The sequence below is a fragment of the Pinus tabuliformis genome, chromosome 5_1 (assembly GCF_031772625.1).
Source record: "Pinus tabuliformis cultivar Carrire ecotype Pingquan chromosome 5_1, CPIR1, whole genome shotgun sequence".
NCBI classification, from domain to species: Eukaryota; Viridiplantae; Streptophyta; class Pinopsida; order Pinales; family Pinaceae; genus Pinus; species Pinus tabuliformis.
The window spans coordinates 185481883-185626061 of NC_142305.1; the positions used below are offsets into that span (position 1 = coordinate 185481883).

General features: G+C 39.4%; 1 protein-coding gene across 3 annotated transcripts; it reads right to left on the bottom strand.

Moving 5' to 3' along the window:
- Window positions 1–23040: 23040 nt before the first annotated feature.
- On the bottom strand, window positions 23041–103550 carry LOC149164027 (uncharacterized). Of its 3 annotated transcripts, none has more exons than XR_016260653.1 (8): window positions 102755–103549; window positions 24702–24822; window positions 24406–24572; window positions 24237–24317; window positions 24063–24138; window positions 23866–23964; window positions 23522–23664; window positions 23041–23384 (listed from the first exon to the last, which is right to left on the bottom strand). XR_016260653.1 is itself a non-coding variant. In XM_089431929.1 (8 exons), exons 1-8 carry the CDS (start codon window positions 103154–103156, stop codon window positions 23335–23337), a joined length of 1038 nt encoding a protein of 345 aa, XP_089288055.1. In that variant the 5' UTR covers window positions 103157–103550; the 3' UTR covers window positions 23041–23334. The 3 variants fall into 3 exon arrangements, 2 of the variants coding, with proteins under 2 accessions (XP_089288055.1, XP_089288056.1); XM_089431929.1 differs by having other exon boundaries at window positions 23623–23664; window positions 102755–103550; XM_089431930.1 differs by having other exon boundaries at window positions 23565–23664; window positions 102755–103550.
- Window positions 103551–144179: the final 40629 nt, after the last annotated feature.

Below are 144179 nucleotides of genomic sequence, written 5' to 3' on the forward strand. Positions count from 1 at the left end.
ACTCTATATTATCATACAAGTGGAAATATAGTCTGGATTACACAAAGCCTTAGCTCGGAAGCTATCCAGCTCTCAGTACAATCCCTATGTTGCTCATAGACAATCAAAGGCTTCTCACAAAACTTCTCCACTACCCTCCAAGCCTCCTATTTCCTTGTGCAATTTTCCTTGAGGTCCAGTGCTGCCACCTGTGTGAGTTGGCCTCTTCACACACTCACTAACCTGTGATCTAACTGCACAAACCTGAAGGAGATAAATCCTCATCATGGATGAGCTTCCTTTATAGGAAAAATATTCATTCAACTGATAGTACATTGTCCCTTGTTTGATCTCAACTGGGTCTCTATCTGAACTGACATGCATGAGTTATTCATGAGAGAACCTTCAGTTATCTGAAGTGCAGCAATTATATGCAAGCATGCATTAACTAACTGAACTCACATTAATTTAAACAAATTGTTTAAATCAATCTAACTGGACTTGACTCTATTAACTGAGCCAACTAATTACTACTCAAATTAGAACTCATCCTTATCTCTTTAACTGATGGATAAATTCCTCAATTAATAGATAAATTGTTGCATGTCCTCACATAGACTTCAAGTTTGTTTTTCCTTAACTAATTAAGTCATGGAGAATTAATTAATTAATTTTCAAACTGTTGTTAAGACCAAATTCGAATTTTACTTCCTATTTCTAGTCCAAGGACTAACTAAAATAGGAATCCATACTGAACTGCTAAAAATAGAATGCTATTTTTAGCACTTCTATTTTTCATTCCTTGTTGCTCAATCCAGCACTGGTACCCAAACTGTTATTTTTAGCAGTGTTATTTTGAGCACTTCTATTTTTAGCGATTTCTTGTTGCCTTTTTTCAACACGGACCCGATGGGAATTATAAGCACGAACGCATAATATTTGAAATCCGGTTTATTCGGATTTTCTTTGTATTTCTCGTATATTGAGGTTTTGACCTCCCGCCTAAGCGATTGCGATATGCCGATAGAAGGCAGACCCGATGGGAATTATGGATGCGATTGCATATTATTTGAAGTCCAGACTTTCGGATTTTCAACATATTCCTTTGTATTTGGGTTCTTTGACCTCCCCCCTGTGCGATCGCGATTTGCGATGACAGGACGGACCCAAGAGGGATATAGATGCGATTGAATGCATTTTGAGATCCGGGTAAAACGCTTAATCATGTGTTTTCGACAGTTTTCTTGTGTATAGCATTATGTGGCCATTTCCATAGTAGGAAGGCCGAATAGTTGGGTTTTTCCTATGCCCGCCGATTCATTGCAATAGGAAACTGATTCTTTTGTGGAAACAGTCAGGTTCTTCAATGATGGAGGACTATAATCGATGCATAATAAAAACACAGAGAGTGTGATTGACCAGGGGTCGCTGGAGGACTGAAAAAGGTCACCGGAAGGTTGTTGAGAGTTGCTTGGAGCTTAAGCAAACTACAGAGGCATGCAAAGGCCGAGAGAAGCTCATGAGAGCCAGAGCCGAGAGCAATAGAACCAAAGCCGCAGAGCCAGAGTGCTTGACAAAGGCATAGCCACCAGAGGTTGGAGGAAGAGCCTCAGAGCCACAGAGCTCAAAGTAGACTTCTAAGAGCCATGATGTGATAGTGAAGCTGCAAAACAGCAAAGATATCGAAATGATTAAGCTGTTGCTGGTGTCCAGAGTGTGTTGATGACAGAAGAATGCATTCTAGAGAAGTTGAACGAATTCTGAGGGAGTCAGATAAGCTAGAAGCTTAGAGCACTAACTAAAGGAGTCGAGTCCAGAGAATCCTAGATCTGTCTGCAGAGTGAGGACAGCCAGTGGGATGAAATGGTATTTCTAAACCCATAGATTTCGTGTAAACCAATGGAGTTGAGAGTGGAGCTTGTAAAATAATTTAAACCATAATCCCAAAGAGCCTAGTTGAGTTGACTATAGCTCAAGGAGACGTAGCCCAAGATATCAGGGTGAACTCCATATTTCATTGTTGTCTAATGTGTTTGCTTTATTTGTTGTTTTTATTTACTGTTACCTGAGTTTTATTTCAGCATAAGCAAATGAACTCAAAACACATAAACAATTAAGGACAAACACAAGCATACACCTATTTTCAAGCACTTTTTAATTCCGCAATTGGTTAATCATAAGGTCTTGGAAATATTTAAGATTTGGAAGTGGGATAGGTTCTTGTAATCTGACAAGAAGCCTTTAGTGCCCCATTTTCTCATACTTACACCAAAATGACCTGATATGAGAGAAGTATGTGCTTCTCGAATTATGTTAACTTTTCAGTTTGTGGAATGCATAACTTTCCCAAATGATATGAGTTGGTCCTTTACATAATAATCTAATTCTTCTACTTGCTTGCCATGACTTAAAGTTGCATATACATCTTTAAAATCTCCATCTTGAGCATATTGTTCAATGTAACTTTCATGAATTACTAAGTTATGCTTAAGTATAGTAGATGCATTTATGATTGGTCTTGACAACATATCTTCAACCTTATTGTGTATGCCCTTCTTATATCTGATGACAAGATGAAATTGTTGTAGAAAACCCATCCAACTATAATGTCTTGATTGCTGCAATTTAGTTTTTGAGTGCAAATATTGAAGTGGTTGATGATGTATGTATGATTGTTTCTTTACCCATTAGGTAATGTTTCCACTTTTTCACACTTTGTACTAATGGATACAATTCTTTATCATATTTAGGATAATTAACCACTGCAGAAGTAAATGTCTCAGAATGATAGCATATGGGTTTTCTGTGTTGCATCAACACTGCTCCCATGGCATAGTCATTGGCATCTGTCTCAATCTCAAATGGATGTTGAAGATCTGGTAGTGCTAGTACTGGTGTTGTACTGATTTTTTCTTTTAAGGTGTCGAAGGCTTTCTGTTGTTTGCCTCCCCACTCAAACACTTGTTTCAATCCTGTTAAAGCATGTAATGGAGTTGCAATCAAAGAAAAGTTGGCAATAAAATTTCTCCAGTGTTGTGTTGCCCCTAGGAAACTCCTAACCTTTGTAGCAGATTTGGGTTTAGGCCAGTTCACAATGACTTCAATCTTAGAGGGATATATCTTCAATTCACCACCCCCTACAATATAACCCAAATAATTTAAATATGTTCTGCCAAATTCACATTTTGACAGTTTTACATAGATATTTTCTCTTTTTTAAAACATTTAAAGTCTGCTTCACATGCTTTACATGGTCTTCCCATGTCTTACTAAAAACAAGAATATCATCTAAGTAAACAATTACAAAATCATCAATAAATGGTCTGAGTACATCATTCATGACTCTCATAGATGTAGCAGGATCATTAGTTAAGCCAAAAGGCATAACCAACCATTCATACAGTCCTTGCTTTGTCTTGAAAGCAGTCTTCCATGCATCTTGTTCTACAACTCTAACCTAATGATAGCCACTTCGTAAATCTAACTTAGAAAAGTAAACTGCTTCTTTTAATTGATCTAATAAATCATCAATACGATGAAGAGGATAACGATTCTTGATCATTATTTTATTTAGTGCTCTATAATCAATGCACATTCTCCATGAACCATCTTTCTTTCTCACCAGCATGATTGGAGATCCACATGGTGATGTGCTTGGTCATATAAACCCTTTATCAAGCAACTCATGTACCTGCTTCTTTATCTCTGCATTCTCTAAAGCTGATAACCTTTACATTCCAATGTTAGGCAATGGAGCATCTTGCTATAAACAAATATCATGTACTATTTCCCGCTTGGGTGGTAGACCTTTTGGTTCTTGAAATAGAACATCATACTCTGAAACAACTTTAACTAAATCAGATTTTTGTCTAAAATCGTAGCCTTCAAATGCATTGGATTTTTCAGGATCCTTTGCCTTTACAACCATTAGTAAAAATTGCTTACTTGAATTCACAATTCTTTTCATCTGTCCTAATTTTATGAGAGAATAATTACCTTTGAGTTTATGAGCTCTTACAATATATTCCATTCCATCTTTAGTGAGTTGATACTTATTCTTAGCTCTATAGAAAATAGCTTTTCTATCGTACAAGTATGGACTTCCCAAAACAATACCACATATATCCAATGGAACTATATCTAACTCAACCTCATCTACAAATTTTGATCCAATACCAAACCTAAGTTTACATTGTCTTGTTACTTGTAGCTTTGTTTTATCACACACCCAACCTAATGGATATGGCTTCTCATGAGGTTTTGTTTGTAATCCCAACTTCTTTACAATTGTTTCAGAAATCAAATTTACTTGTGATCCACTATCAAATAAAGTATCAACCTTATTATGCTTGGAAATTACTCTAATACAAAAAAGTTCATTTCTTTCCCTTTCATTATTTTCATTATAACAGATTGTGCAGAATTACTTGTGGATGCTTCAGAATCTTTACCTTTAATATCTGTGGTTGTAATTGTTGTTTCATCTACTGAATCTGATCCCAAGTCCTACTGAATAGCAGCAACGTCCTTTCTCTCCTTACCACCGAACTTCTTAGGTTTCCGTTCTGGATGCAAAGACCAGCAGTGTGCCTCATCGTGTCCTTCTTTCTTGCAGTGAGTGCATGAAGGTTTATCTTTCTTTACAATGTTTGCTTCCCTCTCCTTCCATTTCAGTTTCTTCTTTTCCTTATTCTTGTTTACAAAAGGTTAGATGACTTCCCAACCTCTGGGTTTACATTCTTACCTCAAGCCTCTAGATGTGTTGCTTGGACTGATACATCATCTAAGCTAGTGGGATTAAACATGAGTATAGTGTGCTTCAAATAGCTATGAAGACCACCTATATACTTCAATAAAGTCTCAGGTGAATCTAATGATATACCTAGAGTTAAAGCTCTCTTTCTGAATTCCTGAGTATAACTTTGTACACGTTGACCCTTCAAATGGCGAAGAGTTTGCCAACTCATCATTACCTGCTACATGTAAGCTAAAGGATAGAATTGATTTTTGATAGCAGAAACAAATTCATTCCAGGTAGAAATGATTTTACCATGTTTTTGCAGATCAGCTTGTGTCTTGCCTTCCCACCATACTAGTGCAGTTCCTCCAAGTTGAAGGCTAGCCCGCTGAATCTTCTTCCTTTCTGAATCAACGTTATATACCATCCAATATACATCAATTTGTCTTATCCAATTATCTAGCTTTTTTGTATCGAGTTCTCCATCATAAATTGGCAAATCAAACTTCACATTTAATTTGATTAAGGAAGTTTTCTTCTACTTCTTAGGAGAGAGTGTGATGCGAAGAAGATGATGAGGATGATGAAAGTGATGATGGAGGAGATGGTGGAGAAGGAATTTACCCTTTCCCTTTGCCTTCTTGGGCAGAAACTAGAAAAGGTTCCTCTGCTCCTTTGTCTGGTTTAGGTGTTGAAGTGCTTTCACCTCGACCCTTCTTAAATTTCAGATACATCTCTTCCACCATAGCTCGGATTTTCATAAAACTTTCTATAAACTGAGATTTTGATCCAAATGGAGCTCCTTCTACCATTCTCCTCTGAGAATAGACTCTTCCAATCTCTGGATTAGCCTCAACAAGTTCTCCTTCTCCTAGTTTGAGCTTTAATCTAGTTAGCATTCAAAATCCAGCACAAGCTTGTCTAACCTTAATAAAACCAAAACTGAATGCTCTCATACCACTTGTTCCGAAATGGATACTAAATCAAGAAGAAAAGGTATTACAGACTCATGTGCAAGAAAATGCCTATATTATTTAGTGCAACGGATCGAAAATATTGCGAATAATATAGACAATGAACAACTATAAAACATAATAAACACACATCAACACAGTCAAAATAATGAAGGGGTTCACCAAACCCCCTGGATACGTCTCATGGTGCAAGCTTTCAATGTCGACCTCTATATTATGTTTTTAAGAGAAAAATATTACAAGTGTGAGCTCAAACAGAGTCTCAACACAACAGTAACAAAAACAACAGGGATTTACTCGAAATCCTCAAGTCTACAAGAGTACACAACCGCTTCCTCTTGCTCTTTATCTTTTGCTTTCTCTTGCTCTCTCTCTGTCCCCCTTTGGTGTGCCATTAAGTGGTTTTTAAGCCTCTCGGCCCTGTCCATTCACCTTCCTTTTCGGGCTCTCTACCTCCCGGCCTTTGTTCCTTCATCTCCCTTTTTGGCGTTGGACATGTTATGTTAAAACAAAATGCTTAAGGCACAAAGAACTCCTTTTAGAAACGGAAGGATCGGCGGGCACGGTGAAACCAACCGTTCGGTCTTCCTCTGCACAAATCCCCGATATAATGCATATTTGGTCTATATACAATATTATCGGAATACAAAGAAATACATAGAAATCTCGACAACAAAACTGATTATCAGAACTCAAAATTTATGAAACTATGTATATAATCCTTTCAGGTCCGCTTTATCGCATGTCGCATGTCACATAGTGTCGCTCCTTTGTATTGTTGCGATGCGATATTGCGATGTGATATCATGATCGGTGATCGCATATCGCAAGTCCTTGAGCCCTCGGTAATTCCTCCCTTCGGTGATATTGTGATGCAATCTCTGTCGTTGATCTGCGATCTCCAATCCGATGGATGACAGTGATTTCAGATGGCCCACTTGCGCGGAGATTACCTGCCTGAAAAGAGTGGTTTTCTCTTTCCTACACCATGCTACGTGTCAGCCAGTGTATGGAATCAGGTGAAGCCCTTCCAATACCACTTACTGCCTATAGCCTACCCGAATTACCATTTACCACGAAACTCAAATCCTTCATTGTTTAATTCATAACTCCTTCGGGTCTACTGAAATCCTTCCCCCTGTGTTAAGTCCTTCCTTTAGTTTATTGTGATGTGATATTGATCATTTATCCCCACCGTTGATTTGCGCGCTCGATCCATGGTCCATGTTATATCGCTAACTGCAATCGCAATTCCCTTACGGCTAAGGTCTGAACACAATGCTTGCTTTCTCCCGATGCGATATCATTTGATGGACTTACTTTATTTTCATAGTTTTAAAACATATGTTGAAGACTTTTAGACTTAGAGGTTTTTATACAAGATCCATTTTGTATCATAGAGTTCTCATTTTTAGGTTATAGTTCTTGTTAAGTTGGTAACTTTGTTATACATGTTAAAGAGTAAATCAAAAGCTTTTTAAACTTTCAGAAACTTTCATGCATGGTTTGGAAATGATGCACAATCACATATTGGGTCTCTTCATGCTGATAATGGAAAACAATATACTTCTAATTAAATTTAAAACTATATTCGTTAACATGGGATTCAATATCAAACAATTGTATCATATAATCCTCAACAATATGGTGTGACTAAAAGAATGAACAAATATTATCTTATGGTTCCCTCAATGATGTTTTTCAAAAATCTAAAGTTGATGTTTTGGGTTGATGCAATTCCATGTGCAGTATATATCAAAAATAGGTGTCCATCTCATGCTCTCAAAAACAATATTGTTTATGAAATGTGGTATGGCCATAATGTTGATTTCTAGTAGCATCAAATGTGCTAAGCCTCAAAATTTGCAGGGAGGCTAGGAAACGTGTATTCCACAATACCCAAAAATCGTTTTGGGAAATTCCACCCAGAGACAATTCTATTAAAATAATTAATTATTTTTAATGGGTGACTAAGTCTAAACTTAGGAAATTAAAATAATTAAAGCGCATTAATCAAATTGAGGGTGAAACTTCTAGAAGAAGACGGAGATCGATTCCAAATGATCTGAGCTATTGATTAGAATATAATATGGGTTCTTGATTACTGAACTGGAGGATTATAAGGACTTCAATGGCCATTTGGAAAACACATTAGAGAGAGATCAAGAGATCAAATTTCTCAGAGAGGGCACCGCAACAATTTCTAGAGAATCGATTGAGGATATTTCTTGCTGTGAGGGGCAGGGATAGTTTCTGAGGGAAGTTTTCTTGGACCGAAGAGTACAAGGAAGAGTGGGAAGAAATACATCCAGAGAGGTTGACGCAAGGCCACACAGAGTTATGTTGTGGTAGCGCAAAGCTTCAGAGGGAGAAAAAAAATCTGGTGAGGAATAGTTAGGATCTAGTGTCGAAGTCGGGGTGTGAGAAAGGGAGACCTGACAGCTCAATTTTCTAGCCAGAAAAGGATCAGAAGGAGGCACAACGCAGTCCCAGCTGTGATGATGTAGTGACTGCGTAGGCTTGACGAAGTATGGCGCAGAGGATCACCTCCAATGCAGATCAGTGCAATTCTTCTAGTGACAGGGTGAGATCATCTCACTACTCTTTCCGTCCGGTTTCTCTCTGTATCGGATAGCCAGTTGGGCTTTCAATGAATTGTATTCATAAAAGTACTATTTAATAATACAAACCCTCAGTTGTTGCACCGATTTTCCCGCATTGGGTTTTTTCGATGACATTTGTCCAAAAATAATGTTGTCACTTGTGTTGTGTATTTATTTCAATCTCAGTTTCTTGTTTCCGCATATAATTTTAATTAGTGAACGTTGTATTTTATTAGTTTCGGTATTTGTTGTAGAATGCAGTAATAATTTGTTCAATAATTCAACAAATTGAAGAAACCTAATCAGTTGTTGCAGTAGAAACTTGGGCCTTCCACATTTTCACATGGTTTCAGAGCTACAGATGAAGCAAGAGAGCAGATCCAGAAAAGCCCAATGTTGAAGAGAAGGAGGATCGAAGTGTTGCGTAGGCAAAAAATCGAATCCCCAGAGAGATTGCGCAATCCAAGCTAGGAGGGAAAAAATTTTGAGTAAGGTCTCTCTCTGAGTGAGTCGACAAAGAGGTAAGACTTCCAGATCGAATTTTTCCAGCATCAGAGGGAGCAGCGCAGAAGCTTCAGTGCAAAGGAGGTTAATGGTGTGATGTAGTTTTCTACAGCAGTTGTTGGGGCGAAGAATATAGACATTGTTGAGGGAATTCTTCCTCAGAGGAATTCCAGCCAAGAAGTCTGAATTCTCATTTGTTGAGCAGCATCACGGAGCAATAGATCTACTAACTCCAGCAGGGACTGTGTAGGCCAGCACAGCAGCAGCGCAGAGGAGTGAGGAGGCAGTTCAACATTTCTTTGGCAGATATGGAAGCTCATGGGTTGCGAGATCAGGATCGGTTGGAGGGTGCGTCCAACTACGATATCTGGAAGGAAAGGATCTCATGCCTTATGGATGAGCACGATCTCAAACCCTATGTCGACAGTGTGGTAGTTGTACCCATGGATCCAAACCCGCTCAAGAAGTACAAGGATGAGATGGAAAAGGCCAAGAGATTGATCATCGACGGAGTGAGGCATCACGTAGTGTGTCACATTTTCCGCAAGGATACTACCTGGTAGATGTGGGAAGCATTGGCTACGCTATACGAAGGATCTTCCAAGAAACGAAAGATGTACTTGGAGCAGAAGATGAGATCCACGCAGATGTAGAAGGGGGAATGCATTAATATGTTCCTAAAAAAGATTCGGGAAATACAAAACTTGTTTGCAGTTGTGGGGTCAACACCTCAGCTTACCGAGATTGTGAGGCTGACCTTAAATTCTGTCTCAAAAGAATGGCAAGTGCTTTTCCAAAGCATCCTAGGTAGAGAGAAATTGTCAGATTGGGAAGGGATGTGGGCCGCTCTTCAGCTAGAAGAGCTGAGGAGATACTTATTCAAGTGAAAAATTGATAGCAACAATAGCAGTGGGATGAAGCCCAAGGAGGAGGAAGAGAATGAAGCCCTTGGATCCAAGGGGCAGTAGGAGTAGCGGAAGAGGAAGAAATATGTCTCGAAGATCAAGTGTTTCCGATGTGGTGAACTTGGTCACTACGCTACACAGTGTCCTCTCAAGAAGAATGACAAGGAAGAGAAGCATGATCTGAAGGTTGCATCCACAAAGATCAAGGAGTTTGCCATGGTTGTTCAGATACCTCCAAGCGAGAGGTGGGGTGATCTAGTATTGTAGTTTGAAATAACTATAGATGGGCAGGATCCTTGCGGAGTCCACCTCTTAGATCAATACCTTGCTACGGTAGCCCATATCATAAGTAGCATGATGGACCGAGTCAGTTGATGTAGAGGAGTGTTAGAGTGATAGTTGCAGTGGCAGGAGCGCCAGAGATTAAGCAGCATAGCGCAGAATTGGCAACAGTGCAGTTGGCACAGTGCAGAGTCAGTAGCAGCATAGCGGCTTCAGAGGATCAGCGCAGAGACTAACAGCAGTCAGAACTCCAGTAACAGATGCATCATGTTGAACGCTTGTTCAATAATTTTGTATGCTTTTCCGTTGCTAATGCAGCAGTTGGAGAAGGTTGCAGTGTAGATGCAGTGTTGGCAATGGTAGTGCCAGCGGCAACAAAGATGCAAAATTTATGAGAGTTGCAATACATATGCAGTGCTGGCAATGGCAGGGTCAGCAGCGGTATAGATACAGCATTTTCACAGTAGTTGGTGGGTAGTGATGTCAAACATTAGTAGCATAGAGGGAGACGTTACAGAGAAGGGTGATGCTTCAGCGGGTTGCATTACTAGAGCACATTCCTCTCTAAGAGGGAGTGTTGATTTCTGGTAGCATAGAATGTGCTCTAAGCCTCAAAATTTGTAGGGAGGATAGGACACATGTATTCCACAATACTCAGAAATCATTTTGGGAAATTCCACACAGAGACATTTTTATTAAAATAATTAATTATTTTTAATGGTGCCTAAGTCTAAACTTAGGAAATTTAAATAATTAAAGAGTATTAATCAAAATGAGAATTAAACTTCTAGACAAAGACGGAGATCGAGTCCAAATGATCTAGGTCATTGATTATAATCTAATCTGGGTTGTTGATTACTCAACTAGAGGATTATAAGGACTTTGATGGGCATTTGGAAAACACATTAGAGACAGATCAAGAGATCGAATTTCTCAGAGAGGGCAGTGCAGTAGTTGCTAGAGAATTGATTGAGGAGATTTCTTGCAGTGAGGGGCAGGAACAATTTCCGGGGGAAGTTTTCCTGGACCGAAGAGTACAAGGAAGAAAGGGAAGAAAGACGTCCAAAGAGGCCAACCTAGATCCATGCAAAGCTAAGTTGTGGCAACGTAGAGCTTCATAGGGAGATTGAAATTCCACTGAGGAATAGTCAGGATCTAGTGTTGGAGTCGGGGTGTGAGACCAAGAGGCTTGAGATCTGAAGTTTCCAACCAATGGAGGATCAGAAGGAAGTGCAACGCAGTCCCAGCTGCAGTGACACGTTGATTGCATAGGCTTGATGCAGTACTGCACAGAGGCTCACCTCCAGCACATATCAGTGTCAATTCTTCCAGTGATAGGGTGATATCATCTCAGTACTCTTTTTGTCTAGTTTCTCTCTGTCTCGAATAGCCAGTTGGGCTTCCAACAAATTGTATTCAGAAAACTATTGCTTAATAATACAAACCCTCGGTTGTTGCACCAGTTTTCCTGCATTAGGTTTTTTTCGGGGACATTTGTCTAAAATTAGTGGTGTCACTTGTGTTGTGTATTTCTTTCTTGCTCGGTTTCTTATTTCTGCACATAATTTTAATTAGTGAAGGTTGCATTGTATTAGTTTTTGTATTTTTTGTAGAATGTAGTAAATAATTTGTTGAGTAATTTAACAAATAGAAGAAACTTAATCAGTTGTTGTTGTAAAAATTTGGGCCTTCCAAATTTTCGCACATATTCCTTCGGTAAGGCATCTCAAAATCTTTGGTTCCACATGCTATGCCTTGACTCCTAAGGAACAAAGAAGCAAACTTGATGCAAGGAGTCAAAAGTATATCTTTTGGAGGTACTCAGATACCACCAAAGCATGTCGTCTCTACGATAAGATAAATAAGAACTTTTTATTGTCTAGAGATGTGATGCTTCTTGAATCTTCTAAGACTGGCAATACTATTGAGTGACAGCTTAATCGTTTAGATAGATTCAATCATGCAAAAACTTATCATGAATTTGATAATGAGAATCCACGTCTTGAAGGGGGGGTCCCTATCTTGGATCAATCTATGAAATCTCCTTCTAAAGCACTCTCTCCCCCTCATGAAGTCCCAACCACTTCTTTAAATCAAGAAGACCCATTGATTGATGTGATTAAGAAGAATGGAAGGCTAAATATTAATGCAACCCCATCTCAATCAACAAAACAATTTGAACCATCTCGAAAAAGTCATCTGAAATGTCTCATTAATGTTGATTTGGGGTACCATTGGATGTGCTCCAAGCCTCAAATTTTGCAAGGAGGCTTGGACACATGTATTTCAAAGAATCCAGAAATCGTTTTGGAGAATTCCACCGAGAGACAATTTTATTAAAATAATTAATATTTTTTAATGGGACCATAAATCTAAACTTAAGAAAATAAAAATATTAATGGGTATTAATCTAATTGTAGATGTAACTTCTAAAAGAATACGAAGATCAAGCTAAAATGATCTTATCCATTGATTACCTTTTAATCTGGGCCATTGAATGTCAATGAGAAGATTATTTAAGGGAAATTGAGCGTCATTTGGAAAACACGCCGAGAGATCAAGAAATCGAATTTCTGAAGTGAGAAGTTCTCAGGAAATTTTGATCAAGGAGATTTCTTGCAGTTGAGGGTAGGGATAACATCTGGAGAGAGAGATATTTTATCAGCAGGGGAATCATCAACGAAAGAGAGGCAGAGAGTGATCCAGCAGCGCTCATGCAGAGGCTGACACAGGGCCATGAAGGGCCACACAGAGGCAACGCAAAGCGTGAGAGAGAGTCTAAGATTTTGCTGGGCAGAGTCAGTGTCAGAAGCTAAGAGCTAGGGTGTGAGATAGGGAGGCTGAGAGTAGTGACTCCGGGCAGCAAATCAATTAGTTGGTTGGGTGATGCAGTGTCTAGAGGAGTTGATGCATGGACTGCGTGAGGACTATGCAGAGGTAGCATAGTTCCTGTCAAAGGCACCTCATCTAGTGTCTAAATCAATGGGGATTTTTCTCAGTGATTGTGTGAGGTAATCTCACAAATATTTCTGCCAGTATTTCCCTCTTTGTAACTGAGTAAACCTTGAGGTATTCATAGATGTATTCAAAATTTGTTATTTCTTAATAATAATAAACCCTCAGAGTTGTTGCATCGGTTTTCCGGCATTGGGTTTTTATGGTACATTCGTCCAAAAACAACGTTGTTTCTGCATATAAATTAATTAAGTGAAGGTTGCAGTGTATGTATTTTGATATTTGTCGTAGTAAACTGCAAGTAATTTGTTTAAAGGAAATTAACAATAGGAGAATTCTCATCAGTTGTTGTTGTAGGGATTCCAGTTGAGGAATTTTCACATGGAAGCAGAGCTACAGGTGGAACAAGAAGAGCAGTGTCAGAGAACCCAGCGCTGAGCAGAAGAGGGAAATCGAAAAGTTGTAGGAAGCAGTAGTTCGAAACCCCAGAGGGTTTGTGCAGTTCTTAACCAGAGGGCTGAAATTTTGAGGCAATCCCTCTCCGAGTGAGTCGACAAAGAGGACTCCCAGTTCGAATGTTTGTCAGGGTAGAAGGAGCAGCGTTGAAGCCTCAACGTAAGGAGAGCTGGTGGGACGCAGATTTTTCTATAGGCAGTTTTCTAAGCAGAAAATTGTCAGAAGAAAGAGGAGAAGCACGGTCGAGGGAATTTCTTCCTCAGATAATTCCTAGCCAAGGAACTTGAATTCTCTAGTGTTGAGCAGCAGCAAGGGGCCGAAGTTTTACTAGCTCTAGCAGGGAGTGCATAAGCTAGCATAGCAGCAGCACAGAGAAAAGAGGAGGCCATTCGACTTTCTGTTTTTCGCAGAAATGGAAACCAGTGGCTTGAGGGATCAAGATAGATTGGACAAAGCATCCAACTATGTCATCTGGAAGGCTAGAATGTCATTCCTTCTAGATGAGCATGCCCTCGAGACATGTCGACAGTGTGGTGGTTGTGCTTGCAGATCTAGATCCGCTGAAGAAATACCGATCAGAAATGGCGAAGGCCAAAAGGATGATCTTTGATGGAGTAAATGATCACGTGGTGTGTCATGTCACTAATAGAGGGATTGCTAAGGAGATGTGGGATGCCTTGGCAACGCTATATCAAGGATCTTCCAAGCAACGGAAGATGTACTTGGAGCAGAAGCTGAGATCTTCTTAGATGCAGATGGGGGAGAGTGTGGATCCATTCCTCACGAAGCTTAAGGAGACCCGTGATGAATTCTCTGTTGTGGGGCATACACCTCAAAGTTCAGAGTTGGTTACATTGGCCCTCAATCTATCTCAGATGAGTGGCAAGCCTTTGTCCAGAGTATCCTGGGCAAAGCAACATTACCGAATTGGGATGAGATGTGGGCATCTCTAAAACAAGAGGATCTGAGGAGAGACTTAGTCAAGGTCAAACTTGACGAAAGCAGCAGTGGTGGGTCAAAGCCCAAGGAGTAGGAGGATAATGCAGCCCTTGCATCGAAGGGACAGTAGGAGCAGCGGAGACGTAAGAAGAACGTCTCGAAGATCAAGTGTTTCAGGTGTGGTGAGATGGGTCACTACACTACTCAGTGTCCTCTCAAGAAGAAGGACAAGGATGAGAAACACGATCCAAAGGTTACGCCCGCGAAGATCGAAGAAGAAGAGTTCGCCATGACAGCTAAAATACCTCCAAGAGGGAGGTGGGCTAATTTGGAACTATAATTCGAAAGCGCTACAGATGGAAAGGATCCTTGAGGAGCCCACCTCTAGGATCATTTCCTTGCTACGGGAGCCCAAATCAAAAGTAGCAGGATGGACTAGTGTCAGATGGTGTCGAGGAGTGTTGGGGAGATAGTTACAGTGGCTAGGAGCGCCAGAGACTGAACAACGCAAAGCAGAGTTGGCAATGATGCAGATGACACAGAGTAGAGGTCAGCGACAGTGCAGTAGATTCAGAGGGTTAGTGCAGAGACTAGTAGCAGTCAGGCTTCAGCATTCACGTGATATCATACTGAACACATTTAGTTCAGTAATTTTGGATGTTTTTCGTTGTTGATAGAGTATCAGCGACATTTTGCAGTGTAGTAGCAGTTGGCAGTGGCAATGGTAGTGCTAGCATCAGCACAAATGCAGTACTTGAGAGGGAGTTGTAGTACGGATGCAGTGTTGATAGTGGTAGTGTCAGCAACAGTACAGTTGCAGCAGCAGCGCAGTAGTTGGTGGACAGCATGTCAGACATCAACAGCGCAGAGGACGATGCTTCAGAGTCATAGCAGTATGCAGTAGCATATATTGTTAGAGCACATTTCTCGGTAAGAGGGAGTGTTGATTTGGGGTAGCATCGGATGTGCTCTAGGCCTCAAATTTTGCAGGGAGGCTTGGGCACATGTATTCCAAATAACCCAGAAAGCGTTTTGAGAAATTCCACCCAGAGACAATTTTATTAAAATAATTAATATTTTTTAATGGGCCCTAAGTCTAAACTTAGGAAAATAAAAATATTAATGGGTATTAATCTAATTGTGGGTGTAACTTCTAGAAGAAGATGAAGATCAAGCTAAAATGATCTTAGTCATTGATTAGCTTTTAATATGGGTCATTGAATATCAACAATAAGATTATTTAAAAGAACTTGAGGGTCATTTGAAAAACACACCGAGAGATCAAGAGATCGAATTTCTGAAGTGAGAAGTTCTTAAGAGGAAATTCTAATTGAGGAGATTTCTTGTAGTTGAGGAGCAGGGATAGCATCTAGGGAGATTTTCTCAGCGGGAGAATCATCAACAGAGAGAGGCAGAGAGTGATCCAACAGCTCTCACGCAGAGGCTTACACAGGGCCATGAAGGGCCACGCAAAGGCAGTGCAGAGGGTGAGAGAGAGTTTGAGATTTTGTTGGGCAGAGTCAGTTTCTGAAGCCGGAATTCGAGGTGTGAGATCGGGAGACTGAGAGCGGTGACTCTGGGTAACAAATCAATCAGCTGGCTAGGTGACGCAATGTCTAGAGGGGTTGACGCAGGGACTGCGTGAGGACTGTGCAGATGCAGCACAAGGCCTGCTAGAGACACCTCATCTAGTGTCTGAATCAACCGGGATTTTTCTCAGTGATTGTGTGAGGTAATCTCACAAATCTTTATGCCATTAGTTATCTCTCTGTAGTTGAATAACCCTTGAGGTATTCAGAGATGTATTCAGAATTTACCACTGCTTCTTAATAATAAACCCTCAAAGCTGTTGCACGAGTTTTCCCGCATTGGGTTTTTCCAGGGACATTTGTCCAAAAACAACAGTGTCATTTATGTTGTATTTTCTTTCTTGCGTAGTCTCTTGTTTCCACATATAAATTAATTGAGTGAAGGTTGTAGTGTACGTATTTCGATATTTGTCGTAATAAACTACAAGTAATTTGTTTAAAAGAAATTAACAAACAGGGGAAATATTATCAGTTGTTGCAATAGTGATTTTGGTTGAGGAATTTTCACAATTGAAACTCTTGAAAGTGTTCGTCCTGATAAAGTTGGAAAGTTAGGAACTAGAAGTTCCACCAGACAAAATGGAGGTGACATACATGATTTTGATTCAGTTGATGATATGGATGTTTTTTATAATTGTGATTGAAATTTGTATGCTAATTTTGAACCAACTTCCGTTAAATAAGTTGCTTCTCATGATGAATGGAAAGAAGAAATGCAAAAACAGTATGATACTCTCATAAATAATAGAGCATGGAAGGCGGTGTACTCTCCATTTGGAAGCAAACCAATTGGTTGTAAGTGGGTTTTCAAGAACAAGTATAAACCAGAGGGCTCACTTAAAAAACACAAAGCAAAGCTCGTGGAAAAGGGATTTGCATAGAAAGGTGGTGTTGATTATGAAGAGAATTTCCCCCACAGCAAAATAGGCCACCCATCGAGACTCTCCTTGCCTTGGCAGCTCAAAATGGATGGAAAGTCCATCTAATGAATATAAATATTGCTTTCTTGAATGGACACTTGAAAGAAAATGTTTTTATATCTCAACTAGAGGATTTTGTTGTGAAAGGACAAGAACAAAAAATATGCAAACTCTTCAAATCATTGTATGGCATAAAACAAGCACCGCAATCCTACTATAAAAAATTCACTGAGCAACCTCTGAAATTAAATTTCAAACACTTTAATCTTGATGATGCAACTTTATTTGCCTAGAAAGTTGCTAAAATTATTGTATATTTTGATATGTACATGATATGTTGATAATAGGGGACAATGAAAACTATATTGCATCCATAAAGAAAGAACTAATGAAAAAATTTAATACGATAGATTTAGGACACCTTCATTACTAATTTGACATTGAAGTGACCCAACGTCCAATATATATATTTCTCTCTCAAAAGACGTATAATGGAGAATTGTTGAACAAGTTTGGCATGGTTGAATGCAATCTTTTGTTCACTCTAATGGAACAATATCCGAAGCTCACATCTAAGTATAGACAACTTGAGGATGCTAAGTATAGATAGCTTGTGGGAAGCCTTATCTATCTCACCACCACAAGACCAAATTATTTTTCATTTGTTGTCGGAATCATTTTTAGGTTTTATGCAAAAGCCTTGTGAAAGACATTGGTTTGCTACAAAAAGAATTCTAAATTACTTGAAAATAGCTCAAGACTTTGGACTTCAATATTCACAAGTGAATAACTTCAGTTTTGCTTCATAGTTTAATTCAGATAAGGAAAATGGAGTGTCTACTACATGCTATGTTATGAGTCTTAGATTAGGAGTCGTCTCTTGGAGGTCACACAAATAGTCAGTTCTAGTAAATTCCACAACATAGGCATAATGTGTGGCAATTGCAGAAGCAACTAAGGAGATTATGTGGCTCGAGAAAATGCTTGGTAAAATGTAGAAAAACAAGTGAACTCTACCCCTCTTATGCTCAACAATCCTTCCGCAATTAAATTGGCCAAGAATACCATATTCCATTATCAAACCAAACATATCAACACAAAGTATCATTTAATTCTACATCATGTAGAGGCCAAGACTATTCACCAACGACATCGTTCCACGAATGAGCAAATTGCAAACATCTTCACCAAAGCACTAGGAAGATAAAAGTTTGAAAGATTCAGAATGATACTTGGACTCACAAACACCTCTTCAGATTAAAGGGGGGAATGTTTGACATCTAATCGTCAAGGATTGGGTGAAAATATGTATATATGTAAACAAAGAACAATAAAAATGAGAAAAGACCTTACAATTGGATTCCCAAAGGTCACCACTACTCTTAATGGAAATCATCAGTTGGGAACTAGCTTCCTAACCTAACTTTATTTAAAGCCATTTATTTACTATTCATTCTTTTAATTCAACGTATGAGGCATTACACCTATAACTTCATGATGGGTACATCTTAAAACTTTGCATTAGGTCAAACAAACGAAAAAAGCATGGTATGATTTTAAACCAAATAAGCAAAAGTATTGCAAATTTATACTCAGTGTGGATTAATATCTTAAAACAAACATGGTATGATTTTAAACAAAATAAGCAAAAGTATTGCAAATTTATACTCAGCGTGGATTAACATCTTAAAACTTTTCATTAGACCAAATAAGCAAAAACACAACATTTTATTTTAAGCCACCAATATTCATAAACTTTGATAAAGACTATGATAAAGGCCTAATTCTTCTAACCATACTTTTTCTTCTATTGCTAATTTATACTCATAGTGAATTATTATCTTAAAAACTTTTCATTAGAACAAATAAGCAAAAAACACAACATTTTAAGCCAACAGTATTCACAGACTTTGATAAAGGCCTAATTCTTCTAACCATACTTATTCTTCTATTGCATGTTCTCCACATTCAATCTATACCAATCTATACGACAACTCCGTGCATAAGTTGCAATTGTCATCACATGGCTTCTAAAAAAAATTTGATTTAATTTTTCCTTTAATTCCATTCTTGTAATCGCTTTTCTTTTTTCGTTTTCTTTCATTTTGCGTTTCTTTCATAACATACTTTGATTGTTTTATTATCATGTCATTATCATTATTATTGGAACTGAGAGGTCATTTTTTGAATGCTCAAAGCACTTGTTAATAATGAAATTAAAAAGACAAATCTAATCATTGGTGTCCAATTCACCCTACAAGGGGAATAGATCTTAGTAAACGTCAAAAGAAAACCAGGAAAATGAAAAAATGTTATTATTTCTAACTAGAAGGTTTGTCATAATAAGGTTTTTGTTTTTTAGAGTTGTTCTGCATTTTGCTAAGTATATACAGAGTTGCAATCTCCTGAATCCTGAATTACACGCGAAGGAAATAATAACCAAAATGGTAAAAAGATTAAGAAAAAAAGCTTCTCTCTACGTGAAACTCATTCATTCCTCCAAAGCAAGCAGAAGGTTTAACGCTTAAGAATTTAAACAACAAGCCATTAACGTTGCTTATATGTGGATTATTGAAACAATACAAGCATGAACATCACAAACTTGTCTGTGAATTATTGAAGATTTAGAACCCTGAATAACACTGTTAGGAGTAACACACAATTGGAATGGCCTTAAATAACCGATACAAATTACATCGCATATCTGACTGACTTATGTTGTTAAAATTGGCAACTGGGGCAAAACTTCATGTGGGTCATCTTATTCATGGCTAATAATATTTTTATTAGATTCCTCTCGTCGAGAGGTGTAGGATTGATATAAAGATCATCCGATTCCGATAAGTATTCATGGAGATATGAATTTATTTTGATTATGGAATTATTATCAAGCCGACCTACAACTCATGTAGGCTCAGAAGCCCAACAGTCGCATCTATTCACCCACCAACATTGTGTATAAATATAAGAGGATTTTTCCTCATTTAGACGCACTCATCTCATCACATCTCTCTCTCTCTACTGCGCAGATATGAGTCTCTTCTCTACTGCGCTGAAATGGGTCTCTCTCTCACACATGTGAAGCCGGACGCTGTTGAATTTGAAACTACCACTGCAGAAGTAAAGATTGAATTGTGTGGCCTAGAAGATCTCCTCTTTGGAACTGCGTTGTAGGTTCATCTGAACCTCCTTTGAAAGCCGCAACTTTTGGTGGTGGAATGAAGTCAATCCGACGAACGGTTTGCAAGATATCCACTGCCCTAGTTTGAAGCCGGAAACTGCTGAAACTGAAGCTGCAACTACAGAAGTAAAGATTGACTTGCGTGGCCTAGAAGGAACTGCATTGTAGGTTCATCTGAACCTCTTTTGAAAGCCGCAACTTTTGGTGGTGGAATGAAATCAATCCGACGAACGGTTTGCAAGATATCGACTGCCCTAGTTTGAAGCCGGAAACTGCTGAAACTAAAGCTGCAACTGCAGAAGTAAAAATTGACTTGCGTGGCCTAGAAGATCTCCTCATCTGAACTGCGTTATAGGTTCATCTGAACCTCCTCTGGAAGCCGAAACTTTTGGTGTTGGAATGAAGTCAATTCGACTGTCGGTTTGTGAGATATGGTCAGCCCTAGTTTGATAATGAAGCCGTTAATGCTAATGCTACTGATCTAGGGTTTGCTACTGCTGATATGAATCAGATTTATTGTACTATTTCTCTCTGCTGAATTATTGAAGATAAAAGAATATTTGATCAAAGGGTTTCCCCACACATTGTGGGGTTTGTCCCTGGCTAGCCGCCACATCTTGTGTCTCTTGTCTTGGTTTGTATTCTATCGATCGTTTAATGTTCTATCTGCACTTTACTTTATGTACATGTGATTTCTAATTGGTGGAATATAATAAGAAAAAGAAGTAAACTGTTATAAGCATAGAACATACCATATGTTTATTTTTAAAAGCAAATAAAAGACTACGTATTTTTCAAGTGAATATAGAAGCCATAGGCAACACTTGGTAGCATATACCCCGCACCACTCTTTCAACACACTTTGACCCTTCAGATAGACTAAAGATTGCTTGATACGTTTATCTATGTTTTATAACTATGCTGTAGGTGTAGCAGTTATTGTTGGACAGTGAATCTTGCTGAAGGAATTTTCAACAATGATAGTTGTCCTTAACATGAATACCATGTTATATACTGACAATGCTTTATATTGCCAAAGTACATGTTTCTTTTTAATGTTGATACAGTTAGGATAGGTTCAGAGGCCTTACGAATGAACCTTTCTGACTCAATTGTATATACTGCAAAAGCTTTATATTGCCAAAGTACATGTTTCTTTTTAATGCTGATACAATTAGGATAGGTTCAGAGGCCTTACGAATGAACCTTTCCGACTCAATTGTATATAATATGTTGAAGAAACAAACCCAAACCCATCTATGAGCTGCTCCTTTGCATTCAGGATATGACACGAGCAAAAGCCAAGAACTGATATAATCCTAAGCTATTTTCTTATGAAAATATTCATCTACCTGGGCTGAAGGTAATGAATTTTGGGCAGCTTGTCCATGAATTTGATGTCATTGATGATTCAAATGTAAGGTATGCAAGAGGTAGATGGATGGTCATCGGGGCCGGTTGCAGTTTTATGTTGGAATCAGTCTGCAATTAATGTACAAAGAAATATGGTGTGATTGGAGAACTCTAAGCAAACCTGATTTTGATATTAAGAAGTGCAGGTTCAGGCAGAATCAGAAATCAAGAGCCCTTTGTAAAAGCAAAGAATGACAACAAAGAGGGTTAATTATAATTGACAATCACGCAATCTTAGCCACAAGATGTGGAGTCAGATTTAACACCAACACTAAATATTGGTTGGTATGGTTATTGGATCAGATTGTTTATATCACTGAAGTAAGGTTGGTAGGCCATATAATGGTTAGGATTAATTGGATTCAGCCTTGCAATTAGAGTTCATCTTCAAATCAGCCAATTGTGAGGTTGGTGTGTTTTATTTTTGGTTTCTTGTGTATACCAGCATAATCCTGATTTCATGGGGTAAGCCACTGGTGTTTCAGTAACTCTGCCAATTGTGAGGTTGGCAAGTTTATTCCAACATTTTTTTTTGTTTCTTCTGTATACCAGGATAATCCTGATTTCAAGGGATCAGTCATTGGTGTTTCAGTAACTCTCACATACAGCGAGCATTTTGATGTGATCATTTCACTATTTTCTATATACATTAGGACCAGGGCAAATGCAAATTCTTTTTCTAAAAAGTCGCCTAAGGTGAATAGAAAATAGAGACATTCTTTTTATTTTGCAATATATGGTATCTTCGATTTCTCCAAACAAGTCCAGCACATTGTGTATACCAGCATAATCGTGATTTCATGGGGTAAGCCACTGGTGTTTCAGGAACTCTGCCAATTGTGAGGTTGGCATGTTTAATCCAACATTTTTTTTGTTTCTTCTGTATACCAGGATAATCCTGATTTCAAGGGGTAAACCATTGGTGTTTCAGTAACTCCGACATACAGCGAGCATTTTGATGTGATCATTTCACTATTTTCAATATACATTAGGACCAGGCCAAATGCAAATTCTTTTTCTAAAAAGTCGTCTAAGGTGAATAAAATAGAGACATTCTTTTTATTTTGCAATATAGTGTCTATGATATCTTTGATTTCTCCAAACAAGCCCAACACATCACAACAAGCTAGGTATCAATTCCCCATCTATTAACGTTTTTTCCCAATGCAACACGTTCATTTGACAGACCAAACTACTACACCCATCCAAAATATAAATAAAGCCATACTGCACTCTGCAAAGGAGATTCATTTGTTTTCAAGAGTCAGTTATGGGGCCACACCTCGACGTTGCTTCAGTTTTCAAGGAGAAACATCCGTACATCTAATCAAGTTAGATTCATAGATTAGCTTACTCTCCAATCAGTACCTAGAGTATTAGTTCAGAATATCATCTTATTTGACAGGGTAATGAAATAGCTCTTATTACTTCATGTCATTGTTAAGTGTAAGGGCTAATTCCGTCAAAGAGCACAATCAAACAGATAAGATCCCAAACCCCCCTATAGTTTCAATAGACAAGAAATTAATAGTATTTACAAATATTCGCAGCCTCTTATTTATCAGTTGCTACGTGCCATAAAATTTGTATATCCTGATTAGATAGATAAAATGTCCAACGGTGAAATGATTGGCATCGATATATATTTATTCTTATATATATAATAACATTCTTGAAAATTGAAGTTACTCTAAATTTCCAACCTTTCTTACGACTATCGAGTAATTATCATTGTCCTACAGAGAGTTTAAAAATAGACAGTATAAACCTGATATTTTCATCAGAAAAGGGATATCATACATATCCCGTAACATAAACCAACATAGCATTTAATACGAAAATCATTTGTCCTAATCACCATCTACAGCAGCACCATGAACACGAACAAACGACATATCATATTCTTCTTAGGTGTTTCTTTGGTTGCTCTAACTCATCACCAACTCCTGCACAACCAAAACACTCAATTAGCACAAAGAAAGCGACCATGAATATTTCTGCAATATGCACACCTGTCTATCCCAGACAACCATAAATGAACACATGGAAGTCAACTTTCGAGAGACATCAGAGTGATAATTACAGTGTCCATTCTCTAAAGGACCTGACAGACACATTCATGTAACCTCTTAAACAGCAAAAGATCTTAATATCGCCTAACTCCAGGCCGTGCATATGAATGACCTTCAGTAGAGGGCAAGCGAAGTTGAGGTCTGCTAGATGATCCTGCAAAAGGTCGGAAGCAGTATTGAGGAAATATTTTCAACTCTGCTACTCGTGATAACCGAAGGACTGAAACATTAGCCAAAAATTTTAAGAATATTTTAACCCATGTCGGGGCAACTTCATATGATGTGAAAAGTGAATTAACATTTTAAATTTAAATTTCTCCCAAAGCAACAAGGGTAGAATGGCCATGGACTATACCACTACCGTTTCCTTCCAGCATCCTTGATCTACTTCTTGATCCAGGGAGAGAAGTTGCTGCATGCGTTTCCCAAGTTTCATTGAATTTGACAGATTCCTCTGAAAATACAAAAAATAGGAGATTCAAATGATTTGTTTATTAAGAGCAGTCTACAAAAAACTAGTCTCAGATTACATAGCTCAAAAAAACCACAAACCTTCAGTCAAGTTGTGAAGAGTCTCTAAAGTATTCTCCCTGCCATCTGCATTCCGTTTCTTACAGACAGCATGCATCTAATTCCATTGACAGTTTTGGGAAGTATGAGCAGATATCAGAAAACGCATAATGAAGTATTAACAAATAAATAACTACTAAAATGAATATGCAGCACCTTGTCACCAATTGCCCGAGCAACCCCACTATTCTCAATACCAGCAGAGCTATCTTTCTCATGATGTTCCGCTTCCATCACCTGCAGTCATGCAAACACCATATTTACAACTTCATTTTTAATGCCTGTACAGCTTGGGTTTTAGCAATACCTAACATCCATTGCTTACCCCATTTGGACCAACCCTCCTTTTAGATGAAGAAGTATAATAGACACCTCTGGGCCCAGAAATTGTAGATCTATGGTAGCTGAATGACTGTGAAGTATAATTAGGGTGGATCTGAGATGACTGGTACTGTTGTCTGATATTTCTTGATTCATGCTCTACATCATCGCCTGTATGTATAGTTATAACAATGAAAAAAAAAACTATGAAGGAAACAATGAAACCAAAAACTATGAAGGGATCCACTTTCTAATAAGATTACTTCTGGGAAAAAAACTAATGATTAATCAAATGCACACCTGAAACGGCCTCCTCATCTGGGTGTTCAACTATGGGCTCTGTGCTAGCAGGTTTAGATTCAGATGCTGGAGCTTCATTGTCATCAGGCAGCTCCTCAATCACAGGTCCCCGTCGGCCTTGCTGCAAACATCATTTTTACACACATTATTATATGGCATACACAATATAACTCATGGAAAGAGGGTCCACATTTTTCAGTTCAGGTTTCACACTTCAAACTGTATGGTACAGACTAAATAGCGCAAGGAAATCCAAATTGCTAAAGACAGCTCTGAAATATGAGATTACAAAACAAAAAATTCAGAAAAAATTTACCACCTATAGACCTAAAATGTTTAGACAAAACAGGCAGAGACCGAGTCTATGTTAAGACTTTTAAAACTCAGCAACCTGATTTACAGTTTACTAAATTTTTATACCCAGAAATGCAAAACTGAAGGTGCAGAACTGAAATTTAAACTGTAAACACTACTCAGTTTCTAACCATAGCATGCACAGCAGAAAATTAAAAGAATGACAACAAACACACCAGAAATACCCAGGAAACCCCAACTCCAGGGAAAATCTGCAAACTTGTTTTCTTATTAGTTTCAGCAAACTCTGAGATAAAAGTACAACTGGGTAAAACCCCTCTCAGCAATTTTTTCTTGCTGTTCAGTGCCCTCACCCAACTCAACTTGATCCTGAAAGGCCACAACCTGTACAGCTGAGGCTGAACAGTGTACGGCTGGCTGTGCTGGCTGTATGGTGCGGCTGAGATGAACTCAGCCTCCCTCTTGTGCCCTTTCAAAGTGACTCGGCCTTGCTGATTAGCTGAGAGTCAGGCCATACAGCCCTCTTCCTTGCCCTCTTGGACACTGAAACACTCCAACTGATTGCTGACTTGCTGAATCGACCTCCTCTTGCTGAGCACTCTGAACAAGTGGTGTCACTCAATCTGATTTTCAACTCAGCCTTATTTCCTCTTTATAGAGTGACTTTGTCCTTCCAGAAGGATCCAAGGGCTGAGATTTACCCTTGCTCCTTGAAGATCAATGGCCACGATCTAATCTTATGTTGACTTTGCACTTTTTAATTTTTACAAATTCTAACATTAGGAAATAATTAAATTTTTAATTAATTCTGACTTGGTGAATTGATCTGATATCTGCATGCCCTGACACCTGAGCAAGTGCAGAATCACCTCCTGCTCTACTCCATTCAACACTCCCTCTTAGAGAGGAAGGTGGTCTGAACCACTCCCAACTTGTCTCTACAATAGACAAACTTCCCCTTCATAAGTCTCTGATGTGGTTATATTAGATGTCTATATGCTTTGACTGATCATGAAACGCTAGATTTCTAGAGAGCTTGATGCAGCTCTGGTTGTCGTAGTGGATCACCGCAGGCTCCAGTTGCTACCTAAATAATCTTACAAGTAGCTTCCTTATCCAATTTCCTTATCCAAATGCCCTCACATATTGCCAGACTGGCAGTTATATATTCGGTTTCTGTTGAGCTCAATGTAACTGATCTCTGCTTCCTACTGAACCAAGATACAACTGTTGATCCAACACTGAAGATAGGCTGAAGTGCTCTTCCTGTCTAAGGAGCTACCTACCCAGTCTGCATCTGTGAAGCCCTCCAGCTTCACTCCATCCACTTGTGTATACCACAGTGCAAATTCATTGGTGCCCATAAGATAACTTAAAGCGTGTTTTGCAGCAGCCCAATGAACTTTCTTGGGCTCAACCATGAACTGACTAAGAGAGTTAATTGCAAAACAAATGTCAGGTCACGTGTTCACCAAGTACATAAGCAACCCAATCAACTACCTGTAAAGCGTGGGGTTCACTGGCTCCAACTTGGATGTATCCACTTTCCTCCAGTTTGTGACTAGAGGCGTAGACATGGGCCTACAGTCCTACATCCTGAATCTCCTCAAGATCTCAATGATGTACATACCCTGCCCTAGGAAGATCTCTCCAACCCCTTGCCAGACCTCTAGGCTCTAACCCAAGGAAATATTGCATAAGCCCTAGATCCTTCATCTCAAACTCACATGCAATATCTATCTTGCACTCCTGGATGAGCATGAACAAATCATCAATGTATAGTACTATAATGAGTGGTTCACCTCCAACAATGATGTAGTAGAGGTTGGAATCTCCCTCTCTTTGTAAAGCCCAATCCCAGTAGATAGATGTCAATGCAGGTATACCAAGCCCATGGAGCCTACATGAGCTCATATAGAACCCTCTTCTGCTGCACAAGTGTCTCCCTACTGTGTACATCAAACCCCTTTAGATGCTCGATATAGATCTCCTCCTCAACAACTATGTTGAGGAATGTTGTCTTTATGTCCATCTGGCGGATCCTCCACCCCATTCGTGCTACAATCGATGAGTGTCCTGATAGACAAGTATCTAGCCACAGGGGAGAATGTATTGTTATAATCTATGCCCTCCTCCTCTGAGAACCCCTTGGCCACAGTTCTTGCCTTGAGTTTCTCAATGTTCCCATCAACTCCATCCTTAATCTTATAGATCCAACGTGAGCCCACCACAGATTTGCTCTTCAGCCTCAGCACCACCTCCTAGACATCATTCTTCATGACGAAGGCATACTCCTCCACCATGGCATCTCTCCACGCTTGTTGCATGGCTGCTTCCTGATAGTTGAAAGAGTCACCCTACAACAACTTTGTCATTAGGGCCATATACTCTATGTCTCCTTGTGGCGGTGTGCTCTCCCGAATTGAAGTCTTAGGAGCTTCGACTTACTCCTGAGCCTCTCTGGACACATGATTTGCCTATCTTGTCCTCCTCCTCCCCATGTTGGAAGTCACAGCGTGAGATGGCTACTCTCACTCCTCCTCATGTGTGTCCAACTCAACTTCATACTTCTTGACCTGCCCATCATCCTGTTTTATTGTTGTTTGAGGAACTGGCTGAGTTTCCTGCTTGGGAGCATGTACTGAAACCTGCTCACTGTCAAAGGACTTCCTCATTAGCCCTTTCCTCCTCAAACTTCACATCTCTACAAATGACTGCCCTTTTGAGTGCTAGTACATATATTTTGTAGGCTTAGACGTCTCAATGTAGCCCACAAAGATGCCCTTCTCTGCAATGTGCTCCAGTTTTGATCTCCTCTGTTGTACGACATACACTAGACTACCAAATATCCTAATATGTGATACATCTGGTCCTTTGACTGTGAAGGCCTTATGTAGTGTGACTCGCCCCAACACCCAATGTGGGTTCTTGTTCTACAGGTAAATTGCAGTGTTGCATGATTTTGCCCATAAAAACATGGTCAACTCCTAATCATGCAACATAGCTTTGGTCACTCCAACAATGGCCATGCTTTTGCACTCTGCTACCCCGTTTTGTTGAGGGTTATAAGGTGTAGTGTGCTCCTTCCAGATGCCTTCCTTGGCACAAAAGTCCTTGAAGGCATTGGAGGTGTACTTCCTGTGAAAATTATTGCAATTAATTGGTAATTATTCTCCCATCTTTTAAAGATTATTTGTCCAAACAAATTAATTCACTACAAATACCGAATAAAAACACTACTGCAATATTCACCAATTAAAATTCATAGGAACTGAGAAAATACACACATAAAATAGACACCTAGATTTTTGGAAAAATCTGTTAAAATTGGCAACTAGGGCCAAACTCCATGTGGGTCTTCTTATTTATGGAAGCTGATATTTTTCTTGGATTCCTCTTGTCGAGAGGTGTAGGATTGATTTAAAGATCATCTGATTCTGACATGTATCCATGGGGATATGAATTTATTTGTGTTATGGGACAATTTGTCAAGGTCGGCCAGCAACCAAATTGCCCCCACATATCCTCAACGTTTTAGCATAAATAGAGCTGGCCTTCAAGTCATTTGAACAATCATCTCTTATGATTTCTCTCCACTTGTCTTTGGGTTTTGGTGGTACGAGAGATCAAAAGGGATACGATGTCCTAAAGAGTTTTCCCTAGCCCTAGACGTTGTTTGAATAGATCCATACGCTGCCATAAATTACAGTCATGGAGCTGAATATCACATATGGTATGACCGCAATCCCTTTTCGCATAAGGTATATCCGTGTATGTCATGATCTCTGGCCCACATATGGAATGACCAGTGACTTGCTGAAAAGCACAGTCACGCTAGCATCCCGTAGAACGTATGTAATTACAACACACTGTAATACATCTATGTCAATATGTATGGTATACTCTGTGATTTGTAATTAACATCGCACTCATTGTATAAACTCGCATTGCACTCTCTTTGCATTATATATTATCATCACACTACGTATGGCATGATATGGCAGACAGTGTTTCTTTGACATGGAAGACAGTGTCATGGTATGGCAAACAACATGTATATACATGATATGGCAGACAGTGCTTTGCCATGGCAGACAAAACAACATGTATATACATGGTATGGCAGACAGTGTATATATTATATGACATGGCAAACATAGTATCCATGACCAGGTAGTCTCCCCAGTGACTTGTGATAGTAGACATGGCAGACAGCTTGATGTATCACGATCCACAGTATGTATTCTTTGTTTCTCTTTATCGATGCACTTTGTTTCTTTATAATACGGTTGGCATCAAGATGCTTTGGTTTTCTTTATATATGACATCAACTCACATTGCTCCTCTGTATGGGAAGCATTATTGTATGGAGAGACCTAGTTGTAGTTCACTGCTGGGCTAGCCCACAAGCCATAGCCAGCAGCGGAGACCTTTTTAGGAGCTGTGTTCATAAGCAGTCCTATAGTGCAGCAAAGTGACAGTGGTGCAGCATAATGATGTGACAGGTGACAGCATGAAGGGCACCGCCTGGTGCAGTATGCTGCAGCATAGTGCACAGTGACAGTGGTGCAGCATAATGATGCGATAGGTGACAGCATGATAGGCACAGCATGGTGCAGTGTTGTGCAGCTTAGTGCACAGTGACAATGGTGCAGCATAATGATGTGATAGGTGACAGCATGATGGGCACATCATGGTGCAGTATGGTGCATCATAGTGCAGCATGATGGGCACAGCATGGTGCAATATGGTGCAGCAAAGTGCAGCATGATGAATGGTGCAGCATAGTACACAGTGACAGTGGTGCAGCACAGTGATGATTAGTGCAGCATGTTGAGATGCAGCATAGTGATGAGTAAGTGCAGCATGATGGGTGCAGCAAAGTGATGATTAGTGCAGCATGATGAGATGCAGCATAGCAGTGATGGGTGCAGCTCTGTGATAGTTGCAGCATGGTGATGGAATCACCTTGGAGGATCAGTTGAAGCAGTTTGCCTTCCCCTGAGTTCAGATCAGCTACCTCACGTGTCATGTTCTTAGAGAAGATCACTACTCTTATTATGACAAGTCAAAATGTTGACTTCTGATGTATATGTACCATCTCTCTCTCTCTACTGAACTATTGAAGAACATAAGAAGAATTGATCAAGGGTTTCCCCACATTGGGGTTTGTCCCTCGCTCGCACCACACACATCTTGTGTCCTCTTCTCTTGGCTTGTTTTCTGCGATTTGTGTTTATGTTCTATCTGCATTTTACTATCCTGCTAAATGTGATTGCTAATCTAGAATTGATATTGAGCTAATATGGAAAATTGAAGTAAAATTGCTCTCAGCATAGAACATACCTAAAATTAACAAAATCATACCTAGAAAAACCCCAATCGTGGGAAAACCAGTTCTGCAAACGAAGGTTTTATTATTCTTCAGCAAACCTATAATTGAAAATTATCACAATTACTTCTTGTAACATGGCAAAGCTTCAACAAATAATAATTCTTCATTTCCACTCACCAAATTGAACCTTTGCAAATAAATTCAGCCTGCAACTGATAGTTCGCACTAGCCAACTGGAAATGCGCATTTTCCTTCCCGGCAACCCGCACTACATCCGGGAAATCGATCCAACAAGTTATGGTGTCTCCAGTGATTCGCACAAGCTACTGGCACTACTCCCAACAATTTTCTCTGGCAACTGGCAACATGAATTGCTCCTCCAGCAACTCGCACTTGCAAATTTGGCTTCCCTCTGCATAAATTATTTGGCCTCTTATCTCTCTCAGAAACTAGAAATCACTATGAAGAAATGTCTCTAGAAAATTTCTCCTCAATCGTTCTTGAAACCCTCATTGGTGTTAACCCTCGCTACGCCCTTGCTCATTTGCTGAAGAAGGTAACGCACCCTGTTGAAATTTGGTACCGGAGGACAGGTGGTTCCCTTAGGCTTTGATCTTTGGCCTAGGGAAAAGTGTCCAAAAGAATTTAATTTTTCTCCTAAAGTGACTTTATAATTTTTATAAAGTTAAATCTAATTTAAAAGTGACTTTAAGTGATAAAGTTACTAAGTCTAATTTTAAAGTGACTTTTATAAATTCAATGAAAAATTAAAAAGGAAAAGTGACTTTGGAAATAAATGACTAAGTGGGTCTTTATTAAAGTGGGGTGAATTAAAAAAAATAGAAAGTGAGATTTAAATGAGCATTTAATCTCAGCCATTGATCTAAATCTATTTCAGCCATTGGATTTAGAGATCATCCAAAAGTCACTTGGATCACCCAAAAGTCACTTGGAGTTATATTAAAGGAGGAAAAGGAGGAAAAGGTCATTCATTCTTTCATGAGCAGATTGGGAGAAGGAGAGCAAGAGAGCAAGAGAGATTTCTGAGCAGGAAGGAGAAGGAGACAGCAGCTTGGCACACATTCCAAGGCAGCAGTTGAGCAGATTTGTACAGCTGATTCAGCACATAGTGAAAGGCAGATTTTTGCACAAAAATCGAGGAGCAGTTTGCTGATTTTTCTGCACACAAAACGGAGGTCGTACAGCATTTATTGCTGTCCTGTTTGTTGTAATTTCCAGATTGCTGTGAGGCACGGGAAAGGAGATAAGTTGTAAATTTGCTTGCTGATTTTTTGCTGAATAATTCTCACTGTAAAAAGACAATTTTCAGAAATAAAGAAGAGCTCTCAAACTGGTTTTCCCCAAGAGTTGTAGGGGGTTTTTCCAGGGTCAAGTTGACCAAAAATATCAGTGTTTTAATGTGTTTTAATGGCTGTTTTTAATTGCTGATTTTTAATTCTGCAATTTCCAGCATTCTGAAAAATTTCCAGAATTTGTGTTTTCAGCGATATTTATTTTTTTCAGTCTGTTAAATGTATGGTTATGGGAATGGGCATTTAACTACATGGGAGAAATAAGGAGAAACTGAAAACCGGGGTGGGAAAACAGAAATTTTTACATGGTATCAGAGCTTGAGTGTTGAAGGGCAGTTTGGGACAGCAAAAAGGAAAAATTACAGTTGCTGATTTTTCACTCAGAAAATTCCAGCAAGCTGATTTTTTCATAAACAGCAGTTTTATCTTTACTACAGCAGTGCTATTTTTCAGTTTTAGGACAGCAGGATGTCATTGGGATTGAGGGTGGAGGATAGGCTGGATGGGCATATAAATTACAGCGTTTGGAAGGAGAGAATGCAGAGTATCTTTGAGGAGGCAGAAGTCTGGGATATCATGGTGCATACCGCACAGAACCCTGTTGTTGTGCCCACTGATGTTACTCAGTTGGCTGAGTATAAAAAGAAGAACAATAAGGGTAAGAGGCTGATTCTAGACGGAATCAAAGACCATTGCATTCCTCATGTGAGAGGAAAGAGCAATGCCCATGAGATGTGGACAGCATTGTCCAATCTCTACCAGAGTACCAATGAGAACCGGAAGATGGTCCTGAAGGAGAAGCTGAAGAACATTAAGATGGGTAATGATAGTGCAGCTGGATATCTCACAAAGATTACCAATGTGAGAGATGAGTTGGCAGCGATTGGAGAGGCCATTCCATCCACTGAGTTGGTGCGGATTGCAGTGAATGGCCTCCCCCGTTCATGGTTGAACTTTGCTGATGGGGTTTGTGCACGTGAGACCCTTCCCACATGGGAGAGGTTTTGGGATGATTGTATTCAGACAGAGATCAGGAAAGGACAGCTTGGGGCAGCCAAACCAGTTGAGCAGGATGAGGACGTAGCACTGGTGGCAGGAGGCAAGAAAGGCAAAGGGAAGAAGCAGGCTTCCACAAGCGGTAGTGGGGGCAAAGGCAAAGGTAAAGGTAAACAGGGGAACACACAGAAGGACTATTCCAAGGTGAAGTGTTGGAATTGTCAAAAGATGGGACACTATGCAGTTGTGTGTCCGGAGAAGAAGAAGAAGAAGGGAAAGAACCAGGACGTAGCAGCTTCAGCTGAGATTGATGACTTTGCAGGTCGTTTTGACCGGGAGTTTGCGTTCACTACATGTGAGTCCTCTAGTGCAGGATCACCTGCCACACAGGTTCAGAGGGAGCATGCTTTTCCCTCGATTAGCGGAGCATCTACAGGTATTTGGTATGTGGACAGTGGGGCTTCACGTCACATGACAGGAGTCCGTGAGTACTTCTCAGAGCTTTCAGAGAGTGGCACTGATATTGAGGTAGTACTCGGTGATGACAAAGTTGTTAGAGCAGTCGGGGTGGGGACAGTGACATTTCAGAGGGAGTCCAAACCTCCCTTGAAGGTGTCAGAGGTTCTTTATGTGCCAGGGATGAGGAAGAACCTCATATCCGTCTCAGCTTTGGAGGACAGAGGATATGACGTACTGTTCAGGGGAGGACAGGTGTTGATGTATCCCAGGGACACTCCAGCTGATTCAGCTAGAGTGATAGGTGTACGCCATGCAAAGGTGTACAAGTTTGCATTTCAGCCCCTTTTGGCATTGAGCAGTAGTACCGACAGCAGAGCTAGCAGTTCTGAGCTGTGTGAGATTTGGCACCGCAGGATGGGACATATGTATCATGGAGCCTTGAGGACATTGCGGGAGATCACTACAGGTGTGCCAGATTTCAGTACTGATCACTTTGATACTTGCAGAGGTTGTGCGATGGGCAAATTTGCCAAATCCCCTTTTCCCAGCAGTGACAGCAGAGCGACGGGGATACTTGATTTGATTCATTCCGATGTGAGCGGTCGGATGTCTCATGTTTCCTTGAGTGGGTATGAGTACTATGTTTTATTCATTGATGATCACTCCAGGAGGACCTGGATTTATTTCTTGAAGACCAAGAGTGAGGTCTTCAAGCGGTTTCAGGAGTTCAGAGCTCTTGTGGAGACACAGACAGGCCGAAAGATCAAGTCCTTGAGGTCGGACAATGGAGGAGAGTACACCCTTGGAGAGTTTGTTGACTATTGTGCGGAGGCAGGCATTAGGAGGGAGTTCATTGTTCCTTACAACCCCCAGCAGAACGGGGTTGCGGAGAGGAAGAACAGATCCATCATAGAGGCTGCCAAAGCTATGTTACATGATCAGGGGTTGCCATTGTTCTTGTGGGCAGAGGCCTGCAACACAGCTGTTTACTTGCAGAACAGGAGTCCGCATCGTGCCTTGGGGCACATGACTCCGGAGGAGGCTTTCTCTGGGAAGAAGCCTGATCTTGGTCATCTTCATATCTTTGGATGCATTACATACTCCTATATACCCAAGGAGAAGAGGACCAAACTAGAGCCCACCGCAGAGAAGGGTATCTTTGTGGGCTACAGTGAGACCTCAAAGGCCTTTCGGATTTACATTCCTGCACAGAGGAGAGTTGTTGTCAGACGGGATGTGAAGTTCGAGGAGGACAGGGCCTTTAGGAGGTCACGGGAGTTAGAGTATCTGGATCAGCCAGACCCTCAGCAGCAGTTGAGTCAGTCGCAGGGATCCAGTGGGCAGGGATTAGGAGGATCCGGAGGTACATCTATGAGGATGTCAGGTCCGTCAGTGAGCAGTGGCTCATCGAGCCAGAGGGGTGGTGCTCCGGGCAGCATGCAGAGCAGTTCACAGAGCAGTTCACTAGGGAGTCCACTGATGGACAGTTCACACGGTACCTCAGCTTCTACAGGGTCAGGTGCAGGCAGGAGGACAGCAGACAGACAGTCAGGAGTTCAGGCTACTGATGATGATGAGGAGGAGGAGTTTCATTCGCCGGTGGAAGAAGTGCGCTCAGGGAAGAGGAAGCCCAAGTGGCTTCAGGACACCTTGAGAGATGCCACATCTGTTGCTGAGCCGAAGAGGCCGGTCAGAGAGAGTAGACCACCTGAGAGGTTTTGTAGTTATATGGCGATGGTTACCAGCATCCTTGACTCTGAGCCTTCTAGCTATGAGGAGGCAGCTAGCCAGCAGGTCTGGAGAGAGGCCATGCAGGAGGAGTATTCTTCTATCATGAAGAATGATGTTTGGGAGGTGGTGCCGAGGCCTGAGGGCAAATCCGTGGTTACTTCCAGATGGCTTTACAAGGTAAAGCATGCTGCAGATGGCAGCATTGAGAAATTCAAAGCGAGGTTTGTGGCTAGAGGGTTCTCCCAGGTAGAGGGAGTTGATTATGAGGAGACCTTCGCTCCCGTGGCTCGATATACTTTGATCCGCTCCATTATATCGATAGCAGCAGAGATGGGTTGGAAGATCCACCAGATGGATGTGAAGACCGTATTTCTATATGGCTTCATACAGGAGGAGGTGTACATTGAGCAGCCACAGGGCTTTGAGGTGCATGGGAAGGAGTCCCATGTGTGCAGATTGAAGAAGGCCCTTTATGGCCTAAAGCAAGCTCCCAGAGCTTGGTACTCCAGGATAGATGCATACTTGCAGGGGATGGGTTTCACAAAGAGTGAGGCAGATCCGAACCTTTACTTTATTGTGATTGGTGAGGAGCCTCTCATTCTGGTGTTGTATGTGGATGACTTGATCATTACAGGTGCAGAGAGACTCATAGAGCACTGCAAGAGAGATCTTGCGGCGGAGTTTGAGATGAAGGACATCGGCTTGATGCATTACTTTTTGGGTTTGGAGGTGTGGCAGGAGGAGGGGCATTTCTTCCTGGGGCAGGGGAAGTATATTGTGGACATCCTTAGCAGATTCCACATGGAGGATTGTAGACCCATGTCGACACCGATGATCACCAACTGGAAGAAGCTTCATGCTTCGGATTCCGAGTTGGTGGATCCCACATTGTACAGGCAGCTGATTGGTTCCTTGATGTATTTGGTCAACACTAGACCAGATATCTGTTTTGCAGTCAACACGATGAGTCAGTTTATGTGTGAGCCTAGGAAGGTTCACTGGGTGGCTGCAAAACACATTTTGCGGTACTTGCAGGGGACAGTGGATTATGGTCTGGACTACAGGCAGGGAGATGGAGTGATATTGGCAGGATACACTGATTCTGATTGGGCAGTTTGTGCTTCTGATAGGAAGAGCACTTCAGGGTGTTGTTTTGGGTTGGGTTCAGCAGTAGTGTCATGGTTCAGCCGGAAGCAGCAGTCAGTAGCACTGAGTTCAGCGGAAGCAGAGTATATGGCAGCCAGTCTAGCTAGTTGTGAGGCCATCTGGCTTCGCAAGATGTTGTTTGGCTTATTTGGTCAGCCGTTGAGACCTTCAGTGATTTACTGTGATAATCAGAGTTGCATTAAACTCACAGAGAATCCAGTATTTCATGACAGGTCAAAGCATATCGGGATCAGATATCATTTCATCAGAGACTATGTTCAGAAGGGAGCTGTGAAGCTTGAGTATATTTCCACTGATGAGCAGGTTGCAGATATCCTTACCAAAGCCTTACCACGGGGCAAGCATGTCTACTTCAGAGACAAGATGGTGTGGTGAGGAACACCTTCCTCGGTAAGAGGGAGTGTTGAAATTTGGTACCGGAGGACAGGTGGTTCCCTTAGGCTTTGATCTTTGGCCTAGGGAAAAGTGTCCAAAAGAATTTAATTTTTCTCCTAAAGTGACTTTATAATTTTTATAAAGTTAAATCTAATTTAAAAGTGACTTTAAGTGATAAAGTTACTAAGTCTAATTTTAAAGTGACTTTTATAAAGTCAATGAAAAATTAGAAAGGAAAAGTGACGTTGGAAATAAATGACTAAGTGGGTCTTTATTAAAGTGGGGTGAATTAAAAAAAATAGAAAGTGAGATTTAAATGAGCATTTAATCTCAGCCATTGATCTAAATCTATTTCAGCCATTGGATTTAGAGATCATCCAAAAGTCACTTGGATCACCCAAAAGTCACTTGGAGTTATATTAAAGGAGGAAAAGGTCATTCATTCTTTCATGAGCAGATTGGGAGAAGGAGAGCAAGAGAGCAAGAGAGATTTCTGAGCAGGAAAGAGAAGGAGACAGCAGCTTGGCACACATTCCAAGGCAGCAGTTGAGCAGATTTGTACAGCTGATTCAGCACATAGTGAAAGGCAGATTTTTGCACAAAAATCGAGGAGCAGTTTGCTGATTTTTCTGCACACAAAACGGAGGTCGTACAGCATTTATTGCTGTCCTGTTTGCTGTAATTTCCAGATTGCTGTGAGGCACGGGAAAGGAGATAAGTTGTAAATTTGCTTGCTGATTTTTTGCTGAATAATTCTCACTGTAAAAAGACAATTTTCATAAATAAAGAAGAGCTCTCAAACTGGTTTTCCCCAAGAGTTGTAGGGGGTTTTTCCAGGGTCAAGTTGACCAAAAATATCAGTGTTTTAATGTGTTTTAATGGCTGTTTTTAATTGCTGATTTTTAATTCTGCAATTTCCAGCATTCTGAAAAATTTCCAGAATTTGTGTTTTCAGCGATATTTATTTTTTTCAGTCTGTTAAATGTACGGTTATGGGAATGGGCATTTAACTACATGGGAGAAATAAGGAGAAACTGAAAACCGGGGTGGGAAAACAGAAATTTTTACACACCCGACAGAGCCTCAACCGACGACAGAGCCAGGAATAACCAGTGCTCACAGTGAGTGTTTTTCATTCAAGTATAGCCCCCCCGGTAGTTATAGAGCCAACTACCCTGGTTCATATTGACGACTGGTAATTCATTTAGCCCGGTAGTTCATATAGACAACTCCCCACATCACGCCCCGCATACATGACGCCCCGCATCAAGCCCCGCATCCACGCTTTCTGTTCAATCCGCTTTACCCGTTTCCGTTAACCCATGCTCTTATGCTGTTCTTTAGTTCATGCTGTTCTTGATGAACCCAATAAGCAATCAAGGAAGGCCGAACTCTCGACAATAGGCCCGTAGGGACGGAGTCACTCACTATTCATATGGTGAGGGATTTATCGCTCACCTTCCCCAAAGAAGTGAGGGACTCGGCCGAGGTTACGAGGTCGAGGAGAGGTAGCGTTAAGCGGGCTTGACAACAGGAGAGGTTACGAACCCACTCTGATCTCTAAGATGCCCATCGACTTCCTATTATAATATCTTGTTGAGAATTCAATTGCCAAGATCTATATCCCAATCGATAGCTAAGATCATCTTGACTCCCTCAAACACTTTTTCTTGAAGTTACTGGAGAGAGATCAACTTGTCTAAATTATTATTGATTAACCTTTTTCACCAAGTTAAAGTTTGGAAGTGATAAATAATCTAATTAAGACGATTTCCCTTAGAAAAATATGTTGGGCTTGGAGATAATTAATTATATTGTGCTCATAGCCTCATTGACACCTCCTGAGACTAGAACACCTCTTTGAGCTACAAAATCTAACGCTCCCCGCCATTATTTGATCTCAGTGCCTTGATTTTCTTTCTAGTTTGGTTCTCCACCAAGGCTCTCAACTCCTAGAATTTTGAGAAGACCTCGTACTTGTTCTTCATGAAGAATATCCAGTTCTTTCTCAAAAAATCATCAATAAAGGTGACAATACTTGTACCCACTAAGGGGTGCATGGACCCACACATGTCTAAATGTACAAGGTCCAAGATGCCCTTGGCCTTGTGGTCACTGCTAGGAAATGAGGTTTTGGCATACTTGCTTAGTGTGCACTCCTTACACACATCATGGTGATCTATGTTGCACTCAGGCAGCTCGGTCGCTATCTCCTTGAGCACCTTACCCCATCGTGTAGATGCCCCATACGCCTATGCCATAACTCGCCCATTTCTCGCCTTGAGTTACAACAACTCTGCTCATAAACATTGTGGTTGTCTCAAACTGTAATATGAGCAGGTTCTTCTATCTAACCCCAACCTGCTTGGCAACTTTTGAATTATGGGGCCGAATGAAGACTTTCCCTCTCTGAAGGTTACTTCATACCCCTTATCTTCAAGTGTTGAAAGTAAAATGAGGTTTTTCTTGAGGCCTAGAACATAAAGAACATCTCTAAGATATCATGGTTTTCCTGACTCCCTCTCGAATCTAGTTGTACCAAGCCCTTCGGCTCGATACCTCCCATCATATCCTAGCTCAATGTGAAACTTCATCTCTTTCTTTGTTAGTGTGCAGAAGAACTCCTTGTTTCCCGTCATGTGACAGGACACTCCACTCTCAATGTACCAATAGAGCTCGCCATATAGGTAATGAGGGAAAACTCCCCTTCAAATTTGGTTGAGAACTCGTCAATCTATGTAGAGGTTGTAACCTAGTCCTTCTTGTTGAGAAATCAATGCTAGTAGAATAGGGCTTGATTTCTCTTTCTTGATAATTACTTATGAATTATGTTGGCTTCTTTTACTTCTTTATTATGTTTTCATCAAGCAATTAGACCGTTTTGCATGCCCTATGAAGGATCTCACTGTTACAATCAACAATGGTCAACAAGTCCAAGGAACAGGAAGATGCACACACAAAACTTGCAACGACAAATTGGATGTGCTCTACTACTCAAAGGGATGGATGAGATATTAGGTGTGGAGTAGTGGATTTGTTAAATTTGGACAACTAGGTCCAAACTCCATGTTCTGATGCTCAGATTAAGAGGCTAATATTTTTGTTGGATTCCTCTTTCTGAGAGGTGTAAAATCCATATAAAAATAGTCTTAATCCGATGAGCAGAACTTATATTTTGAATTTATTATTCTTAATAAATTATATGTGCAAGGTCAGCCAGTTTTGTAATGTAGGCTCACATGCCCAACAGATGTGTCACACACCCTCATTGATGGATATATATACAGGAAAAGTTGGAGAGAATTTGATGATAACACAACTCACATCTTCCTCTCTCATCCTAAAAGTACGAGCTATCTGGAGAACAAATTTCAGCCACACGTGGGAAGGACGAATAGGGTTTCTGCTGCTAGGGTTTCTGCTGCTAGGGTTTCGCAGAAGTTCTACTGGTTGGAGGGTTGTTGTGACACATGCTGGGCTGGCTGACCAAAGGAGACTTTGCTGGTTGAAGCATCCTGTTGACCGCCGAAACGAACACATACATTTTTCTTGTTTCTGATTTGTCTTCTGTAAGATCTGCTTATATGTTCTATCTGCATTTTGCTTATCTACTTGTATGATTGCTGTGAGAAAAGTGAAATTGCTCTTAGCATAGAACATCTACAAAACTTTACATGGTATCGGAGCTGAGGTGAAGACAAACTCTATCTATATCAATCATCGGGTCTTTAGATCTCAAGGGAGAAATGGCACAGTTCTAATGTGTCTAATCTATGCGGTGGTCGCATAGAGTTCCTGTTCGAGATTCGGTGGGACAGTGAGAGATGATTTTAGGGTTGCGCAGGTCGGACGAGTGCTCAGGTTCATTCGGAGGACAGCGCAGAAGTTTATGTCTAAACAACGAACTGTCGTGGTCGTTGGAAGCGGTTCACAAGTGTAAAGCTTACAGGAGTTTGCGCAGGCTATCTATGGCATAACCTTATGAACCGAATAGTGTTGGGTAGACAAGACTACGTATATGGTAGCGCAGTCTCATTCGGGTGTTGGAGTTCTCGAATCAATACGCAGAATTACATATGCGTTGTCGGCTGTTGATCCAATATAATTGAAGCGTTGACGAACGCGAGAATTGTGATATAATATGCAGGTCTGTTGAAGGGTCGCCGCGTGGACAGAAATCTGTGTTAAAACGCAGGTCAGTTGAACGACTGTCACGTGGCCAGGAATTGACAGGACCGCAGAGAGATACCCGAACGACGGACTATCGAAGCATTACATCTGTGGGCGGCTGGGTGTATGTGAAGCGCAGGTTTGTTGACGATCTGTAACGTGGACAGATATCTCCAGGACGTTGGTGGACATCACGTGAACGGAAGACGGCAAACGCTGAAGTTGCATACAGTGGACAGTCGGGACGACGCGTGGTCAGAGATATATGGCACAGAAGTGTTAATGGTCTGACGCGTGGGCAGTTAGATATACACGCGGGTTTATATATATAAAACGCCGTATGATCAGTTGCGGGTTTATATTTATAAGCTGGAGTGTTAAGGCAAGCAGCAAGGGAGTTGCGCCAACAACACGTGGACAGAAGGCCACGAGTGCTGAAGTTGCAGAGGCGGTAAAGCAGTCGGGGCTTGGCAATGACACGCGGTCAGGTTGTTGATCTGACGCGTGAACAGTCATAAATAAACCAAGGTTGAATATACGTATGCTGGCACGCTGGAGCAGACGGCAAATACGTAGACAGATATATATATGCGCAGGTTAGAACAGCAGACCAGTTATACGAAGGCGCAGTCGAGGCAGGCAACAGCGCAAAGAGTATAACCAGCGGACTGTTCGTAGTTGAAGACTGCCACGGTACATGATAAAGCACTGTTAGCAGTTGCGCGGTTTACTGGAACAGTCTTGGCATAGTGATAAGTCGCAGAGATGATCAGCCTCGGAGGATACAGTCTCTGCATAATAAAGAGCCATTACAGTCTCGGCATATATGGGATAGTAAGGATCTCAATGCAATAAAGAATAGTATCACATCTCGATGGATCTATTTCCTAACAGTCACTATATATATATGTGATGGAAAGATCTTCGGATCCCTCACTGCTTTTGCATAGTCTCACTGTCTCGGTTTAAGAAAGATCACAATGATCCTACAGTCACAATCACAGCTCGGCATACTCGCAGTCACAGTTATGATGATTCCAGATAGACGCAATACATATAATGACTAAGGTCTCAGGTATATTCGCGTGATATAAAGATCTCACAAAGTGACTCACCTAGTCTCGACATATAAATGCAGTAAGCATATGTGGAGTTTTTATAATGATACTCTGTCTTGTTATATATAGTATGGTCGATGGTAATCATGATCTTGGTCAGATTCTTGATGAAAATCTCTGTATAGATCTCTGAAATTTTGAGGCAGAAAATGTTATGCGAAGAAGCAGTGCTGATTTGGATGAATGTGCAGCAGTTTAGTAGTGATAACATCGATGATACAGGCAGTGATGATATCAGTGATGCAATAACAGGGACCTCAGTGTAGTAGCAATAATGATGATGGTCTCAGCAGTGTCTGAGAAAGGGATTGATGATCTTGGTCTTGGAGTGGCAGAATAAGTCTGTATCATGATCTCGGTCTAGTATTGATTATGAGAAGATCTTGAGATCTCAGTGTTATAGCTATGGTTTCGGTAAAAGCACAGAGATTATCTCAGTAAAAGAACAGTAAAGTTCTCAGTAAGAATGTTACAGTAAAACAAGCAGTCATGATCTTATTCTGTTATGAAGACAAGGTCCTGAGCATGATCCTGGCTATGATGAAGGTAAGGTCCTGATCCCTATCTAGGTGTAGCTATCATAAAGACCTCATTGTTATAAAGGTTTGGTACTCAAACAAGACAATTTAGTATAGCTAAGACTCAATGCTATGGGAAGGTTATGAAGAAGAATTCATATCATCTGAAGGATAGAGGAATCTTAAGGAAAGAGGGAGTAATAAATCTCCAGTATGAATGAGATGGTATCCCTTTCGATAGGATCCTATCAGAAGTCCTTGCAGATATGATCATGATAAGAAGATGCATCATAGCATCATGGAAACAAGAGCTCGTATTGGAATCATGAAGAACATAGCTCTTGGGAATCTCATTGGATATTAAAGGAAAGGAAGAAGTCATCCAAGACAAAGGGGAACATTCCGAGAAAGCAAGAAGCCGTGTAGATACCAAGGGTATCTAGCTGCGATGAGTACTATTATACAATCTGAACCTGGATCTTTTGAGGAAGCCATCAAGCATCAAGTCTGGAAGGATGCTATGCATGAAGAATATGAGGCTATTATGAAGAACGATGTCTGGGATGTGGTCCCGAGACCGAAGGACAAATCTGTTGTCACCGCTAAATGGCTCTACAAGATTAAACATAGATTTGATGGGAGTGCTGAAAAGTTTAAGGCAAGATTTGTTGCCCGTGGCTTCTCTCAAAAGAAAGGAATTGACTATGACGATATATTTGCACCTGTGGCTCGATATACCACCATCCGATCCATCATAGCCCTTGCTGCTACGCAAGGATGGAGTCTTCATCAGATGGATGTCAAGACCGCTTTTCTGCATGGTGCAATAAAGAAAGAGGTGTATGTAGAACAACCTCTGGGATTTGAAGTTCAAGATCGAGACACTTATGTCTGCAGGTTGAAGAAAGCCCTCTATGAGTTAAAGCAAGCACCCAGAGCTTGGTATGAGAGGATGGATCGTTACTTGATGAAGCTGGGCTTCACTCGAAGCAATGCTGATCCAACCTTTACTTTAAGGTTGTGGAAGGAAAGCCTCTCATTCTAGTGCTGTATGTGGACGACCTCTTCCTGACAGGTGATGACCCTCTCATTCATCAATGTAAGAGGGAGCTTGCTGCTGAGTTCGAGATGAAAGACCTAGGACTGATGCACTATTTCCTAGGCCTGGAGGTCTGGCAGAGACCTAGAGAGATTTTCCTTTCTCAAGGAAAGTATATTGTGAAGCTTCTGGAAAGATTTGGGATGGTGGACTGTAAGTCCGTGTCGACACCAATGGAACTCAACTTTAAGAAGTTGAGTGGCAGCGCTGCAGGGCCTATCTTGGCCAATCCTATTGAGTATCGTCAACTCATAGGAGCTTTGATGTTCTTAGTGAACACCCGTCCGGACATATGTTTTGCAGTGAATACTTTGAGTCAACAGATGGTTGATCCTCATCATTTTCACTGGGTTGGTGCCAAGAATCTTTTGAGATATCTTCGGGGCACGATAAACCATGGGCTGAGATACACTGCCGGGAGTGTGATACTCCGGGGATATACTGATGTCGATTGGGCTGGCAGTGTGGTGGATCGTAAGAGCACATCTGGATGCTGTTTCAATCTTGGTTCTGCTTCGATCTCATGGATGAGCAGGAAGCAGAAGTCGGTGGCTTTGAGCACCGCGGAGGCCGAATACATTGCTGCTAGTATGGCCTGTTGTGAAGCAGTTTGGTTGAGGAAGCTCTTTAGTGAGCTGTTCCAACATGTGCTAGATACCACTGTAATACTCTGTGATAATCAGAGTGGGATTCGTATGACTGAGAATCCTGTGTTCCACGACCGATCCAAGCATATTGATATCAGGTACCACTTTATTCGGGATATGGTACAGCGAGGCGCCGTAAGGCTCGATCATATAGGAACTGATGAGCAGGTCGCGGATATTCTCACTAAGCCCCTGGGGAAGGTCAAGTTCCTAACCTTCCGTGAGAGTCTTGGTGTCGTGGAAAGACCCTATGATGTGGGTCCTGTTGGACGATGAGCTCTGGGAGCTCTGGGGGGCTTTGGGGATAGCTTCTCGGAGCTATAAGCACTCATAATGCTTCTGCCCCACCCTTGTGATTATTGAGCTGGTTCGCCACTCATTTAATCTGTGCCCCGTATGCATCCTACCCATTGAGTTCAGGGCTCATGGGAAGTACCTCTCATTTGGCCAATGAGGTGTGGAAAAGCTAGAGACTATTAGCAAAGACTGATGGACGCATCAGAGATTGCCGTAGTCTCTATCTAGGATGGCATGGTCCAACCACTTGATCTGAGATCAAGATTTGTGAGGTCTGGGACCTCTGGACTGATTATGTTAGTCGGGGAATGATGTCTTTGTGACTGACCCACTTCTGAAATAAAGAAGCCAGCAAAGCAAGTTTCGGCGGGATGACTCACGATGTTAATTGCACTAATAGATGGAGTTCTCCCTAGTTGAGAGGGAGTGTTAAATTTGGACAACTAGGTCCAAACTCCATGTTCTGATGCTCAGATTAAGAGGCTAATATTTTTGTTGGATTCCTCTTTCTGAGAGGTGTAAAATCCATATAAAAATAGTCTTAATCCGATGAGCAGAACTTATATTTTGAATTTATTATTCTTAATAAATTATATGTGCAAGGTCAGCCAGTTTTGTAATGTAGGCTCACATGCCCAACAGATGTGTCACACACCCTCATTGATGGATATATATACAGGAAAAGTTGGAGAGAATTTAATGATAACACAACTCACATCTTCCTCTCTCATCCTAAAAGTACGAGCTATCTGGAGAACGAATTTCAGCCACACGTGGGAAGGACGAATAGGGTTTCTGCTGCTAGGGTTTCGCAGAAGTTCTACTGGTTGGAGGGTTGTTGTGACACATGCTGGGCTGGCTGACCAAAGGAGACTTTGCTGGTTGAAGCATCCTGTTGACCGCCGAAACGAACACATACATTTTTCTTGTTTCTGATTTGTCTTCTGTAAGATCTGCTTATATGTTCTATCTGCATTTTGCTTATCTACTTGTATGATTGCTGTGAGAAAAGTGAAATTGCTCTTAGCATAGAACATCTACAAAACTCTACAGGATTCAATTTGGTTCCTATGCCACAAACCTCCCAAGACAATTTATGGAATTCAAATGATGAGGGAAATACTATAAGCTATACGATCATGAAGCCCACATCACAAGTTAGGGGCATCAGGATCAATTCAAAAAGAAGGGTTTAAATAAAACCTATCTACACATTAAGGTAATCTAAGCAAACATTGTACTTATAGTCACAAAGTATCTGCATTAAAAGACAAGCTAAAAGAAATGGAAACATTGTGATCCTATTATGTGCTCTACTTCTCAATGGGATGGATGAGATATTAGGTGTGGAGTAGCGGATTCAATTTGGTTCCTATGACACAAACCTCCCAAGACAATTTATGGAATTCAAATGATGAGGGAAATACTATAAGTTATACGATAATGAAGCCCACATCACAAGTTAGGGGCATCACAATCAATTCAAAAAGAAGGGTTTAAAGAAAACCTATCTACACATTAAGGTAATCTAAGCAAACATTGTACTTAGAGTCACGAAGAATCTGCATTAAAAGGCAAGCTAAAAGAAATTGGAAACATTGTGATCCTATTACAAAACAGCCTTGCAAATAGTCAAAAGAATTTAAAAACAAAAAACTAGAATCACAATAGCCTTCCGCAACTAAAGACAAAGCATCAAGAGGGGGTGCTACAAGAAGATGAAATCACAAGGGGATTCTCCTCAAGAATGCTTTGAGGACAATGTATTTTGAAGGGAGAGGTAATGTTAGGTATTTGAAATAACATCATTAATAATGTAACATGCCTACATTATACAACCCAAGACAATAAGTATATGGCAATAAGGTTGGAACAATGCGCAAAGGTTGGGATTGGATGATGATAATGCAAACTTATATAAGTCCTATTTCGATTGTTTGATCTAAAGTAAATTTTACCCAAGAGAAAAGAAGATGCTATAGCTTGGCCAAAAAGCCTACATTGGAAGAACACACAAATATGCTGGGATATTGAGCAATGAACTCAAAAGGGGACCCTAAGGATACATGATGCTAGATGTATATATTTCAAAGCTACATTGGGAGAAGGTACAAACAACAAGACAGGATTGTATGCTCTCAACCTACTGATGAAAATAACAATTGGGAAAGATTCTAAACAACAGAGACTAGGGACTCCATGCTAGTCATTAAGTGGGCAAATGGTAAAACCAATATGCAAAATTTGTCCCCCGCTCCAATTATGGAAGAATCAAAGAGCTAAATGAAAGTTAATAAAGAAATTAAAAAATCATCAATTTATATAGGGAATTAAATGTCAAGGCTCAATAAAATAGAAGTTTTATATAAAAAAGAAGTTTTATAGTATAATGATGACTTTAGTAAATCAAATTAAGGAATTAGTCGGTAATGAAGTTAGGTGGCACAACTACCTAAGTCAATGAAATAAAAGGGTATCAACCCCATTATATCAAGGGGCTCCGTTGTAATAAAACACAATTTACATGGGCTCATTTCCTGTATTTTGATAAATCCAACAGAATGCAAGACTACAATGGCTAAAGGGTACAATTCTTAGATGAGCAACAATATTTGGGATTTGGTTAACTACTCATAAAAGGAAAATATAACAAAATGCAAATGGTTCTACAAGACCAAGTTCACCAAATGGTTGTGTCAAGAGATACAAGACTTGGTTTATAGCAAAGAGCTTCTCAATATTTAGGTAGTCTGCTCTCTTGTTGCTAGTTTTGGTTGGAAAGTACACTAGCATACATCCATTTTAACTCTGAATATATTAAGCACCAAGAGGGATCAAATCCTTTGAAGTGAAACTTTCCTCAAGTTTTGCACTCTCAAAAAAGTTTGAACGTCAAGGGGTTTGATCCCTCTGTGCATTTGAGAGATCTGAAGTTAAAACGGGTATACACTTGCTTGAAACATAGGCCTAAAACATGATACAAGATATTGATATGTCCTTCCTTCATTGTGCTTTCAAGCATTGTGAATCAGATCAATATTTATGTTAAGGATGTGGATGATGAGAATCTCGACTCTGTTATATGTGTTGAGATTGGTAGCTTCTGAGGTACTCCAAGACCTAGGGCTCAGGGTCTTAAAGGAATGGGCACCACAAAAGTGTTGTGTGCTTTGTACCAAAAGGAGTTGGGCCAAAACCATGTTGACTTTTGTTGATTTGACTCTTGGAGATAGAAGAGAACCCTTAGATGAACCAGGGCAACTTCAAGCACCAAAAGAGGAGGTCTACAAAGCAAGAAAAAAAATCATATGTTTCAAGTGGGCTTGTGGCACAAAGAACAACTCGACTAGGCTTAGAAGTGTGTCCCAAAGGCTAATCGTTGGCATCCAAGAGAAACATATAAAAGGAGGAGTTTGGAGACCTCAAATGGCACATCCAAAGAGCAACGATTCATATGATACAGATCTAAAGTGGCCGCAGATCCAAGGAGAACCTAGCGAAGGAGAAAAGAGCTTGGATTAGTGACTTTTTGTGACTGTTTGAGGACCAAGTAGATCAGAAGTGCATGTCGAGGCTACATAAGAAGATCTAGGTGGTTTTTGGAGTGGTTTTGTGGCACATTTATCTCTGGTTTGGGGCCGCAGGGATTTTGTTGTATTGCAAGGAGGTCGAGCCTTGTTTGGGCAGCTTCAAGAGGGCAGAGAGCCCTATTTTGGAGGACTAAAGGTACAAAATGTTGAGATGTAACTAGTGTTGGTCTTCATAATTTATACTTGAGTCATGACTTGATATAATTATTGATGTACTTGTCAAAAGAAAAGAAAAATTGTTTGTAAAAGAAAATTATCATTATTGAAATGGGTTTCTTGCCCATCATGTTGTGGTCCTAGGTCAAAGCACCCATTGAGTTCTTTAGGGGTCTTGTTGACAAGTCAAAAAGTCAAAGTCATGATGTATTGGCCCTTGGAAGGCCCATGTGTCAAGAAAAAAAATGTTTAATATAAAATTTCATGTCTGTAAGCCTCCAAGTGATGGGTCGACCAACCCTCTTCATGTCAGCCTAGAGAGGCCCAATTCACCTCCTTCAAAGCCTATAAAAAGGAACTCGTTGTCCTCATTTGAGATATAAATCACATCAAGTATTGTTTAGCTTATCCATACGAAGTGAAGAGGAGATCTGACCCAGCAAAGTTAAGAAAGGAAGAACGAATTTTGAAGAGGAAGGTGAAAAAGGAAAATTTGTGTTTGGGCAGCTCACACGTGCGGATCTGTGGAAAGAACTAGGGTTTCCTCGGTCATCATTTTGCAGAAAATTGGTTTGGGGATCTAGCTAGCTCATCACTTGGAAGGTTTGGTCTTGGGTCAAGGTCAATGGGCTTTGTTATGAATAAAATATATACATAATAATACAAATAAATAATAATGATTAATTAACTTTAGTTAATGAAGGGGTATGTCCCTAAGGACATGACTATTGGTGAAGAGGTATCTGCCTAGGGTATATAAGCAGACCCTCACACTCATTTGTAATCATATCAGTTGTATTCAATATTCTTATATATAATTACTTGTCCTACAATTGATGTATTTGTCTTCGAAGTATTTTGAAGATTATTACTGCATATACAAACTTTGTTCGTTACATTGGTATCATAGCATTACTCTGAGTATATTTACTTTGTTTGTTACATTGGCATCACAGTTGTTCAATCCTTTAGTTGCTCAACCGTTGTAGAGAACCTGTCTGAACCAGCCTTTGGCCATTAAACTTGTCGTCAACCTTGTTGTCGTCGTAATCGAAGCATTTCGCTACACAATTTGGAGTTTGTCCATTCACCATAAATCCTTTGGCTATATAGTTAAAAAATAAATAGATAAAAAGAGTGATAGATATAAAGTCAAAAATAAAAAGAAATTATATAACAAAAAAAGTTATAATATATATATATATATATACATATATTAAAAATTTATTAGAATAAACTATATATATATATAATAAAAAGGTTATAAAAAGAAAAATATTAAAATAAAAAAGAAAAAGAAGAAAGCGAACGGTAGGTAGTCAGCGATCGATCGGTCACCATTGCCACCACTGTGGCGCTATGCACAGAACGCAATTGTTACCAACACGCTCCCTGCTCCGTTCTACCACCATACTCTGTCATTGCCATCGAGTTTAATTCACTCGACAACCGGACAACCATTTGTTGTTGTTGCCCACGACAAACATTTTTCGTCGTCTCACTGCCATCTCATGGTGTCACAATAAAGCCTATTTGGTCGCTCTCCATCATCGAACCACTGCTACTGCCACTCTACCTACTGCTACACCCTATTTCTATTTGTCGTACCAAATCATACCAACTACTAAATCCTACAGTCGTTGAATTCCGCTAAATGTTGTTTTAGCCATCCAAACGTTTTGATTGTTGCACAACAAATTCAAGGGGTATAATTGCATCTTTTCAAACGACTAGGTGCTCTCAGTACCAACACACAGTCGTGTCCGTACAAATCCGCAGTGTAATCTCTTAATATTAAATTTTAAAGAGGGGTTTTACTAAAATAAGGTTACAAAAAACTATTTAGACAACCATAATCGATTCCAAGAAATTAAATTGGTCGTACATCTCAATTGAAATCATAGAGAGTAATTGTTAAGCAAGGAAAATTATTATAATAATTAAATTACTATAATAATAAAAAAGGGGGTCTTTTTGAGATATGGGGAGGAAAGGCTCCACTAAAGGAGGTCAAAGTATTGAGCGTATATATAAAGGATTTGAGTAATTAAATATTATGAAATAAAAGGTGAAAAGTAAATTGAAGTTTTTTTAAAAGGTGTTAGGATATTCCGACACATAGGAAATAGTTAAATATAACTTGGTCTAGTGTAGAGCATTGTTTTACGAAACGGCCGTACCGAAACGGAAACGGCCGTTTCGTTCCGAGTCAAAAAAAAAATTTGCGAAACGGCCTTTGACCCGGCTCGGTTGACCGGGTCAGCTATGACCCGGCCGAGTCAGCCAATGACTCGGCCGGGTCATAGCTGACCCGGTCAACCCGGCCGGGTCCCGTCAAAAAACGGCCGAGTCAATAGCAGACCGGCTGGGCAGCGATTTAAGTTAAAAAAAATTACTTTTTTGCTGATTTGGAGCTGAGGATGTGTGAAGATTAGTTGACAAGTTCTTAGCAGTAGAAGAAGTTGCAGATTGCAAGCTTGATTGAAGACACCAGTGACTCTTCCTCATTTAGGACATCAGTGACCTTGATCTTGATATAACAATAACCATGACAGTGACATTGATACGCACCAGTAATCTTGTTATATTACAGTGACCCTGTGGCAGAATCCTTACAGTGATGTTATCTCTATGACAATGATAGCAGAGTTGAGCTGAATCATTGCAAGCTACTAGGGTTGAGCACAATTCTTAATTCAGAATTTGGATTGGCTTGCTAGTAAAGGAGTTAAGAGTGATGTGTGACAGTCCCCTGTATAGCAATAACCTTGATATGGCAGTGATAGTTGGGCAGTGTGTGCAATGATAGTAGCATGTTTGATGTGGCAATAATCTAGCATAACGGTGACATTGATGTTGGATAGTGAAACTCGCTGATTGTCGGATTGACATGATTGATGACAGCGATATGTGATTGACGGTGATGATGACTGTAATGAAAATAGTGAGATTATGATAGTCCCTTCTTGACAGTAGTGTGCAAGCAACAATAACATGAGTGGAGGTGGCATAACAGAAACAGTGGCAGCAGTAGCAGCAACAAAGGACAGTTGGAGCAGTGGTAGCAGGGGCAGTATGAGGCTTGAGCTTAATGAGTCAAAGAAGGAAGTGGATCACCTCAAAAGCATGTTGCAAGAGGCAAACAATAAGGAAAGCACCTTGACAAACTAGCTCAAGGAAAAGGACCCTTTTAAAATATTTAAAATTATGTTTTTTTATAAAAAAAAAAAATATTTAATGTATTTTTTACAACGACCGAGTCATTGAAATCGAGCCGGCCGAGTCATTGCCGTTTCCGTTTCCGTTTCCGAGTCGATCCTCGGCCGAGTCCGAATCCGAGTCCGTTTTGTAAAACATTGGTGTAGAGTTAGGTAAAGTGTGTTACTTTACTAGGTACTTTTGTAACTTACAATCCGATGGTCACGATATGTTCTAGACATGAAGTGATCCAACAGTTCATTCTCTCCTCGGTATAACCGACACTTGATCCGTGGCTTAACACCCGATTGGTCCATGTCCTCGATTAAAGAGCATGGAGGGTCATTTGTAAGGTAATCATTCATGACATAAGCTTATGTAAATTTTCATTCTTTTATTAATAAATTCCCTGAAGTAGCCGCGTTGGCTTAGGTCGTGGACTGTTTCCCTCTTTGAGGGTTTTAACCACGTCAAGAATACTGGTGTATTGATCTGTGATCTGTTTGTGAGCGGTGTCCTTTGGTGTTCTGTCTGAGAAACTTACCCTGTAGATTCCTACATGGTATCAGAGCTATTTGAGGGTCGCATCCGTTGGTGATCCAAATCTGAAGTCGGTACAACTACATCCAACTGTCGTTTCTGCTTTCGAGCCGAGAGGACTACTCTATTGTGTTAGGAGCATCCGTTCTAGTGAAGAACCCCTTTTGTTTCACACGAAAAGGTTTCTGGTAGCCCTAGCTACGTCATTTTTAAGATCTAGAGGAATACAGTGTTTATTTGCAGTTCTAGCTATTCATCTCTCTGTTTATTTCGATTTATTTAGCTCTCTATTTTTTATTACCGAATCTATACCTTTCATTTATGTGCATGCTCTTTGCCCCACGACTCTGTGCGATCTAAGCAAATCAAAAACAGAAAGGAAGGACGTTTCTCATGCATATGCTCTTTTCCGCCGCGCCTTAACGTGATCTCGGAAAATCAGAAACATTAAGGGAGATATTTAGTTTCCGGCTAAAGCTAACTGCAAGCCGTAAAGGTTTGTTTTTTTTGCATGTCCGTGTTGGATTTTGTGGTTTTTGTTTCTCGTTGATTAGGCTAGTATATGATGACCTTGGCAAAAAAAGAGCTTTTTCAAGTAAACACGCACCCCAAAACTTCAGTGACTAAGGAAAAGAACAAATAAAAATTAAACTAAAATAGAGAAAAACAAAGAAATAAATAAAATAAGAAAACAAATTACAACAACAACAACAACAACCAGAAAAGAAAAGATTAATTAAAAAAAAAGGATTACAACAAGAAAAACAAATAAAAGAACAAACAAAGAAAGAACTAAACAACAAAACAAAACAACACAACTGAACAACAAGAGAAACCAAAAAAAAAAAAAACCTTCCTCTTTTCCAAAAATTACTAACCTTTTAAACTAGCTCACTTGGTCGAAAGTTACTTTATGAGAATAGAGGTCTTCAATTCAAGTCTTTCTTTTTGTTGAGTTACTTTTTCAAAAAGCACATATAACTTATATTTTAAGGTTACTTTATGTAAAAGTGTTCTCACCCATTATAAAAAGTGAGTCACTTATAATTCTAAACTCTCTTTATCTTTTATTTAAGTTAGAATTTAGTGGGTAGCTCATAAAGTACCATTGTAAAAGTGACTTTCACTTATTTATAAAAGTGACTCACATAAAATCTTTTTTTTAAAGTGAGCTAATTAAATTAAGTTTGGAAAGGGGGGATTTTTTTTAAATATAACATTATCATTCATTTCCGCACATTCACACACTTCGTTGGCATCGTCAACAACTTTTTTTCAAAAAGCTATAACTTCTTCATCCAGAAGTTGTTTTCAGAGCCGTTTTTTTTTAATCAGCGTAATTTTTCGAAATCTTTCTATTGGAACACTTAATTTCAGCATCTACAGCTTCAGTTTCTGTTAAAGTGGAAAGTCCATGCCGAGTTATTCTAGAAGCACCAACTACTTCCAAAGGTGGTCCTACATTGTGGATTTACTTAGAAGTAAAGGTCTTTATAGAATAGACTCAAGCCAAGAAACCAAACCTCAAGATGAAGATAACACAACGAAATGGGAAAATAGGCAAGATCAAGCACATGTGTTAATAGGGATGTCTATTTCTCCAGACCTTAGATTCCATATCGCAGAACTTGATACTCCTAATGAAGCAATGAAATAGCTCACTAAAGTTTTTGGAATTAAAAATGAAATTAGAGCTCATCAACTCGAAAATGAGTTGTTTACATTGGACCCCAATAATTTTTCTTCCATTGAAGATTTTTGGTTCAAGTTCAAGACCCTTATACTTCTCTTGGAATGTGTTAAGGTTAAGAAAGAAGATAGTAGCCTTATCTATTCCATTCTTACTAAGTTGGGACCATCCTACTCTGTGTTTGTTTCCACCTTCCATTCTACTAGAGAAGCCTTTATTTCTCAAGGACAAGACTACAAGTCCCCCTCTTTTGATGCCTTTTGTGATTCTTTAATAAGAGAACAATAAAAGCTCTTATATCTTGGTCTTCTTAATCTTGGAAACTCTTCTAAGAAAGCCTTAACCGCCCAGCAGCAACCAAATTCAAAGAATCCTAAGAAGCAGTATCCTAAAAAGAATGGTCCTAAACCAAACAAGGGTCCTAAGCAATTTCAGTCTCAAAATGAAAAATAATTTCAACAAAATGATAAGGTAAATAAAAACAAAGGGAAGAAGACTGATAGACATTGCCACTTTTGTAATCAAGATGGCCACTTAGAATCCAAATGCTTTAAGAAGATGGATGCTTTGGAAGTAGCAATGAAGAAGCATAACATCCATTTGGAGCACTCTTCAACTTCAAATTCATCTTCAGGAATAGCACTTTCTACATGTGGTTGTCAAGCATCTCGGTCTGGTTATGCATTAAATGTATCTTCTTCTTCTCATTCTCATGAGTGGCTCATTGATTATGGAGCTTCTTATCACATGGCCAAAAACAAAGCCATGTTTTCTTCTTTAAATGATTGTAACACCAAAAATATATATGTTGGTGATGATAGATCTCTTAGTGTTGTAGGGACTGGAACTGTTCATTTAGACAATGGCCAATTTAATGATGTATCATGTGTTCCAACCTTATCCTGCAACCTTCTATCTGTATATCAGATAACTCATTCAGGTGAAGGTAAAATCATTGAATTTTCACCTCACAATATTGTAATTAAGGACCTAAGAGATCATAGACAGATTTTAGCTACTGGCATTGTTGATGATTCCACAAGGTTGTATAAGTTTAACAACTTTGGGTCATCAAATCTTCCCTCCGTATTTGTTGCTCATAATGATGAAGTGAGCAAACTTTGGCATGAACGATTTGGTCACTTAAATTATCGCTCCCTTCAAAATCTAGATAAAAAAAAAACGGTGGCAGGTCTACCAATGGTATCTTGCAAAGATGGTGTTTGTTCCGAATGTGTACTCGAAAAACATCATCGGGATAGTTTTGAAAAGCATGCCTCTTGGCACGCCTTAGCCCCTTTACAGCTTGTGCATAGTGATTTATGTCGTCCACTTCCAGTTGTTTCATTCTCTGGCTACAAGTATTTCTCAACTTTCATTGATGATTTCTCCAGACGCACTTGGGTATACTTCTTAAAACTCAAGAGTGAAGTATTTAACATGTTCTTGGCCTTTAAGGCCTTTGTTGAAAAACAATTTGGACATCAAATTCTTAAGCTAAGATCTGATAATGGCGGAGAATATGTTAACAACAAATTCATCAACTTTTGCACTAGAAAGGAATTCAAATGCAACATAGTGTTCCATATACTCCACAACAAAATGGTGTCGTTGAAAGGAAGAATCGCATCTTAAAAGAAATGACTAATTGTATGCTTCAATATAAAGGACTTAGTCTTAATTTTTGGGCAGAAGCAATTAACTGTGCAAATTACATAGTAAATCGCACTCCTACTAAGGTTTTAAAGAATATCACTCCAGAAGAAGCATGGAGATCAATTAAACCAGATGTAAGTCACTTTCGTGTTTTTGGAAGTGAAGCATGGGCCCATATTCCAGATGAGAAACATAAAGCTTTAGAATATAAGAGTGAAAAATGTATTTTTGTTGGATATTCTGAAGATGTCAAAGGATATAGACTTATTCCACTTAAGTCCAAAAATGTTATCATTAAAAGAGATGTAAATTTGTTGAAAATATATCAGCCTACGAGCCTAGTTCGGCAGATGTGCCACCTCTCTCTATCCCTTCTACTTCTGAAAATATTTCTTCTTCAGATGATGACAGCGAGGATGACAATCCTCCCCCACCTTCTCAGGATCCTCCTTCAACTCCTCCGCTTCCAAAATGGGTTCGTGCTACTCGGGATGCAGCAAGTGCTCTTGCCGATGATCCTACAGATCAGCGACGTACACGTTCTCAGTTCGATAGAGCCTCTTCTTTACTGGCTCAAGCTTCAGCGAATTATGATCCTGACACCTTTGTAGAAACTTCAGGCCATCCAAATTGGGACGCAGCTATGAATGAAGAATATCGTTCATTATTAGCAAATGATACATGGGACCTTGTTCCTCTTCCAAAGGGACAAAAACTTGTTAGATGCAAATGGGTTTACAGAACCAAGTATGGACCAGATGGAAAATTTCATAAACATAAAGCTCGTCTTGTTGCCAAGGGTTTTTCACAATTTGAAGGCATTGACTATACTGAAAACTTCTCCCCCGTTGCCAAAATGAACTCTATTCGCCTTGTTCTTTCCCTTGCTACCTCTTTCAAATGGGAAGTCCATCATATGGATGTTAAATATGCCTTCTTGCATGGGGACTTACATGAAGAAATCTATATGGAACAACCTACTTGCTTTATACAAACAGACTCCAACCTTGTATGTCAGCTTAAGAAATCCCTTTATGGTCTCAAGCAAGCCCCTCGGGCTTGGTATGCCAAAATGGATAGCTTTCTTTTAGAAACTGGCTTTTCTAGGTGTCATTCTAACAATATTGTCTACACCAAGAAAGTGGGCAAGTCTCTTATCATTCTTGTTCTTTATGTTGATGATCTTATCCTTACTGGTAGTGATCCCAACCTTATAAACCATGTGAAGTCCAGCCTTAAAAAGAAGTTTGAAATGATAGACTTAGGACACTTGCATTATTTTCTTGGTCTTCAAGTCTTGCAATCCAAGGAAGGTATTTCCATTTCCTAGTCCAAGTATGCATGTGATCTTCTATGCCATTTTCACATGGAAGACTGTAAGCCAAACCCTTCTCCCTTTCAGTCTGGAGCCAAACTTTCAGTCACTTGTACTTCCCCTGAAGTTGATGCTACCTTATACCATCAACTTGTAAGAAAACTTTTGTATCTGACCCATACTCGTCCTGACCTTTCCTTTGGTGTTGGCCTTATTGCTCGGTTTATGCAAAACCCCCATGAAAGTCATTGGAAAGTAGCTAAAAGAATACTTCATTATGTTCGAGGTACAGTTCAGTTTGAGATTCATTACAGTGCAAAAGCATCTCCTCTATTGGTTGGTTTCACTAATTCTGATTGGGTTGGTGACCCTGATGATCGGAAGTCTACTGCAGGTTATGTGTTCACTCTTGGTTCAGGACCTATTACATGGGCTTGCAAGAAACAAAGTGCCATTTCTCTTTCTTCAGTAGAAGCAGAGTATCCTGGTGTCGTAGAAGCTAGTAAGGAAGAACTGTGGCTTCATCAGATCCTGTTAGAGTTTGGCTTTCAATAGCAGCATCCGACTACGCTTTGGTGTGGTAATCAAAGTGCCATTCAACTATGCAAAAATCCAATCCAACATCAGCGCAGCAAACACATTGAACTGCACATGCACTTCATCAAAAAGTTCATTCATGAGCCATGTTCTTGAAGTGAAATATTGTTCAACAAATGATCAAGTTGCAAACATCTTTACAAAGGCTCTCACAGAGGCGAAGTTTACTAAACTTCAATTTATGGTTGGAGTTCAGGAAGTTGTCACTAAGGGGGGATAGGCTCTGATGCCTCCTTCCTTCTCCTATTGTGTCATATTGGTACATCCTTCAATCCTATCCCAAGTTGTTCTTAAGGGGGGATGTTAGGATATTCTGACACATAGGAAATAGTTAAGTATAACTTAGTCTAGTGTAGAGTTAGGTAAAGTGTGTTTCTTTACTATGTACTTTTGTAACTTACAATCCGACGGTCACGATATGTTCTAGACATAAAGTGATCCGACTGTTCATTCTCTCCTCGATATTACCGACGCTTGATACATGGCTTAACACTTGATTGGTCCATGATCTCTATTTAAAGAACATGGAGGATCATTTGTAGGGTAACTGTTCATGAGAGAAGCTTATGTAAATTTTCATTATTTTATTAATAAATTGCCTGAAGTGGTCGCGTTGGCTCAGGCCATGGATTGTTTCCCTCTTTGAGGGTTTTAACCACATCAAGAATATTGATGTATTGATCTGTGATCTGTTTGTGAGCGATGTCCTTTGGTGTTTTGTCTGAGAAACTTACCTTGTAGATTCCTACAAAAGGAGAAGGAATTATTAAAGATTTATTATTGAAGTATTGAAGGGTTATTATTAGGATGACTAAAAATCCATATGGAAAAATACTCACTAAAAGACGAAAGTGAAAGAAAAAAAAAATTATATATATATATATACTCAATAAAAATTCAAAGCAAAGTACAAGGAAAGAAGACACAAAGTACTTTAAAAGTGAGTGGAATATTAAAAGAGTTACTCTTTGAAATTCTATTAAAATATTATTTTAGAGGGAAGAAAATTAAAAAGAGAATATATTTTTATATTCTCAAAGCTCATTAAAAAAAGAAAGGAGAAATATATATATATATATATATATATATATATATATATATATTAAGAACTTTTATAAAGTATATATATATATATATAGATAAGTAAATAATTAAGGAGATAAAATAAGTGAAGAAAAAGCAAAAAGATGGCATCCACAAGAAGCAATGCTTTCTTTCCAAAATCTCCATTTTGTTCAGAGGGATATTCTAATTGTCAAGAGTCATTTAAAAATCAAAACATGGATTGCACAAAATGTTACAAAACTTTTACTTTAGTCGAATATCCAAGTGATGCACAAAACAATCGTTAGCAAGAAATATAAAAGTGATATCCAAATTGCAAGTTGAAAGCCCATCATCACCCCTACAAAAAGATGCAATCTAGTGTATCGAGAAATTGCAATTGGAGGATAAAGAGAGACAAAATAGCCAAACTTCGACAAAACAAGAAAGCATTACAACAAGAATATAAAGATCTTATTGATATGCATTACAAGTAATAGAAAAAGACGAAGAAATTTCTCGCCTCAAAGACCACATTGAAAAATTACTTGCACAACTCAAGAAGACTACGGTTACAAAAAAAGGAACTGAAGAAGCACTTATCAGAACAAGAAGAAGAAATTTTATGTTTAAAGAACATTACTGAAAATTTATTAAAACAAATCAAAAGTTTAAAAAATGAGGAGAAGGATGCTAAGTCAACAATTCAGAAAACAAAGAACTCTCACATCTAAGGAATCATAATCAAAACCTTCTTACACAAATAAAGAAACTTAAAAGTGACAAGAAGTTGCTAAAAGACAAGTTAGAACAACTTAATCAAGAAGGAGTATCGAAGTCTTTAGTCCAAGTTGAAGAGAAAGGAATAAACACTGATCCAGTGAATATCACAACTCGAGAAGAAGATAAGCTAGTTCAAGAAAAAACACGCTCAAATGTTGCAGCCCAGACAATGAAAATTCCAAGTGAGGATTTGTTAATTTTAGGTATGTTCTATGCTGAGAGCAATTTTACTTCATTTTCCATATTAGCTCAATATCAATTCCAAATTAGCAATCACATTTAGCATGATAGTAAAATGCAAATAGAACATAAACATAAATCACAGAAAACAAGCCAAGACAAGAGGACACAAGATGTGGCGCCAACCAGGGACAAACCCCAATGTGGGGAAACCCTTGATCAATTCTTCTTATATGTTCTTCAATAGTTCAGTAGAGAGAAAGAGATAGTACATATACATCAGAAGTCAACATTTTGACTTAACTAAATAAGAGCAGAGATCTTCTCGAAGGAGATGGCACATGAGGTAGCTGATCTGAACTCACGTGAAGGCATATTGCTTCAACTGATCCTCCAAGGTAACTCCATCACCATGCTACACCCATCACTGTGTTGCACCTCATCATCATGTTGCACCTGACATTGCGCTGCACCCTATGACTGAGCTGCTCTCATCACTATGTTGCTCCCATCACTGAGCAGTACCACATCATCATGTTGTACTCATCATCAACAAGTTGTTGCAATGCATCGTGTTGTTGCTATACCTACATGCCAATTATCACCATGTTGTACCATTGTGTTGCACTGTACTTCCATTATGTTGCACCATACTGCACCATGCTGCCCACAACAGTCACTGCATTCATCAATGCATTCACTATCCATGTTGCATTCATCCAAGAATGTTGCATCTAAATATATTGTCAATACAACCATGTTGCATCCAACCGTTGCATCTAAACAACCATGTTGTATCTCATTACATCATGTGTTGCACCTGACACTGCATCCATTGTGTTGTACCTAAACAAGTTGACATATCAAACTTCAATCCTCTATGCTACTGGTTATGGCCTGTGGCCTAGCCCAACAGCAAGTAAGGTTGACAACCCAGCTATCTTTACCCTTGAACAGCAATGTCTTCCTCTTATTGTTGCACAGTCATGAGGGCTAAGACTAGGGTGTCTTCTTGCCTGTGTCAAGGCCTCTCCATGGACTGCGTATTGCCCCTTCTTTCTCTGTTGTTATGACACCACTAGGACAGTGTTTAGGCAACGTCTGGTTACTCTCTTTGACGGCTAGAGATCCCCTAAGACTGCGACCAACTCTTCTCATATGGTCCTCCCAATAGGACTGCGGCTAGTGCTTGCACACATAGCAGTTAGGGCACATGAAAACCCTCCTCAAATTGTGGCCTAGAACAACATATGAGGGATCTCTTTTAGGGCCTAGATAAGGCAGCGTGTGGTTACACTCTTTGACAACTAGAGATCCCCTAGGACTATGGCCAACTCTTCTCATATGGTCCTCCCAATAGGATTGTGCCTAGGGCTTGCATTCATAGCAGTTAGGGCACATGAAAACCCTCCTCAAACTGCGGCCTAGAATAGCATATGAGGAATCTCTTTTAGGGCCTAGATAAGGCAGCGTGTAGATCTTTTATGGATAGCGTTAAAGTCTTCACCATGACTGTGTTTAGGGCAGCTTCATCATGGCTGTGTTTAGGCCTTAAGGTCATCCCCATAGGGAATTTAGGCAGTGTCTTAGGATCTCTGTGATTAGGGTACAACAGCATTTAGGGCAGTGTACTTAGGCTTCTTATTGTTGTATAAAAAGGTCCCATTTAGGACAGCGTAGAACCTTGTGTAGATCCACCATAAGAGTTGTTCTCCATGTTAGGCTTCTACCATATTAGGACAACATAGGGCCTTGTGTAGATCCACCATAAGAGTTGTTCTCCATAACAACATAGAGCTAAGGCATCTTCTTCTTAGGGCTGCGTAGTCTCTTAGAATCTCTCCTCCCACCAAAACCCAAAGACAAGTGGAGAGGAAGAGATCACAAGAAGTGTTCGTGTGCAAATGACTAGCAAGCCACCTTTTTTTATACTAAAACGTAGAGCACAAGTGGGGGCAATTTGGTTGTTGGCAGACCTTGACGAACCCATAACACAAATAAATTCATATCTCCATGAATACATGTCAGAATCGGATGATCTTTAGATCAACCCTACACCTCTCGACGAGAGGAATCCAAGAAAAATATCAATTGTCATGAATAAGTAGACCCACATGGAGTTTGGCCCTAGTTGCCAATTTTAACAGGATTCTATAACCAATTCAACGACATCAATACCTGAAGTAAATCATAAGATTGTCACACACATGATAAGGGAAAATCAAACTACAAACTTTTTATCGACACCTGAATCACAAGAGCAGACAACTCAATCAATCCGCACATTCATATCACTCATAGCATAAACAACAAACTTATGTTCCGAAGAATATTGAAGTATGCACAATTCAATCTAGTGATAACAATTTATCACAAGTTTCCAATATCCAAAAGATTCCACAAAAGATTGATTTAAGATGGTCAGATCCCTTCTCAGTTCGGCAATTTTATTTATCACTCCAAGGATCCTATCATCTTGTATAAACAAAGATGAAAACTCCCAAAATCCATAGAAGAAACGAATAGATTACAAGATATGAAGCAGATGACACACATTGTCAGCGATAAGCGTTGTGGACAAAGTTTTTTGGAGGCGGCAATGTTTTTTTATCTAAGTAATATTGTGTTCTATTAATATGATACAAAAAGAACTTACAGAAAAACTTGACCTCAAAATTGTTGAGCATCAATCATCACAAAAAATGAATCTGTCTGTTTTTTACTACCCCAACATAGGGGAAACCAGTCCAGTAAACCACAAAGAACCCACACATGGGTAAGCAATGTTTATCCAAAATAACAGAGAGAAATATTGCATGTCTAGAGTCAAAAACAGTTCACTGAAAAAGATTGTTCAAACTTAGCGCATCCACCTGGCAAAAAGAATAACTGGATGCAAGACTAGAGATTCTTCGGTGCTGGTTTCTCTTTGATCCGACACGCAAATTGGTACCAGTCATCATCTGCAACAGGCAAGCCACTACCCTGAGCTGGAGGAGCCTCCTCAGCACCACCTGTGCCTATCTGCATTTCAGATGTGTCATTCTATCTGCTTCTCGATGCCTTTGTGTCACCATGTCTGTTGTCCTTCGCTGGTGGATTGCCAACTACAGTTTTGCCATGTAGAGCCGCTTTGCCTTCGTCAAGATGTCGATTGCCAGGAATGCTAATACCACCGTTGCTTGGAGCCGCTCTACTTTGCTTGTCATTGTGCCCAGACGGAGAAGCTTGCGGCTCAATCTCTTCCGAGCAGGAGAAGGTCACAGTAGCAGCGACAACAGGCCGGTTTAAGGAGCTGCGGAAACGAAACCGAGTGCTATGGTGAGCAGGAGACGGTGGAAGGGGGAAATCCGCTGAGTGAACAGCGTGACCCCTTCCGCTTCTGGTGTTTGGGTAGCGGCGAGAGGGAGAGCTGAGAGGATTAAGCATATCAGTGGAGGAGTTAAGGGAAACGGTGGCAGAGCTAGTCAAAGCCGATGTGCAGATGATGCCTCCACGAGTTCCGCCACGCCTGCTGCGCATACGATGCCTAATGCGAGCCATAGCAGGATTAAGAGTTGGGTTGACAGCAAAGGGATTGATTGAGTTTCGATGCAGAGAGTGAGCAGGGGAGGTCTGGGCCTGGTCTAAGATATAAAGGCTGGAGTGAGAGAAATGAAAACCGTTGCCGAGATCAAGGCAAGGAAGCAACCAACATCTACTGCCGGTCACAGTGCGAATGCAAGGTTCTGCAACCTGCGGAGGGCAGACGCAATGGAGCAAGGGAGGAATTGCATACTGCTCTTCAGAAGCCATGTCTATGAGAGTGATGGAGGTGGCTCGACTTTCGGAGGCATTTAATGTCCTCTGCAAGGTGGTGTGAATTCGCTTGAGGTTGGCGTTGGGGATGACGCTGGCGGCCATATGGCCATCCTGTCCACCGGCCGACCATCTAATCACATTGACTATCAGAGCAGTCACCCGCATCTAGGTAGGACGAGACAATGTTATGAATAAAGGATATATAAAATAATACAAATAATGTAAACAATAATAACAATAAATAATGATTAATTAACTAGTAATTAGTTAATGAAGAGGTATGTCCCTAAGGACATGACCGTTGGTGAAGAGGTATCTGCCTACGGTATATAAGTAGACCCTCACCTTCATTTGTAATCATTTCACTTGTATTCAATATTCTTATATCTAATTACTTGTCCTACAATGGATGTCTTTGTCTTCGAAGTATTCTGAAGATTATTACTATGTATACAAACCTTGTTTGTTAAATTGGTATCAAAGCATTCCTCTGAGTAAACAAACTTTGTTCGTTACAGTCTTGGAAGTCTTCATTGAACAGATTCTATAAGAAATTTTGTGGCTTTTCCTCTCTAGGAGAGGTTTTCGCGCTGGCTAGCAGCCTACAACTGGTGTTCTTGTGTTTGTGATGTGATCTTCTTATTGGCATTTGTCTTGATGATAACACAGAACTAAATGATAATAATAATGTCAGAAGAAAATATTGTGAATTAAAGAGAAATCAAATTTAAATAACCCTAGCTATTATGCCCTAGATTTCTCAACATGGTATCAGAGCTAGGGCTTTGAACAGTAGGCAGATAGAAGATCAATTTGGCTTCATCACTTCTCAAGGAATACTATAATCCTAGACCAAATTTGTGGAAACATCTAGAGCAGATTTCTAGGCACATATTCTAGCCCTAATTGCAGAGACAAGGTCACAGTACATGGTGCAAGAGTGAAATGAATTGGAGGGTTTATAAGCCCTGGTCATAATAACCTAAAGACTAATCTAATAGTCCTCCCTAATCTGCACCTTTTGACAAGCAGATCGGAGATATATGGGCATATTTATTAGCTCTATTCTATGTAACTAGGCCACAGATCCATCATATGATAACAAGGGCATAAGAAGGTTATTTATGAAGGAGCGAAGGGCTTGTGAACAAACCCAGGGAAGGCCGCAATAATTAGCATAAGAACAAAGGCACAAAAGCATCATTTTGAAGGGTCAAAGTCTGATCTGGCATTTCAAGAAAAAGGAGTGGAGTCCTCTTCAAATTTTGAGCATAAAATCTCAATTGAAAGTCATTGTCAAAAGTCCAAACTTGTAAGGTACATATCTCTGGTTTTGTTCAGAACATAAGAGACCGAGACATCCTATTGAGCATAAGTCTTGTTACCTGTACATAAGAGTAATCCTAGTTCGAGTTGGATAGATCTATTCAAGGTTGATCTATGCAAAAAGAAGTACTAGGTCTATAAAAGCCATTGTCATTTACAAAATCAAAGTTCTAAATCATATTTGTGGATGATCAATTTGCTAATATTGGAAGGCTACAAGAAGGAAGCCAAGATTTCCTTCTCTCACCCACAGTCATAAATTCATAATATATGTGCACACCTACAGTGGTATAGATCCACAATGAAGTGACAGCTCTATATAAAAGACTAGTTTTTGGTCAACTGTTCTGAGCATACATATACAAGATTCGAGCCTAGTCAACCAAAAATGGTGAGTTGAACTATGCGGTAGAAGAAAAAGAACCTGTGATCCACTAGGTTGTGAAGTCTCTGAATGTGCATATCCACAGTGTATCCACAGTGATGAATTTGACTTATATTTATACACAGTTTGAATTTAATCAACAGCGAGCCAACATCCTCTCTTGTCATCAGAAAGGTATATTTTCAGAATATATGTATTATGGTATTGAAGTCACATCTTGAAATTGTGAAGAAAGGCTCTATCAATCGGGAACATGTTCCTAAAGCATAGTCATCTATGAAGAAGCTACAGTGATTGTTCATATTATAAAGGAAGCCTTGTCACTTAAGCTACAGGTAGTAAGTAAAATCACTGTAGTATGACTGTGACAGCAAGGATATTTCCATGAGATCAGTATAAGACAAGTTCTGACAATAATTGTTGAAGCATTCCAAAATCGATTAACAATTTTGAAAGAAGAGAACTTCAGAATAATTCTTGATAACATTGCATCCATAGCAGTCAGTTCTCTAGACCTATGCATCTCTAACTTATAAGCAAAAGAGCAGGAGCCTTCAGATCCTGAAGCAAGAAGAGACAAGATTAAAAAGCAGATAGATACAATAAAGTATATATTGAGTTGATGCACACCTTAAGGATAAAATAATGAAAAAACCATGGCATCCAGGATAACAAGTCTCTACGACAAAGGTATGAAACATTGAGGTATGTATCATATATTCTATTAAGGATCCTGCATAAATACTGTAGGGTAGGTTGAGTATATGAATCTAGGGCATGTTGTTAAAATTTGTTGATAATGCAGGGTGGCAGTTAGTTCTCTAGACCTATGCATCTCTAACTTACAAGCAAGCAAAAGAGGAGCCTTCAGATCCTGAAGCAAGAAGAGGCAAGATTCAAAAGCAGATAGATACAATAAAGTATATATTGAGTTGATGCACACCTCAAGGATAAAACAATGAAAAAAACATGGCATCCGGGATAACAAGTCTCTACAACAAAGGTATGAAACATTGAGGTATGTATCATATATTCTATTAAGGATCCTGCATAAATACTGTAGGGTAGGTTGAGTATATGAATCTAGGGCATGTTGTTAAAATTTGTTGATAATGCAGGGTGGCTAGAGCAAGACAGGTAAATAATAAACCTCAAATAAAATATAGAAATAAAGTCCGCATGAGGACTAGGCAACACCACGAACAATCAAGCAGAAGCTCTCTCCCTTTGGCAGGGTCTGAACATTAGCGTTTCTAATGGTATCAAGAACTTGATTATCATTGGTGATTCTATGATGGTAATCCAAAAATCCTTGAAGCTCTCCGAGAATGAGAACCTCCTCGATTTTGAATCCTCCCCAATCATTATTAGGATAAATTATCTATTAAAAAAGTTTGAAAAGGTTAAAATTTTCTGAGTGTTGCAAGCTAACAACCATGTGGCAGATGCGCAAGCCAATGTCAGGGTGGCTTTAGAGTAAGGCTCCTTACGCATCAACCACTCCATTAGAATATGTCACATCCCTTGATTCGAAATAAATTCTTCAGGCCGGTGCATTACAGCTGGGGTACAAGTCTGCAACACATCAAACTGGCAGTTATTAAGGTTATCTCCCCGATGGCCCTTTGCAGTGCGTTGGGAGCTAGGGTGGTTGGTAGGAAGTTATGGAACAGATGTGACATCTGTAGTACAAAGGCCATGATCTATGACAGGAGAGCAATGCGTCCTCAGTTATTTACCTGGAGTTTTGTTACAGTTCCATTTGTAGCGTGGGAAGGTACCATCGCAATTCACTCCAGGCTAGTTTCGGCGATGGAGGAGACGGAGGGTAGCTGTTTTGCCATGATGCAAAATCGATTCGCATTATGACAGATAAGACGGGAAGAAATGTCGGAATGAACCAGTCTATTATTTATAGCAGCTAGTTGCGAACAGTAAATCACAGGATTTTGTCAATTCATGGTAGAATTGCCATGAAAATGGTCTCTGCAAACAACAAAAGTGGTGGCAGAGCTCGGTCGGGACGCTCCAGGAATTTAGAAGGCTTGGTTGACAACTCCTGCAAGCATGTCATAAAGGAAATTGTAAAAGAAATCAACGAGAACATGGTGGTTTTGTATGCCCAGTTGTCGGGACTCGGCAAAGACATGGAATTATTGCAGAAAACTATGGAGATCTTGTGTACAGACGTGATGAGTCTGGGTCAAAAGGTGGAGAACATTGAAGTCAAAGTCGAGACTGCAACAGTCAGGGTGTTGAAAGAAGTATTCGGATTTGGGGACGGCTCTATCCCTCATGCTAAAGGTGTTGCGAATGCTGTTGTTCGGGACTTGGAACCTAGGGTGGGCAGTGTTGAAGAATTGGTTATGAATACAAAACAAGCCTCAGGAGAAATTGATCCTAGTAGCAGTGGGTAGAAGTTTTCTTTAAGTTATATCTATGTTTTGTTGGTCTATAGAATATGGTGGGGTTTTTTGGAAAGTCTACAGTATAGGCTATGTACAAAGCTCGTTTGTAAATAATGTTGGTAGCAATAGGGTCCTTCTTCAAGTTAAAATGATGAACATTTCTGAGAGCTTGCTCTCCAAGATTGTATGGGACCTGGCCCTTTTCCAGTTTATCTAATGAAAATGCTACCCGTTCTATTTATAAAAAAAATTGTTGATAATGATAAAATCCTAGTCATATAGAAACCCTAACCATGTTCCTTCAAAGAAACCCTAACCCTCAGCCTTTAGGGTTTGTGCACAATCTAAGGCTCATGTCTAGTAGGCATGGATAAGGTTGATAAGTTATATATGGAATCCTTGGTCTAGGGTTGACACTTGAAAATCCCTAGGAATTAAACCTCCAAGTCTCATGGTAAACCTAGATTTACAGATTGACAACATGTTTTTGTTATTGTATACTTTGCTTGGGTGTACTTGTCGATGAATGCTACAGGTACAGGAAGTAAAGAAAGAGAGATGAGAAAATCCTCTGTTTTGGTAAGCATGATGAAAGGAGGGAACTCTAAGGACCCTTGGATCCTTGGGCACTCTGATGTATAAAGATAGATTCATGGTATAATCGTGGGACTGTGGATGCCTGAAAAGAATTCATAGCAACGTACAATAGAATTCATAAACCTAATATGGCAGTCAACTAGTTGATATAAAGATTTTGCTGCAAGCAGATAATAAGGATCATTTTTGGATCCTCCTTTGTAATGTCATGAAGTGACTTCTTCAGCTTGGAGGAATGACCATGATGATTGTAATCCATTCTATATGCTTTTGGAACATGCCTCTTAAAAAGCTTGCTGGTTCATTTGCAACACGATGGATCTCATTTTGGAAATGAGGAGCGGGGTTAGATGTAACAGCCCATCTTGAATCATGAACTCCATAGGAATATTAGCATGCATATGAGACATGCATATGATAGCTACATATGCATGTATCGCATGCACTACACTAGTATATGTACTAAATAACTATGAAAAGTCTAAGTATACGGTAATGAATTAACTATTAAAATATTGAGTGAATACCTAACCCATAAGAAGGTAATGAATATATTGTGAGGTACCTATTATATATGCCACCATCATAATATATAACTAGTATATAGTTCAAGAAATAAATAATAAATGTAATGGCTTATGCAAATAAAAGAGAATAATAATATGATATATTAGTTATTATTTTAACTTGAAGAGGTTATATATTAACTAAAAAGAAACATGATATATATTATATTAACTAAAAGGGAATATATATATAAAAGGGCAAAGGATACAAACTTCAATAAGTTATATAAATTTATAAGCTTTTAATTAGGTTAATAAACTTTAACAAAAGGGTATAAATTAATAAATTAGTATCAAATATCTCATGGATTGTAAATTATTTAAGTTAGTTGTCACTTGAACTAAAATCAAAATTATGACGGTCAACTCTTAAATGTGACCACCTCGAGAATTCATAAAAGACCCTTCTGGGTGCCAGGTATCGATGGAGAGAACGTTGGAAACCCTATTATATTGAGAAATGTTGAGACGGTGGAAAGGAGAAGGCAGTGATTTTGAACATATAAGGAGAAGGGTTACAACATAGAAGGGGAGGAACAGTGAAGGAAATTGTGAACTGAAGACTAAGTTGTTGAGCTGAGAGATTGGAATTAAGAAACAGAGATCTAAGCAATTGCTCTTGAAACTTTTGGGCACGAAGGTCAGAGTACTTCGGCTACGAAGTATTTTGGAGTTGGGTACCAAGGATTGTACCCAATTTGGCTGGGAGGTTTTGGTCATTTGGTAACAAGAGCAAAATTGGAAACGAGGACAGACTGGGATCGACATCAAATTCAAAGAAAAACAAACAGGTATTTCCCTAAATTTCACTGTCTGCAAAACTAGAAGTAATTTCATAAATTTTTGTACTTATAGATATTTACACTAGAAGATTGGCTAAGATGCATTCAGCTGAAGACTTTGATAAAGATTGAAGGAATACCATGACGTACTGTTAGGTTCTGCACAATCTTGCTATATGAAGCAAATTCGCTTTAAGAAGGATATGATTGGTTTGTTGCCTTGGTACTTGGTCCGAGGAGCTGATGTACACCACACAATGACAGATATGATAGAAGGTTGCAGATGGTTTGATGGTCATGTCCTGATCACTTTTCGAATGTTCAAGAGGGAGCCATGTTCCATCTCGATGATGATTAGTTTGTGATGAATATGATGATATAACAAAGGGCCATCATAAAAAGGTAACTTTAATTTGATGTTCATTTTGATATTTGAACTCATCTAGTTGAGTTGAAACAGGGCTACAAAAAGAGGGTTGTAGAATGTCACCTACAACTAGTACTCATGTGATTGGATAGAAGATCCTAAAAGAAGCATGACTTGAAAGAAGTAGTTATATGAAGGATAACCAGAGATGTGAACTAAAAGATCACTTTCCGAAAAAGAAAAAGGATGACATAATTAATGGTTCAACACTATGGTTTGTTGAAGGGAATTGATGTAGAAGATGGCCTATGCCCTACGAAGAAGTTATGAAGACAAATGGTTCCATGATGAAGAATTTGAAGTTTACTTATAACATGATGATGTTGGGCTCTGTAAGGTTCAAAGAAAGCTAGCACGTGTGATGACGATAGAGCCCAAAGCTACTATCATAGCAGTTGATGATTGACACTACTCCCTAGTTGAGAGGGAGCTCCTCCCTGGTCGAGAGGGAGTGACGAATATAGTTCTCTGCTTCATGTGGCATGCACTAGACTAGGACTAACAGTCGTAAGTCTTAGTGAAGGCCATGAGGAAAGAATGACGTTCGAAGGATTGGGTAAGCATCTAAGACAGATACTCCCTGAGGATTTGGAATCTGAGATTTCTATATTCACACGCTAACAAAGGTTATTGTCCCAAAATTTGTGCCTTGAAATTCGGGCTTGACAACATCTAAAACTCCTCGAAAATCATGTTTTACATCTCCTCGAAATGTGCACTACAACCCTCAAAAAGTGTGTCTCTTGCTGCCTCGAAATTGTGTCCATTGTAGCTGCCCTCTTCCTCAAAATTTGTGTTGTTGTTTGCCCTCCTTGTCTTAGAAATTTGAGCCTCCTTCCTTGAGGCAATTTCTCCTTAGCAAACTCTCTGTCTCTCCTTGAAGTTTCTCTGCTCTCTTCTCCTCATGCTCTCTCAAGTGTGAAGTGAAGAATGTGATCCCTTTTCCCTCTTTTGTCTCTTTGGAAAAGATTGAATCCCTAAACCTACGATCTAATGGCTGAGATTTAATCTCTAAATTTCGAGATGTGTGGTTGATATCAATTCTCCCAAATGATCCCCCCTCACACATTAGCACCATCACTTAAAAGTCTCCTAGTACCTTTCTCAAGTTGTGTACCTTTTTCTATTTTCTCATAAAGTGATTTTTCAACTCACTTTAATATTAGAAAAGTACACTTAGTCAAAAAGAAATGGAAATAAGTTATGATGTCACTTTCGATGAAGATTCTGCTCTTAGAAAGATCTGAGATGTTGATGCAGAAAAGCAACATGAACCTTCGTTTGATGAAACAATGCCCGATGTCGAAGGTCTGATGGATCCCATTGATCCACCTCTTAGCTAGCCCTCTACTTCAAGAAAAAGGCCTTTGTGGCTAAAAAATACTCTTGAAGACGCTGAGAAACATAGCGCACCGAGGGGGTCATTTCGTGAAAGCAAGAAGTCGAATAGGTTCCAAGGTACTTAGCTGCCATAAGTACCATTGTACAATCTAAGCCTTGCACATTCGAAGAAGCTGAAGCAACAAGTTTGGAAGGATGCGATGAACGAGGAGTATGAGTGGATCATGAAGAATGATGTCTGGGATGTGGTTCCTAGACCCAAGGACAAGTCAGTGGTCACTTTGAAATGGCTCTACAAGATCGAACATGGCGTTGATGAGAGTGTCGAGAACTTCAAGGCCAGATTTGTAGCTCAAGGCTTCTCTCAAAAGGAAGGAGTAGACTACGATGAGATATCTGCACCAGTTCCCCGATATACCACCATCCGTTCGATCGTAGCCTTTGTTGCCTCGCAAGGATGGAACCTACACCAGATGGATGTCAGAACTGCCTTCTTGCATGTTTCGCTTAAGGAGGAAGTGTATGTGGAACAACCCGAGGGGATCGAGGTTTAAGATCGTGAGACACATGTATGCAGGTTGAAGAAAGCCCTCTATGGGTTGAAGCAAGCCCCTAGGGCTTGGTATGACAGGATCGATAGTTATCATATGACGCTGGGATTTACAAAGAGCAATGCTAACCCGAACCTATACTTCAAGGTTAAAAAGGACAGAGCTCTCATTCTAGTCCTTTATGTGGATGATCTATTTTTGACAAGTGATGACACTCTCATTCATCAATGCAAGAGGGAGTTTGTTAATTTTAAATAACAATGGTATGTTCTATGCTTAAAAGCAATTTACTTCAATTTTCTTATTAGCCCTATATCAATTTCCAAATTAGCAATCACATTAACATGACAGTAAATGCAGATAGAACATAAATAAAAAAAGTAGAAGACAAGCCAAGACAAGAGGACACAAGATGTGACGCTAGCCAGGAGCAACCCCAATGTGGGGAAACCCTTGATCAATTCTTCTTATTATTCTTCAAAAGTTCAGCAAAGAGAGTACAATATGTAATATTCACTTGCCCAATCAAAGTGAAATTTGTCTAGTAAAATAGCAGCCACAGAAAGCCCTAACTAGAAAGTCAACATTGGTCAACAGGACAAAATTTATCAACCAAAATAGCTCGATCAAACCCAGTCAACTAGGCCTCCAACAATCTCTTAATCAATCCAAAATAGTCACGAAAAACTTGGTCAACGTAGAGTCAAACCTGCGATCAAACCCTCTTGCAATCAATGTTGGTCAAATAGCTCAGATTGCCTCGATTTCTGTGCCCAAAAATGTGGCCTGCCCAAACAAAAATATCCTCAAGAAAAACGCAGTCAAATCAAATCAACAATTTCCAAGTCAACGTTGGTCAAACCCTCCCGCAATTTGGTCAACGCCCAAACAGAAAATTACAGTCGTCTTCTTCGCATGTGTGGAGAGAGAGGCTGCCCAGAAAAGTGTACGAACCAATCAGATGAGAGAGATATGTGTGAGAAGATGAGTGAGAAAATGAGGAAGAGGCTCCTTCTATTTATATACAACGTTGAGGATGAATAGACGAGTCTTTTGGGCTTGTGAGCCTACATTAGTTTGTTGGCCGACCTGGACAATTTGCCCATAAACGAAATAAATTCATAATTCCATTTGTACATGTCAGAATGAGATGATCTTTTAATCAATCCTACACCTCAATCCAATAAAAATATCAGCTGCATCATATGAATTGTCCAAGGTGGAGTTTGGCCCTAGTTGCCAAATTTAACACTCCCTCTCAACTAGGAAGAACTCCACCTGCCAAACCATCTAACAATCTATACCATCCCTATCATCCCTGCTCTGCTAAACCATAATGAAAAAGAAATGATCGAGAATGTATCATACCATTTTCCACTGACCCGAAATCAATCTCCAATAATCGCGAGTGTATCAAACTACTCTCCACTGACCTGAAGTCAGTCTCCATTGATCCTAGATCAATATCAAACATCCTAGCATAGGGAGTACGATAGTACACGATGAGTCCATCAGTAGTACTATTGATGCAGGAGCATCCGACACTCTTAAGCAAACGAGGAATCCAAAGCGGAGCTAGGAGGAAGTGGACCATCGGAGCTAAAACAGGGGACAAATTCTGTTTAAAACAAAGTAAATGATGGAATAGATAAAAGTCTCGAGAAGACTTGATTTAATGTAATCTAATCTGCCATGTATGCATAATGGGAGATTAGGGATTTGTTGAGTGATTGTGGGAGGAAATCATGCATCTTAAATGATCCACAACTGTTGTAATCTCTTATAAAAAGGGAGTCTGTGTGTGAGAGAGATATATAAAGTAATGGATAGAAATTGTGTAACCAGAGTGTAGATTCAATGCAATCGAGAGGGAGCTTGTTTCTAAGGCTGAAATGCCTTAGCCTGTATTCAATATTGTATAGTGAATAGATTATGTGTTCTAAGGATTTCCGTGAGTCTGTGTATTACGTCTTTTCAGTTCTGTTATATATATATATATATATATATATATATATATATGATGGTTTAAATCCCGTTTGTAAGGGTTTTGATCGACCATCGATCACTGTAGGATCGATGGCAATACAATGATTATATGAATGTCGTGTGTGAAATAGAATATGGCAGAGGAACTGGATTAAAGTGTAAAGCCATCAAATGGCGAACGAATCAGAGTATGCACAGGATCTGTTGAATCTCAGAGATCAACAGTCCAAATCAAAGTACAGAGGAACCTGAAGGAACCATTAGAACCGTTCGATGGAAGGAGATCGACGGTCATCGCACGGTGGAAGAGCGCGAAAGTTAATTCGAGAGGAAAGTGGTTTCGCAACAATGAACGTGGTATTTCGGGGGCCTCAAAAACCATAAGCGGTATTGAAGGGTGAGCACCCGATTCCACTCATCAAGCGACACGTAGCAGTGAGGAGGAGAGAGGAAACCACTTTATCGCGCAGTTAATCCTCGTGCTTGTTGTCTACCCGAAATATCTGACAGTCGTCGGATCCATTGAGTGCAGATCGACGGTGGAGGATCAACGAACTGCTTTGAATATTCGAAGTGAATATTGACCATTGGATCGAAGAAAGAAATGAACGGTGGAGATTGATTTGATCGGCGATCAAAGAAAGGAAAGCGCAGCGGAAAGGCGATGGGCCAAGAACGAACCTGACGATAATTATAGTCGCGGGTGTGTCTGACCTTAAGCGTCCGGGTCAGGTTTCCGTGTTTCCTGTGTATTGCGTTAAAGTGGTGTGGTCCTTGTTTTTAACGAAAAATCGATTAAGTTGGGTTCTCCTGGTTTGAAGGCTTAAAGCCTCAAAATGACGCGCCTCAGGATCATAACCCACAGGCCTCAGGAATGAAATTTATAAAGAAAGGGGAAATTGGTATACCCCAAAATCTCCTTTCATCATTTGGTATCAAAGCAGGGAAAGTTTTCCTGCGAGAAGGTGGAAGAGTTTGCAAGCAGAAGGAAGAAGGAGGTACAGTTGTATATAGAGAGTTTATGGTCTTACTGTCGCGTAGACAACGGCAGGCGAAGGTGAGGAAAATTGCAGCAGCCTAGAGCAAGGAGTGCTCAATTGGTTCCAGAGAAGAGAACCAGAAGGATGCCAAAAGACTAAGCTCAGAGGAGAAAGCTTGGTGAGGTATCGTGTAGCAGAGGAAGACTGTTACTGCAAAGGTTGGTTGCAACTCACAGAAGATCATGAAGGCAGGTCCACTAAGAAGTGGGTAGAATTGCTAAGGATAAGGAGAAGCATATGACCAAGAGGTCATAAATTTTTGTGCCTCGGGAGTCTAATGCTGGAGCATCCGACACTCTTAAGCAAACGAGGAATCCAAAGCGGAGCTAGGAGGATGTGAACCATCGGAGCTAAAACAGGGGACAAATTTTGTTTAAAACAGAGTAAATGATGGAATAGATAAAAGTCTCGAGAAGACTTGATTTAATGTAATCTAATCTGCCATGTATGCATAACAGGAGATTAGGGATTTGTTGAGTGATTGTGGGAGGAAATCGTGCATCTTAAATGATCCACAACTATTGTAATCTCTTATAAAAAGAGAGTTTGTGTGTGAGAGAGATATATAGAGTAATGGATAGAAATTGTGTAACCAGAGTGTAGATTCAATGTAGTCGAGAGAGAGCTTGTTTCTAAGCCTGAAATGCCTTAGCCTGTATTCCGTATTGTATAGTGAATAGATTATGTGTTCTGAGGATTTCCGTGAGTCTATGTATTACGCCTTTTCAGTTCTGTTATATATATATATATATATATATATATATATATATATATGAGTTGATGGTTTAAATCTCGTTTGTAAGGGTGTTGATCGACCATCGATCACTATAGGATCGATGGCAATCCAATGATTATATGAATGTCATGTGTGAAATAAAGGAACTGGATTAAAGCGTAGAATCCATCAAATGGCGGACAAATGAGAGTATGCACAGGATCTGTTGGATCTCAGAGATCAACGGTCCAGATCAAAGTACAGAGGAACCTGAAGGAACCATCAGAACCGTCCGATGGAAGGAAGATCGACGGTCATCGCACGGTGGAAGAGCGCGGAAGTTAATTCGCGAGGAAAGTGGTTTCACAACAGTGAAAGTTGTATTTCGGGCAGCCTCAAAACCATAAGCGGTATTGAAGGGTGAGCACCCGATTCCACTCATCAAGCGACACGTAGCAGCGAGGAGGAGAGAGGAAACCACTTTATTGGGTAGTTAATCCTCGTGCTTGTTGTCTACCCGAAATCTCTGACAGCCGTCGGATCCATTGAGTGCAGATCGACGGTGGAGGATCAACGGACTGCTTTGAATATTCAGAGTGAATATTGACCGTTGGATCGGAGAAAGAAATGGACGACAAAGATCGGTTTGATCGACGATCGGAGAAAGGAAAGTGCAGCGGAAAGGCGATGGGCCGAGAATGGACCCGACAATAATTATAGTCGCGGGTGTATAATATTTGAAGTCCGGCCTTAAGAGTTCGGGTTGGATTTCCATGTTTCCTATGTATTGTGTTAAAGTGGTGTGGTCCCAGTTTTTAACGAAAAATCGATTAAGTTGGGTTCTCCCGGTTTAAAGGCTTAAAGCCTCAAAATGAAGCGCTTCTGATAGGTTTGTGGGCCATAACCCACAGGCCTCAAGATCGAAATTTATAAAGAAAAGGGAAATAGGTATACCCCAAAATCTCCTTTCATCAACTATGGTCCCTATCCTCATTTCCCTACTCATTGGCCAAATAAGAGGTACTTCCCATGAGGTACTGTCGGTAGGAGAAGGTGAACCACTTATCCTATGCATATCTCAAAATGGGGTATCACGGGGGAAGGTGAACCACTCACCTGTACACAGCGCACCACTAGGGTAAGGTGAAGCACTCACCCTATACACAGCGCACCACTAGGGTAAGGTGAACCACTCACCCTATGGTCGCTCATCGCTCCAAGAAGTACCCCAAGCTCCCAGAGCTCAATATCCAAATCAAACGGGAACCTCATAAGAGGGTCTCTCCACGACTCCAAGTCGTTCACGAAAGGTTAAGAATTTGACCTTCCACCTGATCATCAATCCCAATATGACGAAGCCTTATTGTTCCTCATTATACCATATCCCAGATAAAGTTGCACCTGATATCAATATGCTTGGAGCGGTCATGAAACACAAGATTCTCAAAAAGGCGAATCCCACTTTGGTTGTCGCAATAGATCACGGTGGTATCCAGCACATGTCCAAACAACTCAATAAAGAGCTTCCTCAACCAAACAACTTCACAGGAGGCCATGCTAGCAACAATGTATTATGCTTCAGCAGTGCTCAAAGCAACTGACTTTTGCACCCTGCTCATCCAGGATATCGAAGCAGAACCTAGAGAGAAGCAACATCCAGAAGTGCTCTTACGATCCACCACACTGCCAGCCCAGTCAACATCAGACTATCCATGGAGGCTCACATTCCCGATAGTGTATCTCAGTCCATAGGTGATTGTGCCCCGGAGATATCTCAAGTGATTTTTGGCAGCAATCCAATGTATGTGATGAGGCTCGACCATAAATTGACTCAATGTGCAAAACATATGTCCAGAGGAGAGTTCACCAAGAACATCAGTGCCCCCCACGAGTTGACGAACTCAAAAGGATTTCCCAACTCGGGCCCAGCAGCACTTCCGCATAACTTCTTGAAGTTAAGTTCCAACGGAGTAGTCACGGACTTGTAGTCCACCATCCGAAATCTTTCAAGTAGCTTCACAATATATTTTTCTTGAGAAAGGAAAACCTCACCTGGCTTTTGCCAAAACTCCAACCCTAGGAAATAATGCATCAGTCCTAGGTCCTTCATCTCGAATTCGGAAGCCAACTCCCTCTTACATTGATGAATAAGAAGGTTTGCACCTGTCAAAAAGAGATCGTCCACATAAAGTACCAAGATGAGAGGTCTATCATTCTCAACCTGAAAATAAAGGTTCAGATCAGCTTAACTTCTCGTAAATCCTAGCTTCATCAGATAGTTGTCGATCCTCTCATACCAAGCTCGGGAAGCTTGCTTCAACCCATAGAGAGCTTTCTTCAACCTGCATACATGTGCCTGACAATCTTGAACTTCGAACACAACAGGTTATTCTACAATTGAACAATGGTGTTCATGGCAGTTAAGTACCCTTGGTACCTATTCAGCTTCTTACTTTCACGAAATGTCCCCCTTGGTGCAACATGTCTCTTAGCATCTTCGAGAGTTTCCCTAAGCCATGAGGGTCTCCTTTTCGAGGAGGGCTCATGAGGGAGTGGATCAATGGGATCCATTAGTCCTTCAACATCGAGCATCAGCTCATCCAGCGGTTCTCCCTGCTTTCCTAAATCTGCTTCTTTGTCCTTCCTTGGAATAGGAAGATTACAAATCTTCCCAAGGGCAGCATCTTCATCGAAGGTGACATCATGACTTTTCTCCACTTCTCTTTGACCATGCACATAGATTCTATGTGCCTTAGAAGTTTCACTATAGCCCACAAATGTTATTTTCTTCCCAGATGCATCCAATTTGCTTCTCTTTTCTTTTGGCACATGAAAATACACAGGGCTACCAAAAATTCTAAAGTGAGAAACATTAGGTTTCTTACCGGTGAAAACTTCTTCGGGAGTTTTGGAGTCCAATGCTTGATGAGGGCATCTATTTTGAACATACACGGCAGTGTTGGCAGCTTCTGCCTATAGGAACTTCAGAAGGCTTTGATTATGAAGCATGGTACAAGTGGCTTCTATAATAGAACAATTCTTCCTTTTAGCAACACCATTTTGCCAGAAGTATCTACGGTAGTAGTCTCCCTCTTAATGCCAACTTCTCTACAATAGTCATTAAACTCATTTGATTCATATCCGATTCCATTATCGGTCCTCAATATTTTAATGTTCTTCCCTGTTTGATTTTCTACCAAGGCATTGAAAGAACAGAACCATGTGAACACTTCGTCCTTCTTCTTCAAGAAATAAATCCAAGTTTTGCGAGAGAAGTCATCCACAAAGATAGCATAATATAAATATTGTCCCAAAGATGTCACAGGCAACATACCAGACATATCAAAATGAACCAATTGCAAAATGTCAGTAGTCTTGCTATCACTTGAGGGGAATGGTCCCCTTGTATGTTTTCCTTCAGCACATCCCTGACAAACACCTCAGGTTCTACATTAAATTCAGGCATACCTATCACCATCTTCCTTGCATCGGGCAGAGCTTTATAATGTAGATGAGCAAAACTTCGGTGCCATAATTCGAATTGAAGAGATGTGTCGCATGACATAGCTCCTAGTGGACTTCCTCCAACTTGATATAGGCTATCGACCCTGAATCCAAGTGTAAATGCATCTTTAAAAAATTTATTCCACACATGTACCTTTCCATCAATGAATGCCACTTTGAATCCTTTTTCTTCCATTGTCGAGATAGATACCAAGTTCTTCTTTAGATCGGGTACATATATTACTTCTTGTAGTTGAATTGTGTTACCTTGATTCAATTGAAGAGTAACATTCCCAACTCCCTTCACGGGATAGGTGGCATTGTCCCCAGGAATAATTTCCAAATTTGTATCCTTTTCTATTAGATTTGAAAGAGCTTCTTTCTACCCAGTGAAGTGCCTTGAGGCACCATTATCAATCAACCAATTTCCCAAGGTGTCCGAAGGAGAGGCAGTAGAGAGGGCTGAGATAAGATAAATTCTTTTTGCTTGTTATCAACAACATTAGATTCATCATACCTGGAGTTTCTTGATCTTTTGGGAGGGCAACCATTTCCATGTTGAGTAGCGGGAGCATTCCCTTTTCCATTGTTGTTGAACCTACCATTCCTTTGATTGTTGTTGCCCCTGAAATTGTTGTTATGGTGGTTGTCATCATCATGAGGTGTATCCCTTCTATTAGGACACTCCCTAACATAGTGGCCAAACTTGTTGCAAATGAAGCATCTTCCCTCCCTTCCATTTTTGAAACCTAGTCTTCCTTGACATTACTTCTTTGTACCTGCATTGTTCTTCATTTTAGCATGAGCAGAGAACGCGGTAGGATCATTCCTATTTGAAGGCATATCCATTTCCATCATCCTTGTTTCTTCTTAAGAACATCTAATCAACAATTCTTCAAAACCTGGAATCCTGTCGTTCCCTGAGGGCAATCCTGAGGGCAATGAGAGCGAGCTCCCTATTAGCAATATCTTCTCCAATCAAAAGAAGATCATTTTTTATCTCGGTAATCCTCATGAAGTAGGATTGAATATCTTCACCTCTTCCCTTCTTTATGTCCTTCAGCTTGTTCTTGAGAAAGAGGACTTAGTTTGCATTGCTAGCTTTGAACATGCCAACCAACCTGTCATACATTTCCTTAGATGCGTTCAAATTGGAGATGGATGCTACCAAATGCTTGCTAATAGAATCCCTGATAATGCTCTTTGCTTTGGCTTCACCCTTCTTGTACTTTGTCTTCGTGGTAGCCAATGCATTTGAAGGATGTTGAGAAATCCTTCCCTACACATAATCCATAACATATTGCTCTTGCAAAGTCAAATCATGAGACATCTTCCATGCATGATAATCAGACTTATCATTGAGCTAGTCATCGGGCTTGAAGTTAGATGCGGAGGCCATTGACTCTTATCCTTACCCAACAATTCTAGGTGATTTCTCTTCTCAGTGATTGCTCTTTTCACTCTTACATGGGCTTTGTCTTCACCTCAACTTTGATTCCATGTTAATTTTAGATAACAATGGGATGTTCTATGCTTAAGAGCAATTTACTTCAATTTTCTTATTAGCCAAATATCAATTTCCAGATTAGCAATCACATTAACATGATAGTAAATGCAGATAGAACATAAATAAAAACAGTAGAAGACAAGCCAAGACAAGAGGACACAATATGTGGCGCCAATCAGGGACAAACCCCAATGTGGGGAAACCCTTTGATCAATGCTTCTTATTATTCTTCAAAAGTTCAGCACAGAGAGAGAGAGTACAATATGTAAACCCTCCTGCAATCAATGTTGGGCAAACAGCGCGGATTGGCTCAATTTTTAGCCTAGAAATGCAACCTTCCCAAACAGAAATATCCTTAACAAAAACACAGTCAAATCAAGTAAACATTTGCCCGATCAACGCTGGTCAAACCCTCCTGCAATTTGGTCAACGCCCAAACAGAAAATTACAGTCTTCTTCTTCGCACATGTGGAGAGAGAGGCTGCCCAGAAAAGTGTACGAACCAATCAGATGAGAGAGAGGTGTGAGAAGATGAGTGAGCAAATGAGGAAAAGGCTCCTTCTATTTATATGCAACGTTGAGGATGAATAGACATGTCTTTTGGGCTTGTGAGCCTACATTAGTTTGTTGGTCGACCTTGACAATTTGTCCATAAATGAAATAAATTCATAATTCCATTTGTACATGTCGGAATGAGATGATCTTTAGATCAATCCTACACCTCTCGAAGAGAGGAATCCAATCAAAATATCAGTTACATCATATGAGCTGTCCAAGGTGGAGTATGGCCCTAGTTGCCAAATTTAACAGAGTTGGCTTTCGAATTCGAGATGAAGGACCTAGTATGATGCATTGTTTCCTAGGGTTGGAGGTCTGGCAAAAGCCTGGTGAGATTTTCCTTTCTCAAGGAAAATACATTGTGAAGCTACTTGAGAGATGTGGGATGTTGGACTACAAGTCCGCGACTACTTCGATGGAACTCAACTTTAAGAAGCTATGTGGAAGTGTTGTTGGGCCCGAATTGTCGAACCCTTCTGAGTATCATCAACTTGTGGGGGCCTTGATGTTTTTGGTCAACTCCCGTCCTGAAATATGCTTCATTGTGAACATGTTGAGTCAATATATGGTCGAGCCTCATCACATTCTTTGGATTGTTGCTAAGAATCTCTTGAGATATCTTCGGGGCACAATCCACTATGGACTGAGATACATTGTCGGGAATTTGAGGCTACATGGATATACAGATGCTCACTGCGCTGACAGTGTGGTGGATCGTATGAGCACCTCTGGGTGTTGCTTCTCTTCGGGGCTGCTTCTATATATTGGATGAGCAAGAAGCAGAAATCAGTTACACTGAGCACCGCTGAGGTCAAATACATTGTTGCGAGTATGGCCTGTTGTGAAGCAATTTGGTTGAGGAAGCTCTTCAGTGAGCTATTTGAGCATGTGATAGATACCATTGTGATCTTCTGCGACAACCAAAGTGGGATTCACCTATCAGAGAATCCTGTGTTCCACAATCGCTCCAAGCACAATATTATCAGGTACCACTTTATCCGAGATATGGTACAATAGCGAGCAATACATTAGGACAGATGAGCAGGTCATAAACATTCTCAAAAAGCCTTTGGGAAAGGTCAAATTCTTAACCTTCCGAGAGATACTTGGAGTCGTAAAACAACCCTCCTATGAGGGTCCCATATGAGTTGGACACAGAGCTCTGGGAGCTCCTGGGGGCTTGGGGTAGTTCTTAGAGCTATGAGCGACCAAAGGGTGAGTGGTTCACCTTCCTGTGATACCCCATTATGGTTGACATGTGTGTAGGGTGAGTGGTTCATCTTCCCCTGTTGGGTCCCTATAATACTAGTAATTACCCCATTACTATTGTAGTTATACCCCTTATTTATATTGTTGTGCCCCTATTACCCCCATATTGTTATTTTCGTGCCCCATAGAATCCCTCTATTGTTATTTTTGTGGCTTTATATTATTATTGTTAGGTCGGCTGGATTATATTGTGACTCCTTAGACTCCTATATATAGAAAGGAGGTTTTGTCATTTGTATCATCCAAGAATTGTTCATTTATGTAATGTAAAGGAGGTTGCCCCCTCGAAGAGGCTGAATTCTAAGGCGTGGATCTTTCTTTTCTATCTTTTTGTGAGCTGGTTTCATAACATTTGGTATCGGAGCTTTGGATTCTAGGGTTTCGCTGCTCCAAACAGGTCATCGTGGAATTTTCGCTATAACTTTTTTTCTGTGACGTTTCAGAAGTCGCAAAAAAAACCCATTTGAGAAGAAATCGCTCTGAACCTTGGGTCTGAATTTCAGAGCTTTTCGCGCGATATTTTCGGAGATATGATCTGAGGAAGTTGGTCTTTTTTGCAGACTCTTGAATTACACTCAAAACAGGTGACCTGGGGAAAATCGTCATAACTTTCTTTCTGAGCATCGGATTGAAATTTCGTAAGAAGGTACAGAAAGAGGACGGACTGTAGTTTTCTTTTATATATTTTTCAGAGTCAAAGGTTGAAACAGTGACACGTGGCACTTCATACAAGTTCGCTCTACTGAACTAGTCTATAATCAGGTCACTGCGAGAGATTGTGCATAACTCTTTCTTGGAGAATCCAATTTGGATCAGACTAGTGGCATTGGAAAGAGGACATAGAAGGCTACTACAGGTCACAATTTCAGCACTGGATGATTCGAAATTACAGAGATACATCAGATTCAATATCAGGCTTCTACAAAGTAAAAAAAAGGTGTGTAGTTTTTTTTAATTTTTGCATAAGCTTGGTTTAAAGGAATTCAAAGGGCATAGTAAAGAATTATTATCGGTAACTGATGCCCCGAGGAAAGAAAATGCAAACACCTAGTAAAGAACCTGAAAGCTCTAGCATGACTCATGAAGAAGAGGAAGAAATGCTACATGATATATCAAAATTACAAGAACAAGTGCAACAAATGTCACGCTCACAAAAGCTAACAGAAGCTAAGATAAGTGGCGTGGAATCTAAGATAAATGGCGTGGAATCTAAGATAAAGGGCATGGAAGCTAAGATGGAGGATTCGATGGAAGAATTGAAGAAGTTGCTACAAGAAAGGGTCACTAATGGTGAAAAGGTAGTAAAGGAAACTCATGATGAGAACAAAAGAAATGTTAATCATGATTCCATAGACTCTAATGTTGGATCGAAGACTCACCATGTTCCAAAAATCGATATGAGGAAGTTTGATGGCAAGGATCCCGCCACATGGATATTACAGATGGAGCAATTCTTCGATCTCAATAATGTGCAAAACACACAAAAGGTACGTATGGCAACTTTATATTTGGAACCAAATCAGTTTGTATGGTATCAATGGCTTTGTTCTCGTAAACAATTTATCACTTGGGCAATTTTTACAGAAGAATTGATAGCACATTATGAGGATACAAAAAGCAACACTTTTTTTAGCCAATTGATAAGTCTCAAACAAAAGGGTTCAATAATGGAGCACATTGAGGAGTTCCAAAAATTGAACATAAGGGTAAAAGATATTCCAGAGGAGCATAGGATTGATGTGTTCATAGGGTCTTTAAAGGATAATATCCAACATGATGTGCGCCTTTGGGAACCTGATTCATTAGAGAAGGCATTCAGGTTAGCAAGAAAAATGGAAAGCAAAATTATGGCAACTAGGAAGCATACCATTCACAACTATAAAGACGGAAGTGTCGTTGCCCATAGTCTTCCACAACCTACAAGGTTGACACCACAACAATTGGAAGAAAAAAGAGCAAAAGGGCTTTGTTACAATTGTGATAGCAAATACACAAAGGGTCATAAGTGTGGTGAGAAGAAATTATTCTACATAGATTGTGAAGAAGAAGAAGAAAAGGAGCAAGAAAGGTCAAAAGAAGAGGATATATTCCAGGAACAAAGCCTAGATGAAGAACAAATAAATCCGACCATATCTTGTAATGCATTGGCGGGAATTACCACTCCTCAAACCATCAAGATAGAAGGACAAATCAAGAAGAAAAAGGTAATAGTGTTGATTGATTCAGGAAGCACCCACAATTTTATTCATTGTAGGGTAGCAAAAGAATTGAATTGCTTCCTATATCCAGCACCAGAGTGTCAAGTGATGATTGCAAATGGAGGAACAATAAATTGTTCTGGAAAGTGCCATAATATCAAGCTATCCATGGGAGAATATGTATTGACTAGCCCAATGCTTTCCATTCCAATGGGAGGTGCTGATGTTGTACTAGGAGTCCAATGGCTACAATCCTTGGGTACAATAGCTTTTAATTTTCAAGAACTTTTCATGAAATTTTCTGTGGAAGGAAAGGAAGTTGAATTAAGGGGTATTGCAGGGAAACCAGGAAAGATAATCAGCTCTAATGGTATGACAAAGCTTCTAAAAAAGGAGCAAAGAGGTGTAATTGCACAATTATGTTCGCTAGATGTTTCCACATTGGAATCATCTATTTCTCCAGATCTCCAAAAAGTCCTGGACAATCATTCCAAGGTATTTGAGACTCCCAAAGGTCTCCCACCTATGCGTGATCATGATCATGCTATTCATCTGATTCCAGGAAGTGTTCCTCCAAACATCAGGCCGTACAGATATCCATATGTCCAAAAAAGTGAAATTGAACGTATGGTTGCAGAAATGCTAGAGGCTGGTATAATTCAACCGAGTCAAAGTTCTTTCTCAGCTCCAGTAGTATTGGTGCACAAGAAGGATGGATCATGGCGCATGTGTCCAGATTATAGGGAGCTCAACAAGCTCACTATTAAAGATAAGTTCCCCATTCCTGTCATTGATGAATTACTAGATGAATTGCATGGATCAATTTACTTCACCAAGTTGGATCTTCGTTCGGGATATCATCAAATCAGAATGAAGATTGAAGACATTCCGAAAACGGCATTTAGAACTCATGAGGGTCATTATGAATTTTTGGTCATGCCTTTTGGCCTTACCAATGCACCTTCAACATTTCAAGGTTTGATGAATTCAATTTTCAAACCATTCCTTAGAAAATTTGTGTTGGTATTTTTTGATGATATACTAATCTACAGCAAGTCTTGGAAGGATCATGTTGAACATGTTGACAAGGTGCTACAACTATTGGAGGAGAAACAATTATATGCAAAAAGATCCAAATGTTTCTTTGGAGTCCAGGAGGTGGAATATTTGGGTCATATTGTATCTCATGAAGGAGTTAAGGTAGACCCTAGCAAAATTAAAGCCATTAAGGAATGGAAAATCCCCACATCCATAAAGCATCTGCGAGGATTTCTTGGGTTGACAGGGTATTATCGCAAGTTCGTTAAGAATTATGGGAGAATAGCAGCACCTCTAACAACATTATTGAAGAAAGATTCATTTTCATGGACTCCGGAAGCAACAAAGCCCTTTAAACATCTTAAAGAGGCAATGTGCCAAGCACCGGTCTTAGCTACACCGGACTTCACAAAAACCTTTATTGTGGAATGTGATGCTTCAGGAAATGGAATTGGTGTTGTTCTAATGCAAGATGAAAGACCCATTGCTTTTGAAAGTCGTCCAATCAAGGGAAAGTTTTTAAGCAAAGCTATTTATGAGAAGGAAATGTTGGCAATACTCCATGCACTTAAGAAATGGCGACCCTACCTAATGGGAAGACACTTCAAGGTAAAAACGGATCATGATAGCCTTAAATACTTTTTAGAACAAAGATTATCCTCTGAAGAGCAACAAAAGTGGGTCACAAAGATGTTGGGTTATGACTTTGAAATCATCTACAAAAAAGGGAAGCAAAATGTGGTGGCAGATGCACTCTCAAGAAAGGATGAGGATGTGGAAGCATTGTTGTGTGCCATTTCTATTATCCAACCAGATTGGATAAACGAAGCAAAGGAGGAATGGAAGAATGACGAAGAAGTGTGGGCACTTATTCGAAAGCTACAACAAGATTCCAGTACTTCTGATACATTTAGCTGGAAAAATGATTCGTTATGGTACAAAGATCGCTTATACCTCTGTAAGAATTCCCAGCTAAAACAAAAGATTCTTATGGAATTGCACACTTCTCCCTTAGGAGGGCACTCAGGATTTTTAAAAACTTACCACAGGGTTAAGAAGGAATTTTTTTGGGATGGCCTTAAATCAGATATTCAAAAGTTTGTGGCGGAATGTTTGGTTTGCCAACAAAATAAAGTTGAAACAATTAAGACACCGGGTCTATTACAACCTTTATCCATTCCAAGCCAACGTTGGGAGGAGGTTTCAATGGATTTTATCACAGGTTTACCCAAGTCTGAGGGAAAGAGTGTCATCATGGTGGTAGTTGACAGACTTACCAAGTATGCACACTTTTGTGCATTATCACATCCATTTAAAGCCAGTACAGTTTCTACTGCATTTATGGAAACAGTTCAAAAGCTACATGGAAACCCAAAGATTATTGTAAGTGACAGAGATCCCATTTTCACTGGAAATTTTTGGACAGAATTGTTTTCTTGTCTTGGTACTCAGTTAGCTCATAGCTCATCTTATCATCCTCAATCTGATGGGCAAACTGAGATAGTAAACAAATGTTTGGAAGGATATCTTCGTTGCTTTGTATCTGATAAACAGACACAATGGGTCAAATGGTTGCCTCTGGCTGAATGGTGGTATAACACTTCCTTCCATACAGCAACAAAAATGACCCCATTTATGGCACTTTATGGGTACCAACCACCATCAATCACATCATATTTAAGAGAAAATTCTAAGGTTCAGGCAGTGGAACATCACATCGAACATCAACAACAAGTCCTCCAACTCTTAAAGGATAACCTCGTGTTGGCACAAAATAGAATGAAACAACAGGCAAATCAACATCGCAGTGAAAGAAGTTTTGATGTAGGTGATTGGGTATTCCTACGGCTACAACCATATAAGCAAATGTCCCTAAAGCAAGCTAAGAAGGATAATAAATTATCACCAAAGTATTATGGTCCGTACAAGGTGTTGGAAAAGATTGGTACTATGGCATACAAATTGGAGCTTCCTGCAGCTTCTCGATTGCACCCAGTTTTCCATGTTTCATGTTTAAAGAAGGTCATAGGCGACAAGCTCCCAGTTCAAACAATATTGCCAGAACTTGACGAGGAAGGAAAAATTATATTGGAACCGGAAGCAGTCACAGAAACAAGAACTCGACAGCTACGAAATCGATCAATTTCAGAGTATCTTATCAAGTGGAAGAACTTATCCGCTGAAGATTCCACATGGGAGGATGAGAATTTTATGCAGAAGTACCCAGAACTGCTCAAGCGTTGAGGACAACACTTTTTTGAAGGAGAGGGGCATGTTGGGTCCCTATAATACTAGTAATTACCCCATTACTATTGTAGTTATACCCCTTATTTATATTGTTGTGCCCCTATTACCCCCATATTGTTATTTCTGTGCCCCATAGAATCCCTCTATTGTTATTTTTGTGGCTTTATATTATTATTGTTAGGTCGGCTGGATTATATTGTGACTCCTTAGACTCCTATATATAGAAAGGAGGTTTTGTCATTTGTATCATCCAAGAATTGTTCATTTATGTAATGTAAAGGAGGTTGCCCCCTCGAAGAGGCTAAATTCTAAGGCGTGGATCTCTCTTTTCTATCTTTTTGTGAGCTGGTTTCATAACATCCCCTACCCAAACACATGCATGTAGGGTGAGTGGTTCACCTTCCCCTACGATTGACATATGCACAGGATGAGTGGTTCACCTTCTCTTATGGCATATGAGCAAGATGAGTGGTTCACCTTCTCCTGCTGATGCCCCGGCACACATCCTACCCATAGAGTCTGGTACTCATGGGAAGTAACTCTCATATAGCCAATGAGTTGGGAAAAGGTGGTTAGGGACCATAGCACTACCGATGGACACATCGTGTATTGTCGTACTCCCTATGAATAGGATGCACGGTGTTCAACAGCTTGATCTAGGATCAAAGACCGACGTTTGTTAGTGGAGAGTTGTATGACCTTATGACTCACTCTCGATCACTTCATCTTCATTATTACTTCATGGTTCAGCAGAGCAGATCTGGACAGTGACAGAGATTGTACAGAATGTTGGACACCTAATCCTCTAAGGGTTGGTGTGAAAGCCAAATAGACTAAGGAAGTCCAAGAGACCTTGGAATACGAAACCAAAGGTCATATGAATGTACTATAAATGTATATCATTTGTTAATAATAAATGTACTCTCTTGCATATCTTTAATATTCTGTTGCTGCCATGTGTGTGTTTAACATGGTCTCAGAGCGGGCAATTGCTAGTCCTGTTCCAATCTAGTCCTACTCCAATTTGAGCCACTAATTTTGTGGCCTCCACCTAGGTATGCATGTTCTAAATTTCAGTCTTGCCATTCTAATCCTATCCTAATTCTCTGTTATATTCTCTACACATTTAATGCCCTCTACTATTTTTTCAAGAATCTACTACACTAACGCTCCCTCATGAAATACGTTGGTCCTAATTCGAACAACGTTGTGTATTCTGACCTCTTGCCTAAGAATCGATACTAGATTTTGCCTTGATGAGTGATTGGTCTAATATCTATGCACTGACTTGTAAACAAACGTTTTATGTGCCCAATGTATTTGCAACGGTTTATCTGACTTTTCCTGGAATCTCCTCAGCGCTATCCTTAATAGTTTCATATTGATTTTGTGGCATCTCTCATGTCAGTTCTGCTCTTTCTACTGCTTGTAAGAACTTGAGCGCTTTATTCTTCAATATGCGCCTGCTCATCAGAACTATCATGTCAATTCTGCCCTTTCTGCTGCTTGTAAGAACTTGAGCATTTTACTCTTCTCTGTGCACCTACTCTAATGCTCTGAAATCTGCCTGGAAACCTTGGCGCTCCTTAGTGTTGTATTTTTTAGTATGTTATTCCCTTGCATGCACTGCTATGTCCTGTCAGATAACAGTCCCTGAAATCTTTGAAGCTTGTGTCTGGTGGGTGTGATAACACAGCTAAGCCTCTGGCTACCTTCTCGCTGCGGAATTGAATATGCGTAAAATTTCTTAATGAATTGAGCCACCAAATTTGTAACAACTGCACGAACGGGCCGCGTCCATCCACCAGGGTTTATATGAGGTCATTTGCACCGATTTGTCAAGATTACAAGAATGGTTTGCTCCACGGCACCCTGTCAAGTCAATGACCTTGCTGCAGGTGTGAGGAAGGTTAAGGTCGGCCAATATTCGTGTCTCTCGCTTTCAATCCATGTGATACAATAATCAAGTTCAGCTCACTGCTGTCGTTATCGCAGTTGTTCCTAATCCAGTTCATGTCGATATCCCTCCATAAAGATTCCAAAAAACTTGAGATGTGGTCAAAGACTTGGCAATGGATTCGCCCTCTAGAAATTGGTAGAAAAAGCGGCCAAATCTTTCTCTCTGCTTAATGATCTTCATCCGCTCCTCTTCTTGAAAATTGTCTAAGTCTTGTTCTCTGAGACGAACATTCGCCAGAAGATTCAGAGATCTTCATCCGCTCCTCTTTTTGAAAATTGCCAAAGTCCTGTTCTCTGAGACAAACATTCGCCAAAGATTCAGAGATCTTCATCCACTCGTCTTTTTGAAAATTGTCGAATTCCTGTTCTCTGAGACGAACATTCGCCAGAAGATTCAGAGCCTCGCAATCAAACTTATGACTTCACATTCCAGGGTGCACTCTGTCGATATAAACAAGAACTCGAAAACCCAACGTCTCAAGATTGAATCCTCAGAACGTCCCAGGCCATCGGTAGCAAGGAGTCCAAGTATTCTCAAGGACGAGTTCAGTATTAAGTGGCAACATATTTACTTGCAAAGATTAATTCCCTAAGGTACATGTAGAAGGGACACTTATTATCTTCTCAAGGCAGCGTTCAGTGAGCTATTATAGACTTACAAAAAAAGAGGGTTGAGTCATCATTAAATTCGTGGGCTATCTATTCCCTATACATGGAAGGAGTCTGTTTGTTGAGGTTGCTTGCTATCTAAAGGTTGAACCCTTCCCTTGTTGGCTAGATGAGTTGTTATTCTCACTGCTCATTCCTGGTCGAGTTTCTTGTTGTGGGTACCACAATTGTGTACATGTTGGTGGTTGAATAAATTACAGAGCATGAGCTGGGAATTCGAAGGCATACTGTAGAAGTTATCTTTGTCATAGAAGGTTGATCTCACTGTGAAGAAATCGATACCAGGTTCCCTAATTCCTTATCATTGTAATCTCTATTGCATTTTTTTAAACCAAACTTTTGATAAGGTCATTAGTGCCATTGCTATTTTAGCGACATCACCCACTAATATTCAAAGCTTTTCCTATCACACCTCTTTCTTGTATTTAGTTTTAAGAATAGTAGTGGGTATTGTACATCGGAATTGCTTTGACTAGTCGGCCTCTTGGAGCATATGAACTTGCAAACACAATTGAAGAGCTAGGAGTTGGTTCGAGCATCTTTCATTTACTTGACCTGGAGAAAAATGGCTAGACTCAATGGAGTATTAGAGTTCTTGAAAACTCTAATAAAATCTACTTCTAATGACACATTCCAAATCAGCAAAGGCTCTCTCTCAGAAATTCAGACTTGTCTATAATATGCACAAGAACATATTGATTTTTTACAGCCTGAATCTCAACTACAACAGGAAGAATTACAACAGTGGAGTCATCATTCTGAATCTGTTTCTGTTCAAAAGATTGAAACAGACTCCCATAAACAGCAAGACAAAAATGTTACAATTGATTCAGATCCAGTGCCCAATAAAGTCGCAGAGTTACATGCAGATGCAGAAGTTCAAAATTGGTCTTGGATATGACAAGGGCATGTCCTTTCATATTCCAGATTACTCAAAGCCCATCTAATTTCAGAGTGTTGGATTTCTTCATGACAGTTCACCTTCAGCTTCTGCTCCTCTTCCACAACAACAACAAATTGTGAAATGCCAACACTGTGACCGAGTTGGCCATATGAAAGATCATTGTTTTGATCTTCATCCATGTAAGCACTGTCATAAAACCAGTCATTCTTCAAACAAATGCTTCAAAAACAAACATCCTACAAGAACAGTGATTCATCTTGGATGGATCACTTCTTGGCAATGGGCATCAACAGCCAAGAAGATATTTCAGTCATATGTCCAAACTTGTTCTCGAGTATTGAAAAGTCTTGGAGTTGAGATCTCTTCATCTTCTCTCCTTGTATCTGACAGGGGGCAAATGATGGTCATCTACAAGCTTCAGAGCCACATCAAGCGAGCCTAAGCCACAACCTGCCATACCAGATTTAGAGTTGTAGCCAGAGACAAAGATGCCCCTGAGCATGCCTTCAGTTGGTGATGCCTCTTTAAAACATCAAGAACACTTCCTCTAGCAGAAGACTTCATCTTCTTGCCAGTTTTGGAAGAGTTCCAGGAATTGCATTAAGCATTCCAGAGTTGGTGGTAATCCTTAAACCATCACAGGTTGGGACCTCCCTTTTTAGGTTGAGGTTCTCCCTTTTATGCGGGGTGAGACCTCCCTTCCACGGTTGAAGGTTTCCCTCTTCAAAACATCAGGAGCACTTCCTCTAGCAGAAGACCTGAGCTTCATGCCAGACTCGGAAGAGTTCTGGGAACTGCACTAAGTGTTCCAGTGCTGGTGATCATCCTTAAACCACTGCCCTTTATACCAACATTTCAGAGAGCACATTCAGCCTAGTACTGCCATGTTTTTTTGCACATTTTGTATTACAACTCTCTTCTTGGACTCATACATACCCCTTTGGATTAAGGGGGGCAATGTTGGACACCTAATCCTCTAAGGGTTGGTGTGGAAGCCAAATAGACTAAGGAAGTCCAAGAGACCTTGGAATACGAAACCAAAGGTCATATGAATGTAATATAAATGTATATCATTTGTTAATAATAAATGTGCTCTCCTGCTTATCTTTAATATTCTGTTGACGCCATGTGTGTGTTTAACAGGATGACAGGTTGACATGATGATGTTAGATGGATTGGTAGGTGGAATTCTCCCTAGTTGAGAGGGAGTGTTAAAATTGACAACTAGGGCCAACTTCCACCTTAGGACAACTCATATGATGGAGATGATTATTGCATTGGATTCCTCTTTTCGAGAGCTACAATTTTGATATAAAGATCATCTCATTTTGACAAGCAAAAATGGAATTTTGAATTTATTCTCTCAAGGTCGACCTCAGTCAAATGTAGGCTCATGTAGCCCAACTTCCACCTTAGGACAGCTCATATGATGGAGATGATTATTGCATTGGATTCCTCTTTTCGAGAGGTATAATTTTGATATAAAGATCATCTCATTTTGACAAGCAAAAATGGAATTTTGAATTTATTCTCTCATGGTCAATTGTCAAGGTTGGCCTCAATCAAATGTAGGCTCATGAAGCCCAATGGATGTGTCTCCTCACCCTCGAGGAACTGTATAAATAGGAGTGACCCTTCTCTCATTTGGATGTCACTCATCTCATCACATCATCTTCTCTCTCCTCTCTTGATTGGTTCGTACAACTTGGAGGCTCTCTTCTTCGCACGTGTGGAAGGAAGGCAAATTTCTGGACTGGTTTTGAAGGCTGAAAATTTTAGGACTAGGGCATGCATTAACCAACATTGACTTTTGTTTTTAGAGCAAAATTTCGATTTTTGCAGGCCGCATTCTGTGGCACAAATTTCGAGGTGATTGGGCACTGTTTGACTGAGTTGACTGTTGCGTTGACTTTTTGGTTTAACCGCAAAATTACAACTGACTTGGACTGGGTTGACCAAGCTTGTTTTATGTTGACTTTGACCCTCTTTGTCGCATTCTTATGTTGTTGACCAAGCTGATTGGAGGACATTTTGGGGTGGCTTTGACCACGGTTGACTTTCTGGTTAGGGATGCATTAACTGTTGATTGACTGTTGTTTTGGCAGGATTGTTTTGGGCATATATTTCTGATATTTGCACTCTCTCTCTCTCTCTCTCTCTCTCTCTCTCTCTCTCTGTTGAACTATTGAAGAATAATAAAAATATTTGATCAAAGGGTTTCACCACATTGGGGTTTGTCCCTAGCATCTACCACATCTTTTGTCCTCTTGTCTTGGCTTGTCTTCTGCACATGTATTTATGTTCTATCTGCATTTATTGTCAATGTGTTTAAGTTAATGTGATTTCTACAGGATATAATTGGAAATTGCCATTGGGTTGATAAAGGAACATTTAAGTAAATTGTGCTAAAGCGTAGAACATACCATTGTTACCTAAAATTTACACTTTAGTATCTAATATTTTGCTTAGTACTAATCAAGGTTAATTGGAAGCACGAGCGAGAGTGGCAATTTTCATAAGCTTCCAGGTTAGGAGCCTTTTTTATATAATATATGTGTGTATATATCTTGATGCATATATATCGAAAAAAGCATGTAGAACAATGAATTAGTTATAAAAATCATAAAAACATGGATTAAACCATATAACATCAATCATCTAGTAGTTATGATCTTTATCAACCTCGGGTCCACAAGTTACATCTCAATTCTCATCAACCTTGAAGTTTCAAGGTTCAATATATAACATTTGTCATTACTAAAGTTGTACTTGTAACCACTACCAAACTATAACAAAGAATATCAAACATGAAATGAAATGTTTCACGAAGCATCATATTCAGAATTCATTACCAGTAAGTTATAATTGCCAACTTCAAACTTCAAACTTAAATTGTCATCATATATGTTTACAAATAATACCATAATAAATATGAAATATTCAATAGTTATAAAAAGTACTAGAAAAGACAAGTAAATCTACTATCTACTAAAATTTCTTCTTGCTATGAGAAACTTCTAATTTCTTTTCCCATGATCTATGAACAATGGGAGTCTCCTCTTGCGTAGTCTGACACAACAATGGTCGTGAACCACATCCAAAACCAAGCTTTTGCCCAATTTTCACTGTGGCAATTTCTTTTGACATTATGGATGAAGCTATAGGTGCTCCAACACCTCTCTACAAAAGAAGTATTAACCACCTGTGAAAGCACTTTACTAACTGCTAATTCTGTCAAAGGTCTCCCAGAGCCATACATGTTCCACCATTCAATGGGATCCAATCTATCTTTATCATCGATTGCATGCAAAGAACCAAACATGCCAATTTGATTACAAAAAAAAAATCGACAAAGGTTGCAAAAAAACAAACATTCCAGAGGAGGGAGTAGAATTTTTTTTTAAGGGAGCGCTCTTCGTGAGCGGGGGTGGGGGGGGGGGAACCCCCCACAACCCTAGTACTAATTAGACTCTAGAATAATGAATGATAAATTTAAATATGTATAATATTTTATTATTTCTATTTCATTAAATCATTTATGATGTACGAATCAATGTATTTCATTATTGAATTTAATTTTGAATCATTTTTTAATACACACACACCTTGATGTCCCTCGATCGCCCTTGAATTTCCCTAAAATTTGGCGGTGCTCCCTGTGAAAATTCCTTGATTGCAATTACTGGAAAATTTATCTCTTAATTATTCTGCAGTTTATTTGTTATTACAATAAATATTGATAAACTCACAATTGCAATCTTCACCAAAAATAAAATACACTACGAAAAATAAACTAGACGTTGAGAAAATAATGCATACAATAAAATAGACACCAATATTTTTGGACTGATAGTCCCCATAATAACCCCGAAGGGAAAACCAGTGCAACAGATAAGGGCTTATTTTATTATTATGCAGTAGTAAAAATTTGAGTACAATCATTTGGATACCCAACTGGGAATCCTCCGAAAAATATACTGGCAAAATAATTTGGAGAAATTTTCTCCCTTTTGCAATAATTTGGCCTCCCTCTAACCTGCTCGTTCTCTCTCCCCGACATCTCGACCTACCTAGGAAATTCATGTTGCCTGCAATTTGACTCCAATTGAGACGTCCAGCCTCCCTCTGCCTCTCGAAATCACTTGCTTTGCCTTCCGGGTGATCTCCCGACCTCAAGCAACTGAAACAACTCCCTTTTCAGCATTCGCACTGGGGTTTCTAGCTACTCGTATTGGTTATTCAACCTCCCCGCAGAATAATTTCGAACTCCTTTCTACTAACTCTCCGACACTAGAAAAATCCTCCAAAACTCTTTGTTGCTACTCCCTCAATTGTTAATGCTTCTCCCTCTCGCTAGAACTCAATTCCTTGCTGAATTTACTCGCACTGGCTATTCGACTTCCCTGCAGAATAATTTTGGCCTCCTTTCTACTGGCTCTTCGGCACTAGAAAAATCATCCAGAACTCTTTGTTTCTACTCCCTCAATTGTTGATGCTTCTCCCTCTGGCTAGAACTCAATTGAATAGCTCAATTTTCCAAGGAACTCGCTCTCCTCTTCTCACAACTGTAAAACTATGTCTATATCCATCCCATCAACTTCCTCTTATAATCTCTCGTTGGAGCTTCAACAACCATGATTCAATCCTCATCAACGGCTAAGATCATCTTAGACTCAATCCATGTGAGTCTCTAGAGTGTTCTTGATCATCCTCAATTAATTCCCTTTAATTAATCAACTTTCCTACGTTAGGCTTAGGCAATTTTAATTATTGACCAATTAATTTAATTGAGGCACTTCGCAAACTTATCTCGTGAAACCTTTTCTGGGTTTTGAATAGCTTGTGTTCCTTAGCCTCTTAGACACAAATCAAGACTAGAACACCTGTCTAATACTACAAAATCTAACACTCCCTCTTAGCGAGGAAGGTGTTCTCTCATAACATCTTCCCTCTATACCACGCTACTGGTGTCTGACATCTGTAACATCCTGTCACTGTCCACCAAGTCACTGCACATACTTTGATTCATTTGTTAACCCTGTGGTTGAACCACTTTGCATTTGCACTGACACTACATTGTGCCTACCTGCACTGCTGCCAACACTACCTACATTGCATATGATCTCAAGTTGCTACTGCTGCAACTACAGCAACTGAGAATTAATATGTTGTCCCTGCAACTGACTTCTGCAACTGTCTCTTGAGGCTCTAACTATAACTAGCTTTCCTCTGTCTACAGAGTATCTGTCTACACCCAACAGTCCGTGTGCCCCTCTAGAATTTGACTGCAACTAGTTTTGCAATTGTCTTCCAAGATATGACTACGCATGTTGACATCTTGATCCTCCTGCCACTAAATATTGTGGGCCTCGTAGCCAAGGTAATGATCCAAGAGGAAACACCTGTCTAGTGCTACCACCTTGGACCCTACCATCCTGCATCTCTAAAGTACTATGCCCCTCCTCCTTCTGGAGGTATATCAATGCAAACTCCAACCTGGAGGTCAACTCATCTTTCTCTATCGAAGTTGCAGTTTGTTGCTCCCCCTTCTTGTCCTTCTTTTTCTTGGGACACTAGGTGTTGTAGTGACCAAATTCACTACCTCTGAAGCATTTGATCTTCAACAAATCCTTCTTCTTCTTTTCACCTCCATTTGAGTTATATCCCTGACTAGGACCCCTCTTTGCCTTTCCCTTACTGGCAAGGGCTACATTCTCCTCCTCTTTCTCAACCTTCGGCCCTTTGCTACTGTTGTTAGTAGTGCCCTGGGCAAGACTGAGCCTAAGCTCCTCTTATGTGAAATCATTCCAAAGATGTTCCCAGTGTGGCAACTTGTCTCATCCAGTAATCACTTGGACAAACAGTGCCCACTCTTTGCTAATAAACCCATTCTGGAGAAATTTGAACCAGTTCGTTGTCCTCTGGTTTCTCTCCCACAGTTGCTAGTTCATCTCGAAGATTTTGAATTCTAGTGAGATAAGGAGTCACACCTTCACCCTTCTACATCTTCATGGTCCTCAACTTCTCCTTGAGAATCATCTTACAATTCTCTGACAAATCCTGATATAGCTTCATGACGGCTTCCCACATTTCCTTTGTTGTTGCCTTGCAATTTGTGGAACGATATGATCTCGGACTCCATCCAAGATCATCCACTTTACTTTGGCCATATCCTTCTGTCAGTACAACTACGGCTGTTGTCACAAACTCCTTCAAGCCATGCTCATCCTAAAGGAATTGCATCCTAGCCTTCCAGACACCAAAGTTTGGGGCTCTGTCAAGTCTATCATGATCTCTAAGACCTGTTGAGGCCATCCCTACGAAACTCAAATACTCTGAAAACTGAAACTGGAAATCTCCTTATCTTTTCCTGCTTGGCCTCTCTTTGCTTATCGCACTCCCTTGGGAATGCGCAAATCTGCTACTATTGCCTCCGAAAATCCTTCTCTGACTCTCACTCTGCTTGTTGCTTCCTACTGGGCAACTCGCTCAACCTTCCGAAAGTCCTCCTCTGGAATCTGGCACACGACCTGCTCCTCCTAATGCTCGCACTCGCTGATTGGAAAAATTGTTATGGTCTTCTGCTTCTGGAAATTATGGATCTCCTCCTAAAAATTGGATCTGGAAACCCTCTGAGAAATTCTAGAAATTCCTCTGTGTTCTTTTCTCTCCCTGTCCCTGCACGGATCTACAACTGAAACCCTTGCTGCAAAATCATTGCACCTAGATCTACTCAACGAACTGATTGATCTACTCACCATAATTGCTTCCCATCAAATTCACTGTTTGCAAATTCTACTTCTAAGACTATTCGAACTTTTCCCGCACCTGCAACTGGAAATCGAATCCCACTGCCTCTACAAATCACACCCCTAACTGGCATGCACAGATCTAGAGAAATTGTGCCCAGATCTCCCTCTGAAGCTGCACAATTTTTCTCCTCTCGCTTTTGAGCCTTTGATCTATTCTTCAAAACTTGGCTCTAATACCATGTGAAAATTCCTTGATTGCAATTACTAGAAATTTATCTCCTAATTGTTTTGCAGTTTATTTGTTATTACGAAAAATATCGATAAACTCACAATTGCAATCTTCACCAAAAATAAAATATGCTGTAGAAAATAAACTAGAAGCTGAGAAAATAATGCACACACACAATAAAATAGACACCAATAATTTTGGACTAATAGTCCTTGGAAAAACCTCGAAGGGAAAACCGATGCAACAGATGAGGGTTTATTTTATTATTATGCAATAGTAAAAATTTGAGTACAATAATTTGGATGCCCTACTGGCAATCCTCCAAAAAATATACTGGCAAAATAATGTGGAGATTCAGTATAGAACATATAGTCTAATGTTTGAGAACCTTGATTCACTTTGATTCATGAATCATAATTTCACACAATGGCCCATGATGATTTGAATCCTAACAAATGAATTGATCCATTGTAATTGATCGTGATAGTATACTTGGTTATGTTTCTTATTTTTGCATTATATTATGTGTAATCTCTCATACTCTCATGGATGAATATAGCAATTTTATATATTGAAGATCTATATTTTTGTATTTTCATGATAAATCATTACCAAGTTAACTAACAAGTGTTGTGGGGAAAGATAATCATACAAGACATGTGGAATGCAAATGAACAAGAACATTTGAACGAGTACAAGATCAAATTCCAAATCTTATTTAAGATTATATGAAAACATATACTCAACAACACCACATCAAAGTGGATTTTAAAGCCTCACTCAAGACAAGTAGGATGATCTTAGGAGTTGCAATGATGGAATGCCAAGCCAACAATGATAGAACATATCAAATGATTCAACCCAATAGGCTAGCTCCAATGATTGACTGCTTTAAGTTTCACGAAGAGTTCTCAAGGTCAATCCCCCACACTGGTTACCTTTATCGTGTACCTCAATCAATGTCCTTATCAAATCGAGCATTGTAATCAACAATGATGTGGAGACCATCCATGAAATGCAAGTAAGTTGCAGGAGTTTCCTCTCAAGATTTTACTTGGAAAAAAAAGAACATATCCAATGATTGATCAAGGTGGATCTCAACCATTGTGGTTCACTGTGACATTAAAGACAAATGTGGATCTCTCAAATGGCACAATCATCACTTCAAATAATAATATACACAAAGTTTTAATTGATAGACGAAGTAGGTAGAGTTGTCATCAAGACATTTATTTTTCTTGCATTTTCATCTCTACAAACCCCTACCATTGTTTTGCTATTACATTTCCTCTATCTTCAACTAGTTCCTTAGCTTTGTTTTCCTTTTGTATTCTTCTCCCTAATTATCCTTCATGCAAAAACAGTCTTTGTTATGACAGGAGGCAAGTTAGTATCACCTTCTCCATTAATAGAGGCAAGCAAATGTGGTGAGGGAACAAGAGTCGCATTTTTGTTGTCACAAGCAAAAGGTTGTGGCTTCTAAGAATTATTCCACAAAAAAATAAAAATAATAATAGAAGACATAAAACTCACTATAAGTATGAAGATATAACTTGAAGCCTTGAGCACGTCTTTCACATCTCCCATCAATCTTTTCTCAAAGACAAAATTAACAAGATACCTTATAATGTCATGGATGCTAAAAGATGTTGGGCATCAATTTGTAATGGATGCTAAAAGATGTTCTAGTTGGGTTCATTGAAGGTATAAACAAGAACATGGAGGGTCTTGCAACAAGAGTTATAGGTCATAAAAAATCCACTCTCATAACCAAAATTTATAAGCCATAAAAGCTCCACTAAAGTTGTCACACCAAGATTTACAAATCATAAAAACTATACTTTGACAATGGTTCAGTTCTTATTATGGGCGAACAACATTACACACCGGCCATCATTGAACATTATTGCCTCCTTGTGAATGGGTTCCATGTTTCTTTCGATGCAAGATCATTATTTGAGAAGAATTCAAATTTCATGGCGCAAGTTCTCACCAATGCAACATAAAAGGCCCGGCATACTCATGTGGATCAAGCCATGATTAACAATAAGCTAGTTTATTAAACTATAAGATTGGTTATGAAGACTAGATATGGTCACATCTTTTCAACTACTTACATATTCCATTCTTTGAACCTAAAAACAGAAGTTGAACAATGACACTGCTTGAATATAAGAGATCATAAGGAAATGCAAAGAGGTATGTGATCATCCACATTTTCCAACTATTGTTTCATCAGTAGTTTGAACATCAATAAAAATGCTCCATTCCAAGCTAAGTTGCAAAAAACCATCACTCCCGCCCCACCATACCAAGATTGGAAACATACAATAATGCAAATACAAGTATGAATCACATATCATGAGTGTCCATAACATTTTCTAGCCATATCTTCATACAAAAACAAGTTTTAGTGCATGGGTGCATTTCGACTCTATCTTTTTCAAGCAATTTTTGGGGATTTTTCATAAATTAATCAGTGATCATCTACAGGTTTCCTGTTTCCAAGTTTCATGCAACTTGAACCCCTAGATATACCTATCTCCTTCTCAAGTTTATCACAAGATCAAATATTCCATGAATCTATGAAACTTTCTACCAAACCCATAAAGCAACAACAAGTGAAGAAAGTGCAAATTGGCGCGTCAAGTGCCTATAGTTTCTTCTATGGTGCCTCAAGAGGAAACCCGACATTATGTGGAGCAAGGGAGCTCTTATATATTAAGGACAATTATTTAGTTTCATACAAATTTGGGCTTGTTCAAGAATACAAAACCTAGGTGGCACTTCAAGCCATGTACATTCTCCTAAGACTAGCCATTGAGTTAATATTAAAGATTTTCAAGTGTTTCGAACTTGTATCCTTTGGAGATTCAAGTGTTTGATTTCTTGGATGTGGAGAAAGCAAATCAATGGAAATCTTCTACAACTCAACCTCATAAGGAATGCAAAAACAAGCTCACCCTCTTCTCTCTAGGCTAATCCTCTTCTAGGGTGAGCTTGTCCTCTCTGTATCCTAACAAGCAGAGACTTACAAGTAAGATCAATTGAAGTCCGGAATATCAAGAAGGACAAGCTCACCCTCTTCTCTCTAGGCTAATCCTCTTCTAGAAAAGTAGTCCTTTCACCATGCTAATGACTAGTCCTTTCACTATCCAAGAACTAGTCATGTAAGAACAAGCAGTAGAATTACAGGTCAGATCAACCGAAGTTATTGAACATCAAGATGGAGAGGCTCACCCTCTTCCCTCGAGGCAACTTATCTTCTAGAAAAAGAGTAGTCCTTTCACCATGCCCATAATATGAACGAACGAATGATATTTTAACATCCACAATACTAAAAATAATCTATAGGACAACCAACCTCCATGCTTGTCACCTTTTGCAATTCAATCCTCGTCTATGAGTAGTCATTGGCATGGTGAAAGGACTACTTTTCTAGGAAAGAAGCAACCTAGAGTGAAGAGGGTAAGCCTCCTCACCTCGATGTTTCATAACTTTTCCTTGGAGTGTGTGTGTATTCCTTTGAAATAACCCCCTAGAAACTTTTGGGCACGTCCCCCATTATGGGGATGGGTACCCAATGTAAAGTGAGTAGAATAGACTTAAAGCATCTAACTCTCTCAAAATTAGACAAGGACCTGTACAATGCACTAGATTCACTGCAATGTCTTGACTCTTCACAACAAAGGCACCAGCTGATTGAGCAGACCCTCAAGGCTAACCCCAACAACTACAACCTCCCCCCCTCCCTCTAACAAAACCATAAAACAAACGCACAAGCAGGGAAAGAGAGAGATCCCAATGACTGTTGATTTTCATGTTAAAATGTTTTCAATGTTTATGGACAGTTATTTCTACGTTTTTATATGTTTATTACCAGATGATCATAACTTACATGGATCTTTCCACTCAACTATACTAAGAATATTAGTTATTCTTTGAAAGTCAGTTCATGGCAGTTTCTGTGTGTCGATATGGCAACACTTTCTGTCTGTATAAAACCATTTCCACTTGAAATAGAGTTTGATATGAGAATTTTTCTGAGGGAAAAAAAGAAAAGCAAATTTAGTTTTGCAATGACTCGTGAGTATTATGAATCTGCAATCAATCAGATAATGACTGTGTCCTTATATGTGAACATTACAAATGTTTGTAGTTTTTCAATGTTTAATGTCTTCAACTCTACATGCAGCCGTTGTATATATTATCATAATACTATCATTTCCCCATTTCCTAGAGTTTTGAAAATGGAATTTCTGAAACTCATAACTGTTTGAAAACCATACCTGTATTTCCATTTCAAGTAACTTAAGTATAGGTGTGGGGGTGAAATTATGCCTCGTGCAGGCCTCAAAACCTGAATTTCAGCCCCTGGCAAATGAGTAAGTTTCCAACGTGCAACTCTAGCTAGTCCTAGACAGTAGACTAAAATACAAGTGCAAGATCTAACAATAAATCAAACCCTCCAAGTTCTATTTAGCAAGTGAAGAATGCCATGGTCTGGTTTTATGTTTTATTTAAAATCTTTTTATACTCGAGTAATTATGTGTTTTCATGAGTTATATTATGATTATATACTTGGGAAGAACCAAGAATTGGTCATCTTTAAAGAGACACGGCAGACAAACAGCCATTTCTAAGCGATTTCTTCAAAGAAATGGCTCTTGTTTTATATTTGCTGACAGCAAGGAAATGGTCAATTTTAAAGAGAAATTGCGGGCACATCCTAGATGTGCAACTCAAAAAACAAACTCTTAAAAACCAGCATTTTGAATTAATCGATTCATTGTCTTTAAAGTCATTGATTAAATCCTGAATTTAGTTTGATTGGAGAGATAAGTCCAAGAATAAATATGATATGTCGGACCTAACTGTCGGTCATAGCCACACTTAAACTTTTCCTAACTATTTCCCTAAACGTGTAAGGAATTGAGCTCCAGACTTGCAGGTAGGCAATACAAAAAGAAAACATTAATTTCGATATTTAAACATATGCGCTTACCGGCTGTGCCGAATTGAAGGGCCTCTGATCAATAAAAACCTCGTTGGAAGGGCGACTGAATGGCTCATCGTCTAGCATGCCCATTCCCATGCCCATGCCCATGCCCATATTACCCCTCATCGGCCCCAAAAGGCTGCCGGAACCAAACAAACTGTTGCCTGGAGGGCCGAACAAACCCCCGAATGGACGCCGGAAAAAAGGATCCTCAAATGGATCATGGCCGAAGAATTCCTCCACCAAGCTTCGCCCTCCTCCCCCTCCGCCAAAGCCGCCTCCACCAATTAAGCCGAATCCAGCAAAAGGGTCTGGGAAACTTGGAAAATCCCCAGAATTTCTGCCAAAGCCACCGCCACCGCCACCCATACCGCCACGGCGGCCCTCGCCTCTGTCACCGGGATTCATTCTGTTATAGCGAACTGGGGCTCCTTTCTATATAGCTTATAAATCCACCAGGGTTTCAGGGCTCATTGGATGATGACATAGTTTAATTGACAGCAATTGCAAGCGATTTTCAAGCAGAAGAGGGTTTCAGGGAAGCTGAAAAACTCAAGATTATGCACTGAAGTGTCTGACAGACTGTGGAGGGCAGGACTGCCTTTATACGTGGAAAACTCTGATTTGGTTAATTGTAGACGGTGCCTTTCGTATAGCAGGCCATTAAAAAAGAATCAATAAACCAAATAAATAAAGGAATGACTTAGGAAATAGAGCCGCCCGCTCTAGATCCAACCCCTCAAGTTTGGAACAAATATCGATGAGATGAGCCTCTCGATGAAGTGCACGCGTTGCTTGAGAGTCCCTAACCTTCTCGGCTTGGAAGAGCCTAAGAACTAGGCCCTTATTTAGAGATTTTATATTGTGAGGAGGTGTTTCAAGGTTGGTTTGTGAAAGCAATAGAGTTGGGAAAGTGGGTATGTTTAATTATCTAGGTTGGTTGGTGAAAGAGATAGATGGGAAAGGAATATGTTTAAAAAAAAAATTGAAGATAAATGCAATATGAATTTGCTATAAATTTTAGAGATTGGAAGAATTTTTAGTGGGTTTAAAAGTAATTGTTTAGAGGTTTTATATAATAAATTAAATAAAGTATTAATTTGGGATAATCTATAAAAATGGTGTGTGAAAATATGTGATGATGTGCTTTGTGTAAAAATGAGGTCGAATTTATTGAACATTTGTTTAATATATGTTTTTATGAGCTGTTTGGAATGCAATCATAAATAGTGTGGGAAATATTTCTTTGTGATGGGGTGTTTTTTTTCTGAAATATTTGGAAAGATTTGTGAGAGCAAATCTCTATAAAGCAATTGAGGAATTTGCCTCTTTTGGTATGTTGGGCATATGGATTTCGAGGAACAAAGTTATTTTCAAAGACAATCCCTATATTCTAGATCGGATGGTAGCTAAATTTGTGGCGAATTATGAACTCCTTTCAGTTGATGATGGAATACATGCTCCTAGGATCATTGTTTTAAAGGAAACTGACATAGCCCATCCATGGGCTTATTTAAACGATGCATCCTTAACAAATAGAGATTGTGGTAGGGGGGGTAGTTCTATATATATAAGACAATCGTTTTTACAAGCTACAGAGTGGTCTGGGGAGGGGAACAAGCAATTATGCATAACTTCTTAACCTTAAGCTCCTCCTCCTTTTTGTTATTGAAATGAATGTTTATTCTCTGCAGATTTTTGGTGATTCGAAGATTATAATAAATTGGTTCAATGAGCTTCAGTGTTGCCATATTCACACTTTGAGTCATATTCTTAAGGAGGTCCTTAAGCTCAAGCAACCATTTGATCACATTACTTGTCGCCATATTTATAGGGAGCGGAACTATGCATAAATGCCCTCTCTAAGGTGGGTTCTACTCAAGCTTTGGCAGTATGGAAAGTACAGGAGTAGCGAAATAGGATCACCTTAGAATTCTACCATGGACCCTTTATCGAAGGGCTTCGTTTGGACCTCCTTGGCACTCGCAACTGATATGTTTTTTCTTTTAAGGAATATTTGACCTCTGGTGTATTTTGTTTAAAAACCACATATGGTACTACACTATTTTTTTGTGGTCACAAAAGTTGTAGAACTCGACTATGTTTTAGGGTCATGTTTTTTGCATGGGTTTATGTTTGTGGGTGTAGGCTTCTCAATTCAATCAGTCTAGAAAAAAATTTGGAATATGGCAACTTTAGTATAAGATGAGTGCTTCATGCACATGTTGAACGTAAATTTTATTTTTTAATAAATAAATAAATAAAACTTTGGAAAAATAATAAATTAATTTTGGAATATTTAAAATACAATGAGAGTTAGATTAATGGGAATTTTGATATTTTATATTACTAAATTTTGAATAAGAAGAGAAGTTTTTATAAGATTGAGTAGTAGTAGTTAATGGATGAATGTTTTGAAGGTGTTTGTATTTATGTTTATTAAAAATTGGTGATCATTTTTTATCAATATAAAGCATAAAAAGTTATGGAAGTTTTAAATTTGATTTGCACATATAGATATAAAGATCTTGAAAACCCATAATACATAAGGATTACGCAATCTATGGATTTTATATGCAATTTCCTCATAACAAAAAATAAAGTTCTCCAAATTTCTATCCAAATAATCTAATTTTGAATATACATTTTATGCTTCCACAATTACAAAAACTAATATCATAGTTTGTATATAACATAAGTCATTGTCTTCCCATACGAGGTGGGAGGGGATGCAACACGTGGGGGCCATCATGCTCGATGTCCCACCCAATATTAATGGGAGGGAACATGCCAGGAAACCGCCCCCCCACACCACGAAAGTTTAAGGCCACGAGTTGGTGAAGGGATACCCATGGTTAAACATTATTGTGTTGTCATCTCCTTCTCTAATTTGCCATTATCGTTCCATGATCATTATTTCAACTCTAATCCCACATGCCTACATGATCCCTCTTAGTCTTTTTTATTTCATATTGCCTTACTATGTGATAATTCTGCTCCTTGAATGGTCAACCTCAATAGTGCAACCTTCGGGCTCTATTGTCTGGGTTGTTATTTGGTTTCAATGTTTCTTGTGCAATTCCATGTTGTCTAGGTCAACATCATTGAGAGTCTCCAAGTTATCCCCCTTCACTGGTGCCTCACTCCATGCTTCCCTCTCCCTTTGTCAAACACTCCCAAGTACCTCGCATTAAATATGCAAAGCCCCTCATACCTAGTTTGCATGCTCTAGTTTTGTTGTTCTGTTTTCATAAGCCCCTCTCATAGTGACCTCACTATTCTTGGTGATAATTTATTTCTTCTGCAATTTAATTATTGGTTTTGTGCATCGACCATGTTGCGCCAACAGGTAATGCGTCGTGGAGGAACGATTTGATATGATACTCAAGGGAGCTCTCACACTCGTTGGAGAGAGGAATCTTCAACCAACATATACCATTCTTAGACATCGTCAAACATTCAAGCAAAGCTCCTAGAGGTTGAAAGAGATATTGTGGGAGAGCATGCTTATTTATTTGACATCAATGTTACAAGAGAAGTTTTGTCTTAGATCCCTAATACTAGCCATACTCGTGCTAGACACAACTAGTATAGCAAATGGCAGACCTATACTTGTAAATGAAGACCCTCTCAAGCAAAGTTTTACTGGACAAAAATGAAGCAAAATGATCCAAACTTATGCAGGAATGGAACAGAATACAAATATAAACATAACGCAAAGATGCCGCATAAATGAATCCTCATTTCATTAATATCAAAGAACTAAAAGATGCTTACATACAGAATTGAAATAAACTAGCTCGGGCAATTGTAGCTTATCTCTAAGAAGAGATGTCGTGGCTACATGCCTCTAAATTGTGTTACAATGAGGCTCAAGGGTCTTTTTATCATTATACGACAAAGGGAAATCCTAAACAACCAAAACCCTAACCCTAACAGATGGAACGCCAAGAGTCTGTGGGCCCTATTAGGTTAGTTCGACAACCAACTTCCTGGGGTCGTAACTTGGTCACATGATCTTTGTTTGGCACGTATGATACCTTGTTAGAAAGGTATCTCTGAGTACTACAATATTCGCAACAAGACTTTACCTACAGCTATGGGCTTGTTGCAAACCTTAAAAAAAAAAAAAAAAAAAAAAAAACGTCGTTTAGGGGCTCAAAACATCTTCAGAAGTTTAGGAACAAAAAAATTGCTAAAAATAGTAAATTGTGTTATAATCAAGGAAACTGATGAAGCTAGCTGGAGGTCTAGGTGGAATAGGCAGGTGGCCACCGATATCCACCTAGATCACAAAGAAGGAAATTTCCCTTGTGATTAATGATGTGTAATTGTCCATGAAGTCCCTAGGTCAATGACTGTAGAGGATCGAACACCATCTCGGGCTCCCCCCTGATCCAAGTAGCTCTCCTGGTAAGGGAAAAACGCTTATTGAAGTGGTTCCATCCGGCTTGTCTCCATCAACAAAGCTAATGTTGTCTCTTTGGTTTTATCTCTAGGATTTTTTCTTATCAACATATATTAGTAGATAAGATAGATAGTAAAGGTATATGGACCAAACATTATCATATATAGTTAGTGAAGAACTTATGGTTTTTCCACTGGTATTGTTTCTTGGTGGTAGACTATGATAAACTAGGAATATATTTTGTATTTTGTTCTTATTAAAATCAATTAAAAAAAATACAAATCATTGTCTTTTTCACGTTTATGTGTTGATTCATTATAAGGTATTAGACATGCATGGACGTTGTTGTGAATTAGTTTGTTTCTCAATAACTTGCTCTTAAATGCATTTTCTTGTCTTCGTTACTTTGGGAAAATATTTCTCTTAACAATAGACTTGAATTATGAAGCTCTCCTTGTCTATTATATTTTTTATTTGGTATCTAATTGCATTAAAGAAGAGGACCTCCCCTTCTATTAAGTGGGATGGTGAGGGTTCTCCCACCTTGCTTTCTTATTTTTCTTTTATTATTGTCTAGCTTTAATGTGTTGGATCTTATGTTCAAACAAAAGAGCACATCATGGATATCATAGAATCTTTGAAAAGGGGCTGTGAAAAATAACTTTTGAAGTAAATTTGAATATTATCACTCACCAAGTAAGGAAGAATATTTGCAATCCATCTAATTGGAACATTGTGAAGAGAATGAATTTGATCAACGTTGCAATTGAAAATCTTGAAGAAAGCAAGTTTTCCCATGTCAAGAGCATTGCTAACCAAGGCATTCACTAATTAGCACAAAAATGATTTGGCCAAGTTGATAAATTATGTCCCATGCCATAGGAAAAAGTTAGAAAAAGGCATGATATGGCTTTTTAAGGTGTACTCCTTGTACAACATTAATGATGTTAACGAATATCTTTGCACCTTTAATTTGATGAGGTGCTTAGTTTAATCCATTGTCAAGTGAATAGATTATGAAGGGTCATCCTCATATGAGAAAAGGTACAAATTTGTTGGAAAATAGCAATGTTACATGGCAAGATTAAAGGTAATATTATTTACTAAATTGACAAATATATTTTTGTACACCACCCTTTTATCCTACCGCGGGCAGGTATTATGCATTAGGCAATCCTTTGACTACCCATTAATTTGCAACCTAACTTAAAGTTAAAGAACATTCCCCAAAAGTAAACAATATAGAATAAAAAAAAATTATTTTTTAAAAAATATTATTTTGTTTTTCTTTTATTTTATTTTTTATTTTTTAACTAAAACGGTTAATATATTTATAGATCAGCGGTTGGGTCGTAGCCTAATCAACCGATATTACAAGGAGGCTTTAGTTCACAAATCCATACAACTCCTAATAGTCTTTCCTTCTTAGTTTTGAGATTGTCCATCGATCCAAAATATTGAGTTAATTGTTAAGTTAAGTGAAGTCAGAGTATAGCGGAGTCCACTGGATTTCATAGACCAACGGACAGGATCGAGCCCTGAAGGAAAATCACATTGGCGAATGATGATTACAAAGTGGTGGCCTTAAGACTTAAAAGGACGCGATTTGCGATCCCCGAAAAATCGCATCGGAGAAGAGTTGTTTGCGATGTCGGATCAAAGACCATACCAATTAGCAATGCAATCGGCGGAACAAACCGCATCGGAGCAAGTCAAGCGGAAAAGCCAGAACTAATGGACAGCTGAAATGTCGATTTATTGATTTGTTGATTTGTTGATTTGCGATGAGCCGATCAAGCGATGCGCCAATAGTCTATGGGTCAGAGATCGGCGATTAGGGCAAATTTTGATCGGTGCATCATTGCTATGTTTACAAAGGGGCAGCCTCAAGACTTGAAGTGTTGCGATTTGCGATCCCCGAAAAATCACATCGGGGAAAGGCTATCGGCAACGTCGGACCATAGACCATACCGAATAGTGATGCGATCGGTAGAACAATTCACATGTCAAGCAGAGCGGCCTTAACCAATGGACAACCGAAATGCCGATTTGTGATTAAGGGGTGAGCCGGTTGAGCGATGCACCGATATTCGATGGGTATCGGTGGTCGGGCCAAATTTTGATCGGTGCAGCGCTGTTGAGCTATGGTATGGCAATCCACACGGGCTCTTCTGAGTTTTTTTGAAAAACCCTTGAGTCAGACAGCATCCCTCATTGTCTTTGATATATGCCTCCTTGTTTGAGCTGTGGAGGACGTGAAAAAAGGAGGAGGAGGTTAAAAAACCAGCAGGCCTCGCAGCCTCTGGAGAGTATTATTGAGAGCCAAATTGCTAAAGTGCTCCTCTGAGTTTAATGTCTTTATCAAGAGCTCTGAGTCCCCGAAGACCTGAAGAGCTTTGTGTCCATGCTCCTGAGTGATCTGGCAGCCTTTAAGAAGCCCGAGAATTTCTGCCTAATTGTTTGTGCTCTGTCCTAGTCCCCAACTGTAGCTATCTATACGGGAGTCGTCCTGAGAGTAGACCACTCCACCTGCACCAAAGATCCCTGGGTTGCCTTTAAAGGCGCCATCGAAGAAAACAATTACCTTTCCCTACTTCCTCCACCATGATTGGAACTCTACATCCAATGTTCTAATGCGCCAAGCAGGATTGAATGTGGTGCGAGCAAGTACTTTCTTACTGTCTCGAATGAGAAGAGTTCCCAGCCAGCTTCGTTCTTCAGTTATGAGGGTATTATCTAACTTGCTGGAGTAGTTTCCTAGAGCTTCCATCAAGGACGCCTTAGCTCTTGCGACGACTGATAAGGGAGAGGACGTTACATTGTTGAATATCCAGTTATTTTTAGTGAGCCAGAGCTTCTAGCAAATGAACTTGGGAATGGAGTGCCAAATCCGATTCCATAATGATTGTGCATTAAGAGTCCTAGGGTACCTTGCAGTCTAGGTAGAGAAGAGATCCACGACTGTATACTGGAGAGGGGTGGGTGCGTTGAGACCGTGAAGGACGAGAGCCCATACCGATTGGGCAAAGGTGCAACTTACAAAGACATGGTCCACATTTTCAGATGCTGATCTACACAAAATGCACCAATGCGGCCCTATAATGCCTCTATGGGCAAGATTTTCACCTGTCAACACTTTCTTGTGAATAAGTAGCCAAGTGAAAAAATTCACCTTGGGGATTCCGTATGCGTCCCATGTGCGCTGCCAGATGGAATGGTTGATAACTTGATTTTGCGTCGATTATAAGGCTGCAAAGCCAAGCGCAGGGGTGCAGACTCCTGTCATCTCCAAAGATCCGATGCATGTAAGTTAACAGGTGTCGAGCCCTTCAGATTATCTAAGAGAAGGTGCTTTTGGTGAAGTAAATGTGCTGGCCCAGTCCTCCCAATTCCCCTGATTGTTCCAAGCAGAGATGTTAGCAAGACTGTGCAAGCCATGCTGGGAGAGCCAATCACGAAGAGTGTGTTAGGCCCAGTCCTCCCAATTCCCCTGACTGTTCCAAGTAGAGATGTTAACAAGACTGTGCAAGCCATGCTGGGAGAGCCAGTCACGAAGATCAACTAAATCCATTGTATGTTCGAGGGGGGAATTGCCCATGATTTTATCTTGCCATATCGAAATATTTGCTCCATTTCCAGGCACCCTGTAAAGCTGGTTTTGGAAGGTGGCAAGCCCTTTTCTACATAGGTTCCAAAGCGGCGTGCCTTTGGGAACATTGTCCGCTTGGAGGTTTCTCAATGAGGCTCCTTTGAAGTATTTATTCTGAAGTAATTGGCTGACTGGATGGTGTTTATTAGAGTAGAGCTGCCAAAGGATTTTGCCATCTAAGGCAATGTTAGCTAAGCCAGGGTCTCTAATCTGGAGACCTCCTTCCAGCTTTGGCCTTTTCACTGTGTCCCAACTAACTAAGTGAAATTTCCTATCATTTCCTTTGCCTCCTTGCCATAGGAAATCTGATTCGTGGTTGTCTTTGGAGCCAGGAGGAAGGAGGCCTGATAGATAGGGAGAGAGGAAAGAACAAACTTTATGAGGATTAGCTTGCCAGCACAGTTGAGCCACTGCCCACCCCAAGCAGCTATCTTGTTTTTGGTCTTTCTAATGACTTCGGTCCAAAATGAGGCTCGGTTAGCCCCCAGGGTTAAAGGCAGTCCCAGGTACCGTATTTTGTCCCAAGAGGCATAGCCCAGAAGTCAGGATTCTAGCAATTCGAAGTATGGTTTTCTCCTATGTATTCCAACTGTACACTCAACTTTTTCTTTTATTAATAAGCGCTCCTGAAATGATACAGAAGCTTTGCAGGGTCCCATTGAATTCCTTTGCTATTCGTGTGGAAGCTCCTCCCAACAGTAGAGAATCATCTGCGAACAAGGCATGATTGATTGGTTCTAATCCAGTCATCAGTCGGATGCCCGGGAGAGTACCTTTGTTCATTTCCACTATTAGTTTCCTGCTCAAGGTGTCTTCCATTATTATGTATAGAAAGGGAGGTAGCGGGCATCCTTGCCTTATCCCCCTTAAAGCTTGGAAATAAGAGGCAGGTCAGCCATTTACCAGCGGGGCGATTCAAGGTTTGTCAGTGCAAGCCTTGATCAGGTTCACAAAAGTTGGGCTGAAACCGAAGGAGAGAAGAACTTTGAAAAGAAATGATAGTTTTACCCAATCAAAGGCGTTGGTCATATCCAACTTGATCAACATCCCTTGCTCCTTCCTCTGGTGACTGGACTGCATGGATTCCTGTACAAGTATCACATTATCCAATATATGTCTTCCTACTGCGAACCCTCCTTGACTGGGAGAAATAAGCTTACTTAGCAGGGGTTTAATTCTATTTGCAAGCAATTTAGCAAGATAAGAGACATTACATAACCAAATGGGTCTAAATCTGTCAAAGGTAGCCAGATTCACTTCTTTGGGTATTAAGGCAAGAAAGGTGGATTTGGTGCTGCCTCCCACTTTTGCCTTTTTCTGAAAAGCCTTTGCCATTCTTAGAAGGTCAGATTTGATGATTGCCCAACAAGCTCTATAGAAGTGTGCTGAGAAACCATCTGGGCCTAGGGCTTTGTCAGGCTCCATGTCCCATATTACATTACTAATTTCTTCCTCAGTGAAGGGCTTCATAAGATTTGAGTTATTCTCCTCATTAACCAAGGAAAGGATATGGGAGAGGAAGTCATTGTAGATCGCCTCATTTCCTGTTCCATCCTCTATATATAACCGCTGAAATTGAGTTTGAGCAGCTTCTTTAACTTCGGCAAAACCTTTAGCTATTGTTCCATTTGCTGAGGTGATTTCTGAAATGTGATTCTGGGAGAGGCGGGCTCTGAACTGCTTGTGGAAGAAGGTTGTGTTTCGGTCACCTGCTTTCAACCATAGGCTTCGGGACTTAAGCCGCCAAAATTCTTCTTCTTTTCTGAAGGAGCTGAAAGAAGCAAGTTGGGAAACTTGTTCTTTCTCCAATTCTTGCGTGGTTATGTCTTTGCCCTCCAACTCCAACTATAATTCTGCTAACTGTTGGACAGTTTCTTTTCTATATGTGGTGAAGGTGTTGGGAGGCGTTTTGACCCACTCTTTCAGAGCTGCTTTGGTTGCTTTCAATTTTTGCTCCCATACATAACTGGGTGACCCGGTGGCCGTGGTAGACCAAGCCTTGGCAACAACTTCCATAAACCCTTTTTGACATATCCACAAAGGACTAAATAGGAATGGTGTAGGCCCCAGGTTTTCTTCCTCATCTAGTTGTAAGAGGATGGGTTTATGGTCTGAGGTGAGCTTTGGTAGGATTCTCGATGATACTATTCTCTTATCCATCAAAAGAGAGCTCTGCACTAGGAATCTGTCGAGCTGGGTTGAGATGTGTGTTGCCCCTATTCTGTTGTTGGTCCAAGTGTATCTCCCCTTCTTGGGTTTAAGATCAAGAAGATCCCACTACTGAATTATGTCCTCCACAAGGGGTAGCAATGGATCTCTGCTATTGTTACCCCCTCTTTTTTCTTTTGGGTCAAGAACGATGTTTAGATCTCCTGCGATTATAATGTTCATGGGAGAATAGCTATCTACAAAATTGATAAGTGTTTGCCAACACTCTTTTTTCTCAAGGTAAAGAACAGGAACATAAAGATTAAACAGGGCGAAAGTGAGCTTACTTGCTTTATGTCGAAGCTCGGTGTAAATCCAATGTTGAGTCTCGAAGGAGTTCTCCAGCTGGAACAATTCCTCCATCCAGACCATGGCAAGTCCTCTTGAGGTTCCCCTTGCACTTACGGCCATCCCAGCTTTGGTCTTCTAGTTTGTTCTGCTTAAATCTAGAAGGGCTTCCCCTTCAATTTTTGTCTCTTGGAGCATGAGGATCTCTGGGGTTTCTATTTTCATGAGATCTTTAACAACTGCAGCCTTCATGGGATTCCCCAAGCCTCTACAGTTCCAAGAGACTATACGCATTATTTAATTGGGGTAGTGGAGGAGAGGCCTCCCTTTGGTGGTCGTGCTCTGGTATTTCGACTTATGGACATTTCTAGAGTGGACTGACTTCCTTGCATTTTTTGCCTCTCTGCTTCTTCCTCTCTTGCTTCCTTGAGGGATTTCCTCCCTGCCTGTTTCGAGGGCCTTTCAAATGTCTCCTCTTCCAATGAGCCTGTCAATTCCGAGGGCTTCTTTCTTATCATGTCTGCATAAGAGGATGGCAAAGAGCCTCTTTCTGGGGAGTCGGTTTGGGCAGGGGGAACCCCTGCGTTTCCTTCCTCGTTTAATGGGGGATTGGCCTGTTGTTCTGCGTCACTTGCTATAACAGGGGTTTCTTCCTATGTGCTGAGAGCTGTGAAGGAATTTGAGGGAAGATCTATTCTAGGGGGTACTACCCCTTCCGGCTGTAGCTCTATGGATGGCACAATGGGTTCCGCTTGAGCCCCTTTCCCTCTTGGTTTGCTGGGCTGCTTTGATGAGGTCATCTTCTGCACCGTTGTCCATTGATCTCCTTTCATTTTCTCTACTTCTTCCTCAATTTTCTTTTTACAATTTCTTGCAAAGTGCTTGTATCCATGGCAATGCCTGCACTTGAAAGGCAGTTGCTCATAATCCAGTTCTTGCACGTGAGACCATTCTGCCACTGTTAGTTTTATGGCTTCTGGAAGCCCAACTTCCAGATCAACCTCGACACATATTCTGGCATAGGAGTATTGTCCCTTCCTGTCTGCTCTGTCAATGTATTTTCCAAGGGTGTTTCTGATGGATTCTAAAGTCTTCGAACTCCAACAGTGCAAGGGTAAATGAGGGAGGCACACCCAGACAGGGACAGTCGAGGGCACATCTTGGGTTGGGTCAAAGTCCGGTGTCCATTTGTTCAGGTACAGACCCTAGGGACCCATGAAGTATGGCCTGTTTCTAAAGATGAGGTTCCTATCTTCAATGTAGTCAAAAATGAAAACGAAATAACCCTTATTGACGAAGTGGCATTTTATTCCTTCTGAAACCAACGGTCTCTAGTTGTGTTGCACCCATGATTTGATGGCTCTTGGTGATGGCCATAACCCAGTGAACTGGCCGATGAGTCCTCTTTTTGCGATATTCAGTGCAGCTCGACAGGGTTCTTCAGCTGGGAGAGCGATGGTCGGGATTACTTCCATCTTCTTGACGAACTTCTGCTGGGAGGCTGAAATAGGAAACTTGTTGTAGTCGCCCACCAGCTTCTTGAAGGCCAAGATCTCAGGAGGAAGGGAGGAAGGAGGCTCAGAGCCTCCCTCTGAAGCCATGACTGTGAGGAGGGGTCGCAGAGGGGCGCTCGCAGAGGTAGTAGCGACGCACTGGTCGTAAATCTACGAGATTCTTTTCTTTCTTTCTTTTACTTTATTGACTATGTCCTTATTTTGTAATAATTTATTTTTATTAGTACAATGTACCTTGTTGTCATACCAATATTGAGAATAGTGAAAAGTTACAGGTTTAGCATTTATGAAATTTAACCAATATGAATTAAGTTTGTCAGTTTCTCTACTATGAGTGAACCTTTGCAACCTTTTCTTGGTTTCTCTATGACCTCTACCACTATTTTTGGTTTGCCACAATGATCAACAGGATGTATGTTGTATAACACTTAGAGGAAGCAATCTCCAACTAACCCTCATATTAAACACGCATTTCATAGTAATTATGGGTTATGGGAATTTCCTAACAACACTAGCTCAAACCCATTTGTGGTTTATGGGTCCATAATGCATTGTTGGTGGAAAGCTGCTTGTGGCACATTCTATAAATATAAATAACATTATTTACAATGTATCGGTGTCCAAAAAGTTACTTAGCTACATTCTATAAACACAAATAACATTATTTAGTTTATTCTTAATTATATTATTTATTTATAATACTAATTAATAAATTTCAATTTTAAACATATTAAATAATTATATATTTAATATAAAATATAAATATAATTAATAATATTTATTTATTTTAATAATTAATTAATATTAATATATTTTATCAAAATAGAAATATATGATTTTTACATGGAGAGCCGAGGGGAGCGCGTAAGGAGCTACAATCAACCAAGAGACAACGCGCAGTTACAGAGCCATGGCCCCAGGAGGGGGCCGCGAAATGGACCCTCCCTTTCCACCTGAGCTAGCTACATTCTGGGATCTAGTTGCAGCATGCAATAAACGACCAGCATCTAAAAACCAATAAAAGTTTGTTAAAAAATGGAATCCATCCCCACAGTTGCTCTACCGACTCAAGAAGCCTGCAAAGTGGCATTAAACCTAGCAGAACGAGGTCTTATTGGATAGTTCACAGGTTTATGGCCCTCACCTAAAGTTGTAGACGCCTAGGTACAAAGGAACTGGCAATCACTGGTCAAGGAAGGAATAAAAAGCAATTTTATTGGCAAAGTATTCTTTGTATTCATATTTGAACCAACAGAAGTCATGAATCTCATATTCAGAAACGACCCGTACTTCATGGGGCCCCAGGGTTTGTATTTGAATCAATGGACACCAGACTTCGATCCGACTTAGGATGTGCCCTCAGCTGTTCCGGTCTAGGTGCGATTGCCCCATCTACCTCTGCACTGCTGGAACCCTAAATCCTTAGAAACCATAGGCAAAAAACTTGGTAAATACATCGATCGAGCAGAAAGAAGAGATAAATACTCATGTGTGATAATTTGCGTAGAAGTAGGCCTGGAGAGAGGTCCCTGAAGCTATTAAACTCATGGTGGTTGACTGGACACACATACAAGTGCTAGACTATGAACAACTCCCATTTAAATGCCGGCACTACCATGGCTATGGGCACTTTGCCAAGCACTGTAAAAAGAAAACAGAGGATGGAGCCAAGAAGGAGAAAGGAGATCAATGGACTCAAGTACAGAAATCAAGAACAACTAAGCAGAACAACAGGAACAAAGAGAAAGCCTTGTACACTGAGAGGGGTGCTCCCCTCGAAGCCTAAGTTGAAGGAAGCATAGCCCCTCTAAGAGCTGACATACCCACAAATCCCTTTGAAATACTCAGCACACCAGAAAAAACTTTAAGATCTAGTAGACATAGAGGTTGAACAACAGGCTAACAATATGGAAGAAAACAAAAGGCAAGAGGAAACAACCCCTCCCCAAACCAAAACCCCAAAAGGTGCCTCTAGCTCCCCATCCTATGCAGATATGACAAGGAAGAAGACCCCAGAGACATCGGGATCCTCGAAAGATGAAACAAATGAGAGGCCCTCGAAAAGAGTGGGGAGGAAATCTCACAGAGAGGCCATAGAAGAGGAAGCAGAGAGACAAAAAATGCAAGGCAGTCAGGCCACTATAGAGATGTCTATCGGAAGAAATATTAGAACCATGCCTCCTAAGGGAGGTGTTGCCGCAACCCATAACAGTAAATAATGCAATTAGTCTCTTGGAACTACTGAGGACTGGAGAATCCATCAAAATCGGAAGCAGTCAAGATCCTATTGAAACTAGAACTCCCAGAGATCCTTGTTGAGTCTTGAAAATGTCATTCATTTGCATTATACTTTCACTATTATGTCCATTATATCACCTCCATTTCACTACTATGTCACCACATTCATCCCACTTTCATTATCATTGGGCCACCTTTATGTTTTTCCAATATTTGTTATTTCTAAGCCTTTTAAGTGAATTTGTGGTTAAACATTAGAAAATAATGTGCATATGCTTATACCTAACAAATGGGTTGAGATTGTTGACATGTGTAGGTTGAAAGGAGGCTTCTAGAAGACCCTTATGTGGCACTCTAAGGCCAAATTCGAATTTGGTTGGAAAGAATCATGGGATCATGAGGATATGTGTCACATCTCCTAATTGTATTGTAACTCTAAAAAGACATGTGTCTTATCAGTTCCTATTTTGATTAGGACTCTAGAGGTAGAGGGAGAGATTCATGGATTCTCATTAATGAGATGGCTCTCATCTTTTTGTATAAATAGGAGATCTCTCTCCTTCATTTGTTAGTCTTTTCCTTTAGTCTTTTCTTAGTCCTTTTAGCTTGTTAGTCCCATGGCTTTTGAAAGCTTTTGTACTTTGTACTTTTGAAGAAATTGAATAAAGCTTTGATGTTCTCAACATGGAAGGAGATGTGAAGTAGATGTCATGGAGCATATTAGGATGTAAGTAGAGTAGATTTCATTTTGTAAATATTGCTTTGTAGAATGTAAGGTAGATTAGATTTTCATTCATGCAATTTTAATTTATGCAAGTGTGTTTAATTTTGCTTTGATTTCATAGGTGGTAGGGGGCCCCTGCCTTGTACAAATGTCTTTGTTGTATTTGCTTTATCTCTAATGGTATTTTCAGTTGTCATATTCATAAGTTGCTGCCTTTATTTTATTTTTCTAGCTTGATTTCTAAGTTTAGTTTCTCAAGTTGTATGCTAACATATTGATGGTCTCCTTATCATAAGTTGTTCATCTTTAAGAGATCAGAATACTAATAAATCACAGCTTGCTTTGAGTAGTTTTTGACTTATATCACTAACTCTTTCTTCACTTGTTACACATTACAATGTATGTTGGAAGCAGAATGTTGGAGAAAGGCAAAGTGGTGTTATAATTTGTCATCTTAGAGCTTGATTACTTTTTAGACTTATATCTAACTACTTCTTAATCGTGTTTCACATAGTACTATATGTTGGAAGCAGAGTGTTAGGAAGAGATGAACATTATAATTGGTTTTTAAAGTGGTTTTTCTTACCTTTTTATTGCAGCAGCATGAGTAGTGACTAGTGCCATTAGAAAGTGGTTTTTATGCTTTGCTTTCAGTTTCATTTCAAGTTATTTCTTTCAAGCTCTTTCTTTGCAAGTTTAGAAGGTAGTTAGAAACCACCAGTTACACACACTCACTCATTTAGAAACCACCATACACACACAAATCACTCATTTGTTTATAAAACCATTACTATAAACAAAATAAACTATAAAACAACGAAGTAAGAAAAATGTTAACTAAGCACATATAGTGCACCACACTTCATAAGTTTACGATACCCGGATTGATAATTTATGTAGAGCAATTTAAGACGTTAAATTGACTAGACATTTTGGCGTCGTTGCCGGGGAAGTGTAATTAGGAGACCTTATTTCTTACATCTGAAAAAAAATTAACAATTATTGAGTATGCTCTCCTCCTGCACTTTGTGTGATCTGGAGGATCAGAAAAATGATTGTTATGTAAAAAAAAAAAGGTTAATGATTCTTGAGTATGCTCTCCTCTTGCACTTTGTGTGATCTGGAGGATCAAAAAAAGAATTATTATGTAAAAAAAGAAGAAGAAAAAAATAGGAGACAAAATAAAGTTAAACATTTCAATTGATTCAAAAAAAAAAAAAAAAAAAAATTGGAAAAAAAAATGAAACTCAACTGCTTTGATAGGTTCAAATTGTCCAAAATTGTCTGGTTATGTTTTGTAGTGGTCTTCAAAACACTGTATCCTGTTCAAATAAGGTTTTGCAACTTAGCTGCGGAAACTGTCTGATTCCGCAGCTAGCTGACAATTCCGCAGCTGTTTCAAGGTTTAGCAGGTTACAGGTATCTAATGAAAAAACCGACCACATGGGCATCTCCAGAATCGTCCCGACATGGATCCTATCCTAGTCACCCAGCTCAGATCGATGAAAAACCAGCCTAAGACCTCAGTCAAGGTCATGTTTTTAGCATGTTTTTCTTGAAGTATTTGCTGCCTGAAATTGAAAATCATTAATCCTTTTATAAAATTTTATAATTTCAGAGAAGAAGAAAAGAGAAAAACAATCTATAGCTATTTTCAATCCTAGTTTCCATTGTGGTTGAGAGAAAAAAATAGATTGAATTGCATGGACTGCTGTGTTAAAATAAAAACTTGGTGTTTTTGGGATTTGGTTGGACTCTTGCTGATATGACTTTCGAAGAAAGGATTTAGAAGGCATTTCAGAAACAACATGAAAAGAAGTAGATTATGGCAGTCAGGCGTATACCATACAAATGCTGCGATTGGAAGGCTTGGAAAGAATCTTTTTTTTAACTACTTCTGCTTTAGGTTTATACGTTTTACACGGAGACTATCAAACCAGCCATCAAATTCTTTCACAACAGGCTAAGGAATTGTTTAATACCCTCGATGGTCGAATCTCAGAATTGGAAAAGCTGAAAGAGAATGCAGCATCATCATCTCACCAACAGCCCTCTGAGCAGGTTGGCTAAAAATAATTGACCAGTTTTTTTGAAAGATGCAGCCACCATTTGGTGTTCAGATGACTACATTGACATGTTGCATTCTTTCCTTTATATCTGGATGATAGCATCTCCTCCCTTGACTGATTCATTTTCTATTGATTTTTCCCTCTGAGATTTAATCTTACAGCCGAGTGCAACGAACGCAAAACAGTTAACTCAGAAAAACGCAAAAACCTGAAAAACGTCAAACTTCACACCTTCGATTCTCCCAAACAGAGACGAATTTCAAAAAACTAAAACATGGGTTTTTTTGCTAGGTGGGTTAATTAGATAACCCAGAAACCGTTTGAGGAAATTCGTGGCGGTCTGGGATAAATCTGCGGTTCTTTGGAGTGTATTTTTGAGTGCCGCGTGAGAAAAAAACAGAGTTTTAATTAAATAAACAGCAGTAATTTAATGCAGCGTGTCTGAAGAAGACAAATCAAATTAGGAGTCATCTATGTGCTGTTGTTCAAGCCTAATTATAGTCTTATTCGTTGTGACCATAATATCCGCAACCATTTGATGAGCTGTGTACATAGTCATCCGATCTGGGAACAACCTACAGTTGCGTGGGTGTTTAGCACCACGACCGTATGGAAATAATTCCCAATGATCAAGGTAACAGAACGACTCCTTCCTATGTTGCTTTTATTGATACAGAGCGTCTAATTGGGGACGCTGCCAAGAATCAAGTGGCCATGAATCCTCAGAACACGGTCTTTGATGCTAAAAGATTGATCGGCAGGCGCTTCAGCGATGCCCCTTTCTTGGTCAGGCTGTAAAGAATGCTGTGGCTACTGTTCCTACCTATTTCAATGACTTGCAGAGGCAGGCGACCAAGGATGCTGGTCTCATTGCTGGTTTAAATATGTTGAGGATCATATGCAAAGATATCCAGGGAGGGGCTAGAGCCTATAGCCAGAAGACAATGTTTATACGCATGTTGAAACCAGATCTTGTAAACAGAGTCATCACAAGTTTTGGAATGATTGCAAGATCTTGTTGGATATGAAGTATCTATTGAGGTTGGACAGCAATTTATTACAGCCTTCACTCCTCCACATTTTTTTTTTTCTCTTCCACGCACACAACCACTCCATTTCACAGCACTTTCTACACTCTGCACTTTCCGCAGCCAATACAGCGTTTCCGCAGCCAATCCCAGATTCCGCAGCTGTTTTGTTAAACTCCAGGTTGCAGGTGTCATCAGGCAAAACAAGTCACATGGGTAGCTAGGGAAATGTCAGTACATGGATGGTGTCCTATTCATTCGATCAAATTTGATGAAAAAGACCCCGGTCAAAGGGAAGTCAAATTGTGTGTTATCACAAAGTCGCCACATTGAGTCGCCACACTGAGTCGCTGCATGTCAAGAAAAAATAATAATTTTGAATCAATGAAATGAACAAGTTATTTTCTCACTTTTCTGAAGGTATTGATTAATTTTGGACTGATAATGAAAAATGAATGGCTAACTTTGTATTTAAGATTTTTAGCTACAGAACTGTGCACATTCCGCAGCTAAAGTCCAATTCCGCAGCTGTTTTCTGATTCCGCAGCCAGAAAAACCTCATTGTTCAAATCAGCCTATCTTTCTCATACAAAATCAGATTTTGATGATTTAAGTACCATTGGAAAGATCTCAACAAGATCTATACAGTGAGAAATATATCATTAGAGTTTGAAATGGCAAATAATGAAATAAATTGCTGAAAAGAAGCAACATCAACTTGAGGCACTAATTCCAAAGCAGGTATAAATTCTTTTGATTTTTCCTTTGAGAACTTGTTTCATTAATACAAATTCTTAGTTTTGTGTGTAAATATCATAACTAGAGAGATTTATCACCTCTCTCCTTTGATAATTTTACATTCCATTGCAGAAGAAGTATTAGTTTTTTTTGCAGGTTCCATGAGGAAAGACAAATGACTACAAGAGAATGGTGTCTCTCTAAGAGACCAATTTGTTTCATAAGAGGATGATCAACAACAAAGAGGAAATACGCTGATGCAAAATCAGATCCAAACACTTGAAAAAAAAAACTTTCAGATACTTTTGTCTTCATCACATCCATCCATTACATCCATACTTCATAATAAACCATTCACCTCATTCCACTCCATATTTTCCATTTTCATTCACATACACTTTCCATCTCTTTTTGTCCATTCATAACCCACAAATAAAAGCAAGAGGCTCATTCACATGCTTATTGCCATTGCCATTTCTGTTCTCCATTGCCATTTTCCATTTCCATTTTCCATTCCTTGTCATTTTCATTCTGCAAATAAGCCCTGCTTCAATGCAAATTATTGAGTCCATAGTCCTTTGAGTCTAAGTTCTTTGTAAAAACACCTTGAGGCTTGCATGCCTTAATGGCAAGTCCTCATGCTGACAAACAATGGGAATACATTAATGTCCCTTGTTCGTTAGATCTTCTAGGTGACTCGACATCAGCAAATTCATTCGTACCTAGTAAGATGTGTTTGGGCATCTTGACTCTCATTGTCATCAATGGTGAGAGTTCTCGTGTTGACTAGTGGCATCCATTAATGGCCACTAAGCCAACAATTTCCTACTATGTTCGACATCAGAACATCTTTTCACATAGTAGGAATTGTGCCAATGAGTTTTGAAGACATGAAGACTATTATTTTCAGCATTTTGGAGCAGATTCAGCAAGTTTTAGTAGAAGCAATAAAAAGCCATCTTATCTTTCTATCCATGACTCCTCTTGATCAGCCACTTGAAGAAGAAAATGATCAGAAGTTTTTGAGCCACCACACATACAACTCATCCATTCCAAAGGGTAAGTGAAAGTACGAAATTTTCTAACTTTTAACCATAGAATTCCATAAAAATCTAGAATGATAATTGTTGGAAAAACATTTCTCTTCCTCATTTCATAAAATTGCCAATACCATCAGTTGGGGGGGGGGATACATTCATATTCATATCTTGCCATGTCCATATCATATTCAAGAGCTCACATACTTCCAACATATATTAAATATTACATTGCTATTATGAGCATACAATGGCTTTTGAAAAAATGCTTAAAGGATAAATTGGATACAAACAAAATCATGGTTGTCACACAAGAACCAACCATCATGCAATCCAATAAAGATATACTTTGCAACAATAATCAAAATATCATTATGCAAAGTTCAAAGATCAAAATAGAAGGCAACAACAAAAAAATGGTTGTAACACAAGAACCAACCATGTTGCAATTCAAGTGAAACACTTTGCATAAATATGAAGTTATCAAATGATATCATGCAAAGTTAAGCCAAAGCTCAAGGATCAAAAGAGTTAATGTAATATATATTGCATGAGGACATGCAATAGCTTCAGTTGGGGGGTATGTTGAGTCTTGAAAATGTCATTCATTTGCATTATACTTTCACTATTATGTCCATTATATCACCTCCATTTCACCTCCATTTCACTACTATGTCACCACATTCATCCCACTTTCATTATCATTGGGCCACCTTTATGTTTTTCCAATATTTGTTATTTCTAAGCCTTTTAAGTGAATTTGTGGTTAAACATTAGAAAATAATGTGCATATGCTTATACCTAACAAATAGGTTGAGATTGTTGACATGTGTAGGTTGAAAGGAGGCTTCTAGAAGACCCTTATGTGGCACTCTAAGGCCAAATTCGAATTTGGTTGGAAAGAATCATGGGATCATGAGGATATGTGTCACATCTCCTAATTGTATTGTAACTCTAAAAAGACATGTGTCTTATCAGTTCCTATTTTGATTAGGACTCTAGAGGTAGAGGGAGAGATTCATGGATTCTCATTAATGAGATGGCTCTCATCTTTTTGTATAAATAGGAGATCTCTCTCCTTCATTTGTTAGTCTTTTCCTTTAGTCTTTTCTTAGTCCTTTTAGCTTGTTAGTCCCATGGCTTTTGAAAGCTTTTGTACTTTGTACTTTTGAAGAAATTGAATAAAGCTTTGATGTTCTCAACATGGAAGGAGATGTGAAGTAGATGTCATGGAGCATATTAGGATGTAAGTAGAGTAGATTTCATTTTGTAAATATTGCTTTGTAGAATGTAAGGTAGATTAGATTTTCATTCATGCAATTTTAATTTATGCAAGTGTGTTTAATTTTGCTTTGATTTCATAGGTGGTAGGGGGCCCCTGCCTTGTACAGATGTCTTTGTTGTATTTGCTTTATCTCTAATGGTATTTTCAGTTGTCATATTCATAAGTTGTTGCCTTTATTTTATTTTTCTAGCTTGATTTCTAAGTTTAGTTTCTCAAGTTGTATGCTAACATATTGATGGTCTCCTTATCATAAGTTGTTCATCTTTAAGAGATCAGAATACTAATAAATCACAGCTTGCTTTGAGTAGTTTTTGACTTATATCACTAACTCTTTCTTCACTTGTTACACATTACAATGTATGTTGGAAGCAGAATGTTGGAGAAAGGCAAAGTGGTGTTATAATTTGTCATCTTAGAGCTTGATTACTTTTTAGACTTATATCTAACTACTTCTTAATCGTGTTTCACATAGTACTATATGTTGGAAGCAGAGTGTTAGGAAGAGATGAACATTATAATTGGTCTTTAAAGTGGTTTTTCTTACCTTTTTATTGCAGCAGCATGAGTAGTGACTAGTGCCATTAGAAAGTGGTTTTTATGCTTTGCTTTCAGTTTCATTTCAAGTTATTTCTTTCAAGCTCTTTCTTTGCAAGTTTAGAAGGTAGTTAGAAACCACCAGTTACACACACTCACTCATTTATAAACCACCATACACACACAAATCACTCATTTGTTTATAAAACCATTACCATAAACAAAATAAACTATAAAACAACGAAGTAAGAAAAAGGTTAACTAAGCACATATAGTGCACCACACTTCATCAGTTTACGATACCCGGATTGATAATTTATGTAGAGCAATTTAAGACGTTAAATTGACTAGACAATCCTCATGCTCCAGGAGACTAAAATAGAAGGCGAAGCCCTTTTGGAACTCAGCAAAGCAAAATGGAAAACAAAAGCTAGAAAAGCGGTAAGTGCCAGAGGAACATGCGGTGGGATAGCCACACTCTGGGAGGCAGACAAGTTTCAGCTTGAGAGCTCTTTCCAGATGCAACACTGGATTTACACCGAACTCCGCCACCTCCCAAGTAAGATAAACTTTGCTCTCTTTAATCTCTATGTACCTGTCCTCTATACAGAAAAGGAAGAATGCTGGCAAACACTGACTGAATTTCTAGAAGCATACTCCCTCAAGAACATAATTATTGTGGGAGACTTCAATCTAATCCTTGACCCAAAGGAAAAAAGAGGAGGAACCAGCAGTAAGGACTGCTTTCTTCCCTTGGTGGAAAATCTGATTCAACAATGGGATTTACTGGATTTCAAGCCAAAAAAAGGGCTTTACACATGGACAAATAATAGAACAGGGGAGGAGCACATATCAGCCAGGTTGGATAGATTCCTACTCCAGAGCTCCTTCCTCTCCGAGAAGATGATCATTTCCACGAAAATTCTGCCAAAGTGGAAGTCAGATCATAAACCCATCCTCCTTCTGCTGGAAGAAGAAGAAAACCTGGGGCCAATCCCCTTTCGATTCTGCCCACTATGGGCAAATAGAGAAGGGTTTCTGGATACAGTGAAGAAGGCATGGTCCATCCATGTTCTTGGTTCGCCTAGCTATGTGTGGGAGCAAAAGATAAAAGCCACCAAAGCAGCCCTGAAACAATGGATAAAAAAGCCCACAGATTCCCCCACTACCCAATGAAAACAGAGCACAAAGAAGCTGCTGGATCTGCAAATGGGCCTGGAGAAGCAAGTCATAACCAGCGCAAAAATCCACAGTGAGCAAGAACATCAAACCAGAACCCTCCGGACATTCAGAGAGGAGGAAGAATACTTGAGACTCAAGTCTCGCAATCTCTGGCTTGCGTCTAGAGACAAAAACATAGCCTTCTTCCACAAGCAAATTCGAACCCGTCTATCTAGAAACCACATTGCTGAAATCACCTCGCCAAATGGGGTTGTACTCAAAGGCACAACTCAGATAAAAGAGGCGGCAACCTCTCATTTTTAGCTGTTGTTCAAAGAAGAAGGTGCGGTGGATGGTGAGGAAGCTCATGACTTCCTCAAGCATGTCCCAAGGTTGGTAATGAGGAGGACAACGCAACATTCCTTAAGCCATTCACTGAAGACAAAGTTAGCAATGTAATATGGAAGATGGAACTAGACAAAGCCCCAGGACCAGACGGATTCTCCATTCACTTCTATAGAATCTGTTGGGACACTATCAAGGCTGATTTGTACTGAATGATCAAAGGCTTCCTCTGAAAAGCCAAAGTGGGAGGAAGCACAAATTCCACCTTCCTAGCTCTAATTCCCAAAGAAGCCAACCCGGAGGCGTTTGACAAATTCAGGCCAATCTCGCTTTGTAATGCGTCCTACAAAATTCTCACCAAGTTACTTGCAAATAGAATAAAGCCTTTGCTGGAAAAACTCATCTCAACCAACCAAGGAGGGTTTGTCAAAGGCAGGCATATCCTGGATAATGTGATTCTGGTGCAGGAAATCATCCACTCCAGCAATCAACGCAAAGAGCAAGGTATGCTCATCAAACTGGACATGGCGAACGCCTTCGATCGAGTAAGGCACTCTTTCCTCCTCCAAGTTCTTTCTGCATTTGGATTCAGTTCTGAATTTGTTAAATTAATTAAAGCATGCATTGGAGAACCTTGGATAGCCCCCCTAGTAAATGGCAGACCGACATAATACTTCAAAGCTTCGAGGGGAATCAAGCAAGGCTGCCCTCTGTCCCCCTTCCTGTATATTCTGATGGCAGACTCTCTCAACAGAAAGCTCACAACTGAGAAGCTCAAGGGGACTCTTCCTGGCATCAGGGCCATAACTGGAACAACCCCAATCAATCATGCCTTGTTCATCGATGACTCCATCCTTATGGGGGGAGCCTCCATTAAAATAGCAAGAGCCTTCAATGGAGTAATCCAAAGCTTCTGCAGAGTCTCCGGAGCAATGGTCAACAAGAGGAAAAGTGCAGTGTACGGTTGGGCGGTAGACCAGCAAACTATACTTAGGATTGCCCAAGCCCTGGGCTTCACCGGCTATGTCTCCTAGGAAAAATTCAAGTACCTTGGCCTGCCTTTAACCTTGGGTACCAGCAAGGCCCCTCATTGGATGGAAATTATCAGCAAAATTAAGGCTAAAATGACTTCTTGGGGTAGACAGTGGCTCACCACAGCAGGGAAGCTCACTCTGGTCAAGTCAGTTCTCTCATCCCTTCCTATATACCAGGCCTCGTTCCTTTTAGCTCCAAAAATGATCACCAAACAGCTAGCAAAGCTGATTTGAAACTTTCTATGGCAAGGAGGAAAGGGGAACCAAAAAAAATTTCATATAGTAAACTGGGACATAGTGAAAAGGCCAATATCTGAAGGTGGACTACAGGTAAGAGATCCTGGGTTGGCCAATTTGGCAATGGGAGGCAAGATCCTCTGGAAAATCTTCTCAAATCAAAGACACCCTGTTAGTCAAGTTCTAATTAAAAAATATATGCACAGACTCTCAATAAGGAATATGGAAGAAGGAGCCTCCCACAAAGGAACCACGTTGTGGAAGCTATGTAGCCAAGGCTGGAAGTTTTTCAAAGAACAACTCTACAGAATACCAGGAAACGGGAAAAGAATTAGACTGTGGGATGACAAGATCATGGGCCTCCAACCCCTAAATCTTGCACCAGAAATCGCAGACCTGCGCAACTGGCTCATTCAAAAAGGTATCCATAATCTTGCTGACATCTGCACTTGGGATATAGCAGGAAACTGGAGTAATTGGGCCCTCCATCGACCCCCTGATTGGATGCTCCCTCAACTCCATCAATTACTTGCTAAACTCAATGGTCTGGCTCCTGTGCATCTCCAGTTGAAGGAAAAGTGGGGCTGGGGGAAGACAAGAGCTTACTCAGCAAGGCTGGGTTTTGCATCTCTACAAGAACAACATCATCAAATCCACACTACAAAGCTTTGGTAGCATGTTTGGGACCCATTTGGACTCCCAAAAATCAACTTCTTATGTTGGACTCTCATGCATAAAAGGACTCTCACTGGAGATAATTTAGAGAAAAGAGGAATCATTGGAGCCCACAGATGCCCTCTTTGTTGCAAGGCTCGGGAAACGATCGAACACTTATTCATAGATTTCCCCTTCTCTCAAGAAATCTGGTTTCAAGCAATGATGGGGCTCAACGCCCAAATCCCTGAGCAGACATCAGTTGTTAGTCTCTTTGCAACATGGAAAGAACGTTATCCACACACTCTGAAAAGCAAATCTACATGGTCTAAAATCTGGAATGCAATCCCAAAATATATCTGTTGGGGAATCTGGTTGGCTAGGAATGAAGCCATATTTAACAACAGACTTCAATCCACCAACTCAGTGTTAGTCAAGTCCAAAGCTTTGCTACTGGAAACTTTTGAAAACAAACATTATAAGCATGACAACTCCCTACTACCTGAAGAACTCAGCTGGCTAGGTGAATCCCTGAGACGGGCCAACATAAAAAAGAACATCTCCCTACCTAGCCATAATCCAGAGTGGCGGCTTCGGAATTCTGAGGAGGACTTTAAAAAGTGGTGGAAAAATCAGGGCAAAGTCACGATATTCTTCGATGGAGCCTCCAAAGGAAACCCGGGGACATCAGGGGCAGGAGGAATAATTTACTCCACAAATGGGCACAAAAAGGACAGGTTCAGTTGGGGTCTAGGACAGAGCACTAATAACCAGGCTGAGATTCTCAGACTACTCAAAGCGTGTCAGCTGGCTCAGAGGAACAGAGTGGAAAATCTTCAAATCTTTGGTGACTCTGAAATCCTGATAAAAGTCCTTAATACTGGTGACCAACTCAATAGCTCTGCTCTAAACAAGACCCTTGAAAGAATAAGAAAGATTACTCAAAATTTCACTTCCTACTCATTCTACCATGTCTTGAGAACTCTTAACAAGGAAGCTGACATAATGGCTAATAAAGGGTGTCTTCTAGCTCAAGGAATGCTGGCAAAGAACGAAGAAGAAGTTGAAATGCACCCAATTCCTTAACAGAACAGGTGAGTGGTACAAGGACAGGTTAGACAAGGCAGTGGGCCTTAGTCCCAATGCTTTTGTCCAATTTCACTTTGAGGGTAGAAGAATTATGCAGATTCAAGGCTCTGGCGCAGGTAATCGGATCGTGGGATGGTTTATCCCCGAGTGGAGTAGACAGGTAAATGGTTTATTGCATGGACCATCGAAGGTATGGTGAATAAACAGGGCACAAAATAGAAGTCAAACAGAGAACGGTTGCTTTTATGACACGGGGAGTGGTAAGTGGTCTTATCGCACCGCTTATGGAGGCTGGGCAGTGTTCCTCATTTGGACGCAATGTGCCTGAGGGACTAATGCGTGGTTGGGAAAAACCACCCTTTTCGAGTGTTTCAGAGGTGTTAAGGGTCAGACAGTGAGGGACGTGAAAAGCATTGGATCTAGGCAGACGAAGATTTGACGGTTATTGCGCTTGGAACATAGTGGGGTGTTAATGAAGCGGGAAGCGGGAAGCGGTTTTCATTGCACCGCTTATGGATGCTAGGCACTTTTTTCTTAATCGGATACGATGTACCTGAGGGCTCGATGTGTGGTGGGACAAAACCGCCCATATCACGTGCTTCTGAGGTGTTAAGGGCCAGACAGTAAAGGACACGAAAAGCGTTGGATCTTGGTAGGTGAAGATCTGACGGTCATCGCGCAAGTATCATGGTGGGGAGTTAATGACGCGGGGAGCGGTAAGCAGATTTCATTGCACCGCTTTTGGCTGTTGGGTAGTTTTTTAATGAATCGACGCGATGTACTTGAGGGCTCGACGCATGGCGGGACAAAACTGCCCATATCGCGTGCTCCTGAGGAGTTAAGAGCCGGATAGTGAAGGACGTGATAAGCGTCAGATCTGGGTGGGGGAAGATCTACGGTTATCGCACGTTGAACAAGGAGGGAAGTTAACCCTGACGTGGGGTCGGGAATGGAAGAATAGCCCGGCTTATTGGAGGTGGGGCTAGGTTATTTAACAATATAATTTAAATTGGGCGTTAAAGTATAGGCTTGGGATTTATATTTATCTGGGAATTATTGTAAGGTAGGCAATATTCAAATTACCAAAGGAAGGTTGAAATGTAAGAAAGGATACTCAGAATCCAAGAGAAAATCAAGGAACACTTAGCCATACCAAAAGAATCAAAAGCAACAGCTAACCTCTGATACAAAAGCCAGAATATGAGGACTCTAAAAGCTAGAATCTCTCAAATGACTGTAATTGAGGTTGATTGGCCATGTCCAACGTCTCTTTATAAATAAAACTCAACCGTTTCTGTTAAAAAAAAAATAATAGAAATATATATTTCCCCGATGGGGGTGATCAACCGTTTATCCAGTTGTCACACGCGAGGCCATTGGGGCTTGTCCTCTCTCCACGCGCTCATTAACTTCTCAATCATGCATGATCTTGGCATTCATTTCTCCTGCACGATGTTTGATCCTGCACAAACTGTTGATAAATTTGAGTTTGGATTGTGTATCGGTTCAGTTTGGAAGCTTGGGCGATGAATTTTGGTCGGGAAGAACAATGAGGAGTGTGGGTTTGGTTCCATGGAGACTCCCTAGGGTTTCGGCCTTAGTTGAGAGGCACAGTGGAGGTCAGCGACACTGTAGCATGGGTCAGGCTATGCCATTTGCTTTTCCCCTAGGTTCTAGGCACCCGAATGGGTGAGGAACTGAGTCGTTTCCAAAATTTCACTCGTTATAGGCTCACATTCAGGAAATCAACTTCTCAGGGTCTCCAATATTCTAAGTGGTGTTGGAAATTTGTATTATTAAACTCGTATGCATGTATTTATTATTTGAGGGTTGCCTCTCTATTTGTTCATGGTTTTGTTGTTGTTGGATCCTCGTGAGCACTATTTGATCTCTATTAGGGTGAGGGTGCCTCTAGTTTGGTTGGAGGATGGTCTACGTGCTCATACTAGGTTGAAGTCACGGAATTTTCCCCTTTTGTCAATTATAGAGCCTTATGTTTGGGCCAAAAACCATTAAATCTATAAATGACAGCCTTTGATTTGAGAGCAGAAAAGAGAGTACTTATCTTTGAAATATTTACATCCATGTTAGGAGCATTCTCCATTTTTCAACAATGTAGGGGTCGGTATTCTTTTGGATTTGAGGTCCAATGTTGTTATGGGGTATACCAGTAGGAAGGGAAGACTTTCCCTTCGTTGCATCCTTGTATGAAGATGATCCATTTTGAGTCCTAGAACCTGGAGCACCACCACGCAATTGCAGATTCAAAATAATGGACGAATTCCTAAAGATACCATTGTCTTTGATCTGAGTACAATCTTGTAATAAGGTCCTTTCATAAATGAGGTTTTGATACTCAGCAATAATAGACCACTTGTTTCTGATACTTTGTTTCAGATCCTATATGGTATTTGTACCATTTATCCAAAACATAGTTGTTCGCCCTTGAATGTTTTTAATGAAAACCTGGAAAGTACATGATCCCTCTTTAGTGAATAGATGGATGATATGCTCCATCCAAAGAGGGCGAGTTTCTATTTTGTGTGGGTTTACAACCCAATTGGGGTCAGGTCCATTGACCTTCTTCAGCTCTAACACCCCCAAATCCACACAAAAAGAAAACAACGAGGGTTCTATTGTATCATTTATATGTTCGATGGCCAGAATAGAGTAATTTATGCATCTATTAACACAATACAGTGTTAAAATTAGTTGCTCCATGTCGCACTGCCTATAGCACCAGCATGAGCATTGACTGGAAAACTTAGGTAAAAGAGAATAGGATGCACACTCTTGGGACCCAAGTCTCCCCTGTCACGATCGTACCAGAACCATTGAGCGAAATGATGTGGGGTTTCCTTTGTTTTGTGGGTGAAAAACAACAATACAAATATTCTTTCCAGGAGAAAACTTTATAGAGCCATAAACATGACTCTCTTCCACTGATTTTGGGCCATCACAGCCTATTGAAAGCCCAAATACTCCATTAGTATAATCACATAATACCCATTTCTGGACCATTCCATAAATGGACATCGTTGCGCTACTCCATATGTCGACAAAGCCATCTAAGGCATAAGGAAGTCAGTTGGTGTCACCTACAACGAACCTGCAAATAGTTGAAACCCTAATCAGTCCCACACATGCCATTGTTTTTCTTCAATTGTAACAACATTTTATCAATATAAAGATTGTTAAAAAAATGTAGCAATAAAGGCTCAATTTGACTTTAGACTTAGTCAAATTGAATAAATCGAATTTCCACATCAACATGACAACTTGGAGGCAGTTAACTAGTGTCACATGGCTCTTGTCACTTAGTTAGCTCAGTAAATTTGAGTTAGGGGCTTGGAGTTCAGTTATGCATGTGTTAATTGCTAAATTTTAGCAAACTAGTTTAGTTATTTTTAGTTGTATTCAATTAACTAACCTCTCATTATTGATAGAGTCAGTTGAAGGTTAGTTGTGTAGTGGGACAAAAGTCTAACTTAAAGATTTGTTAGTTAAATGATCAATCAGCCGAAAATAGCTAATGCATGCATGGAATTCGAGTTTGTAAGTTGAAATGGAGATGACAAGGCAATGTAACATGAGTTGTATACTAGTTTGAGTGTATAATTGTTGCATGAGGTCAAGAGATCAACCCTTGGGAATTACATAATCAATTATGAGGAAATTCCTATCTTTTAGGGGTTAATTTTTTCAGGATTTGTGCAAGGAAATAAGAGGCTAGATGAGCATATAATTGGCTAAGTGTTGGCCAAAGTTTCTCATTCAATAGAGAGAACAATTATTCTTTTACAAGATGAGCTCAGAGCTGGACCTAGCAATTGTAATAGTTTCTCTATTAAACTGATTAATGCAAAGAGGCTTGAGGGGTTTTTCCCAGTTGGGTCCCCTAGAAATCACTGTTTATTTTTTGTTTTTCTTATTGCATGTTTATGCATATTGTTCTAAATTGTGATTTCCTTTCCGCAAATCAATAGAATAGAATTGCTTCTTTTGTTTTTTCAGTTTGAATTCTTGAGCAGTTGCAATTTCTATCAAATTTCTACATGGTATTGAAGCCCTAAAATCACATTAGAACCAATATTTCAAACTTGTCTCTTAAGCAATTCTTTAGTGCAACAATTTTTCTTCGAGATTAGGAGAATGTCTTTCAATGGACTGAGATTGGAGTATGCCCTGGAAGGTAGCTCAAATTTCATAGCCTGGAAGGATCGAATAGAAGCAATTCTTGATGATAATGGTGTGTTAGAATATGTTAAAACTGACATTGCAAAACCCCAATAATTTGATGCTTATAATTAGCCCAATGGAAGAAGGATGTTGAAAAGGCCAAGAGAATTCTTCTGGAAGGTGTGAGAGGCCATGTGGTCTCAAATCTCCATGGATATGAGACACCATTTGCTATGTTGAAGACACTGACTGAGTTATTCGAAAATAGTAGTGACCAGAGAAAATTGGCCCTAAAAGACAAAATTGGCCATTAAGGGAATAATTCTGAGACCAACGACCACCTTAGCAGTCTGGAAGCGCAGGTAGAACATATAGACTTCCATATGCATGATTGGGTTGGTGTCTATACAGTTTCCCTTGTACTCCCCCCTCATCCCCCTCCTTGATATGATGTCGTCTATTCTAGTTTCCTTTTTGTTTACTTCAGTTATGCTAAGGCTTGAATGCCTTCTCGAAATAATGTTTGTAAAAATGCTTGCTATGGTACTCTCTAGTCCCCAGTCTCAACAAGCATGGCTGGAATGGGAGAGCGGGAATTGTTGAGACGAATTATGTAAGATGTTCCTTTTTAAAAATCTAATGAAAACATTTTTTAACGACAAAAAAATACGAATATATATTTCAATAGAATATACTTACTAATAATATATATTTAATTCAATATTATTTCTCACAATAGTTCTTCCGGTAAATCACATTTTAGATTAATGGGTCAACGCTTCTTGGACCACTAAATATGGTTCATCATCATGGCTATGATGAATTATTAATCATACAAGTTGATATATATTGTAGAGATGCACAACGGTCCCAAAATAAAAGTTAGATATAAATGAATAAAATAATTAAAATGAACGTTGGAGAATTTAGATTAGGTTATTGAGTTTAATAAAATATTGCTAAAAATATTATTTAATGAGAAATTGTTAATATTATCAAATAAGGAAAGAACTTCCCTTAATTATTTAATTAATAAAAATATTTTTTTTTCTATATTTATTATTATTAGAAGTAAACTCTAATAGAATGATGATTGAAAAAGGCAACAATTATTATAATTAAGGGAATAATTTTCTTTTAAGTAAATAAACAAAAATATAAAATATAAACAAGGGCTACATAGTAGCCTGTGGCTTAGCTTAAATATAGCTTAATTAAACTAAAAACAATAAAAACATAAATATTACATCACAAAAATAAAGCAACTAATAAAATATTGTATTGTTAAATGGAATCACAAAAAAATTAATAAATATGATTAATTAATATTGTTTATATTAACATATATACACTTTAACATATACGTGTGTGTTATATTTTTTTATTAGTATATATAATCTTTTATAAAAAAATGTGTTTTTAATATAAGAATAAGTCATTTTAAATTAAAAATAATTGATCAAAAATGTGCTTTTGATATAATTACAAGTCATCTTAAATTGAAAATATGGAGAAAAAAACTAAAATTCATGAAAATGGAAACAATAGAAAAAGGAAAATAAAAATGGGAAAGCTAAATAAAAAAAGAAATAAAACTAAAAACAATAATTAGTAACTAATAGAAATAGAAGTTACTAAACAACTCATAATAAGACCTCAATCAATCACTTTACAAATAAATAAATTTAAACAATAATAAAAAATTACCAAAAATTGAATTTCCAATGTTAAACTATGGATAAGCAGCATAAGTTTTTGGTCAAAGACAAACTAATAGACAGTCAAAGCAAAACTAATGCATAATATAGGCAGTTATAATAAATAAAATATACAAATAAATTACAAATTTTTAATTAATGTAAAATCAATAAATAAAACCCCTGATCGGGGTGCGCAGGGACATTGGAGTCGGACGTAATATGCCCAGGACAACTAAATGGTTGTAGGACAGCTGAATTATGGATAGGGCAGACGAAAAAATCATGGTCATGACACACTGCATAAAGAAAAAGGGAAGTGGGCGGCCCATTCGAGGACCTCACACGAAGGAAGGGGAAGAGGACAGGAAAAGGTGGCAAGTGGAGGACACCTCGGAAATGAAAATGGGTAGGTGGGTGAGCAGCTGGGAAAGAAAGGTGGTGAGAGAGCGGGGGAATGCATGCAGAGTGTAGAAGGAGAACGAGCGACAATAGTTGCGGGTGAGAGAACCTAGGGGAAAGAAAATGATACATGTCATAGGGAAATGCTGCAGTTCGGGGCCAAGAAAAGGCTCTGACACCTTTGATAGCCTTCATGGGCCATGTCGACTCCAGAATTTGTGGGGCGCGAGAGGGGGGAATGGGAAATGGCAGATAGATCTTGTTAGGCTAGTCTAGCTTCCAAGGGGAAGCTTACACCAAAGGGGAAGAAAAAAGGTGCAGGGGATTAGGAAGGGGAGAATTCCAGACCAATGGGGCTTTGCTTGGCTGGGGGGAAATCATTTCCCTATAACCCTATGTAGTGATGGACTATAAAGGAAGGATAAGTCTAGAAAATCCATGAGTGGGGTGGTGAGTAGCAAGCTGAGAGGGTCCGCCCTGGTGGCGGAATTAGAGCCAAAACCTTGCTCTCCCATATTTGGAATTCTAGTTCCTTGCTGGCCAGATCACATGAGCGGCAGGAGACCTCTGTGGGGACCCGAGGGGATGGGTACCAGGGAGGGATTAGAGCTGAGGAGAGAAGCGATAACTGGGTGGCTGCGAATTGGGGGCAATTGGGTTGCCGAGAAGCAAACTCGAAGTTTTAATGCTGAAAAACAGATTAAAAATGAATGACAGAATGTTTTGGAAAAAATTAGGACTGGTTTTAATGAACATTCTCATGTTAACATTACAGGTAGAATTAATTTCTATACTCTTCAGTCTCCAGAGCTCCATCATCAGAAACATGTGAGAATGCGTGAGGGGAGGCGACGAAAGAAATTGTTGCAGGAAAATATGGTGAAAGCAGAAGGGAAACATGGAAGAAAAGGAGGTCGACGAGCAGGAAAGCATGCAAAGCAGAAAATGAAGATCTGGCATCAACGAGCAAAACACAAAGAAAAAGGGGAAGAAGAATGGGTGAGGAAAGCATGCAAAACCTTTTGAATGCTTACCATGCAGGCACCCCAGCCCAAGTAAAAGTCGTAATTGCAACGTGGGAAGCAGAGTTAAATGCCAACGTGGCAAATGAAGAACTCCCAATGGAAGACTAGGAGCCATTACTTAACGACCCGGGCCATACTAGAGGCCACCAAACTCTATTCAGGCAGACCATATAACAGTACTAGGTAATGAAAAATCTATTGGGCAGGGCAATGATAACTTACATGGACAGAGAAGAACCAGAGTGAGATAAGCCAGAGGAACCAAGTTTAAAGGATATCCAAAAGAAAATCCACGCGGTGCAAGTGCAACAATATCACCAGAACCTTCGTTTTGGGAGAATGGAGAAGTAGATCCAAACCTTGCTGCAGAGCGAAGTGCCCAAGTTAAGTGCTAAGGACCTGACCCCAATTGAATCATCTAATAACTGAAACAAAGAGACAAAAAGTTAATTTTTGATATTAGGACGGATAACATTTATTTTACAAGTCAAAGCATTAAGTATATTGTAGATATAGCTGCAAACCTGGCATGGATGATAAGGATTTAAATGTTTAAATTTTGGGCAGCATTTGATGTTGGCCGGTGGCCAACAAACCTGGTTTCCTTCGGGCAGGTTGAGGCTACCAAACATATTTTGTTACCTACATATAGATAAGTGATAGAAAAGGGAAGTACTACGAAGCTTACAAAAAAAAATCAATAAATAAAACCAAATATTATCTTAATTAAATCATCTAACTTGTATAAAGAGAAAGGAATCATTTTAATTGTTGACATTTTTCAATCATCATTCTCTTGGAATTTACTTATATTAATAATAAATATAGAATATAATAATATTTTTATTAATTAAATTGTTAGGGGAAGTTATTTCCTTATTTGACAATATTAACAGTTTCTCATTAAATAATATTTTTAGCAATATTCTATTAAACTCAATAACCTAATCTAAACTCTCTAATGTATTTTATTCATTTATCTCTAATGTTCATTTTCAGACTGTTGTGCATCTCTACAATATAAATCAACTTATATGATCAATCATTCATCATAGTTTTGATGATGAACCATACTTAGTGGTTCAAAACGCATCTCTACAGTATAAATCAACTTATATGACCAGTCATTCATCATAGCTCTGATGATGAACCATACTTAGTGGTTCAAAACGCGTTGACCCATTAATCTGAAATGTGATTTACCAGAAGAACCGTCTTGAGAAACATTATGAATCACAAAAGTTTGCATTCTCAAATTCAATATTATTTTTATTATTATTGATAATAAGAGAAATATCATTATACAATAAATGCATATTTCTAAATGTTGACATTAACCAATTCTTTTCTGGTAGCAACATGTAGATTCAACATGGATTTCCTTTAATGTGATCATCTTTAGGCAAAAATAGGTCTGTAATTTATTTATTTTTAAATAAATTATTTAATCAACGTGAATCAACATTGTTTTAAAAGTGTTTTCAAAATAGTTATTATATTTAAATTATATAGTTCCAATAATTCATAACGATAATTTTAATTTTAATTTTTTAAATAAATATAATTAAAATTTTAAATAAAACACGTTTAAATTATAATTAAAAATTAAAATTAATTTTAAAAATATTAGCTTAGATTCATTTCAATATTATAAGTTATCATAAACTTGAAGCTCAAAAACCAATGGTAACTTCATTGAGATAAATTTACCTTAACTACCAAACAAAATTAATAAAAATAAAAACAATTGACATTAAATAACTAGTATAATATAACACTCAATGTATTGTTTTTTACTTTATAATAAAACTAAGTGGAAGGAGATAGTTACTATGTAGCACTTGTTTATTCTAGTTTTCTAATTTACATGCTCATCCCTTCTTAAACTTCATCCTCTACATTTTCATGAATCTAAATGCATAATAGAATAAAAAACTCAAATTAGAAAAGCGCGACGTGCTTTCAAAAAAATTGAAAAATAATTAAATCAGCATGGACCCATCTTAACCACAGATATAACATAACCCACGAGGGAGCCAAGAGGGATCAAAATTTTTTAGGTGAAAATTTATTTTAAAGTGCAAAAAACATTGTGTAATTTTTTATTGTTTAAATTGTATTTTTGAATGTTACAGAGATGAAACTAATTTTTTGGTTATTAATATATTTTTGGGTTTATTTATTTATTTATTTTTGGTTTGCACCTATTGGCTTTTGTGAGCTCTCCTCCGCTGCTGTGCGAATCGCGTGACCTAGCCTGGGCTCACGCTGCACACAGCCGCCTTCCAGCGGCCTCCTGCCGTATCAATGGAGCAAATGGACTCTCTAGAAGATGGAGATCCATCATCAGATCATCAATAGGAACATGAAGACTCTGCAAACGCAATAGGACCTCCAAAAAAATAGGCCATCATTAACCAAGTTTGTTAAGGGACTGGATAATATTCTCGAGATCTCCCTTCCTCTGACTCTCCCTCGACGAGCAACGCTGTCCCTTGCAGAACGTGGCTTGGTTGGCCAGTTCACAGGTTTATGGCCATCACCCAAGTCTGTTCAGAAATGGGTAGAAAGAAACTGGACATCGTCAATCAATGGGAAAATCTCCATAAGGTTTTGTGGAAGAGGGTATTATACCTTCCATTTCGAAACAAAAGAAGATCGTGATTTAATCTTCAGGAATGGCCCATACTTCATGGACATGAGAGGACTATATTTAAACCAATGGACTCCTGATTTTGACCCTGAAATGGATGTCCCCAACGTTGTGCCAGTATGGGTCAGATTACCACATCTTCCTCTTCACTGCTGGGGAGATGAATCAGTAAAAGCTATTGGGAATGCAGTGGGGAAATACATTGATAGATGTGAACCAAAGGAGAACATGCATGCATGCGCCAGGATCTGTGTAGAAGTGGACTTAGGGAAAGGCCTCCCAGAAGCAATAAAGATCAAAGTCGACCAATGGACGCATATACAACAACTGGACTACGAAAAAATCCCCTTCAAGTGCAAGGTATGTCATGAATACGATCATTTTGCAAATAAAGAAAGATAATGAAAATGCAGAAGAACCAGAAAACAAATGGGAACAAGTTAAGCAGAAGAAATCTTCCAACAAACAGCTCCTCCCTTCCTCATCACAGCCTCAAGCATCCATTGACCCCTCCTCGCCCTCACTCAATGCAGAAATCCCCTCATCTCTTATAAACCCCAATCCCTTTGGTCCCTTGGAAGAGCCATTAGCTCCCCCCTCTCCACGATCCTCCCCACACCCACCTAACTCCCTTATCATGTCATCAATCCCTATAAACCTCTGCTCCCCCCCCCTCCCCCCCCATCAGTGGATCGAATATTAACCAGAAATCAGTCCAAGGAGTCCCTCCAAACCTTTGAACATAAAAAAAAGCAGGAAGAAAATATAACAAGGAGTTAAGAGATGAAGCAACAACTAAGGAGATGGAACTAGGCACACAGCAACCAATGAATTCCTTCTTTGGAAAAAGTTTTGGGAATAATGAGAAAAAACAAAATCAACATAGAGGGAAAGGTCCCTCATCCCATCAAACAAATAAGTAATGATCGTGGCCTCCTGGAATTGACGTGGATGGGGAACACCCTTCAAAGTGAATGCAATAAGAGATATATTAGCAAAAGAAACCCTAGATATATTCATGATCCAGGAGACCAAAACAAGCAGCCAAGAATCAGAAAAAATGATAAAAAAATTAAAAAACTATGAAGGAACAACAGTACAAGCCATAGGGGCCTCAAGAGGAATCTGTACACTATGGAAGAAAGGAAAATGGGAAATGATGCAACAAAAAAAATAGCAACATTGGATCAAAATAGACCTAAAGGAAATAAACACCGAGGAGCAATACAACTTCATCAACATTTATGCCCCAAATCACTACAGGGAAAAAGAACAATGCTCAAGCACAATACATGAAACTCTAAATGAAACTCAAAATAGAAAAGTGATCCTGGGAGGGGACCTTAACTTGGTTCGAAATATTGAGGAGAAATTTGGAGGGTCCTACCATGTAGATCCATCCAGGGAGGCTCTGGAAACAATCATGCAATAGAACAAGTTAATTGATATCCCACCAAGCAATGAGAAGTACACATGGAATAATAAAAGGGTGGGAAAAAAAAATCTAAAAGAGAGGTTGGACTATATATTGGTTCAAGAAAACATCATCTCAAGTTTCAACTCAACAAGATAAAAAAATAAAAAATAAAAAATAAATAAATAAATTAATTAATTAAAAATTTTAAAAAAAATAAAAATAAAATAAAAAAATCACACCACGACATCAGACCACAAGCTAGTGGAAATCATTTTGGGCAAAATGGAAGACCAAGGGCCTTTACTTTTCAAGTACAACCCAACATGGGACACCAATGAAGACTTTAGAAATCTAATTTCAGAAGTTTGGGCACAGAAGGTCACAGGTTCACCTCACTTTGTGTGGGAAACAAAATTAAAAAATTTGAGAATAGAAGTGAAAACTTGGGCAAGGGAAAATGAAATGCAAAATAAAAAAAAGGAAAGCAAAGCTGAATAAAAAAATGGACAACATGCAAGAGGCAAAGGAAAATAAAGAGGAGGATAAACAAGACTATCTACAAGAAAATGAACTTTTTTGGGAAATTTACAGAGAAAATAGAAAATAAGAAGAAGAGATGAGATTGAAGTCAAGAAGTCTTTGGCTGAATGCAGGGGACAAAAACACAACATTTTTTCACAATTCCATGCAAATAAGAAGAGCAAGAAATCAGATTGACAAAATCCAAGTGGATGGGCAAGAAATTAAGGGAGCGGAGAAGCTTAAAAAAGAAGCACATAATCATTATAAAAACCTCCTGACAGCGAATGAAGAAATAACATACTATGAGAATTTCCTACAGCACACTCAAAAAAAGAAAAGAGAAGGACAAAATGCAGAAATAATGAAAGAAATCTCAAAAGAAGAAGTAATGGCAGCAATATGGAGCCTCCACCCAGATAAGGCACCAGGCCCAGATGGATTCACAATAGTCTTCTATAGGCAACACTGGAAAACCATAAAAAAGACTTCTTAAGAATGGTAAGGAATGTATTAAAAAAAAATGGGAGGCAACACAAAATCTTCTTATCTGGCATTAATTCCAAAGGAATCCAATCCCTCCACCTTCAGCAGATTCTAACCAATCTCCCTTTGCAACTCTTCCTACAAGATAGTAACAAAGATCATAGCAAACAGAATCAAGAAAGTGCTTCCGGAAATAATATCGGAAAATCAGGGAGGCTTTGTTCCAAGCAGGTAGATTATCGATAATGTAATTGTTGTATAGGAAGCCATTCACTCAAGCATACAGAGAAAATAAAAAGGAATTATCATAAAACTAGATATGGCTAATGCTTTTGACAGGGTCAGTCTACCATATCTAATGGTTGTTCTAAAAAAATTCGGGTTCTCAAAAGAAATTATAGAGGTCATCCAGGCATGCATTACGGACCCGTGGATAGCACCACTTATAAACGGAAGACCAAGTGACTTCTTCCAAAGCTCAAGAGTTTTGAGACAGAGGTTCCCTCTATCTCCTTTCCTCTATATCATAATGGCTAATACTCTAATTAGAGCACTAGAAAAACAAAGGAGAGAAAGAACCATTACTGGACTGCAAATCACAAAAGGAGTCAAAAGCATTAATCACTCTCTGTTTGCGGATGACACACTCTTGTTGGGAGGGGCCTCAAGCATAATTGCTAGAAGATTTAAAAAAGTTATGGACAATTTTTTACAGGTCTCTGGTGGTCTCTTAAACAACACAAAATGCAGAATATATGGCTGGAATACCTCTCCCAGAACCATGCAACGAATCTCATAGATCCTTGAGATCCCTATTCAAGAAAGATGGACTCACTTCTTTTATCTCGGACTACCCATCTCAAAAGAGAATATGCAAGTAGAGCTATGGATCAAACACATTGAAAAAATGAAAGAGAAAATTGAAAAGTGGGGTATTATGTGGCTGAACATGGCAAGTAGGGTAATTCTAATTAAAGCCTTACTCACGGCGCTCCCAATTTATCAATATGCCACAATTTTGGCACCGGCAAGTGCACATAAGCAAATGGAATTAATAGTAAGAGGATTCCTCTGGCAGGGAGGGGAACAAGAGAACAAAAAGTATAGTTTGGTAAAATGGGAGCAAGTAACATTACAATATGAAAAAGGAGGCTTATCTATAAGACTGTCTGGCCTAATGAATGTTGCATTAGGAATGAAAATCATATGGAGAATGATAACAGGTAAGGAGAGATGGTGGAAAAAAACTCTAGCCACAAAATACATGAACCACTCAAGAACAAATTTATTGACTGAAAATATTCCAACAAGACCGTGCACACAAGTTTGGAAGCTTGTGAAGAAGATAACACCTCTAATCAGCAATCATATTTCTAAAATTCCAAGCAATGGAAAAACAATCTTAATATGGGAGGATAGAATTATGGGGAAGGCGCCCATAAACCTCCACCTGGGCCATGAAGACATTAAAAAATGGATGAATGATAGAGGCTTGAAAACTCTACACTCGATATCCAGATGGGAAAATCGAAATTGGCAATAATGGCACATCACAAGAATTCCTCCAAATCTGAAAGGTCAATGGGATAGCCTTAGGCAGCACCTCAAAGGAGCAGCACCAACAAGCATTGAGGAAGAAGACACTTTTGCATGGGATCCAAACGGAGGATGCTACATAGTTAAGACCAGATACACAGTTCTCCAAGGACAACAGAACCAACAAGAATGGGCACCATGGAAGTCAATATGGAAGATTGAAAATCTCCCTAGAATCAAAATATTCATATGGACCCTGTTAAAAGGGAAAATTCTCACCACTGAAAAACCTAAAAAAAAAAGTTTGTATGGTCCATCCAGATGTCCGATGTGCATGAAGGAAGAGGAGACTATTCAACATCTCTTTCTAGACTGCATGGTAACAAAAGAGTGCTAGAAATAACTATCAAGCTCCCTGGAAATCAACCTAATTTTTTCCAAAACTTTTTGGGAATTTTTTCGAGAATGGAAAAAGACATACCCATACTCGACAAAGAAAAAGGCAACGAGAAATCACGAGGGCTTCATTGGGGGAGCAATACCATACCACGTGTATTCATATTGGGGGATATATATTGAGGAAAAAATGACATAATATATTGAACATATAATAAGGGGTAAAGGATTTTTATATTGGCCAATATACGAAAGTGGAGCTCAAAGTTAATGAAAAAATATAAAGGGGCACAAAAAATGTTAATGAAAAAATGGATACCTACAATATCTAGTGAAAGCAGGGGTTTTTTAAATTGGAAAGGTGTATTAGGTTCGTATTGTAGGGGGTTAAATAATACGATTTTTAGAGGTATTTTCCAATATCTAGTCAAATTAAGGGTATTGTTTAGTATGCCACGAACACACGTGATATGTTACAGGTTCATTGAGTGAAGCCAATGTGCGATAAATAGGTTCTGGGAATGTCTCCTAACAGTTCTATGCTGACAAATTTGTCTCTCAAGAAACAAGAGCATTTTCAAAGATCAAGCAACAAGAATAGGGAGAATATTATCCAAAACATGGGGCCTGACATCTGAATTCCTAAATATGAAAGGCACCACAATAATTGACAACAATCTCCTACAGCAAGAAGAAAGGGACTGGATCAGTAAAGCAACAATAAAAAACAAAGGAAATAAAAGTCTCATGAACACTCCTATAGCCCAGAATTGGAAAATCCGACTAAATGAAGAAGAATTTACAATCGGGAAAGAAAACCAAAAAAGACATTGCTTGTTCTTTGATGGGGCATCTAAAAACAACCCAAGGAAAGTAGCTGC

What these genes read in the sequence shown, in the direction of transcription:
- LOC149164027 (XM_089431929.1), bottom strand. Translation starts at nt 103,156, where the DNA reads ATGAATCCCGGTGACAGAGGCGAGGGCCGCCGTGGCGGTATGGGTGGC. An exon ending in CCTTCAATTCGGCACAGCCG is followed by an intron (nt 24,823 to 102,754) that starts GTAAGCGCATAT and finishes TGATGTTTGCAG; the next exon opens with CAAGGCCGACGGGGACCTGT. An exon ending in GCTGGAAGGAAACGGTAGTG is followed by an intron (nt 23,665 to 23,865) that starts GTATAGTCCATG and finishes GACCTTTTGCAG; the next exon opens with GATCATCTAGCAGACCTCAA.